The following is a 129,057-nucleotide window of genomic DNA, read 5'->3' on the forward strand; positions in this document are numbered from 1 at the left end:
GATATAGGAAGCCCTCTCAGAACTCAACGATAGGGGATCCCTGGGTGGCTCAGCGGTTTAGCGCCTGCCTTTGGCTCAGGGTGTGATCCCACAGGTGGCACGGGTTCTGGGTGCGCTAACCCCGCGTGCTGGCGTGTGTGCACCTGCCGCCCGTCACGGCCAGGGAGGCAGCGGACGTGGCCGTCGTCCCCGGAGGGTCCTGCTGGCCCCTGTTCTGTAAGGCCCCGGACCCGGAGGCCTCCTCAGGCACCTGCTTTCGCCAGAGATCGGGTCGCAAGACTTTCATAGACGTGCAATCATTCAGCATGCTCTCCTTCTCCATTTGGCTTCTTTTTATTTTTTTTAAATTTATTCATGAGAGACACACGGAGGGGGGCAGAGACACAGGCAGAGGGAGAAGCAGGCTCCACGCAGGGAGCCCGATGTGGGACTCGATCCCGGGTCCCTAGGATCACGCCCTGGGCCGAAGGCAGGCGCTAAACCGCTGAGCCCCCCCCCCCCCCGCCCCGGGGTTCCCGTGCATATGTTTTTATTTCTCTTGAGGAAACAGCCCAGGATGGAACTGCCGGGTCCCACGGTAACCCCGCGCTTCACCCTTTGAGAGAACGCCAGAGTGGGAGTGTGTCTCAGGACGGTTGTGCGTTTCCGCAATGCTGAGCGATGCCGAGCACCTGTAGGTGTGCCCGTCGGCCACCTATACTTCTTCTCTGGGGAAACATCTGCTCCGACGCTCGGCCCACTTTCCAATTCTGTTGTTCGTCTTTTTATTGTTGAATTCTAAGAGTTCTTTGTATATTGTAGTCTAGGTCCCTTACCAAACATATGATTTGCAAATGTTTTGTCCCATTCTGTGGTTCTTCCCTTCACTTGCTTCAATGGAGTCCCATCTATCGATCCGAGCGCCCCGCGTGGCCGCGTCGGAGTGAATGCAACCCCACGGGAGACCCCGAGCCACCACCGCCCCGCTAGGCTGTCCCGGATCCCCGGCCCTGAGAAACGGCAGGAGATGAGAAAGGTCCACCATTCGAGCCCTTGCGTTTGGGGCAAGTTGTCACACGGCGGCCGGTCGCCGGTACTGGCGCTAAGGACAGGCCTGAGGCCCCGGCGTGGGTGCGGAAGGACGCGGCGGTAGCACGCACCCCGACACGCGCAAGGCTGACTTGCTGCTCGCGCTGAGGTCCCCCGCGGCTCCGGGCGGCTGTCCGTGGGGTGGCTGCGTGCCCCAGGCCTCAGCTGGGGGCCGGTCCCACTCACCGGGTGCCCCCGCGCCAGCCTGGGCGGGGCGACGGAGGTGGAGACCCCGGCTCTGCAAGGCTTCCGCCCCGGGTGACAGGCTCCCCGCCAGCACATCCCACCTGCCGGGGCCACTGCCTTGTGAGGAAATGCCAGGGAGCGCCAGCGACGCCCACCACGCAGCCCGTTTTACTTCATCCCCTTATCAGTTTGGCTCAGCTCCCTGGATCCCTGCAAAGCTTCCCCTTTCCCAAGAGCTCGAGAGCTTCTGTAGGGCTTGCCGGCGGGCGAGCTTCTCTAGTGGGCAGCCGGGGATCGGGCCCTTCCCGCGGCAGGCGGGGGCTTTATTTAGCTCAGAGAAACGTGTTCTTTCATTTTAAACGACTGCTTCTCCCCATCTGCTCCTCACTCTCCTTCGGGAGCTCCTGTTATCCACCTTGCCTTCTCTCCATCTCCACCCCAAGAATTTTATCTCTTCCCTTGTGACTTTCCAGGCTCGTAAGTTGGGTTTCATCGCCGACCACCTGTTCCTTCCATCCACCCTCGAATCGCTGGGCTATCGAGTTTTAACTCCAGAAAGTCATTCTGGGCCCCGGTTGACCTCCTCTGAGGCTCGCTCCTCCATAAATCAGCCCGGTTGCCCTGCTGTCCTGCAGCTCTGTCTCGTGGGGCAGGGGCTGGGGTCCTGACCCGGCTGCCCGCTGGCCATGGAGCCAGGGAGCTGTGTCAGCTGGCTCTGGGGCCCGAGGGTCCGGAGACCTGTGGACGTGGGAGGCCCGGCAGCTGGCACCCAGTGCTGGTGGGGGGCACAACAGGCCCGGGCCTGGAGGGAATCCGGAAGGAGGCAGGAAGGCCGAGGATGTGAGGCAGGACTGTCCCACCTGAGGGGACACACTCCCACACCCTGCTCCTGTTCACACCTGGGCCAGGTGCACGGCGGCCACACTGGCCTCGTTGCTGCCTCAAGCCCCTCTGAATGTCCTCTGTGGATGGCAGAGGGCGAGCCAGCTGGGGCCTGGGGACAGCCGGAGTCGGGCCACCATGAGGCCCCACCACGCACCTGTAGCCTGGCCCGCAGGGGTTAATGGGCCCAGGTGGCCCAGGGACACGTGCGGAATCCCCCTCCCCCCCACTCCCCAGGGCTGGTTTCTTGGAGACTCGGCTGTCAGAGCTGTCGCCAGGCAGAGCCAGCTGGTGCGGTCCCCGGGGCCGAGCGCCAAGGACACAGCAGGCGGCACCAGGGCGGCGGGTGCAGGAGGCGCTGGTCCCGGTCTCCAAGCCGCTCAGCACCTGCGGTAGGCCGTGTGCCAGGGCACCGGGTCAGCCTGCTGGGGTGGGCCGTGCCGCTCGGTCCAGGCACCGCTCCCTGCTCGGCCACGAGGGGACGGGAGGAGGAGGGACACCACCATGACCCCAGGGGAAGCGAACACCTCCAGGGCACAGGGGAGGTGTGCGTGGATGCCAGCTTGTCCGTGCCGTGAACCTGCATCAGTGATCACTATGGATGGGCCACTCATCACCCAGTGGGTGCGGCGCGGCTCAAAGAGTGCCAGCTGCCTGGGGCTGCCCCAGCCTCCGCAGCTCCCAGCACGGCCTGGCCGGGCACCCACCTGGGCCTCAGACCTACCCCCGCCCCCAGCACACGTCTGGAGCCCATTCCCCTCCAAATCCCATCACCGCTTTCCCTGGACTGTGCTGCATTTGGATCCTAGACACAAATAGGGGGACACACACCCTGCTGGGCCCACGCAGCCTCCCCAGGCCCTCGCCGGGTGCAGGTCTGAAGGTCCTGGCTGGGCTGTCAGCTCTGGGGGTCCTGGTCCCCGACGCCCACGCCACTGAGCCTTGTGCCCCCAAAGCCCACTGTCCACCAGGTCCGGGAGGCCTGTGTTTGGTGACATGCGCCCCGGAGATTGTGGAGAGCTTCCTGACAAGCTGGAGCCTCACCCCTCTCGTGCCCAGTCCTCCCAGACCCGTCAGCCCGCAGGGAGAGATGGGGCCAGTGGGACAGGCCCGCCCGGGAGGAGGCAGGCGCGTGGTGCAGAGCGCAGCCGGCTCACGGGGAGGCGGCCGTGAGGGGGCCCCACGCCGGTCCCGGACTTGGCATCCTCCCAAATGGCCGAGCCTCAGCCGCAGCCTCTCCCGGCTCAGCCAGCGGAGCCCCCGCGTCGGCACCAGCCTCGGGGTGACTGTGGCGTCTGCCGGCGGTGGGGGCATCTGTGCGCGTGTTTTCCTCTCTCTGAACTTCCAACGCAGCAGCTGCCCCTCTGGGGGCTCGTTACCCGCCCGCCCGCCCGCCCCGGAGAGCAGGGGGCACTGGCCGGCGCGGGATGCGGGGCCCTGGCCTCGGCTGGATGGGCTAAGCCCGGGCGCGGGCGGCAGGTGGCGGTGCTCCGGGCTGCGGAGGGGGCCCTGGCAGCTGGGGGCGCGGGGGCGCTGGGCCGGCCACGGCGTGCTGGGCTGCACTCCCGGCCGCTCGTCACGGCCACCCCAAGGGCGGTGGCCACGCTGCTGGTGAGGACGGGCTCACTGTCCGGGAGCCGTGAGGAACGCCCGCTGCGGACGGCCCTGCCCCCTGCCCCGCCAGGCTCCAGGTCACCCGGGCCGGGCCCAGTGGGGAGCGAAGGCGAGGACCTGAGCTGGGCTCGGGACTCGGGCGGCAGGCTCGGGGCAGGGCCTGGCTGCCGGGGTCGTGTGTACATGTGGGCACCGCGGCACAGAGGCATCTGCACCACCACTCACTCCTGTGCACGCAGCGTCCCGTGAGCCCCGGAGACCCCAGGCCATGCCCGCCCCTACTAAAAACTGTAAAAACAAAGACCCTCAACTTTATAAAACAGCTTAAAATCGCTTATTAATTAAAAGTCATCAAGGGTCTAAGAAATGACCAAGTCAGGGCGCCTGGGTGGCTCCGTCGGCGAAGCGTCTGCCTTCAGCTCAGGTCATGACCCCAGGGCCATGGGGGCCTCCTGCTGGAATCACCCACCTGCCCCCAGCTCCTGCGACTGGGCTCTGAGCAGCCTGAGGACGGCCCTCCTGGCCTTCTGCCGGCCCTGCTCCGCCGCTGACACCCTTTCCTCCTTTGGTCTCTCTGGACCACATCCTGGGTCATAGTCTTATGACCTGTCTTCTAGCTCACGAGTTCTGTCTACCGCAGGGGCTCAGGGCGGCTGTGGAGCTCCTGGCTCCCTGAGGATGCTGCTTGTCATTTCTAGAAGCTCCACCTGGTTCTGTATCAGATCTCCTAGGTGGCTTTTTCTTTTTTTTTTTTTCCTTTTTTTTAAGATTTTATTGATTTATTCATGAGAGGCAGAGACACAGGCAGAGGGAGAAGCAGGCTCCCTGCGGGGAGCCCGACGTGGGACTCGATCCTGGGACCCTGGGGTCACGCCCTGAGCTGAAGGCGGATGCTCGAGAGCTGAGCCCCCCAGGCGTCCCTCCTAGGTGGCTTTTTCTTTTCTTTAACACTGAGAGCGTGTTTATTGACCTGTGTGCCCAGGAGGCTGGCCCCTGAGCTAAATATCAGCACGAGGCCTTGGCCCTCCTGGCCATTGCTGCTAGATCCAAGGAACCCTGGAGCAGAGTTGGGACACCCTTGACCAGCAGCTGCCAAGAGCAACAAACAGCAACAAGGAGGCGGGTGCAGGCACTCACCCCAATCCCAGAGGCACCAAGGCCAGGGCCAGATGCTCTGGGCCCCTCCAGCAGACTGAAGGGTGGCCGAGCTGGCGTGCACCCCTGTGGGACATAGGGAGGCCCAGTGCCATGGGCAAAGGCTGGAGCCGGGAGCCCACCCCAGTGCCAGCCAACCGGAGTCGGGAGAGAGGGGCCCAGGCCTCGCCTTCTTGTGAGGTGAGGCGGTAGGGGGGAAGCAGGCGCTGCAAGTCTGAGTACTTATTCGTGGCTGAGTTTCCAAGTGTTTTGCGTGGGTGCTTGTCTCCCCCACCCCCAGGCCCACAGAGGCTGATGCAGTAGGCGTCCTGCAGCCGCTTATCAGGGCGTCGTGCGTCAGGGGCACTGTGAGGGCTGGGTGCCGGCCCGGGGGGCAACTGGCAGCAGGAGGCTCGTCACGGTCAGGCCAGTATCAGGCGGTGGGAGCTGTGAGGGCAGGGAGGACGACACATCCCGGCCCGGGCTCAGGGCTTGGGTTGACCCTTACGGGCTCCCCGGCTGGTGGGGCAGGGGCACGTGCAGGGGCCGCAGCCCTCTATGGCCTGGCCCGGCGCCGAGGCGAGGTGGACGGGACGACGCGGGCTGGGGGGACCAGAAGCCATCCTGCATCCCCGGTGCCCGCAGCGCAGCGGAGCCCGCGGGGTGCAGAGGCTGTGGTGCGTCGGGCACACGGTACGTGGGCTGTACACGTGCCCAGCTCCCCCCAAGAGCCACCTGAGTCACAGGGAACAGGGAGGGAGCCCAGCGCCTCGGCCCAGGGCGCCCATTCCTGGCCCGGCCCCCCAGACGGCGACATCTCCTTCCCTTTGACGCCCGGCCCGTGGGCCCAGGCCGCCCGCTCATCCTTCCGGACTCTTCCCAAATCCTGTTCTTTTCAAGCTCCTGCTGAGCCACCGGCATCGCCAGCCTGTCCTGTTGGAGCGAGGGAGCCCCAGTGGGTCACGGCCCGGTGCCCCGGTGCGAGCGCTGCACTGCACCTGCCGTCCGGCGGGCTGTTCCCGAGGCTCTGCCCGCGGTGCCCGGCGCCCCGCGTGCTTGGGTTCGGGCCGTGCTCTGGTCCCTGACCTGGAAAACCCACCTACGAGGCATTTAGAGATCTAGGAGCAAAGCCTAGATTTATTCTGACCGGGCACCCAGGGGCCTGACTTGCATGTTTGCACAAGTCTGGCCGAAACCGTGACTTCTCAGTGGCAGACGTCCCACCGGATGTGCCGGGGACAAGCCCTTGGAGATAAGTGGGATGAGGGCCCTGCCCCGTCTGGAGGGCAGGGTCTCCCGCAGACCCACGGGCTTCAGGAGACAGCTCCTCACGTGGCCGGAGAGCCGGCGACCAGAGGTGGCTGCAGGACGGGCGCCAGAACCACCCGCAGCCCCCAGGACACCCACAGCGCAGGTGCTCACAGCCACTTCCAGGCCGTCTGCAGTTTTTTCCATGTTTCTGACAAGCATTATTCTCGGCTTTGCTCCCTGACTCCGTGACCAGCTGCCCCCTCGAGGGACAGCAAACAGCTCGTGCACAGGTTCCTGAGTCAGCCTTGGACAGGCAGCCCCGAGGCCACCGGGGCCAGGCCTGGTTCATCCCGCCAGCAAGGTGCACAGTGGCTTTTAGCCTCCTGTTGTCATTCTCTGAAGGTTTGACTTGGTCACTTTTTTTTTTAACATTTTATTTATTTATTTGAGATAGAAAAAGAGAGAGAGATAGCAGGGGCACAGGGAGAGGGAGAAACAGACTCCCCGCTGAGAGGGAGCCCAACGTGGGGTCGATCCCAGGACCCAGGATCATGGCCTGAGCTGCAGGCAGACGCTTCGCCGACGGGGCCACCCGGGGGCCCCAACTGGGTCATTTCTTAAACCCTTGATGGCTCTTAACTAATAAGCAACTTTAAGCTGTTTCATGAAGTTGGGTTTTTTGTTTTAGCAATTTTTTTAAATTTTTTTTTTAATTTATTATAGTCTCACAGAGAGAGAGAGAGAGAGAAAGAGGCAGAAGACACAGGCAGAGGGAGAAGCAGGCTCCATGCAGGGAGCCCGACGTGGGATTCGATCCCGGGTCTCCAGGATCGCGCCCTGGGCCAAAGGCAGGCGCCAAACCGCTGCGCCACCCAGGGATCCCTGATTTAGCAATTTTTAGTAGGGAATGCAGAGCACCTCCTCCCCCCACGTCCCGGAAAGGTCGCCGAGCCTGGGTCAACCCCACAGGACAGCAACGCGTTGGCGGCCCGACCCCCGGGGGGCCCCGGGGCACACTGGCCACCTCCCTACCCGTGGCCACGACGGCCACACGGCCCGCCCGCCTGCGGGAAGCAAGGACCAGCACCGGAAAGAACAAGACAGGCCAGAAGGTTTAAGTTATTAAATCAAATATACAGAGTGATTCATTTAATATGTACATATTTACAAAAACGCACTTTCACGAGGAGGGGCCGGGGCCGGCAGGTGGGCAGCGGCCCGGAGCCCACGGCAAACGCTGACAGCCGCGAGGGGAGGGTCTGCGTGAAGGCACTTGTCGCGAGCTCCGATCCTGCCCCCGGCCGTCGGGGGGAACAGAGCAGTCGGGAAGGGCACTTCCGGAAACACAGTTGAGAGATCTCTGCGGCGGGGGCTCCGGGCGGGAGCCGGCCCGGGGGTCCGCCCACGGCCCCTGCGAGGACCTCGAGCCCCACTGACCACCACAGGTGCCACCCACAGCCTCGGGCCGCGCCGACGCCGTGGGCCACGCCGGCAGCCCCGGGTCCCGCTGGCTCTTTGGCCTGGAGCCACTGAACACCAAATGAGGAATAATAAGGAAGATTCTGTAAACAGTGCACCACCTCTGGTAACAAACAAACAACCTGGTGAGGACACGGACATCCTTCGCTCCCTCCTGCCACACAGCCAGTGCGACACACAGAAACATTACAAAAATAGCAACTATCCGAGAATACTCCATTGTTTTCTGCCTGACGGTCGTCGAATAATTTATACAAGGTTAAAGAAACGTAGAAAATAAACCTTTGTTTTTGGTTTTCGGTGGGTTTTTTTTTTTTTTTTTTTTACACAAAATAAAGAAACTATGCACACGGCCTCGGCCTCCTACGGTCTGGCGGGTGGTGCGGTGCCCGGTGAAGGGTCCTGGGTCCCGGCCCAGCTGCCGGCCCCTGCCCTACTCCTTGCCGGCGTGGCGTGAGTCATTGACGCTCCTGACGGCGCGGTTGTCCACCTTGGGGCCTGAGGCCCAGCAGGCCGGCCTCCCGGGTGAGCCGCTGGGGTCTTTGGTGAATTTGTGCGAGAGGAACTTCTCGGCCTCCAGGCAGCCGCCCTCCCCACGGCCGGGCTCCTCCTCCTCCTCCTCCTCCCCGCCTTCGCCGCGGCCCGCGGGCCCGGGCAGCGCCTCGCCCACCCTGCGCGGCGGCGGCGTGAAGTTCTTGCACGGGTACAGCACATCCTTGTGGCCGCCCCCCAGGCCGCCGCCCCCCAGCCGCTCGATGGGGTTGCGGATGGGGTTGAGAGGGGCCCACTGGTTGTTGGCGCTCTCCTCCCGCGGCAGCCGGCTCCTCTCCCGCTCTTTCCTGCGTTTGCGGGTCCACCACACGCAGATGGCCACACACACCAGACACAGCATGCTGAACACGCCGCACAGCACCGGCACCAGCAGACCTGGGGGGGCACGACGGGGCTGGCCGGGCGCGGGGGCCGGGCGCAGGCCCAGGCCTGGGGTGCCCCGTCCCTGCGGAGGGAGCCCGCGGGGGCGGCCCGGGGACTGCCCCCCACCCCCAGCCGCCCACGTGAGCCTGGACGACTCCCCCTCGGCCCCGGGCCCCTGCTCACCCGCGGAAGAGCCGCCCATGACGACCGTCTCCAGTTTGACCTCAGTGACAGCCAGCAGCACCGAGCTGTTGACCCGCTGGGTGATGGCGGACACGATGGCGTGGGCCGTGCTCTGGATCAGGCTGCTGTCGGCCAGGTCCCTGGCGGGGCTGAAGGACTGAGGCAGAGGACGGCGCTGGGAGGCCGCCACGGCCCGCCCGCCCTGCGCCCACACCCAGGGGACACCGGGGCTCCGGGCCAGCTGCCAGGGGGACGCTGGGGCCCCCGGGGCCTCTGCGGGGAGACTCGGTGGAGGAGAGGCCTGCGGAGGCGCGTCCCACCGCACGGCTGCGGCCCCGGGGCGCCCGGTCCGGTCTGGCCCACCCTGCCCCCCGCCCCCTGCACCCGGAACGAGCACGCGCCCTTCCCAGGTAGACGTGGCCCCAGCTGGCCGCGCCCCAGGCCTCGGGCCCTGCAAACGCATCACCGCCTCCGCCTCCGCCTCAGTGGCCCCTGCCACCCCGACGGCCAGCGGCCGGCGCCCCGCCTTTCCTCCCTTCTCTCTGCCCGCACTTCCCTGGGGCTCGGCCTCGCGACACTCGTGGCTCCATTTACACCTGATGCCCACCCGGGGCCCAGGGACACCTGCTCGGCTACAGGCCGGGCCTGGACCACACGTCCCAGGGTGCCCTGAGCTGGGGCAGCCTTCTGCCCAGACGTCGGGGGACACAGCACCAGCGGAGCGGGGGGACCAGGCGAGGAATGGGCATCACCACCTATAACCCCACCTGGCCAGGCACCGACCCGCCTCTCTGACTCAGCCCCACGGCTCGGAGTCAGGGTTCCAGACGGCCCCAACCCTGGGCCGCACAGCCTCCCTCGTCCCTGTCCAGGAGGAACCCCGCTGCTGCACCCTATCGCGGTCCACCCTGGGCCCTGGACGCCGGCCTTCCCTCCCCATGTGCCTCTGGGCCTCCACTGCTGCTACCGGGGGGCCTCCCACAGCTCCAGGGACCCCTGCCCAGAGCCCTGGCCTCCAGGGCCTCAGACACCAGGCTGAGAAGGGATGGGAGCCAGCCCGATGTCCCAGCCGCCACTCCAGCAACACTGCCTCTGAAATCCCTGTGCCCGATACCTGCCCCTGGCCGCTCACGTGACCTGTTTCTGGAGCGAGCCTGGCCTCCTGGGACCTCCCCCTGCTGGCACCTGCACCCACGTTCCCCCTGCACGCCCGTGGGCACCACCTCTCACCCGCACATAAGCTTCCTCTGGCCTCCACCGGGTTGCTCCAGACCCTTCCTTCATTTCAGCTTGTGAGAGAGGTGACCCGACCCTACACCCTTGCTCCCGAGCCTCGAGAAGCAGACCCCACCAACTGCCGATCACCATGTCCGCCCCCCGGAGCAGCCTCCTGGCCCTCCTGCCCAGCCTCAGATGTCCCTCGCCCCCTCGGCCCTCCACCTCTGCCCTCCTCCCCCTGCCGGCCTCCGTACATGCTGGGCCTGCTGAGCTGCACGCGTGTCCAGCCTGGCCCCACCGGCCCCTGTCCCCCAACGTACAACTATGTAAGACCAGGTCCTGGGTCTGTGGGTCACCCTGTCCTCCCAGGCACCTAGGGACAAGCCTGGCCAGGCGCCTCTGTCCCCGGCACCTCCCGCCAACTGGGACAGAGTAGGACAAGGGGAAGTGGGCAAGAGTGACTCACCATGGCCACCTCTACTGCACTGGCCCCTGACGACGGCCGCTCGCAGAGCAGCAAAAGCAGGCGGTCCCGGGCCACCGCCCTTGTGACCGGCAGGACGCGGATCCCGGAGCAGATGGCGCCCACGGTGGTGCCCTGGGCAGGGACCAGCAGCACATGAGTGGGACCCCGGAGGCCATGCCCCGAGGCTGCCCGTCCTCCAGCTGGCCCCAGGGGCGTGTGGCAGGAGACGCCTCACAGCCGCACGAGGAGCAGGGCAAGGATGCAGGGGGTCCAGGAGGGAACGGACTTCCCACCCACTCCTGCACCGCGCAAGAGGCAGACCCCCGTCAGGGTGCGTGGGGCCTGCAGGTGCCAGCCCTCACTGCCCTGGCCTCGCATTCCTGCCACAAGTAGCCCCACCTGCAGCCCAGAGAGAAGCCCCCCAGCCCTGAGCACCCCCACCGAGTGCTCACTGAGCTCCACCCTCCCTCCGCTCGGCTGACCCCACGAGGCCAGGTTCCCTGAGCGGTGCCGCGGACCATCTGAGTGACCGCGCCCAGGAAGGGCGGAGGCATCAGGGCTCCGCAGACGCTCAGCGTGCCCATGTCTCGGGGCCACGGGGACTACGTACCTGTGGCACCTGGTCACGGTCAAGGTGCAACGTGAAGCGGGCACAGTTGTTGTCCAGGTGGCTGGAGCGCGGCAAGCACAGGGTTTCCGGCAGCAAGGGCTCCTCGGCGCCGCACTCCCCCCAGGCTGCACAGGGCGGCTGCAGGCACTGGTCTAGGGCCTTCTCTTGGCACCACTGCCCCGGTGGGCACGGGGTACTCAGGGATTCGGGCCGGCCGGCCAGCAGGCAAGGCTTATGGCCACACCACACCTGGGTCAGGCACGCGTTCAGGACGAAGGGACACAGGCATCATGCAGGAGAGAAAGACACGGTCACGGTCAGCAAGACGCAGGTGCCCAGGCCCACTGTGGCCTCCCGGGACAGACTCAGACCCTGAAAGGACCCCTGCCAGAGCAGCGGTAGCTGAAGAACAATGCCGGGCAGGGCCCCTGGGGGCGGCCTGGGGAGCCTCAGCAGGCTACTTCCCTGCCTAGGGCAGAGGAAGGGCCTGTTCCAGCCCCAGGAGGCCCAGCAGAGGCAGTGGACGTGGCAGCTGGAGCCCCCTGGCCTCACAGGCCAAACATCAGGGTGATGAAGTCTCGGCACCCCCAACCAGGGGCACCAGGACACGGGGCTGAGCGTGGAGGCTCTCAGGCGGCCCCGTACCTTGCTGCAGTCCCGGTGGCCGTCCATGCAGTGGCAGCTGTTACAATCCTCCACCCAGGAGCTCCCGTGTGCGAAGGGCAACCCCTGCGACCAGCAGGGCCTCCCAAAAAAAATCACTGTGAGGAGAAAGAGTGGGGGTCATCAGCAGGCCAGCCCTGGAGGCCAGGTCCTCCCCACACCCCCACACCGGCCCGGCCCCGGCTGGGCACGACGCCCCCCACCTACCTTCCTGGCACCGGGGGCCGGCCCGGCCCGGCGGGCAGCTGCAGTGATAACCGTTGATCTCATCCACACACGTGGCCCCGTAGGCGCACGGCGAGGACTGGCACTCGTCGATGTCTGCAGACAAAGCGGCCCGGCTCAGGAGGCAGCAAGGGGGCCGATGCCCACACACAGCACCCAGGGGGACGCCCAAGCTTGGGCCAGGAGAGGGGACCCTGAGCGAACTGCTGGAGCCCCCCAGCCAGGGCCTCGGTGTGCCCTGTGGTCCTCTGAGCTGGACCGGTACCCGCTCTGCCAGCGGTGGAGGGCATCGATGAGCACCTGCCCCGTCCTCCCCCATGAGCCTCTGCACCAGATGGGCAGGAGCCTCCAGGGACCCCCGCCCTCACAGGGCAGCCCCCAGCTGCTGGGGTGCGGGCTGAGCACAGAGAACTGCCGGCGAGGCTGTACAACCGGGCCGGGCTGGGAGGAGCCCCCAGGGCTGGGCCCCACTGCAGACCCCCTCCCCGCCCAGGTACCCCAGGTCCCTCACTGATGCGGCAGTCGGGACCCGCGAAGCCAGGAGCACACTCGCAGCGGAACCAGTTGATGCCGTCGATGCAGACGCCACCGTTGTAGCTGCAGGGCAGAGAGCAGGTCTCAGGGAGGCCCCCCCGCAGGCCGAGCTCCCCTGGGTCAGCCAGCCTCCAGGGCTGCCACTCACCAAGGCAGGGGGTTGCAGTCGTTGGTATCTGCATTTGAGGAAAGAGAGGAAGATCGGCACCGCATCCACCCGCCCAGCACCCCTTGTGCCGGGCCTGGGGGGCAGCGGCTATGCCAGCCCACGGAGACCAGGCTGGGAGGCTGAGGATGGTGGGGCTGGGGGACTTAGCTCCAGGAGGCTCATCTCGGAGAAGCCGTGGATAGTGCCTGGCTGCAGAGTGAGCGCCGGGCACACCAATACGGGCCAGGACGCACCGGGAGTGGAGGGGAGGCTACGGGGCTGGGGACTGGAGCCGGCCGGGGGGTGCGGAAGTGACATGGCAAGTCCTGGGGTACAACTGGGCTTTGGTGGACAGGTGCAAGGCCTCCGCCCACTCCCTACAGCCCCCTCTCCAGCCCACAGCACCCCCGCACCCCCCACCCACAAGCTCACTGTGCGTGCAGGTGCGGCCTTCCCAACCGTCACGGCAGATGCAGGAGAACGAGTCCCCACTGCCCACGCACGTACCCCCATTCACGCAGGGGTTGGGGAGGCAGCTGCTGTTCTTAGCTGTGGAGGGGGCAGGGGAGAAGAGGTCCTTGTCGTCTGCCCTGGGCCGGCTGCGCAGGGTACCAGGGCAGAGGGGGCAGGGGTGGGGGCAGGCGGTGGGCTGGCGAGGGCGCGGGGTGTGTCTGCCCCACCCCTCCACCCCACCCCCCGGAGTCACTCACCGATGTTGCAGGTACTGCCCTTCCAGCCCGGGGGGCAGGCACAGCGGAAGGTGTCCCCACTGTCATAGCACGTACCGCCGTTGCTGCAGGTATAGGCGTCGCACTGGAACTCGCCTGTGGGCACACGGCCGCTCAGTGCGCACGCCCACGGCGGCGGGTGGCCCCGGCACGGCAGGGGCCCGGGGGGCACTCACGCGAGTGGCAGGTCTTGCCCTTCCAGCCGTCGTCACACGCACAGTAGAAGTCATTGACCAGGTCGTAGCAGCGGCCGCGGCTGTGGCAGGGATCGGGAAGGCAGTCGTTGAGATCTGGGGGCGAGGACGCCGGTCAGCGGGGGTCGCCGGCGCTCAGGGGGGAGCTGGGGGTGGGGGCCGGGGGGCCGGGGCAGAGACACCTGTGGAGCATCCCCCTCCCCCCGCCCAGGTCCCTCTGAGCACCAACCCCCGGAGCTGGGGACCCGCTGGGCGCTGGGACCGAAGGGGCGGCACAGGCCCACTCACTGGTGTCGCAGAGCTCGCCCTCCCAGCCGCTGGGGCAGTAGCAGCGGAAGGCGTCCACCTCGTCGATGCACGTGCCCCCGTTGCGGCAGGGCTGCCCCAGACAGTCGTTGATGTCTGCGGAGGCGGCAGGGAGAGGGGTCGCGGGGGTCGCGGGGGTCGCGGGGGTCGCGCGGTCCCGGGCAGCGCCCCCACCCTCCGCACGCCCCGCAGCTGCTCACTCTCATGGCAGTAGATGCCCGTGAAGCCGCTATCACACACGCAGGAGAAGTTCCCCCCGGGCAGACTGACGCAGTGTCCGTGGGGGCCACACACGCCCAGGGGGGCCGTGCCCGAGCCCGGGGTTCTGGTCCCCGCCTCGAACCCGCAGCCGTCAATCACTGCAGCAGACGGGGCGCGGTCAGCATGCCCCGCCCCCGAAGCGGCAGCCCCGCCCACCGGCAGGCCCCGCCCACCCGGCAGCCCCGCCCACCCGGCAGCCCCGCCCACCTCGGCAGGCCCCGCCCGGGCACGGGTCCCGGGGCACAGAGCAGTTCTTGCCGCCCACGTCGTCCGGGCACGCGCAGTAGTAATCGCCCTGCAGGTTGTAGCAGCGGGCGCCGTTCTGGCAGGGGCTGGGATCGCATAAGTCCAGGTCTACCTGCGGGGCGGGGGGCATCTGTGAGCGCCGAGCCCCGCAGCGGGACTGGGACAGCCACACCCTGTGTCCCCACGAGGAGTCCCGGAGGCCCAGGTCCCGCTGGGCCTGCACACCCGGCCTCGGCCGCCGTCTGCAGGAACGCCCATCGGAGACCCGCCAGGCCCATCAGCTGGACGGAAACACCTGCAGGCCACCAGGCCCCTCCCGCCACTCTCGGCTCCCTGGCGGCCGCTTCCTCTGCCTCACCAGGCAGCATCCGGCCTTTGCCCCTCCTGCTGGCGGGAAGGCCAGCTCCTGACCCCCTTCCCAGCCGCCCACGGCCACCCTGAGCCCAGTCTCTGGGGCTTTCCCAAAAGTGTCAGCACCCAGCTCACAGCCCCAGGCAGGACGACTACCAAGGGCCCAGGAAGCCTGCTGGTCAGGAGCCCTGTCCCTGGTGCCTCTGTACCCTCAAAAGGCCAGGGCAGGCCGGAGGAAGGTGGGGGTGGGGTCGTGAGGCGCCAGGGAATATCACCTACCCCTACTCAGACACCACGTGACAGCGTGGCTCCCCACACCCTCGGGCACCCCATCCCACCCCGGGCCCCGTTCATGCCGCTCACGTGCTCTACCCCATTAGGACCATACCGATCCCAGGGGAAGGCAGACGGGGCACCTGGGCAGCCAGCTGACCTGCCCAGGCTCCTGGCCCATTAGGAGGCACCTGTCGTGACAAGTAGCGACCTTATGACCCTCCCCCTGCCCCTCCCACCCAGGGCTCTGAGGCCAGGTCTCCCTCCAGAACTGAGCCCGGGGGAGTAGGACCAACCCCGACCGCAGCCTGTCCCGCTCATTTGGGCGGCCTGGGGACGATGGTGTGCCCCTGCGGCTCCCGGGGCAGTGCCCGAGCCTCACCTCACACAGTGGCCCAGAGGTGCCCTCGGGGCAGTGGCAGTGGAAGCCATCCACCAGGTCCTCGCAGAGGCCACCATGGCAGGGGTTGCTGGCACACGACCGCAGCTGCAGCTCACAGTGTCGGCCACCGAAGCCCCATGGGCACACACACTGGTAGCCGGTCATCAGCTCCTGGGGCAGAGGGAGGAAAGGAGGGGTGGTGTGAGCCTGGAGGGGCCACCGTCCCCCCCCCAGGGGCAACTCCTGCCCCCAGGGCCCTCCCACGTGTGTGCAGGGGCAGGGTGGCTGCTCTTACCTTGCAGGTGCCACCATGCTGACACTGCCCATGACAGTCGTTTACATCTGGGGACAAGGGGCAGGGTCACGGCCGGGTCCTTAAGCTCCCAGCCCCACCCACCTGCCACCCCCCCACCCCCCCGTACTGACTGATATGGCAGTTGACGCCCTTCCAGCCCGGGATGCAGTGACAGTAATAGCCACCAATCAGGTTTTTGCAAGAAAAAGCATTAACGCACGGCTTCCCTTCACATTCATTGGCGTCTGTGAAGTAGACAAGGGGGGGCGACGGGGCTCAGCCCCACCTGCCCCCACGCCTGGCACCCGCAGCACCAGCAGCACCAGCAGCAGCCACCACATGCACAGAGCACAGTCCATGCACACCAGTGCCCCTCGGGACCCTTACCCAGCTGGCAGGTGGTCCCCACCCACTGCTTGGGACAGATGCACTCGAAGCCATCCACCTGGTCCACACAGGTGCCCCCGGCCGCGCACGGGTTGGAGGCACACTCATCGATGTCTGCAGAGGCACAGAGGGAGAGGCGTGGCGGGCGGGCGCCATATGGGGAGGCGGGGTCCGTGGGGGAGGCAGGGCCATGTGCCCGTCACTCCCCCCCGCCCCGGCTACTAGGCCCACAGCTACATTTGGGGGACCCCGCTGCCCCATCCCCACTCCTAGACCCCCTCAGACACCAGGCCCCCCCACGTGTGGGTGAGCACTCACCAAGCGCACAGGTGGACCCGCTCCAGCCTGACGGGCAGTGGCACTCGAAGCCGGAGGGCACCTCGTAACAAGAGCCCCCGTTGGCGCATGGGTTGGAGGCACAGGCGTGCTCAGCTGCATTGGGAACCAGACGCGGGGGCGGGGGTTGGGGGGCGTGGCAGCGGGGGCTCCCCACCTTTGCAGCAGCGCTCCTCCCTCAGCCCCCAGGGCCCCAGGGCAGGGGTCAGGGCAGAGTACACGGCTTGCTGCACACACAGGCCGGAGGGACGGGGCCCCACCAGACTCCGGGGGCACCAGCCCAAAGCCGGCCGCCGGCCGCCGACGTACCCCGCTCACAGTTCTTGCCCGAGTAGCCGTCGGGGCAGACGCAGTGGTACTGGTCAGGCTCGGCGTTGATGCACGTGGCCCCGTTGGTGCAAGGGTGGTGGGTGCCGCAGTAGTTCAGGTCTGAGGACAAGAGGGCGCTCAGATGCCCGCTGTCCCCAGGGGGCGTCCCTCGGGCCGCCCGCCGCCCCCGGCTACCTTTGTTGCAAAGCAGGCCGCCCCAGTTGGTCTCACAGTTACACTGCCAGGGGTCCACGCAGCTGCCGTGCACGCAGCCAGGGTACGGGACGCACTCGTCGCAGAAGCGTCCCTGCCAGCCGTAGCTGCACCTGCAGGGGCCGAGGGGCAGGAGGCCCGCTGGGGGAGGGTGCACTCGGGAGCCGTGGCCGCCGAGGGTGGCTCGGGTGGCCGGGCCGCGGCGCAGAGTCACGTGGGCCCCCCCGGGGCTGGCGGCCTCCGCCCTTTGAAGCAGGGCCGGGCGGGGGTGAGGGCCCTGCGGCCCGCCCGCAGCCTCACGGGCACTTCCCGGCCGCTGGCCTCGGATGGCCGGCTGCAGCTGCCCAGCCACTCCTCCCTGAGCTATTTTGGGACTCACCCCTGAGCAGGGCCCCAAGAGCAAGCGCCGGGAAAGGAAGGCCCTGCCGGGACCCCGGGAACGAGGGTGCCAGCCCCAGCTCGCCGGTGCCGCCTGGGCTGGGCAGCGCCCGGGGCTGCGCGGGCTGACGGGGCGCCCGCACAGGGCTCCGGGCCCAGCCCCGGCGACCTCACCTGGAACCCCAGGACGACAACCTCTCTCCCGGCAGGAGCCCTACCGGGGCCCGCCCCGCAGACCGAGACACCAAGGCCCACGGGCTGCGACAGGCCAGACGCAGGGCGGCTCCTGACCCGGGAAGAGTCACCCGCTCCCTGGCAAACGGCCTAGAGGCCTCTTGGCGCCAAGGCCACGACCCCGAGGCCTGGCCCTGCCTCCAGCTGTGGGCCAGGAGTCTCTGGAAGTCCTTCAGGAGAAGCAGGCGACTGGGGCAGAAAGGGCACCCGGGCCACGGAGGGCGGCCCATTCCAGCTGTGGCCAGCCTCCCCAGGGCCCAGGACAAAGGGCCCGTCGTCCCGCAGTGGACGTCCCGGGACCAGCAGGCTGCCCTCCAGGCCCTGGGCAGGCCCCCGGGGGCCCCTTTCTAGAACTGGAAAGTCCCGAGGAATGGACCTGTCATCTAGGACTGTCATCTAGGCACTGTCCCTTCCAGGCTGGCACCTGCCACGCAAGTTTATTTTTGTAAAGGGAGGAGCCGTGGCCCTTCCTGGGCTGCCCCCGAGCCCCGCAGCCAAGGTGACAGGCTCCGAGGCGGGCCACAGAGAAACCCAGGCTGCAGCACGACGCTCCTCCGCCCAGCGCCAGGCGTGCCAGCAGGGCCCACGCACACACGAGCTGCGCATCCCCACCGGGAATCCTCCCTCCAGGTGACGCGAGGAGACCGTGACACGCCTTGGGTCACCCACCAGGAAGCCACGAGGCCAAGCACAGCGCCCGGACCCCGGCGTTCCCGGGATGTGCTCCCAGCCCTGGGTGGGGCCGCCTCCGCAGGCCCCACCTCCCCAGCGCCCCGCCTGCAGCTCCAGAAGCCCAGGGAGGAGGCGGCAGGAAGGCACGGCCATCTCCGCAGCATCCGGTGGGGGTGGTGGGGGTGTCCTGCAGTGAAACCTGAGCCCTGAGCCACCGCGAGCCACCACGGGCAGCTGGGCCTCACCCACAGCGGTGGGTGGGGGCGCACCTATGGCTCCCCATGGCCCACGCCAGCAGGGGAGGGCTGGGGGGCGGGGGCGTCCACTCCTCTCCCACCTTCCTCCTGCCCTGGCAGCGGGCACAGCGCCAAGGTCGTGCATGGCCCTAGGGGGCCGGCCAGAGTGCACGGGGCTGAGACCCTGCCGCACGGCGCTCACGCCCATGGACCGGTCTGCCAGGGTCCCCAGGCCCCCCCATCACAAGGATCAGAGGGCAGGGCCCGGAGGGTGGCCACCTCCGCCTCCCGGGATGTGGCTCCTGGGGCTGCCTGGCCCCCAAGATGTGAACCCACCCTGGGCCGGGCCCCCACCGGCTACCCTCTCCCCTGCTGTGCTCCTCCACTTGCCCAAAGGCCCCCTTGACTTGTCTGAAGCTCAGAAATCCGGCCTCACGGTGACGGGGCCGGGGACCCCCCTTCCAAACTCGGCCCCTGGGACCGGGGCGCCGCTCTTCGTGCCACCTCCCGGGCCAAAGCCACCAGAGGACAAGCAGAGGAGCCACCCCCCCTTCCTGTCTCCCGCGCCAGCCAGCTCCCCAACCTTGCCCTCCTGCCCAAACTCGACCCTGGGGGACTCTGGGCAAGTGGCCTCTCCTCTGTGCACAAGCCACCCCCGGGAGTGAGGCCCTGGGGTCAGTGAGCCCCGAGGCGGGCGCAGGGCGGCCCTCGCCCCTACCGGCCTTCCCATAGCCTGCGCCCCGCCGAGGGCTCCCGGAGAGCACCCCTGGGCCCCCAGCTCCCGGGCCACCCTGTGCACCCCCGGAGCCCCGGGTGCCTCCGCGCCGCGCCGGCCCTGCTCTAAGCCTCACCCGCTCCACACCCGGCCCCTCCCACCACCCCCTGCTCCAGCACAGCTCACCCGGGCTCCCTCCCACCCCGGCCCTGCCCAGACCCCCGCTCCAGGTCTCCAAACGCTTCCTGGCCTCGGGAGACGGCCAGGGTCTCTCCCTCCTGGGGCCCGACCCCCAGCCCGGCCGGTGTGTTGGCTCCCTGACCTCTCCTCTCCACCTGGAGCTTTAAACCCCCTTCCTGTCTGCCCCCAGCTCCCCACGGGTGTCTCAGGTCAGGTCTCCCCACACCGATCCCTCTGCGTTGGTGGCGTCCCCCAGGACACAGGAGACATGACCCCCCAATCTCAGTCACGCCATGGCCTCAGTCGCTGGCAGCTCTGCCGTTTGGCAGCACAGGCCGCAAGCCTCAGGGTCCTCCCTGCCCCCCAGCTCTTCTTCCCAGCCCTCGTTCAGACCCAAGCCAGGATGCCTGCAGGACTCGCCCACCTCCCCATCTCCTGCTGGTCATCGCCCACCACCTCCCAGCCCCACGTGGCTCCTCCCACATAGCAGCTGCCCTGGTGCTTCGTCCCACCTCACCCCCTGCAGCACCCCCTCTCTTTCCTAGGCCCCACTCCCACACCCACCACGAGCATGAGCCTGGGGGCCCTCCGTGCCTCCTGTGCTCCGGGCACCCGACTCTGGGTGGCTCCCGGCCCGAGGTCAGGTGGGGCGGCCCCTCACCATGCGACCCCGAAGGAGCTATGTGCGTCTGGCACAGCCCAGGCTCGAGGACCAGCGTCCGCCCCGTGTAACCCCCAGTGGCACGCGAGCAGGGCCCGAGTCCCTGCCACCCTGCTCGGCCACGAGGCCCCTGGCGCACGGGATGGGCAGGGGCAGGGGCGCACTCACTTGCACTCCCCGGGCACCGAGCATCCCCCGTGCAGCAGGTTACATCCTTGTTTGCACACGGCTGTGGACAGAGGGCACAGGGCTCCGTGTGAGGCTGCGCCCGGCTCCCCCGCAGCCCCGGGGAGGAGGTGTGCCCGGGCCCGGCCCGCGCCGGCCGCTCACCCTCTTTGCACTCCTTGCCCATCCAGCCGTCCATGCAGGCCTTGTTGCCGTACTGGTCGCAGGTGTAGTGGCCGAAGAAGTCGTTGCGCGGCCGGCAGAACTTGTTGCAGGTGGCGCTGTAGTAGTTGTCGTCGCAGCGCACGCGGATCTGCAGCTCCATGTGCGCCACGTGGCCGCTGAAGTGCAGGCTCTTCCAGCGGTCCTCGGGGTTGATCATGCCCGTGTGCGACACCCGCTCGATCAGCAGCTCCTCTTGGGGGGGCGGCACAGTCAGCCCGGCCGAGGCCGCCCTTCCCACGGGGGCGGCAGCCCGGGCCCCTGGGGTGACGGGGCGCCCGGCCGGCAGAGAAGGGCCGCCGTGGCCAGGGAGGGTGGCGGGGACACGGGTCGGGCCGGGGGCGCGCCCCGCAAGTGCATGGCTACCGCCCACCTCTGACCAGCCTCCTCTTGCCCCCCGACACGGGGGAGGACCCGCGATCTAACGGCTGGGCCGCACTTCACATGAAGCCACCGGGGGCGAGGGGACTGACCACCGTGGGCACACCGGGTCGTGAAACCTTCCCGTCACTTTCGTACAGATTCGGGATTTTCCCGGAGAAAAGGCTGAGGAATCCGGGGCACCTCACCCTCCTGCAGCAGCAAGCACAAGCCTGGGGACCACGCCGCTCCGGCCCTCCCCGGCGCCTCTCACTCCGCACCCCCCAGCCCATCTGGCCGAGGTGCATCCCCCGGTCCCCGCCGACCCGTGCCCCCAGCCTGGCCCCTTCTGGCCTCGGCGGCGGTGGGGCCTGGGTCTCTGCGTGACTCGGACCCACGGGACTCGGGCCTAAGCCATCCCCACGGCGGCCCCTCCGTGCCCCGCCTGCCCCTCGGGCCCTCTCCGACCCCCGACGTGAGCCAGCAGCCATGTGCCCCCACCCGCCCCACAGGCTGCCTCCGTGGCCTCCCGTCCACCAGGCGTGGCAGCGTTCTCAGGTCAACCCCCGCCACCTGACCTCGGCCTCGCCGACCCGCCACTCCCCCACCACACACGCCCACCTGCCCCTCCTGGTCTGTCCACAGAGACGCCCCTCCGCCCCGTGACCACATCACGCGAGATCCTTGGGCCAGGGGCAGCCCCGGGAAGCGAGCCCTCATCCCCAGCAGGCAGAGGACCAGGAATGTGGCCGCACATCGCTGTGGCTCAGGGGGTCAGCCTCCCTGGGTCCTGGGGGGCCCTGCAGGCGGCCGACCGCCCCGCCGCCCAGCCCCCGGCAAACTCACCATCTGGGGTGGTGTCGTTGTCCCAGTCCCAGGCCTCCACGATGAGGGTGAAGGAGCGCTGCAGACACGGGAGCAGCCGTCAGGCACCAGACGCCGCCCGTACGGGGGGCGCACCCCCACACCCCGGCCCCCAGCCCTGCCCTGGGTGGGGAGGGCTCTGCAGGCAGCTTCGTGCATGTCCCCACAGACCCCAAGGTGACCCAGAGGAGGGAGGCCGTGCCTCCGGGTCAGAGGCTCCGGGCACCCGTGGCGCGGCAGCCCAGTGGCCACGGCTAGCGCAGGCGGTGGACAGAGGCAGGACGGCCCCCCACAGCCCAGGGCCGCGCCCCCAGACCAGGCCCCCCCCAGGACGTCCTGTGGGAGCAGCCCTGGCCACCTCCCTGGACCTGGAAAAAGTGAGCTCCTGCTGCAAGCAGAGTCCCAGGGATCGAGGGCCTGTCAGCACCCCCGCTGCACCCCCACCCGGGGCACACAGGGGCGGGGGGCAGGGCGCACGGCCACCGCGAGGCCCCACACGGGCCGAGCTCCAGTTGCACGGCACTCGCCCCACAGACCTGCCTCCTCCTAGGAGCACAAGGGCAGGGAGGGCCCCGGCTGCACAGAGGGGGAAACCGAGGCCCAGGGACGGCCCTGCTTGCCACTCCCCCCTCCCTCCCGGGACAACGTGATGGGGTAATGTCACCAGGCAACCTCAGGACGCACCCTCCCCACGAGAGTAACCGGAGCCACGGAGCGGTCCTGCCCTTGTCATTCACGGACACGAGCTCGACAGGAGGCGCAGACCCAGCTCTGCCCTGGCCAGGCCCTTCCGTGGCTCCCACGCACACTGCTCGGCCCCTTCGGACCAGCCACGAACGTGCCGACCGCCCGTCCATCCAGCCCCGGCTGCCCCGAGTCGGGGACCCACAGGCAGGCTGGCTTCCACCCGCGGGGGCACCGCACCCCCAGACTCCCCCGCCCCCACCTCCCGCCCACAGTGGGGCCTGCGCTCCACAGCCCAGGGCCGCCCCCTGCCCACAGCCACCCGCCCGCTGATGCCCAAACCAGGCCTCTGGGTCCTGCCCCAGGTACGTGCCAGCCGCAGACAGGCCCCGGCCCCACTCCCACCCTCTGGCAGCTCTCCCTTGGGGACCCGCTCCCTGTCCCCACCCCAGACCTGCAACCATCCCTCCAGGGAGACAGCCCCGGGACGCACTGACCCTCCTGCGGCTACGTGTGGCCTTCCCTGCTGCTGACCTGACCCTGAGCACAGCCCCCCAGACGCCCCAGGATAACCCACAGGAACTCACACGCCCTCAGGAGCACAGACTGGAATCCAGGGGCCATGCTCCTCCCTTCTAGAACACTCCCTGTCCATGTCGCCAGTTACCAGGCTCCAGTCCTACTCCTCAAGGCTCCCTCAAACCCACTCCCCACGCCCACTACCAGGCCGGCTTCCCGCAGCCCCTGGGGCCTCCGCACGCCCGACGACCCTCAGGGCTCTGACTGTGTCTTTCCCAGGGCTCGGAGCCCTCTTGGGGTTCCCATCTCTTGCCAGAGACCCAGCCCCCGCTCCGCCTCCACCTCAGCCTGCCCACCCTGCCCCAGGGCCTTTGCACACACAGTTGCCTCCCTCGGCCTAGAATGCCACCCTCAGGCCAGGCTTCCCCGGCCACTCCCACTCCTGGTGACAGCTGGAGTGCCCAGCTCCTTCCTAGGCCCCACTTCATCCACTCATTCGCCCAGCATGCACCAGGCGTGGCTCTGCTACTAGTGGATGAGTCAGCGGGGATCGAGGGGTCAGGGCAGGCCTTGGAACGGAGGGAGACCTGGAGACTGAGAAAGAACCCAGAAAGAACCGCACGGCGGGCCCACAGGGCTGGGAGAGCGAGGCCGTGAGGATGGAGGGACCTGGGTCAGACTGCCCGGCCCCAGGCCCCTCTCCTGACGTTGGCACCGACGCTGAGCAGGTGTGGCTGCTGGAGGGGCCAGTGAGGCCTGGGACTGACCGGCGGGGCTGCAGGAGCTGCTCCGGCCACTGTGCGCAGCGGGCCATGAGGGTGGGCACAGGCAGGAGCAGGGACCCAGGGGCCGGGCACGAGAGCACAGGCTAGGCCTGCGACCACCGCCGGCGGCACGAGCACCTGGGCTCCAGGTGAGCAGGGCGCTCCTCCGGGCTCCAGGGAAACCCCACGCCAGCCACTCAGGTAGGATTACCGCCACCTTCGTCCGAGCCCGGGGCTCCAGTTACCTGCTCCCACAGGAGGGGCACCCGCCCGCCCACCCAAAAGGGCCCCAGCGCCCGCCAGCTGGGCTCCCCGCACGCAGACAGCAGAAAGTCATCCAGAGAGAACCTGAGCCGGCAGGGGCACCTCCCCCAGTGCCCAGCCCCGGCCTCCTCTTCTCCCACAGCGCCGGCTCTGAGACTCAGTTTCCCCTATGCAAATGGCGACCTCTCAACCGGGGGCTTCCTGACACGAGCGCCCGGGGTCAGGATGGGGTTTTGTCAAGCCCAAATCCCCAGAGAGCAGGAGAGGCAAGAGGCCTGGGCCGCAGGGCTCGTGGGGCAGGGGCAGGGGCCATGAGAGCTGAGGGGCGGCGGCTGGGGCGGCCGCAGGGGTCAGAGGAGCCCAGGTCAGAACCCCACCTGCCTGCCCGGCCCGGAGAGGCCCAGCCACCCCTCTTCTGGGAAGACTGCCCTGACCCCCCGCACCCTGTAGGAGGACCCCCAGCCTGACCATCTGACTACCGTCTCCCCAGCCCAGCCCCCCAAGACCAGGTCCGAAGCCTGCACCCGACCCTCAGACGGGGATGACGGCGCAGCAGCCCAAAGATGCGCGAAGGCCAGCCCCTGGGGTCCCGGGCACCCGAGGGCCCAGAAGGCCCAGCGCAGCCCCCGGGGCGCCCTGCCCAAGTCCACGGCCCCACCCTGCTTTCTTCCCGCAGCGCCCCGCATCAGCACCCAGCCCCCCGAGGAGCAGGGCGCTCCGGCGCCAGGAGCTCTGAGCACAGATACATTTCCTGAAACCTGAGCCTCGGAGAAGCCAGGCCTCTGCCGCCATTGTCCCCAGGAGAGGGGGAGGGGGCCGCCTCCCCGCAAGGCACGAAGCTCGGATCCCTCGTCCACCCCCCACAGGGACCCAGACACCCGCACTCCACACGGGAGAGCAGCCAGGGCCCTGCCTGGTGCGCCCAGCCCGCCCACCCTCAGCCCAGGGTCTCCTCGTGCTTTGTCACAGGGCTCTTGTGCGTCCCTGCAGCAAAGCCCACAGGCTGCTGAGACGAGTCAGACTTCCTCACCTGGGGTCCTGGGGACAGGGACCCCAGCTCAGCCGCCGTCCTGGGCATGGGGATGTGGCTCAACAGGGTCTGGGATGAGGACTCTAGCTCAGACCTGGAGACTGGAGATGCCGGCCACCCAGCGTGGCTCCCCTGAGAACCCCTCACCGGGCCAGTGTGCCCCCTCCCCCATCTAAATTCCCACGGAACAGCTGAGGGAGGCCCTCCCGCAAAGCCCCTGCCACCCGCCCTCCAGCACCCCCATCGTACCGCAACCTGCTCCCCAACCTGCACTCTCAAAGCCCAAGGACAAAGCCTCCGGGTCTACACTTGGCGAGCAGAGCTCTGCCCTGCTGTCCCCACACCCGAGCCTCAAACACGACCCCGGACGCGGAGCAGGTGACTGACTAGGTGCGGAGCGGCGGCGTCATCCAAGCAGGCCCCGGCCCCTCTGGGATGGCGTGGGCAGGATGCATGCACTGGGCACCAGGGGGCTCCAGGGGAGGGTTGGGGGGGGGCACAGAGCAGCCCTGGGCTCCTTGGGAGGGGTGGGAGCACAGGTGGGACGGAAACTCCCGCGGCAGCTGGCCACAGCAGTCAGGCCCCGCGTGCACATCCCACCAGGTCCTCCCTGACTGGCCAAAGGCCCCCCGCACACCCCTAAGCACATACCCACGGCCCCAGCGGGGCATCAGTGGGGAGAGGAGGCCAGGTGGGCCAGGGAGCCAGCCTGAGCCTGCAGCCCGGCCCCCTTCACGGGATCACATCGTTGCCCCGTTCCACGGGCGGGGAAGCCGGGCCCCAGAACCTGCTGCAGCCCAAGGTCTCCGGGGGCCGCACGTCAGCGCCAGGACCCCTCCAATGCGTGCACACATGCCCCACACAGCCGCCTCCGAGAACCCAGCACGCACACGACAAAGGACACCTGTGCGTGGTGTCCTGGGGTCCCGGGTGTGGGAAGGGGCGTGCCCCCTGCTGGCCCCTCTCAGGACGGGGCCCCGGCTGCCCACCACCCCTCCATCAGCCGGCCCCTCCAAACCCTCCAGTGGCTGCCTACCACACCTGGAGGAAGCACAAGCGGGCACACGCACGCATGCACGCCTTCACGCGGGACCAGACGCGGTCTCCATCCTGTCAGCTACTGGCTGGCACCTGGGCCAACAAGGCATCACTGAATTCCTGGGGGGCCGGGGGAGGCACGGGGCATCCGCGAGGTGGGTCAGGAGAGGAGCAGCAGACACCCGGCTGCCCCCTGGCAGCTCAACCCCGAACCTCCCACGTCCCCCCTGGGCCCACCCAACCTGGAGCCCCACGCCACACACAGCACGGCCCGTGCGGCCACGTGAGGACGTGTGGGGGCCGTGGGCAGGGCACAGGAGGGGCCTTTCCCACACCGCCCACAGGTGCCCACCCTCCTGCCACCAGCCACTTCGGAGGCCCTCCTCGCACCCTCTACTCCAGGGTGCCCGAGGGCGCAGGCTGGCCCCCCACCCCCACCCTCCCCAGTGAAGCCCAAATGCAGTTTCCAACGAGCCCTGCTCACGGGACGGAGCCGGACTTGCAGCAAACCGAGGCAGCGTGGCCGCGGGGAGCGGAAATACCAGGGCGCTGGCATCACACACCAGCTACGCACCGGCAGCCGGGATGCGCTGCCGGCGGGGAGCGGACCCACCGCCGCCCCCCAGACACGCAGCTACCCCGCGCCCCGGGCTGCCCGGGACCGGGCCCCTCCTGAGGCCGCCGAGCAGCTCGCAGCAGCCGAGTCAGCTGCCCCGAGGGAGGGCGCCCCGAGTCGGGGCTCCCGGCAAGGCGAGGGCCTGCCCCGGCCCGCTCCTCCCCGGGCCGGCCCGTGGGGCCCGGAGCCGTGAGGGACGCGCGTCGGCCCCGCCACATTCCTGCCAGGCCTCCCCGCCCCCACCCTGATGCTGCCAACTCGAGCAGAAAACACATCCTCAGGTAGCGATTTGGAACCGCGCTGGCGCAGGCCCAAGCGCAGATGACAGGCTGCGGGCTCTGCTCAGACCTGCCTGCTGCGCCGCTGCGGGGGCGCGGGCCGAGCTTATCGTAAGTGCCTGCGGCCTCCCAGGCCTGCCCCTGCCTTCTCCGTCAGGGGCACAGCCCCCCCAGGCCCCGGGGTCAAGGGAGACCCCAGAGGCCAGGCAGGCAGGGGCAGTGCCGGGGCTCCTCCCTGCAGGCCGGAGCTCAGAGAGGAGCAAGAAGGGGCGGGCGGCAAGGCCGCGCAGGGTGACCGAGGAAGGGCGGCACCGGCCGCGGGGGCTTCAGCTCCGGGGCTCCCAGGACCCGGTGCCAGGTGGACACGTTCCTGGGGCTTCCCACCGCGCGGTCCAGCCAGGAGTCCTCGGTCAGGAGGTCGGGCCGTCAATCACAGCCTGGCAGGCTCTTCCAGCCCCTTCCTGCACACCCAAGCCCCGCAGCCGGCTCTGGCCGGTTCCCGCACACTGGGGTACCTCTCTGGGGTCCTCTCTGACTGCTGCCCAGCCAGGCCTGCCCTGCACCCCTGGGTGTGGGGGCGGGGAGGGCCAGGCTCTGCTTCTGAAAGTGCATCCCCTGGGGCATCAGGAGGAGGCCCTGGCCGCTCCTTGGCTGCTCGGCCCCCTCCCCGGCGGCTGCGCACAGGGCTGGGCCACACAAGCCCGGGAGCCCGCCCGCCCGCCCGCCCGCCTGCAGCCCCGCAGCCCCCCGCAAAGAAAGAACAAACAGAACCAGGAGCCCCCGGCGGTGGAGGGTCACAGCAGCAGGGCCGCGGGCGCGGGCGCGGGGGGCCGGAGGCAGCGGCCGGGGTGCCCGACGCGACACGCGGCCCCCGACCCCCGCCCGCCCGCCCGCGCGGCCCCCACCTCCACCCGCGGGCATCCAGGAAGCGGCGGGGCGGGCGAGGGCTGGCCGCGGGCCCGGGGCGGCTCCGCCAGGGCCTGCCCCGGACCAGCCCCAGCACGCGCGGCGCACATGCCTCCGCGGCCTGCCCGGGCCGGGGCGCCGCGCCTCGCCCCCCGCCCCCCGCCCCCCGGCAGACACGCGCGGGGAGGCGCAGGCACACGCCGCGGCCGCCGCCCCCGCCCCGCCGCGACCCCCGCGCGCCCACGTGGCCGGGCGCGGACCGAGCCCCACGGAGCACGCGCCCCAGCCGCCGCCGCGGCGCCCCCTGCCGGCCCCGCCCGTCCGGGTGCGCGCCGCGTGCAGGTGCCGGAGGGCGGCGGGGAGGGCGGCGGGGAGGGCGGCGGGGCGGGGGCCGGGGGCCGGGGAGGGGCACGTACCGGCCAGGCGAACTGGAAGGGGATGACGACGAGGCCGGGCTCCTGGGCGCCGCCGGCCCGCGCCCGCGCCCGCGCCCGGTCCCGGTCCCGGTCCCGGTCCCCCGCGGCGGCGCGCGGCAGGTAGAAGGAGTTGCCGCCCAGCACGGGCGTGGCGCCGTGGCCGTAGCTGCAGGGCCCCGTGGGCGTCACCTTGGCCTGGTACTCCTTGAGGCACACGCGCACGTACGTGTCGCACTCGTCGTGGCCGCAGCCCCCCGCGCGCGTCGTCCGGCCGTCGCCGTCACAGCAGGCGCCGCTCAGCAGCTCCCCGTTCGCGTTCCGCAGCGCGCTCAGCTGCAGCTCGAAATAGCCCATGGGCCGCGCCGCCTAAAAATAAGGCAGACGCGGGCGCGTGGAGGCGCGGGCCGGGGCCGGGGCCGGGGCCGGGGCCGGGGCCGGGCCGGGGCCGGGGCGGGCCGGGGCGGGCCGGGGTCGGGCGCGGGGGGGGCCGTGCGCCCCGTCCGCGCCCCCCGCTCACCTGCACGCACAGCGCCAGCAGCAGCAGCAGCCGCCGGGGCAGGCGCCCCCGGCCCCGGCCCCGGCCCCGCGCCCGCATCGCCGCGCCCGCCGCCCCGGCCCGCGCCGGCCCCCAGCGCCCGCCCGCCTGCCCTCCGAGCGCCGGCGGCAGGGGCGGCAGGGGCGGCAGAGGCGGCGGCGGCAGAGGCGGCGGCAGAGGCGGCGGCGGCGGCGGCGGCGGCGGCGGGCGGGGTCGGGGCGGCGATGCGGGCGGCGGCCTGGACGCGGGCCCGGGCGGCGGGAGCGCGGGGCGGCGGGGCTCGGGCGGGCGGGCGGGCGGCGGCTCCCGGCTGGCGGCGGCGGCGGCGGCGGCGGCGGCGGCGGGTCCCGGCCTCGGCTCTGCGCGCCCGCGCTCCCGGCGCCCGCAGCCAACAAGTTCGGGGCGAGACTGACAGCTCGCTCGCCCATTCGTCACCCGCGCACCTGCATATGCATGAGGGGGCGGGGCCGCGCCGCGGGGTGGGGCCGGGCCGGGGGCGCTCGGCTTTAAAGGCGGCGGAGGGCGCTGCTGCCCGCGCCCGCACTCGGCGCGCGCCTCGCGGGGCCCCGGGCGGCGCGAACGTCGCGCCTCCGCCGGCGTGCGGGGTCCCTCGGCCGGGCCGCGCCGGGAGCCGGGAGCCGGGAGCCGGGAGCCGGGAGCCGGGGGTGGGGCGCCCCTGAGGTCACCGCCGAGCTCCCCTCCCATCGGGGCGCCGCCGTCCCGGGGGAGAAGCCGCGGGCGGCCCGGATCCGGCCCCGCGCGCGCGGCCTGGGACCCCCCGTGGGGCGCCCCTCCGCGCGGCCGCAGGGGGCGCTGCTCGCCCGCGCCCCTGCCCTCCCGCCCCGCGCCCCGCGCCCCTGCCCTCGCGCCTGGCTCGGGCCCGGCGACAGATGCCCGGCGGCGTGGCGGGGCGCGCGGGGCCGCTGGAGACGGGGCTCGGGCGCGCAGCGGGCACGGCCCGGGAATAAAGGCGGAGGCGCGCGCTCAGGACGAGGTGAGAGCTGCGCACAGGCTCCTCCTGCTGTCCTGGTCACCAGGTCCCCGCGGCCCGCCCTCCGGCATCGCGTGCTGCCCTCTGCCGGGTAACCTCGCCGCCCCCCCACCCAGGGTCAAGCCCCAGGGCTCCTTGTCTGCAAGCACAGCTCCCCTCCGGCCTGCAGGGTCCCCTCTTGGGGGGCGGGCGGGCGCCCTGGCGGCTGGGGCCCCCTCCGCCACCGTAACCCGGCCGTCTTCTCTGCCCTGGCTGCCCGCAAGGCTGTCGTGAGCGCCCCAGGCAGGCGGCAGGGCTCTGGGTGCTGAGCGCTGGGAGCAGCCCCGGCCTGGTGCGCTGGGTGAGGGGGGCACCGAGAGCTTCCTGGGAGAAGCGGCTTTGCAGGCGGCCAGGCGCTGGGGCGGCAAGCCTGGCTGAAGGGGCTCCAGAGTGCAAACACCCCCCTCTCTGTCACCTGGGTGTGCAGCCAGCTGCCCCAGGGGCCCCGTCCTGGGAATGCCACCCCCACACGGGGGGTAGGGGCCGCTGCCACTAAGCAGCCCCTCCAGGATCCAGGCGTGCAGAGCAGCTGGAAGCCCCTGACAGGGTGGGCCTAGTGCTGCTGCCAGCGCCCCTGCTCCCTACCTGAGCCCCTCTGTCTGCTGGGATGAGGGGGCAGGACACAAGCCAGGCCCACCACGCACAGCGACCCCCACCAAATAAGGGCATGCAAGCTGCATGGAGCCCTCCTGTTACACCAGGGCCACTGTGGGGGTGCCTCCTTCCCTCTGCCCTGGCCCAGCCGCAGGCACCCACGTACTTCAGGCCCCAAGACTCATGAGGAGGCACCCCCCGACACACACACAGGGCTCCAGGGGCCCAGTCCATGTCCCCGTCCCCCTGTCCAGGGAAGGCCGGGGGGGCCTCTGCCCAGCATTCGGCCAAGTGGTAAACCCTTGGGGAGCCCTGGGTCCAGGGGTGAACAGAGCTAGAATGACAAACTGTAAGGGTGAGGCAGGCAGGGCAAAGGGCGTGGGGGGCCTGCTAAGACCCGAAGGCAGGCCAGGTCTGCAGGGGGAGACACTGGGAACGGTCCGTGCAAAGGCCCTGGGCTGAGGGAGCCTGACCCCAGGGGAGGCCGGTGAGGGAGACACAGTGGCAGAGGCAGAGGGGTTGAGGGGTCAGGTGAGGCCGCTGGTGCGGTGAGAGCCCGGCTACGCAGGGCATCTCCGCGGCCTCCACGCTGAGCCCAAGGGGAAGTCAGACAGGAACGCGCCAGGTTGGGCTGCACCACGGCCCGCCTGTTCACAGAGCCCCGGGGCCGCACGGAGAGGGGCCGGTGACCAGGCCAAGGCCCGGCCCAAGGGAGCCGGCAAGGGGAATTCCTAGGTAAGGGAGGGGCGGAATCCAGAGAACAATCCCCCGGCGTGCCCCTCCCTCAGCCACCGCCGAAGCTTCCTGCAGGGCCGCCACCGTGGGAGGGACGCGGGCGCCCCGAGACTCGCTGTGCCACTTCCAGAGGCCGCTGTTCAGTAGCGGCTCTTTCCCTGTTCAGAGCTGTCTGGGCTGGCGGCACCGGGGATGGACGCTCACTCCACCTCAAGATGCAAAGGATGCAGCCTCCCCGGGGCCCTTCCTGCCGGCCAGCCCTGCTTGGGGGTGCAGAGAGCCCCCACCTGCCCTGCGAAGCTAGGGAGACGATGGCCCGGCCCCATCGGCCTCCCTCTGGGCCTTTTGGGAGGAGGGCATGGGTCCTCCGGGCCCCGGGCAGCTGGGTGAGCATCAGGGCAGGGGCAGGGGCCAACCAATCCCGGAGGCCTGTCGGGGGGCCGGCCCCTTGCTCCCCTGCTCAGGGGCCACCCTGCAGGGCACACAAGCCTCCTCCCACTCACTGTTCCCCAGGAGCACAGGCCAGACTTAACACCCCGGAGAGGTTCAGGTCAGGGAGGCGGCCACTTCAGGCAAGGGCTGGGCCTGGGAGGCTGCTGGGGGAGGGGAAGTCCGCCCCTCTGGGGTCCCCCACAGGGACTTCTGCAGCCCTCGCGCCAAAGGGCTGGGGATCTGAGAGGGGCCGGGCCCGGGCTTCCACCCCCGCTGGGCCAGGCTGCCCTGTCTCTTCCAGGAAGACCCCATCCCCGCTCTGGGGCCATCTCCCAGCTCCACCTGCCCCGCGGCCTGGGGGCTCCCTCCCCGAGCTCCCCAGTAGGAGGGGCTCTCAGGCAGGTCCTGAGAGATGGGGTGGAGGCCCCCAACCTGGCGGGGGTCTGCAGGGCCAGGCTGGGGTGCAGGCTGCCCAGAGTTTGGACAGAGCCGGCTTGGCTCAGGAGCGAGCGTTGCTTCCGCCCGTGTTCTGCGGTGCTAAATATAGCGGCCGGGAGGGGAGTTTCCGGTTACAGCCCCCCCAGCCCCCAGTGCCGGGAAATTGATGCCAGCTCCATTAGGCCCGGCGCAGTGCCTGCTGACCTGCCCGCCAGGCTGCAGAGCCGCGGGGGGCCTGGACTGCACCCACGGCCAGGGCTCTGTCCCTCGCCCCCCACCCTGCCAGTTCGGAGCCTCGGCCTGCTCCCCACCATACGGAGAGCCACAGGCGCCACCCATACCTGCCAGAGGCCCCTCTGGGCCCGCGGGCAATGCCTGCAGGCCGCCCAGGGACGGGGGAGCTCTAGGGGTGGGCACCAGGCAGGCCCAAGGGAGGGAGGCGGGGGGCTGGGTCCAGGCTGGGCAGGGGCCCTGCCCCGTGACCTGTCCTCCCGAGGCAGCGCAGCCCCGCTGGGGTGGGGCCGGGGTGCTCAGGACCCCACTGCAGCCCAGCCCCGCCCACCCCGCGGGCACACCCCACACTCGGGCCCCTCCTCAGCAGCGTGTCCCTCACCTGGCCGGGCTCCCAAGAGGCCCCACCTGGGTTGCCGCCACATTTGCATACAGGTGGTGCTGCGTGAGTAGGCCCCTTGGGCACGGCCTCGGGGCTGTCTGCACTGGCTGGTCCCAGGCCGCTGAGCCCCGGCACTCCCCAGGCCAGCAGGGAGGGAGGGACCCTCCACCTCCACGCACGCTCAGAAAACACCTGCCTGCATGGGGGCAGCTGGGGCAGCGCGGGGGATTATGGGCGGGAGGTGGACCCCAGCCCAAGTGCTGTGCCCCCGCCTGACAATGGGGTCTCGGTGAGAGGCAAAGGCACGTCCTTCCTGAGCATCTTCCCACCACGCCAGCCCGAGGCCCAGAGCACGGTCAGGTTTGCAGCAAAGCTCCTGGTCACTCCAGTCTCCACCTGCCTGTGGCAGCAACAGCCCCTGGACACCTTGCCCTCCCCAAGTCACCCACAACCCATCACCCACGGCATCGCCCATGGGGCTAGCCAGAGGACTTGGGAGGGCTCAGGGGAAGGGTCAGCCTGGGCCCCCATCCTACAAACGCCCCGGATGGCAGTGACTGGCACACACTCTCCACAACGGGCTCCAACCCACCCATAACGGATGGAAGCCTTACTGGGTGTGTAGCTGAGTGGGCACCGAGCCACCTGTGACCCCCCCCCCCAGTGTTTAAAGGTCACAGAGGCAGCTCCCATAGTCTCTGACCCGCAAGACAGGCCAGCGTGCAGTGCAGGGCAGGGTCCTTCCGAGCTTGCAGGCCGTGGCCACGCACAGGCTGGCAGGCACAGTGAGATCTCAGCCCACACTTCCAATGGCCCAGGGGGTGCTGGGGCCGCTGGGGGCACTAGACCTAGATCCAGAGCAGCTGTGGCTTCGGGCTCCCGGAGAGGGGCTCCAGCCCACCCCGGAACTGGGGGCGTGTGCCCTCAAGAATGAACAGCCGGCAAGTCTGTCCCCACCTCCTCCTCCCGAGGGCTGGCTCGGCCACCACTCCCACGGCCACCCCGTGGCCCACCACGCAGTCCTCCCTGAGTGCTTGGCCTGGCTGGGCCCCCAACCCCACCTCTCCTGCCCCAAGGGGTAGCCTGGCACCATCCTGTCTCCCCCTGGGCCCCCACCTAAGGCCTGACCTTAGCTCTGCCAGCTGCCCACAGCTGTCCCGGGCCTGCCTGCAGCCAGAGGCTTCTCGGCGGAACGCACCCTCCCCCAGGGCCCATCTGGGAAAGACCCTCTGTCCCTCCACCTCCCGCAGCCCACCCCGGTCACAGCTCGGAGCCAGCAGACGCAGGCTAGTGCTGCACAAGCCTTTATTGGGTCTGCAGGGCGAGCGGCCAGAACCAGCCTTGGGGTGGACCCGCTGGGTCTCACCGGGGGCCCAGGCCAGGGGCCACGCAGCTGAAGAACCATGAGATGCCAAAGATGACACCGAGGGTCTTGGGGACATCCGGATCATCCGCGAAGGCCCGGGCGCCATCCAGGGGCAGGTGCACGACCTCGATGAGCTCGCCCTCCTCAGCCAGACCCCCACCGGGGCCGCCTCGCTGGCCGTCTGTCACCTCTGCGTAGAACATAGTCTGGCTGGAGCCAGTCAGTCCCACACCAGACCTACGGGTGGAGACGGCACGTCCTGAAGCCCCCGCGCAGGCCTCCTGGCCGCCCCTGCCCCTTCCAGCCCTCGTTCCAGCCGCTTGGGGCCAGGCCGGCCGGTCGGGCAGGCCGGACTCCAGGAACAGCACCCTGCTTCCCTTGCCAGGGTCCCACCACCCTCAAGTGTGGCAGAAACCTGGCCACACGTTGGGTATCCCACCCGTGATTCTGGTGGGGGGCACTCTGCAGGTGTAACCGAGGGCCTTGATCGGTCTTGGTTCACGGAGAGAGCATCCTGGTGGGCCTGACCTAATAGGTGAGCTCCTCAGTGAAGGGTCAGAGACGGAGGAAGTCAGGGAGACACCGTCCTGCAGGCCTTGTAGACAAAGCAAGCTGCCCTGCAGGGGTCCACGTGGTCCAGGCCTGCACCTGGCCTCGCGGGGCTGGCTCTGGTCCCCCAGCCAGCAGCCGGCCTGGCAGCAGGGTGGGCCACACAGCCACAAGGGCCTGGGTGCTGCCACAACCGCGTGGGCTGGGAAGGGGGCCCGAGCCCAGATGAGCCCGCGGCCCAGCCGTCGCCCCGTGTGCGGCAGGGCGAGACCCTGAGCACTACCCCAGTCGCCGGGAGCCACAGCAGCCGTGAGGTCGTTCGCGCGGGAGACAAACCGTTAGGTCTTTGCCGCGGCGTCCCTGCGCACGCCCGTGCAAGCTGCTGCCCCTCTGCTCGCGTGGGCCCTTCAGCCAGGGCCTCCCTTCCCAGCACAGACCCCACCCGCACCCGGGGCTCCCGACCAGCTGGCAGCAAGGACCCACGCGGCAACCCCGTGACGACCCCCAAGGCCAGCACCTACGGGACACGTTCCAGGCTGGGGACAGCACATGCTGAGGGTGTGAGGGAGTCCCCAGCTCAGTGGGTGGTGGCCAAAGGGGGGGGTGGCCCCCCAGGAAGGGGTGGCCCCGACTGGCACCAAGGGGAGGCCACAGCGGGTAGCCGGGATGGGGGCCAGCGGAGGGGCCCGTGTGCACCCCGGAACCCGAGGGGAAGAGTCCGGCGTGAGTGTGCAGGGGACCGGGGTGCCGGGCCAGCCGGAGACCCGCAGGGCGGGCGCTGCCCTCGCACACCTGCGCAGCACGCAGCGGCGGGAGCGGGAGCCCCAGCCAGCCGGGCCTCCGCCAGCTGCTTCCTGCACCCCCAGCCCCTCATCTGCCGCAGGCCCCCCTGACGGCCGCTTTCCGGCGGCGGCCGCGGCCCGTCCTTTGATGAGAGCGCCAGGCCGCGCTCTGCAGTCCCAGCTTCCGCCGGCTCCCGGGGAAGACGGGGAAGACGGCGGCCTCCGACCCGACCCGCAGCAGGAATGTGCGCGGCCGCGTCCTCCGCGGGCTCCTGGAGCTGCTGGCTCCCCTCGGCTCCTGCCGCCCCGCGGCCACCCCCGCCTGCCAAGGCAAGTCCTCACGGCCGCCAGCTGCCCGGAGCCCTGGGGCCCGCCCCTCAGGACCACAGCGCCCGCCCGCTCGCCCCTCCGCCAGGCTCAGGTCACCCAGGCCCCCGCACGTCCAGGGGGCCTCCCGCCCGTCACCCCGGCCCCGGGTCGGGACCCGAGGACCCCCGCACGTGGCAGGCCTGCCCCTCAGGCCGAGGTGCTGGACCCTCTGATGCCACGCTGCTTCACGTGGTGACTCCGACCCGGGTCCCCTCCTTCCGGGGCTGGAGGTCAGCTGCAGCGCCCCGGCCCCCAGGCCAGGGAGATGCCCGCCCGACGGAGCCAGAGGCCCGGGCCCAACACCCGGGCTGAGAGGCCGCGCTCCCCCCGCCCCAGCAGGCCCTGCCCCTGGAGAGGCTGCCTCGGCCTGGCTCCGCGCCGTGGGGGTGTCACTGCCGGCCCCGCCTCCTGCCCCCAGATTTCACCCCGCCCAGGACAGCCCCTGGGGAGGGCGGCGGGGGGGCGCCTTCGGTTGGTGGGCACAGGCCCTGAAGTCTGGGCTCCAGGCCACACCCCCCGCAATGCTGGAGCCCCCGCCCCCCACTTCATTCCTGAGCCACCGTGTGACAGCAGATCTGTGACTCACCCCCACCCCCAGCGCCCGGTGCTTAATCCCACAGGAAGTAGAGGCATCTGTCAGCAGCAGCTGCCACCCAGAGCTGGCCCCACGCGCCTAGGGGCCGAAGGGTGGGGGCACTGGCACGCTGCACGACGGCCCCCAGGAGCCGGGGTTCTGGCCTGGATCGCGATCTGAGGTGCCTTCTGTTCCACCTTCCCCCTGACCCCCTGTTGAAAAGCAAGGAGGAACTGCCCTGCTTGCATGCCCCTGGAGACGGGGCGCTCACTGCCTCCCAGCCTGTCCCAACCCCTGGGCGGTGGCCCAGACACACTCACTTGTAGGTGGCGACCCGGCGCAGGTCGGAGGGCGCCAGGCGGTAGCCACACTCCTCCCAAGCCTCCGAGCAGGCCACTTCCTCCAGCGAGAGCCCGGGCTGGTCCACGAGGCCTGCACACAGCTCATAGGTCACCCCCGCCGAGCCAGGCAGCGCCACTTGCAGCTCCTGGGGTCTGTCCTGGTCCACAGCTGCCAGGGACCCTGGGAAACGCCGTTCCACCTCGCCCACGTACACAGCTGGGTGGGGGAGGGCGGCCACGGTCACGGCCACGGTCACGGCCACGGCGCATGTGCCTCCGTGTGAGCCTCTCTAGGCCGGACCATCACTGGGTTTAGGATCCCCCCCCTGGCGCCTGCTCCCCACATCTGTGCCCCACCCGAGGACCACAGGGGCCCGAGGGCCACCCCGTAGCCCCCGTCCCCCCACAGCCCACTCTGGGGGGCCTCACCTGGCCGGAACTGCTTCACCAACACCAGGCTCTGCTGGGAAGAGTTGAACATGAGAATGGCCACACTGCGGGGGGTGGACAGAGCTGAGCACAGAAGCAACGCCCTCGCCTCGCCCTCGCCTCGCCTGGGGGGCTGGCTCCCACCCCGTTGCACCAGGCCCAGGCCCCCTCCCCCTTCTTTCCCCATCAGTCTGCGGATTCCGGTCCCCTACTCAGACGGGCAGACTGAGGGCCAGAGCTTGCCAGGTCACACGGTCAGGCTAGGACTCAAGCCTACTGTATTCCGACTGGCAGAGCGGGGCCGGGGGGGACATGCTGGGCAGCTGGGCAGGCCAGGGTGGCAGCAGCTGAGGCCGGGTGACTGACGGGACACGTGCTCCTCGCGGGCCAGCTGCCCGCCAGCCACGCTCCTCGCGCCCCACTGCCATCCAGCCCCCACGCCTCGTGCTCACGGGGGCAAGGCACCCGACGGCCTCTCCCAGGACCAGGCGGCCTGAGCCAGAAGCCAGGGGGCGCCCGGAGACCCCGAGGGGTGCAGCAAGGCAGGGGCAGGGCTGGCGCTCCCGGGCCTGGGCCCCGTGTCCCGTGGGCATCAGTCGGGAGCTTCCTGCAGCCGGGCCGGGCTCTCACCTGTCATGTGTCTTCATGAAGTCCCAGGACTTCTGAGCGCCGTTCTGAAAGGGGCAGGGCAGCGATCAGGGGGGCCACAGAGCCGCCCGCAGGTGTGCGAGTGCTCCGGGAAGCCGAGCGGGCCAGACAGACCCACGGCACCAGCTCCTACCCGGGGGCCCCTCAAGGCCGGGGCAGAAAACCAGACCACGGGTGCGAGGCATCCCAGGCACAGCACGAGCTGCCCCCCGCCCCCTGGGAGCTGCAGAGATGTACGCTGTCACCAAGTGCGGGAAGGACCGTGGGGCATGGGGGAGGGGAGGGGCGGTGGCGGAGGGAGATCAGGTGCTCCGTGCAGAAAGTCCCTCGGGCCACTGCGCAGAGGCGGCAGGAGGGCAGGAGGGCAGGAGGGCAGGAGGGCAGGCCAGCCTCCTGAGAGGACACCAGCGCCAGGGGCAGCTGGGGAGGGGGCATGTGATGCGCTGATGGTGACTGCACAGGGCTGACCCTCCCCCAGCCCGGCTTCTGTCTCGGGCTGTCTCTCGCGCATCCTGTCGCCCTGCTGTCCTGCCACTTGCCTCATCATCCTGCTCCCCAAGCCTGCGCGCCACGCCCCGAGGGGCTCCCAGGGCTCCAGGCAGCCATCGGTGGGTGAGGGCCGCAGTGCGGTCCAGGGGGCAGCTGGAGCGGCGTTCACGGGGTGCCGACAGGCAGGGTGTCTGGGGGCCCAGGATCCTGCCAGCTGGACACCGCTGGGCAAGGCGGGCTCCCCTCCTTGGGGCTAGAGGGGACGGTAGCCATTCCACCTGGTCCTGCCTCGTCCCCAAGGGGTCTCTGCCCACGCGGCTGGACCTAGGACCCCGGGGCCCTGCCCTGTGGCTGCCCACCCACACCAGCGTGTGCTCAGCCCGTCTGCCCTCAGCCACTGGGTCAGCCCTAGGGCCCTGGAGAGCGCAGCCCCACCCCTGGGCCCTGCCAGGCCTTGAAACAGACATGGAGCTGAGCACCAGAGGCACAGCAAGTGCAGCCAGGGCTGCAGAGGAGGGAGGACTTCCTGGAGGAGGTGACACTGCTCCAGGCCCCACAAAAGTGAGGGAAGGGCATTCCAAGGAGAGGGACTTCACAGGCAGACGCCCACACGCTGGTCCAAGGGGAGCCGGGAAAATCAGTTCGGGCTCTGCTGGAGCACAAGTGCCCTAGAGGAGTGGCAGGGGCCTTTGTTGCCAAGGGGATGGGAGGGCGGATGCCCTGCGCTACGCCAGTCGCCAGTCGGGCTGCCTGGGAGGCCTCGGGAGGCACTACCCCCATGAGGCAAGCCCGGGCCTGCCTGCAATCTGGCCGCCCTGGGGCCAGCCACGCACCCAGGACGCACTCAGCGGCCTGCTCCCCCCCCAGGTCTGCCAAGGGCCTGCTGTGCCCCCTGCCTCCCTCACGAGAAGTGTCACCTTGTGCAGTCAGGGACCCTCCCAGCTCCAGATTAAAATGTCAGCTAGACCCTTAGGTCCAGCCAAGGCACCATGCACGGGACGGGCCACAGAGGCCCAGTGATCCCCAGCCGGCCCCTCCCACAGCACCCACAGACCAGCTAGTTGGGTCCTAGGCCTGGTTCACCTTCAGGGGCTCAGCTGCCCCCGGCCTGTGTGTCTGGCCCCCGTGTCCCTGCTGGCCAGGCGTGGCTGCAGATGCCCCTGGCTGGCAGGCACGGCCCAGCCCCCCGGCCCCTGGCCCCCCAAGGGACGCTGCCTTGGCACCCTTGCCTGTGCCCACCCCTGCCTCCCGCCCGCACCTGCTCCGCTCTGGCCACCAGCACCCCGCCGTGGAGCCGCGCTGACCGGCTCCTGTGCTTCAGCTCGGGGAGGGGATGCAGCAGGCGCATGCCTGGACCGCCTGCGCCTCCCACCGCCCCCCGGAGCCCCGGTCCCTTGGGGGCTGTGCAGCCACAATCAGGCATCCCCACCCCAAGTCAAGGCCAAGGAGAAGGGCGGTGACCTCCGTGTCCCCACGGCCTGACCCTCAATGGATCCCCCTGCTCCTGTCCCAGCCCAGCACTGCCAAGTGGGCCCATCCCAAGTACAGGACTTCCGTGTCCCCCGAAGCCCACAGGTCGACGTGGACAGGGCAAGTGAGGGGTGCGGGGGCCTCTCTCGGCTGGAGGCTGCGCAAGAGGAAGGACTGCGGAGGGGACAGGGAGCTGCAAGCGGGGGGCCAGCAGGGAAGAGGAGCACCAAAGACCTGGCCCACCTGTCCAGATGTGGAAGACGCGGGGCACTCAGAGCAGGCAACGGGCTGGGGGCAGGGGAGCAGCCAGACAGGAGCTGCAGGACGCTGCCGGCGTGTGGGGCAGGTGGGGGGACCCTGAGGAGGTGGCCGCGGAAGGTGAGGCTCTCCAGAGCTGCGCCAGATCCCTCTCGGCCTCCTCACTCCACACCCCTACCTCCTGGCCGGAACGAAGACCCCAGATGGCCACCTCCAGGGAGCTGCCCCCGACCCCCGGGGCGCCCCCCACGCCCCACTGCTGAAAGTGCAGGGGCCCCGCCGAGCCTCCGCGGAGGGGTGGGTCGTCCCCAGGTGCCCCGCGCCGGGCGCCCGTCGGGTCTCCACCCGGGACCGAACCCGGACAGAACCCGGCCCGCACGCTGAGCTGGGGCGCGCAAGAGGCACAGGGGCGGGACCCGCGGGCGGGGGCGGGGGCCCGGGGCTGAGGGCGGGGCTCCGCGGGCGGGGGCGGGGCTCCGCGGGCTGTGGGCGGGGCTCCGAGGGCTGTGGGCGGGGCTCCGCGGGCTGTGGGCGGGGCTCCGCGGGCGGGGGCGGGGCCCGGGGCTGTGGGCGGGGCCCCGCGGGCTGTGGGCGGGGCCCGGGGCTGTGGGCGGGGCTCCGCGGGCGGGGGCGGGGCCCGGGGCTGAGGGCGGGGCCCCGCGGGCTGTGGGCGGGGCCCGGGGCTGTGGGCGGGGCTCCGCGGGCGGGGGCGGGGCCCGGGGCTGAGGGCGGGGGGGCCGCGGACGGCGCGCGGGCGGGCTCACCTGGCGGTAGTGCAGCGTGAGCGGCCGCAGGTAGGGCGAGGCTGCGCAGCGGCCCACGGCCGCCCCCTCGATGCGCTCCATGGCAGCGCGCAGGGCAGCGGGGCCGGGCGGACGTGGGCAGAGTCCGCAGGGGCGGCAGGGCGCGTGACCCGGCTCTGGGCATGCCCAGTGTGCGCGGGGCGGGGCGGGGGCGGGGCCGGGGCGGGGCTGCGGGCCGGGGGCGGGGCTGCGGGCCGGGGCGGGGCCGTCCCGCCTCACCTGCCGGGGCCGCGCGCAGGTGCGGCCCTCCGGGTCGGCGGCCCGAGTGGGCCCGGGGGCGGCCAGGCTGGGCCCCGAGTGTGCGGGCGGGCGCGCGGCGTGGCCGGAAGGGAGCCCCCGGAGACGCGAGCGCCGGTGCCCGGGGCCTTGGGGCTTGGCGGGGCGGGGGCGGGGGCGGGGGCGGGCCCGGGGCGGGGAGGCGGCCCAGCTGCCCCGAGCCGCCGGGGCAGGGAGGAGCGGGCCGGTCGGCGGCTGCGTGACGGGCCCCGCGCGGGCGGCGGAGGACCTGGGGACACCTCCGGGAGCCTGATGGCGGGAAGACGAGCTCCGGGAGGAGGGCGGGGCCTAGAGCTGGGGGCGGGGGCGGGCCGGGCCGGGCAGGGGCTTCCCGGGCCCGCCCCCGGCCCCCTCGGGAGCGGCCTCTCCCCGCCTCTGGAGCTGCCCCCTTCACCTGTTCCCGCCCCAGGGTGCCCCAGCCGCTGGCACCCCTCCTAGGGCCTAGCTGTGGAAAGGCCCCGAGAGCCGGACTCCTTCCTTGGCTGAGGATCCAAGGGCCCCGTCCGAGCGCGGGGGCTGCCCCCAAGGCCGCTGGGACCCGAGGGGCAGGGGAGCTGAGCCCGCGCCCGCCCTGGCACTAGGGCCCGGGGCGAATACCCCAGGCGGGCTGGCCCGCGCCCTTGAGGCCGAGGCCACGCGAGCTCTTGCCTCTCTAGCTATTGTGTGTGATGTAACAAGGTGCCCCCAAATGTGGTGGCTCGAAGCACTCATTTGTCACCAACTCTCAGTGCCCCACGGCCCCGGCTCAGCCGGGCCGCTCTCCCTTGGGGTTTCTCTGCAGTTGTGATAGGGGGCGGCTGGGGCTGAAATCTTCGGGAGGCCCAGGGGCCTCGCGTGCCCAGGATGGCTCCTTGCCCTGCGTCTGGACCTGACAAGGCTGGCTGGCCATCTCACCGCGTGTGTCCTTTCCCTGCGGTTCCTCCGTGACAGCCACTCCCCCAGCACAGGGTCACTAGGCCAGGCTTCCCACAACCCCCTCAGATGTCGAGCAGCATCCTGGGTCAGAAGGAAGGTCCTGGGGCTGCCTGAGGGCAGAGGCTTCACGGGGTTCTGGAAAGCACGGTTCCGGGGGCTGCTGTCACGCCCCCAGCAAACCTAGGGTCTGTGCTTCCCCACCTGCACCCGCGTCCTCATGTCCTGGGGCCCCGAGGGACGCACACCAGGCCCATCCCAGAGGCAGCCAGGTGGGCCTCTCATCCACAGACGTGGGGCCCAGGGGCCCTCCTTGCCTGGAATGCAGGACACATGGCAGAGCTTGCGTGGCCCCAGTTCCGCAGAGGAGGAGCCACAGAGAGCCAGGAGCACCTGGGAAGAGGCAGCCTCTGTCCCCAGCATTGTGTTCCTTACAGAGGAGGAAAAAATCACATTTTTTAAAAAAGATTTTATTTATTTATTTATTAGAGATGCACAGAGAGAGAGAGAGAGAGAGAGAGGCAGAGACACAGGCAGAGGGAGAAGCAGGCTCCACGCAGGGAGTCGGTCGTGGGACTCGATCCCGGGTCTCCAGGATCATGCCCTGGGCCGAAGGCGGCACTAAACCGCTGAGCCACCCGGGGTGCCCAGAATATCACATTTTCCACGCAAGCAGAGGGGGCTGGTCGTGTAGACTGCGGAGGGCCCTCGGGAGACCTGCAAGGTGCTGCCCCTCTGGGAACCCACCTGCCAGTTCCTCAAAAAAGCTAACTGTAGAGTGGTGTGACCCGCTAAGTACACTCCTAGGTGGACACCGGAGACCCAAGAGCAGGCTCAGCTGACCCTGGGACTGGCAGCCCTGCTGATGGCAGCTGGAAGGACCGGTCTCTCCCTGGGGTCCAGCCATGTGATAGAACATCATCCGGCCATAAAAAGGAGCAGAATTCAGATAATTCAGATACAAGAACATTCCCTGCTGACCGTGGCCACCCAGCCCTGTCTCCCCACATTCCCCTGGGTCCAGGACATGGCTAATGCCGCCTAACCTGGCACCCGTGGTCAGGATCCCGCGGTCAGGATCCCGCGGTCAGGGGCAAGTCTCTCGGGCACAGTGTGAGGACAGACATTTCTCCGGAGTGCCCACCCCATGCCAGGCGGCCTGGAACTGGGGGATCCCTGGCAGGAGGGACCCGGACAAGTGCCCCGCGCAGTGCAGGAGGGGTCCTGGGCTGAGGGATGGTCTAGCCCCTCCTGGGGGGAGGCAGTCGACCCAGAGACCTGGAGGAGGGGGACGGGCCAGGACGGAAGGAGCCCCAGGCCCAGGCCAGCAGGGGCCTGTCCCGAAGCCAGCTCTGGATTTGGGACTGTGGGTGCTTCAGAGACCCCGCTGAGCCTCATCCAGAGGTATGTGGGCTAGTCCAGACCGCGGTGGGCTGAGCTGGATGGGCCCCGTGTCTGTGCCCCCTGCACCGTGCACCCCAACAACCGCAAACACGATGCCTTGAGACCCCTTAAAGCGGGCCCAGGGCGCACCGCAGCCGGGCAGGGTCCTGCGTGGGGAGGGCCCTCGGGCAGTTCCGTGCCGCAGGTGCCAGCAGGACCTGCTTCTTGGTGACGGGCAGGTGCTGGTGGGGCCCTTGGGGGGCTCCCTTCTGCGTGGAGGAGCCCGGGCAAGCTCACCCGGCAGGGGCGGGATGGGGCTGCCTCGTGGCACCAGGCCGGACGGTGCTCTCAGGCAGCCTGGGCGGATAGACAGGTGGACACCGGCTTCCTCCAGGGTTCAGCCTTTTCCCAGTGGGGGTGGTGGGCAGCCGTGGGGCCGGAGAGGTGAGGATACTGGCGGGGGGTCCTGACCTGTGAGACTCGGGGGATGGAGGGCAGTGCCAGCGGGGAGGGCGGGGAGGGCGGAGGGGCGGCCTGCGGGAGCGCGACCTCAGGGCCGGGCATGGTCAGCAGGGGCTCCTGCCGCGAGGCTGAGCCAGAGGCCAGCCAGGGAGGGTCCGGCTCAGGGGCCTGACCCTGGAAGCCCAGTGGCTCCGAGCAGGGAGGGCGAGGAGCGGGTGGGGGCTCCAGGGGTGTCAGTGCTGGGCTGTAGGGGTGCGGCTGGGCGCCACACACGGAGGAGCGGCCACACCGGAGGGCAGGGCGCAGGTGGGGAGGGCGCCGCCCTGCCCATGTCGCTCGGTTATTGGTGGTGGCCTGTCCCCTGCACGGGCGTGTGCGGCCCTAACCTGTCTCTGCAGCCACTGCAGAGGGCGTCAGGCTTGGCACCCGCAGGTGTCCTACGCTGCCTCGAGGGCTGCCGGCCTCGCCCTTCCCCGGAGCTTGGCTGCCCCGCTGCCCCGGCGGCGTGGAGAGGACAGCGGGCGCCGTGCCCCTGAGCTCCCGGGCACCTGGAGAAGCCTCCTCTTTTCCTTCTTTCCTTCCTTCCTTCCTTCCTTTCTTTCTTTCTTTCTTTCTTTCTTTCTTTCTTTCTTTCTTTCTTTCTTTCTTTCTTCTTTTTTCCTTTTTTTTTAAACTATTTTATTTAATTATTCATGAGAGACACAGAGAGAGAGAGGCAGAGACACAGGCAGAGGGAGAAGCAGGCTCCCTGCAGGGAGCCCAATGCGGGACTCGATCCCAGGACCCCGGGGTCATGCCCGGGGCCGAAGGCAGACCCTCAACCGCTGAGCCACCCAGGAGCCCCAAGCCTCCTGTTTTCACCCGATTTAGGGGAGTTCTGGTGATGACTGGGTGTTTCAGTGTGGGGGTTTTTGCTTATTTCTTAAAATTAATTTTAGTTTTTGTCAAAGTTACACGTGTACACAGCAAACAGAAAGAAAACGTTAGAGTACAAGACACGCGCGCAGAACCGCCCCCCCCACACCCCCGGTCCCCAGCTCTGCCCCTGGAAGGCCACCGCCGCCAGCCCTGGGAGCTGAGGCTTCTGGTGGCTCCCCCCGCGTGTCTGGGCTCACGGGGCTGGCTCCTGATCGCGGGCTGAAGGCGTTTTCCTCCGGCCGCGGGATGTGTGCTGCCTCGGTTGGGGGCGCTCAGCCAGGAGCCCCAGCAGCATGGGGTTGCCCGTGTCACCGGAGAGGTCTTCCAGGGACTCTGCTCCACGTCACAGGGTGGCTACCGTGGCCCCGGCATTGCCTCCAGACCCGGTGGCATCAGGAAAGGGGAGCGACTTTGCGGCTGGGAGGGAACCCTCGCCGAGAGGCCGCTGCCGTCGGAGGTCCGGCCCGGGCGCTCATTGCCTCCCGAGCCCGCGGCGCGCAGGGTGCCGAGGGGTAAGGCACCCCGAGCGGGCCGCACCCCAGGAACTCCGCGTCCCCACATCCGTCCCCAGGCCCGCTCGGGCCCCTGCTCGTCAGTCCTGCTGGGTTTCCTTTAGCGGAGCGTGCACTTCGCAGCACGTTCACACGTGCGCACCCAGTCCTCTGACTGCACGTCGCCCCGTTCACCTTCTTCTGCCCTGGCTCACCGGACCGTCGGCGTGGGGGCCTGTGGGCGCCCCAGCTGCGGCGGGACACGACTCTGACGTCCCCGGTGCGACGGCCACCCGACCCAGCGAGCCCAGTAAAGCAGACTCCGGCCCGGTGTGGGGGGCCTCGTCCGATCCGTGGGGGCCCGGGCAGCGCACAGAGGGGAGAGAGCTGCACCCTCCGACGTCCTCCGGCCGGGACCCGGGTCTGCCTGGCCCGTGGGCTCCGAGCGGAACCCGCGGTGGCTCCGGGTCTGCAGCTGGCTGCCCGCCGGCCGTGGGACCTTGCAGCCCGCAAGAGGCCGGGGTGACCAGGCCTCTACGCACACTCGTATGCGGACCCGCCTGCCTCTCTGGGGAACCCAGGCCGGCGTGCCTGGTCACCCTGTGATGGGTGCCGTGTGGCGGCCGCCCTGCCCTGGGGCCCCGTGTCCAGGACCCAGGAGACTTCCATCCCGCATCCCTGACCCGGGCCCTCCTCTTCCCTGCTCCTCGGCCTCCTTTGCTGGCCTTCCTCGACCAACGACTGTCTCCTGAAAGCCGTCTGGGTGGGACCATCCCGGGACTGGGGTCCAACCCGATGGCCCATCCCAGTTTGGCCACTCGGCACCTGTTGCTTCTGGCATCATGGTAACGGCTGGGCCGATCCCTGGCCCTTTCTGGAGGCCTGTGCCCCCTCCAGCCGCGTCTAGGTCCTGAAATTCCGTCATGTCCTGTGTTGGCGGGGTTTCTGGGTCCTCTGCCAGTGACCCTTTCAGTGTGTAAACATGTCCGTGTGTCCCTGCGTCTGGCATGTCCCGCTGCCGGTGTCCCCGAGGCAGTCCACACGCCGTGTCCTGTTCCCCCCGCCAACCTCTAGCTGTGTCCACCCGGTGTCATCGCTGCACTTTCGAGACACGTCCTTTGATTGTACAGCTCCACCTCTTCACTTTTCTTTTTCTTTCTTTCTTCCTTTTTTTTTTTTTTAGATTTTATTTATTTATTCACAAGAGAAAGAGGAGCAGAGCCACAGGCAGAGGAAGAAGCAGGCTCCATGCCGAGAGCCCAAAGTGGGACTCGATCCCAGGACCCCGGGGTCACGCCCTAGGCTGAAGGCGGCGCTAGACCACTGAGCCACCCGGGCTGCCCCTTCTTTCCTTCTTCGAAAGTAACTTCTTTATCATTAACCTGCACCTTTCCTTGCAGGTCTTGACAGGTGCGGTAACACCGACAGCAGGCATTTGAACCAGAACGGGCACTGGGTCTGCCGGTTGCCTGGGCGAGACTCCCGTCTCGGAGGCTGTCCAGGTGCCCAGACGGGGCGAGCCGCCGCCTCCCCCGGGTCTGCGTCCCCGCGTCCTGCGCTGTCCCCTCCCGTTGGGAGGGCTGGCCTGCCGTCCCGCCGTCAGTATTCTGCTGCATTAGTGCCAGGGTGAAGGGGTGCCACTGGTTTCAAACGGCTAAGTGTGACCTGCCTTGTGCTTGCACGATATAAAAAATCAGTTTAGGGTCGGCTGCGTGGCTCAGGGGTTGAGCGCCTGCCTTCAGCCCAGGGCATGACCCCGGGGTCCGGGGATCCAGTCCCGCATCAGGATCCCTGCAGGGCACCTGCTTCTCCCTCTGCCTGTGTCTCTGCCTCTCTCTCTCTCTCTGTCTCTCATGAATAAAGAAATCTTTAAAAAAATAAAATAAATTTTTAAAAATAAAATATCAGTTTAAAGCAAAATAGTAAAATAGACATGCAGGTGCCAGTCATGAAATAGCGCATTGGTGGGACCCTGCTGGCCGCTGGGGGGCTGGCCCCAGCCACGGAACTTCCTCCAGGCCTTGCGTGCTGTCCCTCACTTGTCGCGTTGTACCTCCCCACGCTGCATCCTCTTGGTTTTGACAAACAGCTCAGCCGAGGCCCCAGGAGAAGAGAGGCTGCAGAGCCTCAAGGGCCGGCTGGCCTCAGCCTCCCTGAGAGTTCAGGAGCCATTTGGGGCCGTCAGTGGGCAGGGACACCAATGACCCAGGGACACCCAGGCCCCCACCGGCAGGGCGTCAGGCAGGGCCCTGAGGACGGGCTTCTCACTACTTGGTAGTTCGCCGCCCGCCAGCAGGCAGGCCAGGCGCGTGTCAGAGCAGGCTCCCCAGGGAAGCCGCGGCCTCGGGGCCTGCTCCAGGTGGGGGGGGCGAGCCTCACAGGGCGCAGCTGTCCTGCAGACCTCTCCCCGCACATGCCGGGAGCTCACCTGCTCCGGCTCCTGTGTGGGCCTGCATGCCGGCGCGCTCTCTCTCTGCTTACACTCATATTTTAATGGAGCAGGTCCTCCTGGAGCTTGCGAGAGCGCGCCTGGCAGATACAGCGTGGCTCCTTATGTGTCTGGAAATGTCTTTATTTCCCTTCATACACAAGGACGGTTGGGCTGGGTATGGAATTCTAGGTCGGAGCCACTTTCTGCGTCGCGGAGCAAGGGGGGCATCACTCCACTGCCCGCCTGCTTACCTCTCCTGCAGCCGCTTCCACTCCTGAAGGCGTCCTGAGGCCTCTTTGGGGACCCAAAAAACAGTGATTTGGAGAATCACCCTGTTTGTCCTAGAAAACAGAGTGCCTCTATTTATCACATCATCCCAATTGTTTCCATCTTTGCTTATGGATGCTGGAGCGGTCAGCGTGCAGGGAGGAGCGGGAGGGCGCCACTGGTCACCAGTGGCTTTCTGTCTTCTGAAGCTCTGTTTGTGGTTGCATACATGTTGTATTTTTCTGATCTGCTAGTCGTCTCACAAGTACTGGTATTCCTCTTTGTCCTTCGTGACGCTATTCAAAAAGGTTATAATGGTCAATTCTATGTTACGTATATTTTACTACAATAAAAACATAGAATAAAACAAGAACCAGAGACCACGCACCTCCCAACAGGAGAACACCACTGTTGAGGGACACTGCCACACTGGCCAAGCCCGCACTCAACAAGTGGCCTACAGCAGATATGGGGTCCGGGACACGCGCACGACAGCTGGGTCTCTTCGAGCAGGAGGGAGAGCCTGAGGATACGGAGGTTCGAGAGGCGTATCAAACAGCCACAGTGATGGGCGTGTGCGGGCCCTCCTCAGACCAGCCGTCTGGGAGCCGGGAACCCTGACTGGGCACCAGTGTGCCGATGCCACTATAGTCACTCTCTGGGAAACCGTCTCGTAGCGATACAAACTGAAATGTGGAGCGACACCGAGGGTTTGCTTCGGAACATCCAAGTGGGAGGAGGTGCATGGGGGGTCGGGAGGAAGAGTGGGGGCTAGAGGCGGGAAGGATGGAGGAGTGGGGTCTGCGTGACCCGGGGTGGCGAGGGAGATGGGGGTGCGTGGGCCATTCCCGAATGCCATCCCCGCTGCCCCCTGAAGGCCCTCTCCGCCTGAGGCCTAGGTCTGTAATTTAGGCAAATCTTTGGACTTTGATTCCCCAGAAGGTCCCCCTTCTCTATTTTATCCTTTGAGGAAACTGGATCATGCGGTCCCTCCTCCCCCACCTCTACCCCGACAGGGCTGTGGGCACAGCATCCCTGCCCGTTCCGGGGGAACCCTCGTCGCGACCCTTCCCGATCCCTTCCTCGCCGCGGACGCCCCCCCAGCCCTGTGTTTCAGCGTCCAGGATCCTGGGCCCACCGGGTTCTGTCTGAGGCCTGCGCCCGCCTCTGGTCTGTCGGTCTGCCCTGCCCAGGACGTCTGGGAGCGGTGCTCCTTTCTCCTCCCAAGCTGGCTCCTCCTGGCCTGGCCTCCCTGGCTCCACCGCGGCGTTGGCCCAGGCTCACTGAGGTGCTTGGGCCAGGGCTGGGCCTCTGACTCCCCCACCCCTGCTGCTGGCCAGCACCCTTGCCACGGCCCCGACGCCCACCCTGGGCCTGCCCGCCTGGCCGCGCGGCTCCCACGGCCTCCAGCCACGCCCCCGCCCACCTCCCACTGCTCCCACCTCTAATCTGGGGCTCAGTGCCGGGTGGCCCTGGGGTCTGTGGCGCCCGCACCCCCGGGCTCTCAGGCTCCTCACTGGGATCCTGTGGGATGTGGGCCGGTGGGGCACCTGCTGTCCACAGCCCTTCCTGGTGCTCCTCAGGGGCTCTGGCAACCCCGAGCGCACCTGTCGTCTCCTGTGTGCAGATGAGTGAGATGGAAGCAACACCCCCCTTTACCCCATGGTACCCTACGTACCCCATGTGGGGCTTGATGTAAGTCCCGAGGGCAGCATGGGGGCAGAGTGGCAGGGGGTGGAGTCAGGTGAGGACTGCCTGCCCCTGCACTGCCCCCCCCGGGGGCCTAGCGTGGGCTGACTTCCTGCCCAGCCAGCCCTGTCCCCAGCTGTGGCAGGGTCCCCCCAGGACAGAGTGGCTCAGGCAGGCCGGTGGCAGTGGGGCAGCAGGCCCTGGCCAGGCTGCAGGGGGCGTGGGGTGAGGTGTGGGGTGGCCCTCCTGGGGGGAGGGAGGCAAGCCTGGGTGCAGCCTGGGCAGGACCCCAAGGCCCACAGGCTGGCAGAGAGCGTGTGGGTGGCGCGTGGAACCCCGGCCCCGACCTCCCTCGGGCCCCAACACGGCGCAGACCCAGGGCTCCGGGGACACACACCGCCCGGGGCGCGCCCACGTCTCCCCGAGGCTGCACCCTGGCCCCACATTCCCCACCCCTAGGCGCCCCGGGGTCTCGGAGGGAAACAGTTGGGCCAGGAGCCCCCAGAACGCGCAAGCCGCACTGCGGACCGAGCCCACCCGGAAAGCACGAGCCCGGGAACAATACCTTCGTGTGACAGACTTTCCCCTTGGTGACTTCCTGCATTTGTGCCTGGCCCGAGGGCTGAGCACGGAGACCTCCCCAAGAGGAGCCTCCAGCCAAGTGCTGCTAGAGCCAGGCACCCCCAGGCCCCCCGAGCGCCTGCACACAGGCGGGGGCTGGACAGGCAGCCGCAGGGCTGGGAGAGGCCCTGGGGGGCCTCCCGGAGGAGGGGGCGCGGGCGCAGGGTAATGGCTGTGCGGGGCCAGGCACGGGCGGGAGGGCAGCTTCCTGGGGGACAGCAGTCTGCGCCCCCGGGAAGTGAGGCACCGGATGCCTGGGGCCCTGATACCAAGGGGCCGTGGCGAGGGCAGGCCGGGTGCTGGGCGGGCGGGGGGCGGCCTGGGGGGCACCATGCAGGGGCCGAAGCTGAACGGCCCAGGAGTGAGACCCAGGCCCTAGGGGACAGCGGACCCGCTCGCAGGGTGGGGACTTCCTGGCATCCAGGAGGATCCCCAGGGCACCCCTGGGCCTCTCCCTGCTGGGGAAGAGCTGTGAGGGCAGGGCCTTGGGGCAGGAGAGTGGAGCCCTGGACCCGCGGGGGGAGGGTGCCGACCGGGCGGCCAAGCGCGGGGCAGCGGAGACACCGGGCGGCTCTCGAGCTGGGCTCCCCTGAGCTGCTCCCGGGCAACGCGGCAAGGACGCTGACCTTCCTTCCGGCCCCCCGCCGCCCTCGCAGCCTCCTCTCCCGACTACGTGCACATAGTTTCACGATGTACTTATTTTGAGAGCCAGTGTGAGAGCGGGGTGACGGGGGGGGGGGGGGTGACCTCCCGAGCAGACGCCCCGGAGCGCAGATCACCTGAGCCGAAATCCAGAGGTGGGCGCTCCGCCGACTGCGCCACTCAGGCGTCCCCTGACTATGTTTTAACCTTTCTGTACCCCTAGGGCTGAAGGCCCCACGGGACCTCCGGTGCCCAGCACTGCCCGCGGCCCCCCCCGTGGACACACCCGTTGGGGTCTCCCCTCCGCGTGCCCTGATCAGCCGCCCTCCTGCCTTCTCCTGAGGCTCGGGCCCCGCCCTCGCCCGAACCCACGGTGGCCAGACCTCGCCTCCCCTGCACTTCTGGGGTCCTGCCCGGGCACACCTTTCTTCTATCCCCTTTGAGACCCCCACCTTGTTTCGAGTGACACGCAATCCTTTTCCTTGAGCGTCCCTGACAGCTGTGTGGGAGTAGCCCACGTGGCCACGTGGTGTTTGCTGCTCAGCAGGTGCAGAGCCAGAGCGATGGAGGGCGCGGAGGGGCCGCTCTGGGGGGCAGGCACCCTGTGTGGGCTCCCGGGGCGTCCCGCCCCTCCGGCCTATTCCCGTCTGTTGCTCACAGCATCTCTCCCCACTGGATACCTACTTGGCCCCGGCCTTTCGGACGGCTTCGGGTTCAAGCCTCTCCCAGACCCCGTGACCTCCAGCTCCCGAGGCCAAGGCACCAGGGTGGCACACCTCCCCTCTCTCTGGGGGGCACCTGCTGCCCTCTGTAAGGAGGAGGGCTCCAGGTGCTCCCCCAGGAGGAGGGCTCTAGGTGCTCCCCCAGGAGAAGCCTGCCCGTTCTGCCTACTAAGTTCCAGTGCTCGCTGGGTGCTTGGACACCTCACTTCGTCTGCACAAACCCCCGTATCACAGCTTCGAGTTCAGAGGGGACATGCTTGCCCAAGGCCACCGAGGGGCACCTCCAGCAGTCTGGGCCTCAGGGGACTGAGCGTCACGGGGGCTGAGCAGCAAGCTCCCCGGCCCCTCCGGCCCCAGGCAGCGGCCTCCTGAAGCGCTGCTTCCGGGACCACGGCAGTCCTTGCTGCTCTTCTGGCCTCCTGAGCCCTCCGTCACCAAGTCCCATTGGGTCCCGCCACTCGATTGCTTGCGGCAGTTTTCTCCTGCAGGAGCTGGATTGAGTGTTGGGGGCGCTTTACACAGAGGCCATGTGGGGCCTCAGAGGAAGGAAGAGCAAGAGGCTCCAGGCCACTGGGGAGAGGGCAGGACGGGGATGGCATGGAAGGTCCCTGCAGGTGGGTGCGCCTGGGGCAGAGGCTGTGCCCATCCTTGCCTCAAATGGCTTGGACGGGGACAGGACTCCTGAGCGCTGCTGCTGGGCCAGCCTGCGACTGCCACCCACTCCGCAGACCCCACTCCCAGCTGCGGGTGAGCATGGGACCAAGGCCCTGCCATGCGAGTGCTGCACAGGCTGAGCCACGGGCCCCAGGGAGCGGGCAGCAGAGCAGCAGAGGGAAGATGGACAAGGAGGCTGGGTGGGGGGCCCAGGGGAAGGCAGAACGGGCAGGCTCCTCCTGGGGGAGCACCTGGGGCCCTGCTCCTGGGGGAACACCTGGGGCCCGGCCTCCCTCCCTCCCTCCTCCTCCCCCAGGCCTCTGGATGGTGCTCCTGGGGTCTCAGGGGGTCTCGAGTGGGCCTCCCCCGCAGAGCAGCGGGGAGCTGCATTTCCACCCCCTGCAGTCTTGAGTCCCGCCTGATGCTCTCCGGGGCCTCCGGGAGCCGGTCCCCCGCCAGGGTCCCCCCGCCGGGGCTGGCCAGGGAGGGGCGCCCGGTGCTGAGGATTTCCCTCCGGCTTCCTCCGCCCCTCCCCCCGCCCTCGGGCTGCGAGCTCAGCGCCCCGCCCCGCCCCGCCCCGCGCCCTCCGGCCGGTCGCTGGGCTGACCCCGCCGAGCCCCCGGCCCCCGGCGCCCCCGGGCAGGTGGCCGTCGCCGGTGACCCGGGCTGGGGCGGCCTCGGCGTCTGGGCCCCGGCTCGGAGCGTTTCCTGCCCGCCCGCCCCAGCCCTGCCCCGCAGGAAGTGGCCGCCTCCTGAACAAAGGGGCCGGCGGACAATGGCCATTGAATTGGGCCGGGGCGCTCGCGCACGGCCGGGCCGCCAGCTGCCCGCGCTGATAAGGCCGCGCTCCGGGCCCCGGGCAGGACGCCCCGCTCCGCCCGCCCCGGGGTCCGCGGGCTCGCCCGGCTCGGGGGCAGCGGCCGCCGCAGGCCCCGCCCCCCGCCTGCGGGCCAATGGGCGGCCGACCCGCCCCCGCCGGCCGCGCGGGGGCCAATCCGGGAGCTCGCGGCGGAGCGGCCCCGCCCCCGGCCCCGCCCCGGCCCCGCCCCGCCCCGGCCCGCGCGCTCCAGGCCGCAGCCCGCCCGCACAGGAGGCGTCTCGGCGACGCTGGCGGTGGCTGCGGGGAAGGAGGCCGCCGGCGGGCACCCGGGGTCCCAGGGGTCGGGGCGCTGGGCTGGGGCCGCGGGGAGGCGGGACCGGCGTGGGCGGCGCGGGGAGGCGGCGCTGCCCACCGCGACCCGCCTGCCGCTGGGCTGTCCCCGCCCTGGCTCCGGGGCCGGGGTGCAGAGGGCTGCGGTCTGGGCGCCCCCCCGCCCCCCGCGCCCCCGCCGGCCCCGCGCACCTGCCGCCCCCCGCGCCCCCGCCCACCTGGCTAGCGCGCCCGGTGCCGGGAGGTCGCAGGCGCCCCGGGGATCAGCGCCCACCGCGGCCGGCCCGCGTGCCCCCCGCCCGTCCTGGCCCCGGCCGGCCCTTCCGCTCGGCCCTGATGTCCCTGGTGTGACGCCTCGACTCCAGCCGCCCCCGGGCCTGCCCGCGCCCTCCACCGCGTCCCTACACGCTGCGGAGGCGCGGCCCCGCGCCCGGGGGTCACACTTGGGGCTGTGGGCCGGCGGGAAGGCCGCGGACACCTGGGCCCTGCCTCAGCCCCCCCTGCCCCCTGCCCCCTGCCCCCCGCGCCGCGCCCTGCCCTGGGGCTGCAGGAAGTGGGAAGCCCGGAGGCTTTGGCTCTGGCCCTTTATCAGCTTCCTGCGGCCAGCCCGGCCTGGGCCCCCACGGCGCCGGGACGACGGGTCAGCAGTGACTCACTGGGAGCCCGGCCTGGGGACACCCTGCCCCCATGCGCGCCCGCCGCATCTCTGCCCCCCTGCTCTCACCTACCCCTGCACCTGGCCCGCAAGGCCACTCTGAACGCCGTTCCCAGGAGCCCAGCTGGCCCCAGCCTGCCCTGTGCCACTGCCCACCCACCATCTCCCCACGTCTAGGGTCCAGCTCTGCCCTCAGGAAATGCTGGTTGGTCCCCTCCCCCGTCCCCAGCCACCAGGGCTCTGCCGAAGCCAGTGGGGTCACCTGGTAGAGCACACACCTCCTCCTGGGCCCACCTCTGGCCACATACTTGCTCCCCTCCCATCCTGCAAGGAACAGGACGCCCCAGCCTCCGGGGGCCTGACCGTCCCACCCTTGGAGGCTTTTACCAAATCTCCCCCTCCTGTCCTGTGCCCGGACTCTGACTCCAGGTCGGTAGCCACCTGCCTCCTCTGTGCCCAACCGTGACCTGACCAGCTTCTCTTCCTTTGGGTCCCAGTGTGGACCCGTCCTCCTCCAGGGAGACTTCCTGGCTGACCTTGACACCCCCGTCACCCCGGCCCCCCCGAGGACTGTCCCCACTCCACGGAACTGGGAGGCTTCCCTGTACACGGAAGCTGCAGCAGGGCCCCTAGAGCCTGCTGTCCCCTGCAGAGCCCACCTCTCACCAGGGCGCCTGGGGACACTGCAGGGGAGGCCAGAGGCGACGCTGAGGGGGTGGGTTGGGCCCCGGGAGCAGCTCTGCCTGCATCAGACACCCGTGCCAAGGTAAACGGCAAGGGAGCCAGCGGTCCCCGTGGGCTCCTTCCCAGAGTGCTGCCCTCCCGGCAGCAGTGAGACCCGAACCCGCCGCCGGAGGCGCCCGGACGCCCTCGAGCCGCCCGACTGTCCTGCAGTGCCGCCTGCTGGCTGGGACCCGCGGCGCCCACAGGCCGGGAAGGGTGGCTCTCTGCGCGGCTGGGGACCTTGGGGGCGGCCGCAACACCCACATTCCTGGGCTGGGGCTGCACTGCGGGGCCCTTGAGCGGCGCCCTAGGCTGCTGAGCCCCAGAGGTCTGCCCGTTCCGGCCTCCCCATCGCCCTGACTCTATGCCCCCCAGGCCGCCCTGCTCAGCCCCTGCCCGGCCTCCCCACCATCGCACAGCCACCCCGCCATGGCCCAGGGGGCTGCACCCCTGCGTCCCCCCGGCCAACCTCGGAGTGGATGGCGCCGCGAGGCTCCGCCAACGCTGGGCGAACAGCCCGGACCCCGAGGGGAGCTGTGCGTCCCCCAGAGCCCCGCGTGTGCTGGCGGGAGACAGTCTCCCGGTAAGGGACCTCTGCAGGGCACGGGGAGGCGGCGAGGCCTCAGGGAGATTGCGGGGGGTACTGCAGGGGCTGCCCCAGAGCCAGGGCTCCCTTTCCCCATGGCTGACCGCGCACCTGTGCGAGCCACGCACCTGAGGCTGATCCCGGCTCCGCCCCTGGGCTGCCCAGCGCCCTCCCGGGCCCGGACCACCCGCGGCCGGGCCCTGCCACAGCCGACCCTTGGCCCCAGAGCTCACGCCCTGCCACGCGCCAGGCAGGTATCTTCCCAGGCCCCACCAAGTTGGCGCCTGGCAGACGGGACCTCCCGAGGGCTTGGGGGCGATTGCTCTGGCTGCTGCAGAGGAGCAGGCACGCCCGCCATCCAGCTCGGGCCTCCTGGGCGCTCGCGCGACCCTTGGTGGAAGGGGACTGTCCCTCCCTGCCCGCGGGGCCGCCCTGGGCTGCAGGACGCCCCCTCCACAGCCCCCAGGGATGCTGCGGGTGCCCTAGGCCACTTCCTGGCCAGGGCCAGCCGCGGGCCGTGAGAGGGCGCTGGGGACTATGGTGGTACGTCAGGGTCAAGGTCAGGCTGTAACCAAGCCGGGCCCCTGCCCGCACAGGTCCCAGCCGGGCCCATTGTACGGAGACAATGGCTTCCTGAGCCAGGTTCCTCCGCCGGCAGGAAAGCCATAAAGAGCCTCGCTCTGCCACCGCCCACGTCCCCTTTGAAGGGCCTGCAGCTCTGGAGCTGGTCCCTTGGCCCCCGAGGCTCTGCCAGCCTGGCTGGGGCCCAGGCCTCCCCGGGGACCTGCCGGCCCTCTAGGCACGTAGGCACGTAGGCACAGAGGCGCTGGCCGTGGGGAAGCTGCCGGCCACACGCAAGCGTGACCCCCACCTCGAGCCTGGAAGCCCAGAAGCCCTGGCCCGGGAGCCCCTCTGGCACCCCCCACCCCGAGGGGCCGCGGTGCACGTCCAGGGCAGCTCAGGGCCTGGGGGCTGGCAAGCACGGGTGCCGGAGCTGGGGCCGCGGGGGCCCCAGGAAGGGCCGTCGTCCTCGCAGGGCAGGGGACAAGCAGGGCGTCTGGTGTGGCTGCAGGCTGGGGGCAGAGGCTCTGCGCCCCGCCCAGGGGAGGAAAGGGGCCACAGGGGGCTCTCGGCCCACAGGCAGCCCGGGTGTCGGGCCCAGTGGGTTGCAGGCCCCGAGCGCAGCCGCCCACCGGGAGGGCTGCACGCGCAGGGGCGGCCGGAGTCCAGGTGGCGGGGCCCGGGGCTGCGCCTGTGTCGGGTCGCCTTCGCTCCGTGCCAGTCTTTGCTGCCTTGCTGGGCAAGGGGGTCGGTCCTTGGGCCCAGCGTGCGGGGGACGGTGAGCCTGTGATGCCCGTGCTGGTGGTGCCCAGCCAGGCGGGCCCTCTGACGACGCACCCTGGACAAAGACCGCAGACCCAGACCGGCACCTGCCACTTCGAGGCTCCTAGTCTTTATTATTCGGGGAATGCAGCGTTCCCAGGGGGGGGGGAGGCCTCGGCTGAACCCACTTGTGGCCGCCAGGGGGCAAGCAGCTGCGGGGCAGGGAGGGCCGAGGACGGTGGCGTACCCAGGACTGATGGCTAGGTACCACGTCCCCCTGGCGGTGACACCTGTGGCCTGCACTTCACGTCCCTGAGTCTGCCCTGCAGCCTGGCGGGATGGGGGGGGCCCTACACGCTTCCAGGGCCCAACTCCAACGCGGCAGTGGGCAGCGGGCCACAGCCCGCACCCCCCCAGCAAGCCGCCGTGGAGCAGCAGAGGGCCAAGGGGGGACAGGTGGAAGCACCACCGATGACACTGCCAGCGGGGGGTGGGTGTCCCCAGAGGGCACCGCAGGGCTCCCACTGGGTCCCCAAAGCCTGAGGCACCCAAGGCAGCCCCGGCAGGGCAGACGCTGCATCAGCAGAGCTCTGTCCTTGGGGGCTGCCCACCGCCCCTCCTCCAAAGGGGCCCACACTGCCCTCAGGTGGTTTTGGGAGCAGGGTGGCCAGCAGCAGGGGTAGGGGCCTCAGCAATCCAGAACCCACTGTGCTGGGAGCAGGTGGTGTGGGCCTGGGGCGCACAAGGCTGAGGGACAAGCAGGCTGGGGTGACAGTGGCCGGCAGGGCAGGTGTGGGGGGTGGCCTCCTGGAGTGACCGTACAGATGTGAGCCGCTGGGGACGGCTCTTGGGAGGTGGATATGGGGCGCCCATTCCTCCCTCCCTCCTGCCGACCCCTCGGGGCCCCACCGCCTGCTCAGGACGCCTGCAGACGGCCCTCGGAGGCTCTAGCCAGGGCCCTGGGTGGATGAGTGGGTGCAGTCGCAGACCTGTGCCCCCAGTCCTGGAGGGGCTGCTCCCAGCACAGCCCCACTGCAGCCCTCTCAGGAAGCTACCAGGTAGTTCCAGCTCTGGCTCAGATCACCTAGCGCGGTGTGGGCCTGACTAGCAGGTGACACCGAGACACGGCCCCCACGCCCCCTGGGGAGCGGGTCAGGGCAGGCCGTCACAGGCACCCTGCAAGGACATGCGCCATCAAGAGCAACGACCGGCCCGCAGCCCCCAGGGGGACCCCCAGCCGCCCTGGGCCTGGCACCCTGAAGGGCGGTCTGGTGGCTGCGGCCCCTCGGGACGTGTGTGCCTGGCAGTGGGTCAGGGCACGTGTGCACGTGGAAGGTGTTTACAGTGTGTGTGCGCGTGCGTGGAGGCACACACAGGCAGGAGGGGGGACAGGCATGTACTCGAGCACCGCCCTCTGCCCAGCCGCCGCCCCATGAGGGCCCCCAGCACGGACGGCTTCAAGGGCTCCGGGAGGGGCTCCCATGGGGGGCAGGCTGCCTCCTTGCGGCTCCCCGCCCCGGCCCTGCAATGAGGTGGTGCAATGCCGAGTGCTCCTCTCAGGGCCAGCCCACTGTCACCCGGGAAGAGGTGGCTGTCAGGATGGGTGCCGGGGAAGCCACCTCCTCGCTGGCCCCCCCGCTGGCTCCCTGTGGTCTCCTGTGACACCAGGCTGGAAGCGAGGGGCGGCACAAGTAACCAGCAGCAACGGGTGCCGTCCAAGCAGGGCAAGGGAGCCACACGGGTCCAGCCCCAGGGTCGCCTCGGAGCCCAGGGTGGAAGCAGGCGCAGAGCACACAGCCAGGCCACTGCCGTGCACCTCCTTGGGCCTGACCCCGGCCCGAGGCAGGCCACTGCCACCACTCCAGGGGACTGCCCGCTGGCCCTCACACCTCAGGGGCCCTGACCCTGGACACTGCTCACAGAGGGCTGCCTCCCCTCTCCCCCGCCCAGGCACCCAGGGTGCCCATTCCTGCCGCCCATCCAGTAGGGACATAGGTCAGGGGTGGTGACAGGGTGGCCTGAGTCCACTCCCTGCCACGAGGACCCTGAAGGGGCTGAGCCTTGCAGAACGCAGGGAGCTGCAGCCTGAGCCCACACCCGCCAGGCACAGCTCCCCGAGGCCCTGGCCCGGCTCTTGGGGAGCACGGAGGGCTGTGCCCAGGGTTAGATGGAACAGGTCCTCCTTGAGGTGGGAAGAGCAGTGTGGGGACGTGGGGCGGAGGGACAGACAGGCCTGCATGTCCCCCTCAAGCCCACAAGTGCGGCAGTGGTGGCCCGCACACAGGGCACAGCCCATAGCCCAGAGCACCCTGCCCCATCCCTCACCAGCACCGTGGTCACTGCCAGAGCGTGAGCATCTCAGACCACGTGCCACCCACGCACCCACGTGGAACAGTCCCCACCACCCTCCTCACCACGTCCTCTCGGGATACGTCCTTCCCGCCAGCCCCTCCGCCCTGGCCCGTCTCCCACACATCCTGGGGCTGGACCCCCTGCTGCAGGCACACAGCACACCTGGTCCCTGCCATCTGCCCCCAGACCTCGTCCAGCCTCGGGGGCCTCAGCCCCCCCCCCCGTGCCCTCCCCCGCTGCACACCCCCTACAGGATCCCCGCCCTCCCTTGCCTTGCAGGCTCAGCTCCTGCAGGGAGCAGCTGCAGGACCGCACACCCCCTGCGGCCTCCACCCAGAAACCTCCTCTTACCCAAGCTCCCAGCGGAGGTGTCCTGCCGTGCAGACACACAGCCCCGTGTCCCAGAAGGCGACTCCACCACGTCTGGAGCCACTGCCACACCTCCACCCGGAGGTCCCGCGGGCCCATTGTCCCTGGCTGGGCGGCCCACGCTCCGCTCCCTGACTGGCACGGAGAACACCCCAGAGAGGCCCCAGCCAGGAGAGCCCACGCCAGGGACAGACCTCGCACGTCTGACGACAGGCCAGGTGTGTGGGCCAGCCTGCCTGCTGTGTGCCTGTCGCGCCCCTGCTGGTCGGGCAGCCGCGTGGCCTCACCCCTCCAGAGCAGGCCTCGGAGCCAGACGGGGAAGCACACGCCACACACAGCCTCACTGGGTTTCTGCTCAAGTGATGGATCTATTTCACTAAACCCACTCTCCTGTCCAGCCTTCTAGGGGCCCCAGGGTCCAGGCAGGTGCAGCCAAGGACCTGAAAATCCCCTACCTGCAGACTCTGCTGCACTCTGGGAGGGTCCTGGCCCACCCCGGAGATGGAGGGCTGGGCCCTGGGAACGCAGTATGGCCTGGCTCTGCCACTGCAGGGGGTGGAGTGACCACGGCTGGCGTCTCGAGGGCCACGAGCATCTGCCCTGCCTCTCTGGCCGTGTCCAGAGCAGTGATGCCCACGCTGAGGCCTGGAAAGTGGTCCCTGAGCCTTCCAGAGACGAGGCCTGGCCCCGAGGGGCAGCTGAGGGTGGCGGGAACCATCCAGAAGAGTAGCTGGGCTTGAGGACCCTCTGTCTGCTGTGCCCCTGTGGACACTGGGCCAGGCTCCGGCTCGAACAAGAAGCACCTCCCGCTCCGCCTGGCTCCGGCTCCGTGTAGCAGGGCCAGCCCGACATCCAGGCCGGCCACACGGCGGCGCAGGGCACCACCCAGGGCGGCTGTGCACCTGGGCGCAGTGGAGCCCACTGTCCCACGTCTGCTGAGCAGTGCTGCTGACTCAGTTCGCTGGCTGGCTACGCTGGGGCCAGGCGCAGGAGAGTCCGGGGTCTGGCTGAAGACGCAGCAGCGGGGTGGGGGGGAGTGGGTGCAGCGTTCCTCAGCCCCGCGGAGGGGTGGGCGCCCAGGCGCCTGGCCCCGTAAGGGCGGACAGCGGGGTACCACAGCCCCCCGGCCCACACTCACTTCTAAGAGCGGGCCTCCTCGTGCCTCAGGGTCCGTCCAGGGGACTGGACCGAGCCTCCTGTGAGCGTTCCTGGGCTGTAAGCCCCACGTCCGACCGGACGCGCAGACACTGGTCCAGCGCCTTACGGTGCTCCAGACGTGGTCCCGGCAGCAAGTGCCACGGAGGCGTGGAGTGGCTGCGGCGAGGGCTGCGGGGCAGGCGGGCCACCTGAGGCCCCATCTGATCCCCTCCAGACACAGCAGGGCCCACGGCCAGACGTCACCGGCTGTGGGGCCGCGGCTCAGTACCCATCGTCCTCCTCGCCGTCACAGCCGTAATCTGCGGAGGCACAGAGGGTAACTGGACGCCCTGGGGCTCTGCGCACCTGGCCCCCCCGCCGTCGTGGCACCTTCAGCACATGCAGGGCCTGGCCAGCAGCTTCCGGCACTCGAGGGCCTCAGAAGGGACACAGCCGACCTCCCAGGGTCTCTGTCCCGAAGCCGAGAGGCCTGGGTGCGGCCGAGGGCCTGTGCCTTCTCCTCTGAAGCACCCCACTCCGCCCCACCTGGTGCCCATCACCCCCTCACCGTTGCTGCCCATCATCTGCAGGGCGCTGACACAGGGCTCCCCGTCCTCCTCGTCGGGGTCCTCCTCGTCGGGGTCCTCCTCGGGGTGGTACGACACCGGGCCGCTCTCCACCACTGCTGCGGGCCTGACAGCCTCGGCTCCCAGGGCGGGCGGGCTCGGGAGCACCGTCTGCAACCAAGGAGCACAGGCTCTGGGAGGCCGCCTGCCCCGGGGCACGGGCCCCACCGCCGCAGCCCGACTGGCCCTGCCGTCCCCTGGACGCTCCCACCTGTGGAGCCCCCGACCCCTCAAGCAGCCCCTCCCTTGAGCCCGTGCCCACCCAGGAGCACCCAGAAAGCCTGCGGTCTGCCACGGCCTCGCCCTGTGGGCAGCCCGCCCGAGCACGGCGCGGCACCCAGCAGACGCCCAGGCCCCTCTGTGTGCGCGCCCGGATGGCCCACGCTCCCTCCCGCCACAGCCGGACTGCTCAGCTGCTCGCAGACGTGGTGACTCGGCGGTGGCCACACAACGTACCTCTCCCACCGCCGCTTTCTTGGCTGGCTGCGCAGACACCATCGGCCTCAACCTGAAAGCAAGCACGGCATAGCGGCCTCAGTCCAGGCGGTGGCCAGCGGTCGGGGGACGGGCGCCCTGCCGAGAGGCACGCCTCGGGCGGTGGCACCGGCCACTCTTCCACGTATAGGATGCGCCGCGAGGGCTCAGCCCCCCCGACTCCTGCCCCCAGACGCAGCACCCGTGGCCCTGACTACCTCCCCGACCCCCTCCCCAGGGCTCCCTCTGATGTCCCTCGTCCCAGCAGGCCCTGCAGGCCTCGTGACTCGTCCCCGTCCCTCTGTCCTCTGTCCTCCTCCTGCCTTTTCTGGGTCACCAGCAGCTCTTCCGCCCCATCATTCGCATCCACCTGTGCCTGCTCGGCCATAGCTTATCCTCCGTGAACACACGGCTCTAATCTGTGTTTCAAACGGTCACGCGTCCACGCGATACAGACCTGCGTGAGTGACCGCAGCTGGCCCTGAGTCACGGGGGCACACGCAGTGCTGGGAATGGGGGTGGATGGGGGGCAGGTGCCAGAAGCCAGAAATCAGGATTTTTCTCTGAAAACTTTTTAACGTTGCCAACAAATCCAAATTTCACCTTAAATGCTATGCAGACCAACGGGAGACAGTCCCAGGCAGGTCTGATGCCTGCTTGTCATTTGACGAATAAAAACCTAAAATCAGGGAGGGGTGCCTGGGGGTACCTGGGGCAGTTGGCTGGGTGCCGTGGGATGGAGCCCTGAGTCTTCCCCACCCCTCTCCTTACCCCTGCTCACACCTGTGTGCACACCCACGTTCCCTTTCCCTCTCTCTCTCTAAAGGTGACCTAAAATTGTACTGCTTTGCGGGCTCTCCAGGCGGTCTGCCCAGCTGTTCCTGGTCAGGGTTCTGGGTGGTTTGCTTCAGGAAGAACGAGTGGGGACCGCGGACAATGGCTGCGGTGGGAGACGCCTCCCGCTGGGCCATCCCTGGCCCTGATCTTCCCTATGGCTGGAAGACGAGTGTGACACGACGGTTCTACTGTCCCTCCTCCAGACACAGAAGCCAGATCACCTTCCACACCGTCACTCGCAAGGAACAGAGGAGCAAGGGCCGCCTACCGACGTTCCTCGGATGATGCTGGCCTGTCCAGGGGGACAGTGGGACCCCCCGAGAGGTAGGTTGTCCTCCTACGCCCTGGCCACGGAAGCCATCCAGGCTCAGGGACCCTGCCCTAGCCTCTGGTGGGGGAGACATCCCGGAGGATCTCAGATGACTGACATGCCAAGAAGCCCCGGGGACACTGGGAATGGACGCTGTAACAGCTTGCAGCAGGTGGACAGGAGCTCCCGTGGGAGGCTCACGCCACAGCAGCAACCACCTGAGGCCCAGCAGAGACCAGAGCCACTGGAGCCAGAAGGTGGGCAGCTGGCCCGTCCGTCCACCGGCTGGAGAGGCCTCATGGTGGTCAGTGGCGTGTGCGGCAGCCAGCACGGAGGTGGGGGTCTGGGCCTGACGCTGGCCACCCCCTGGTCCCTTGCAAGCAGCCCCGGCAGCTGTCAGCAGCCCCCCGGAGGGCCAATGAGCGTGTGGAAAGCACGCCCCTCCCCCTGGCCCCCATCCTGCTCACCCTACCAGCGCCTGGAGGGTAGACATACTAGCAGTGGTGGAGCACAGCAGACCCCTGAGACGGGCTTGTCTGTCCACAGGCAGCCAAGGGCAGGGCCACAGCTCTGGGCAGCCCCTCTGCACCGTGAGCAGAGTGACCGGGCCCCAGCAAGGGGGTGGTGCGCCCCCTCTCCAAAGGGCAGCCTGAGAGGAAGGAGACCCTGGGGGGTTGGACGCAAAGCCCCCAAGGACTCAGGGTCTCCCGAGAGTCTCTCATGGTCTGAGGGTCCACCGACAGGCGGGAGACAGGCTGGGGGTGCGCTGCCCCCGACCACAATCAGAAGGGAACACAGGACGCTGGACGGTGACAGGCTGTGCTGGGCACTTGCGGATCGAGGGAACAGAAGGATCAAGTCATAAAAAGTATTCTGAGGGCAGCCCCTGTGGCCCAGTGGTTTAGTGCCCGCCTTTGGCCCAGGGCGTGATCCTGGAGACCCAGGATCGAATCCCACGTCGGGCTCCCGGTGCATGGAGCCTGCTTCTCCCTCTGCTTGTGTCTCTGCCTCTCTCTCTCTCTGCCTCTCATGAATAAATAAAGTCTTAAAAAAAAAAAAAAAAAAACTTAAAAAAAAAAGCGTTCCGAGGGGCACTGGGCTGCCTCAGGTGGGAGAGCATGACTCAGGGGCCGTGAGTTCGAGCCCCACATCAGGTGTAGATGTGACTTAAATAAATTTTAAAAAAGAAGCATCACAAAAACCTTGGAAAACATTTACACTGAGTTACGAGGAAATAAAGCAAACTACAATATTTCTGCTTCTCAGATGAACCAGCATTAAACTGCTACCGACATATACCCTCCAGGCAGCCCGCCAGCATCCAGGCCGGCCAGGGCACCTGTGCACCAGGTGCACGACCTCCAGGGCCAGCTCGGCATGGCCAGGACCCTCGGGACCACGGCGCGGGCCATGGCTTCTGCCCTGATCCGCTCACCACCCTCCCCCCGCCCCCAGGGTGGGCAGTCTGCTCTTGGCTCTCTCCCTGCTCTTCCTTCCCGGCAGGGACAGCAGTGCGCAGCCAGGGGAGGGCTGCACGGACGGCCCCTCCCAGGAGAACAGGCTGCCTCGGGAGAGCCTTGAGACGGAACACGCTCCATGGCCTCAGGACCCCTTCCGGGGTAGGAGCCCCCTCCTCAGCCCCCAGACGTTCGTTCCCAGCGTTCGGGTGGTGAGAGCACCCCCAGGCGTCCCGCCCCTGCCCGGGCCCAACACCCGGCCCTCCTGGCGCAGTACCTCTTCCCCACGCTGGTCACGGGGTCAGCCCCGCTCCGGCTGGCAGGTGTCTTCCTCCGAGACAGCTTCCGGGCGCTGGCGCGCTCCTCGGCCCTCGTGTCCTCCCCCGGCACGCTGCCCCCGCCCTTGCTGTTGAGATCCCTGAGCACGCTGTAGTTGATCTTGCTGGAGATTTTCTTCTGCTCCAACATCTTCTCAATGGCCTCCCCGGCCGTGCTGGCCTGGATCGGCTCCCGTCGCTTGCAAGACTTCTTGGGCTCAACGGAAACAGGAGAGTTACCGCCCCCTGCGGGATCTCAAAGCCTGCAAACCCACTAGGAGCTGCGTGGGATTTGGGGAACAGACAGCTGGATACCAGGGGCGGGGCTGGACAGAGTCTGCTGGGGACCCCGCCCAAGGAGCTGAGGTGTGCAGGGCCCCGCACCACCTCCCCCTCCCCTGCCCGCCAGCCTTCCTGCCACGCGGTTAAGGGTCCCAAACCCCGACCCCAAGCTCCACGCCTGCCTCTGGCCTCCTTGACTCCCTGCCAGAAAGGTTCTCGAGTGGAGCAGAGACCTGGCTGGGGTGTGCCTGACTCTTGCCGCTCTTGCTCGGCGCAGCCGCAGAGCCAGGACTGACCCCAACAGGACTGACCACGAGACAAGCAGGCTTTCCCGGGACCCAGAGGCGGCATCTGTCCGAGGGGGGCCGGCCTCCTCTGTCCCAGGCTGCCACCCTGGGAGCCCTCGCGCCACTGGAGGCCCAGGCCGGCCCCGCACACGTGAGCGAGCCCTACCTTGTGCTCCTTGTAGATGCCGAGCTCCTTCTCCTTCGCTATTCTTGCTTCTTTCTCTGTAAAGTCCACACACGGCAGGATGAGCGTGGGCCCCGGGGCCTGGGCTCCCGGGCGGGGGGCGGGCACTTACCCCTCTGCTCCCGCAGGTACTCCGCATTCTCTCGCATCCACAGCTCGGCCTTCACGCGGGCTTCCGCCTCGTTCAGGATGTACTGGACAGAGCAGCACACTCAGGTCTCAGCCAGCAGGGCGCCCCCACCCGCCCAAGCCAGTCAAGGGTGGCCTTGGACCCGCGGGGCCCCAGGCCCACCACCAGGAGCCAGGCAGGACACCTGTCGACCTCCAGCCTGCCCATGGCCAGCAGCAGGGGCCTGTGTCCCCACACCAGCACGCGGGCACCGGGGCCAGGCCGGACCAGCTGTGGGGACGTGGGACCCGGGGGCTGTGTGGAGCACTATGGGGGATGCCCTGCCTGCCTGGGGAGGCCAGGGCTGCCGGCTGAGCCACTGTGAGCCTGTGGGGACCGGTGTGGGCAGGGCCGGCACAGCCGGCACGGCCGCCACATCCCCATGGGCATGAACGTCCGCAGCAGCCTTGGGCTCCCGACAGGGCGCTCAGTGCGTGTGGATGCTCACCCTGTCAATCTCCAAGTCATCGATGCCACTGAGGTCCAGCTCGCCGTCCCCACACGGGTCCGCTACAGGGAAGCACAGCACCAGTGTCGTTTGGGGTCAAGCTCTGGTGCACAAGCATACACACCCTCTAGGCCGTCTTGGGGGCTTAGGCCGAGGGCTCGTGGAAGCCCCCTTGTCCCCGCTCTGTGCGCACAGTGTGTGGCTCACACCTCAGGGCTCCGTGCAAGGAGGAGGCTAAACCAGAGCCACAGGCAAGGCAGCCCCACCAGGCCTCTGGGCTCCCGACGACAGGAGCACCTACGGAGCAGGAGAGCGGGTCATCTGGCTCTCCACCCACCGGCCCAGGACAGGGCCCTCAGGGAGCCCTCGGCGATGTGCTCAGGACATCATCAAACCCCCACCCACCCTCCTCCTGCCCCAGCTGGGTCAACAGCAAGATCTGCTCAGCCCGGGAACCAGGGCAGCCCCGGCTGTCGGCTGCCCCTGACCGCCAGGCGGTCCTCTGCGGAGCCCGCCCAACTCCACCCACAGCCCGTGGGCCGGCTGGGACGCTCTCCCGCACACTGCGGCTCTGCAGGCTCCCTGGTGCTCGGGCACACGGCTCATGCCCCTCCCTGCTCTGCCTCACTGCCTCCTCCCTCAGCTCCCGCAAGAATGGTCTCTTCCTGCTTCTTAAGTACAGCTCGGTCTGTGTCCCCACCCCCGTCACCCTAGACGCCACTGCCATCGGGGCAGGCGCACGGCTGCCACCACCATGCCTGCCCAGAGGCACGTGATAAATGTCTGAGCAGCACCCCTCTAGAGGCTCCCAGCGGACAGAGGCCAAGTCCCAGGCGCCCGGAGACCAGGCAGGAGAGGTCTGCAGCCCGGGGGGCCTGGGGGAGCCTGTCCTAGCAGAGGGCCAGAGCCTGCTCTTGGGAGTACACGGTAGCAGAGCCAAACTGGCCTTCCTCCCAGAGCTGCCAGCACCACCCCTGCCCAGGCGGCTCAGCACCGGCAGCACGGGGGCCGGGAGACGTCGGGCCAAGCATGGGGACTGCGCCCTCACTCAGCACTTGCCCTCCAGCTCACGCAGACGCTGGAGGGAAACCAGTCCCTGTCCCCTGAGAAGAGGCTGGCCCCAGGCTTCACACACGGGCAGGAGGGAGCTGCAGCCACAACCCAATCAAGCACGGGCTCTGGCCGGGACCTGGGCTCGTGCAGGAGGGTTCTGGAGGCGGTGACAAGCCCTGCTGGTATTCGGGGTGTCAGCACACGCTGGGGTCGACGATGGCTCACACAGCCCAGCACCTCCATCTCCCATGGAGGCGGAGGGGTGACCTGGACCTGAGATCTGCCGGCCACAGCCTCACCCCACCCGCCCAGAGGAGCACCCCCTGCCCCAGCCCCACCCTTCCCCGGGGCTCCCAGGCACTCACTGGGGTCCTGGCTCTGGGAGGAGATGCACTCTCGAATGGAGTCTGAGATGCCCAGGCTGGCCGCAGTGGGCAGGGGCCCGAGCAGGGACTCCAGGGCAGGGGGCCTGCTGCCACCCTCGGCGCCTCCTGCCACCTCAGAGCTGCTGGAAATGCTGTCGCCAAGGAGCTCCTGGTAAAAGTCCTTGTTCAGGTGGCTGGCCACAGCCTCCAGCTCCTCGTCCTCGGGGTCCTCCTCACCAAATAAGCTGGACGTGGTGTCCTCGACAGAGCCTACAGACACAATTTGACACACCCTGTGAACCAGGCGGAAAGCCAGGGAGCCCCACCTTTGTGCAGAGAAACACGGCCGTCCAGCTGCAAAAGGCATTTACGACACCAACTTAGGGAACCGAGTCGCACCTTGTCACAGCTGCCCGATGTCCACGTGCACACGAGGAGCCCTTGGCCTACACCTCATGCTGCAAAAAAACTGAATCTAAATAAAAATAAGAGCTAAGAGCATAGAAGCTTTAAGAAAAAAAAGGGAGAAAACGTTTGTGGCTTTGAATCAGGCCGAGTTTCCCAGATGGGATGCCGACAGCAACCCATAAAACACCCCCGAGCAGGACTGCTGCACCTCGAGCTCTGCCCTCCTGTGAGCGTCTGTGTCTGCAGCCGCAGAGAACCCTCAAAGCTCTGTAACAGGAAAACACACGCCTCGACCGAACGCGGGCAAAAGGCCTACATGGGGACTTGGGCCACCCCGGGCGCCACCCTCCCCCCGGGCTGGGAGCGGCGGGCCAGGGAGCAGCCCCTGCTCCAGTGGGGGGACATGCGCGGCTGCGGCCACAGCCACGTCAGGGGACACTGGGTGGCTCCTCCAAGGCTGGGGCACATGCCGGGCTGCCAACCCGAGCAGCTCGGTGCTTGTCCAGGACAGAAGCAGGTAAACGTCCACAAAGACGCTTGCGCACAAATGTTCCTTCAGCCCCGGCTGGACCCGACACCTGGGTGACTTCAGGGCACCAGAGACGGGGAGCTGTGCACGCGGGCCCACGTAGTCACGCGGAGCAGAGGAGCCGAAGGGGAACCAGGACACACCACAGATGTGAGACCCTGGTGGCAGCAGGCAGCCGGGCGCGGTGACAACCCGGGGGTGCTGGGGTGCGCACGTTCGCAATTCCAGCCACCGCAACGGTTTTGTGGTGTGCGTGTTTGTCAACACTTACCAAAGACTGCAGTTTATTTTTTCATTTTTCATTTTTAAAGGTTTTATTCACGTATTTGAGAAAGGCAGAGAGAGAGCGCACACACAGCGCGGGGGCAGGGCAGGGAGCAGCAGACTCCCCGCGGAGCAGGGGCCCACGCGGGGCTCCATCCCAGGGCCCTGGGAGCACAGCCTGAGCGGAAGCCCACGTTCAGCGCCCGAGCCACCCAGGGACCCCCGGGCTGCGTTTCAGGTTCATAGTTCGTCGTACGTGGATTACACCTCCACGGAATTTGCTAAAACGTCACCTATGAATGTTTGGTTTTTATTTTTTATTTCTTAACGTTTGAATTTTAATGTTTTAATTTTTAACATTTGAACGGCCCCCCACTCAGGGCCGCCTGGGCGGCTCAGTGGTTGAGCGCGGCCTTCAGCCCAGGGCAGATCCCTGCCTGGGGATCGAGCCCCACGTGGGGCTCCCCGCAGGGACCCTGCTTCTCCCTCTGCCTGTGTCTCTGCCTCTCTCTGCGTGTCTCATGAATAAATAAAATAAAAATCTTAAAAAAGAAAAAAAAAAAAGCACACCTCGGAACACCCTACTCTACTTTTCCAACACACGATACTTAAAAGTTGGGTAAGTACCGAGACACACGTGAGGATAACGCGTCACAATAAGTGTTTCTCTGGGGACAGGAAACCATTTGATTCCCTGAGAGCAGAGAAATCGTGGGAGTGACGGCTCTTCCTGATACATCTGCTGCACCTCCGCCGGACGTGTGGGTACCCCCGCCTGAGAGCCAGGCCCGGGCCTCAGCTGCCACGCGCCCTGGAGGCCTCCCCGCTGGCCTCACTGCTCCCAGGTGGCTCCCACTCCCGTGTCAACTCTCCCCTTCAACCAGAGTCAGACCGTGCTGTTCCCCCCGCCCCTGCCCCCGCCCGGGACCCCCCCACACCCACCGTACCCCACGTGAGCACCAGGCCCCCTCATTCACCTCCAGGCGCCCTCACTTCCCAATCACCACCTGCCCTCGCCGGTCCCTTCCCCGGTGTGCCGTCAGAACTGTGTGTCACCTCAGGTCCCCGCAGCGAGGCTGGCGGCAGGAGGCCAGCCCTGCTGCCTGCACCCCCACGGCACACCACGTGGCGGCACGGCACACTGAGCCAAGGGAACACGGGAGCTGAGGCCTCGCCAGGCAGCCTCCTGTAACCAAGGGGGCTGGACGACCCCACCTATTTTTGGGCCCGGGCCAGACAGAGGGAATGACACGTCTGCCATCCCGATGACACAGAAATGGTCTGGATAACCGTGGGGAGCAAGGAAGACGGACGTGTCCCGACGGTCTTGTTGGGGGAACACGTGTGAGAAGCTGAGAGGGGGCAGCAGGTGGGGAGCTCCCTCACGGCTGGGGCAGGGCACGCAGGTAGGCGTTGCCTAAGAAATGGCACGAAGAAAACCACGGCACAAAGCCAGACCTCCCCAGGGTCCAGAGAACACCACGCGACAAGTCACTCGGCCACATGTGAACGAGCCCCAAGTGCTAGAGGAGAAAAGCTGCGGGGCGGCTCACAAGGCCGCTCCCAAGTCTGTGCCATACAGAAGAGGAGGGCCCGGGGGAAGGGCCGGGGCGGGGAGCAGAGCTGCACACGCACACCTGCGGAGGGCCTCCCACGTCACCCGGAGCGCGCCACCACACACGCCCGCCAGCCAGCAAACGGGGGCTGTGGGGGGCACGGTGGGGACAGGCTGACACTGGCCACCTCCGTCCTCAAGGGGTTAGCGGGCGAGCGCATGAGGACCAGAGCTGGTGACGCCCTGGGGGACGCACACTCCCGTGGGCATCTCCAAGCACAAGCGCACAGGAGATGGCACGGAGGACAGTGCCCGTGACACCCCCGGGCACACTGATGAACATGGACATTTACACCAAGACCTGAAAACCAAAGGCATCCCCCCAGGACCGTAAACCCCTCACGTAAACTTTAGCATCAAAGAGAAACGCCAGCTGAGACTCAGTGTCCCAGAGGCTCTGATGAGGCTTGGGGGTGCCCGGCACACATGCCGCCTCAAGCCCCAGAGTACATCCGTCAAGCCGTGACCCCAAAGATCAAGCTGTGACCCCAAAGGTCAGGACACGGCGAGGCTGAAGGCGCGCAGAGGGAGAAGCAGGAGTCGCTGACTCAGCACACGGGAGGCAGCACGATCTATGACCGACGCACACGGCACTCACGGGAAATCTCTAACTAGCTACGAAAACCAGAAAACCCAGGCAGGGGGAGAAAGGCGGAGAAAGGACACATCTGTGGGAGGCACGAAATCAAACGCATCCTGAGACGCGTGACTGCCCAAGTCTGCTGTGGGACCCGGGCAGGGCAGCCCGATGCCAGGTTGCGCTCACCACGCCCAGAAAACCCCATGTTCTCTCCACGAGCCCTCCAGACGTTAGAGACGCTCACCGACAGCCGACACAACACCCAGGGGGGACAGTGGGTGGGCACATCCTTCCCAGGGCGTCTCAGCCCAAAGCCTGCACTGTGTCCTGGGCGGCACCCAGGCCCCGCAGGCAGCCAGGCCATGTGCCCGCCGCCACCACGGCGACTCAGCAGGGCGCTGAAGGGCCGGGCCCTGGCCTTGGTGGCGGGAGACATCAGGGGCCCGAACGTCAGTGACAATCACGAGGCAGCCCTCTCTGTAGAACACACCACTCACATGGAAAACCCAGTGAGCAAGAGCACAGTACCAAGAGCCCAAACACAATTCCCAACACACGAGTGCACAGGAGCAGCACCTGGAAACCAGGGGAAGGACGCCGCTCACGGCAGCAGTGGAGGGCGGTGGCCTGGCGCAGAGACGCCCGCTCTCGGGAGGGAGTCGACAGGGCACTGGGCTGGCGCAGGTGGGCAAGAGGTGTCTCAGATCGTGCGAGGAAATACGATCGGTGGCAGACCCTGGGCTAGAGAAGGGGCGGAGATGCTACTCTCAGACGGTCTGAGGCGTGGGTGAGAAGCGTTGGCTCCAGCGCCTACTCGGCACCTGGTCCTGGTCAACAGGCAGGCGGTGCAACAGGGCCCAGCTGTAGACCTACAGCCCCAGAGGACTGGGAAGGACGGCGACACGCCAGCGTCCAGCAGAGAAAGCAAGACCACGTGTGCGCAGAAGGATCCACCCAAGAACACACACCGCAGCTTTGCAATGCCCCAGTAGGAAACAGAGGTGCAGGGGAGCCGTGACGTGGGGAAGGAAACCCCGAGGAGGTCGCAGGCAATGGCGGCAGGAAGGGATTCTGGTGGGAGGGGGCATAACAGTCTGGAAGGAGGATCCAGGTGCTGAGGAGCAGCCTTCCCCCGAGGCCTGGAACCTGGGGGAGCCCCCGGACATTCAGCATAGCAAGTCACGGCGGGAGGCGGCCAACGGCCGGGGCAGTAAGTGGGACCCTGTGAAGTAGGACCCTGTGGCTACAGACAGACACTCCTGCACCCGTGCCTGGCAGGAGTGAAGTGAGCGGGGCTGGCCCCTCGAGGCCGTGTGGGTCGCGGCTGGACTCACCGTCCCGAGTCAGGGTGGCGAGGGCGCCCTTCGCCTTTGGCCGGCTGTTCTCCAGCTCGATCTCGATGGCATCCTGATAGCTGGATATCTCACCTGACGTGACAAAAGCACACAGTAAGCACAAACCCCGCTTCTCGGAGGAGACGGCGTCTGTAACGTAAGATCGCTTGGTTACCTTCAACTTCCTCCAGTTTCTTGGACAGAACTTGTTCAAGCTGAAACAAAGCAACGAGAACGTTCAGCAAAGAAACGAGGAGACCAGCCCGGGAAGCAGCACCCTCCAGGGTGCCCGGAGGCCCTCCACGGAGCGGCGGCCCAGGGTCCCCAGCTGTCCCCATAAGTCTTAACAACTGGGCCCCACAGCAAGGCAGCACTTGCCCAAGGCACCGTGCCCGAGGCACCCAAGGCTGAGCCTGGCACAGACCCTAACGGCTGCGGGGAAGGCGGGAGGACCATCTCGAGACCCGGCACTCCGTGTGCCACCCCTAGTGGGCAGCAGCGGTGCCCCTCCTGCCCCCTCAGCGCCTCACCCCACCATCTGTCTGTCCACGTCTCCCCGCAAGCCGTGTAGACGCAGACCCAGTCTAGCCTTTGCAACTGAGCCACTTATTTCAAAATAAGAACGTGAAACATGAGATCTAGAAAATGCTGCTAGATACTCTCGGGCTACACAGGCAAGGCACGGCCAGGCCAGCGGGGGGCTCACCTGCTTCAAGCGCAGCTTCCGCTGCCCGGCTGTGTACGAAGGGGGGTCACACTCCCCCTCCAGGTCGATCCTCATGAACTCGTCCACGGTCAGCTGGCTTGTGGGTGTGTCTTCAAACTCCGTCAGCCTGGAACAAGAGATGTTGCAGGGGGCCCAGGGCCCTTGGAGAGAGGCAGCCCAGCACCCCAACCACGCTCAGCTACGAGCACCAGGCCCCAGGGAGGAAAGGCCATGCACGCCTGTCGCTCCCACGGGGAGACTCAGAGAAGGCCCAGAAGGAAGGAGGCCCTACGTGGTCACTGACTACAAATTACCTACGTCTTATGTGATCTATAAAACATCTAAAACTTTTTATTTTGGGGCAGCCCGGGTGGCTCAGCGGTTTGGCGCTGCCTTCAGCCTGGGGCGTGATCCTGGAGACCCGGGATCGAGTCCCGCGTTGGGCTCCCTGCATGGAGCCTGCTTCTCTCTCTGCCTGTGTCTCTGCCTCTCTCTCTCTCTCGTAAATAAATAAAAATATTTGAAAAAATTTTTAAATTTTAATGAAAAATTTTTAAATAGATTTAAAAATCAAATGAGTGAAACACTTCCTTTTAATCTGCCTTTGGAAACTGCCACGGGAAAGGACCTCAGTTGAGAAACAGCCATCAAATGTTCCAGATTCGTGGTGTAAACAGCTACAGTGAAAGGTCTGCCTGTGGTCGAGCGGGTGACTCTCCAGTCACAGCCCATGTGCAGCTCATGCTGGAGCAGAGCTGTGCCGCCCCATGACTGAGCGCTCCATCCCAAAGCAGAGCCCGTGAGCCCCTGCTCCCATGGCGTGGTGGCCCTCATCTGAGCCTGGCTTCCCCGACCAGTCAGTCAGCTCTCAGCCAACCCCCAACCTACTTTAGAGAGAAACTCGGGGTGGAAGTGTCCCCACGGCAGATGCAGCTGGTGTGGCACCAGGAGGGCTGACCAAGACGCCCTGGAGGGGAGGCAGGAGGCCCCTCGAGGACCCCGGCCGAGCTGGACCCAGACCAGGAGGTGGCTCTGAGCAGCCCCAGGCCAGGAGTGAGCGCCACCTACCTCTTCCGCAGCGTGGACTCGCACACCTTGACCACGCTGATGACCTCTTTGACGGTTCTCCGGAAATCGTGCATCCTGGCTGCAACCAGAAGTGCTGGAGAGGAGCACGACGGGGAATCGAGAGTCAGAACAGGCAGCAGCAGCCCAGTACTCAGCGGCGGTGAGAGCCCTGCCTGGGGGGCCTCGGTCCAGTCCCCGGCCTCACCGCGGGTAACGGTCACGCAGTATATGTGACCGTCCCAACACCCGAAAGCCACACGCTGCTTTCCATCCAACTACACTATGGTTTAAAAAGGGAGGAGATGCTGCACCACACATTCTTCCTCAAATATAAAGAGGGTTAAAACACTTCTCTGAGAACCTCGCGCACCCCCTCAAAGTCAGTGAGTGAACTCTGGGGAGCCTGGTGGTTGTCCACGGAGGTAAGGGTTGTGGGGACACAGCCCAGGTCGGGGAGCAAAGGGGGTGGGCTGACTACGGGAGGCCGAGCTGGCCGTGCGCCTGGAACGCAGGCTGAGAGGGGACACGGTCCTGCTGGTGGCCGAGGTGCAGGAGCGCAGATGCGCAGACCCTTGGCATTCCAGGAAGGAGTGGGGCAGGGGTGCTGGGGGCGGGGCCGCCAGAGAGGAGTCAGGGCCTGCCAGGAGGACTCCAGGCCCCAGGGCTACGTCAGACCCCAGGGTGTCAGGCACAGGGGGAGGACTCAGACGGGAGACCGGGCAGCTACCCTCTGGGGGGCTAAGGAGACGGTCTGAAGGGCTGGGGCGTCCTCTGCAGTGAGGACGCGGCCTCGGCCTCCACGGGTGCTGCCCTGCCCCCCGGGCTCCGGGGCCAGGTCAGCTCTGGAGACCGCCCGCCCCCACCCACGCGCTCGGCCTCGCCAAGTCAGGACAGGAGCCACCCTGCGGCCGCCGGGGCTGGGGTGAGCGCGGGGCCGCCGTACCCGCTCCGCAGAGGCCCGAGGGCCGCCGGCCGGTGTGCATCCAATCCCTCTTCATCCTCTGCAAGAGCCTCAGGGCTGTCATGGACACCTCGTGGTTCTTCTCACCGAACTCCAGCAGGTGGGCAAAGCGGGGGATGTAGAGGCACGGGTCTGCGGCAGACACACTGCGTCAGCGGGCCCGGGGCGAGTCCTGGGGCAGGGCCTCCGCCAGGGCGACCCCTCCCAGTCCTGCCCGACCCTGGGCTGGGGGTGCCCGCCCTCGTCCCTCGTCCCTCGTCCCTCGTCCCTCCCACAGCTGCCTCGGGGCAGGGTGCTGAGCCCGCGGGCAGCCGCAGGTTGTACACACGCCCCACGGCGAGCGCCTTTCCCCCGTCTGCCGCCTGCATCTGCCGGTGGGACTCTGCCCTCGTCTGCAGGCGGGAGCGCGTCTCTAGCGGCCACGTTAGTCGGCAAGGCAGGGCTCCGGAGGGACCCGGGGGCGCGCGCAGGCCCCCTCCCCCTGCCAGCCTCGGGCACAGCGCAGCAGAGCGTCGCGGCGGGGTCACCTGGGAAGGCCCTGCCCGGGCGGGGGCGGGGGCCAGCAGGGGGCGGGCCAGGCTGGGGGCGGCCGGGAGCCCCGCGGCCGGGACTGCTGAGCCGTCCTCCCCGGCTCGGGGCCCACCTGGCTGCGCTCTGGGCCCTTGCACCCTCTGCCCGTCTCGGTTCCCAGAAGGGAGCAGAGATGAGCGGCCACCCCGAGGCGTTCCGGGTCCCCAGGGCCGTGGGGGCCGCGGGGGGGCGCGGGGCGGACGCCGTGGGGACCCGCCGGCCCAGCCCCCGCACCGGACCCTGCGCCCCGAGGCCCCGGAGCCGCCGGACGCACGGCCGGGGAGGGCAGGGAAGGGCCCGGCGGGCGGGGGCGACCTGCGAGGGGCCGTGCGCGTGCCCGCACCCGGGCCAGCGCGCGCGCCCCCTGCGCCCCGGGGCCGCGCGCCCCCTCGCTCCCGCCGGCGCCTGCGCACCTGCCGCCCCGCCCCAGCACCCCCGCGGGGAGGCGGGGCCGGGACGCAGGGGCGGGAGCGCGCACGCCCTCCGCGCGGGGGCGGGGCCGGGACGCAGGGCCGGGAGCGCGCACGTCCCCCGCGGGGGGCGGGGCCGGCCCGGCCGTGACGGGCGTGACGTGCGGGCGCCGCGGCGGCAGGGGCGAGGGCGGGCCGGACGGCGCCCCCTGCGGCCGCGCTGCGGGCTGCGGCTGGGGCTGCGGCTCGGGCTCGGGCTCGGGCTCGGGCTCGGGCTCGGACTCGGGCTGCGCGCCGGCGGGGCGGGGCGGGGCGGGGCGGGGCGGCCCGAGGCAGCAGCGCCCGCCGCGGCCCCATGCTGCTGCCCCTGGCCTGCCTGCACGGCCGGGTGGCGCAGTGCCTCACGGCGCTCCTGGTGCTCGCCGAGCCGCCCCCCCGGCCCCGGCCCCGGCCCCGGCCCCGACCCCGGCGCGGCGCGAGGGTGCACGGGGCGCCGCCGACGCGCGCGGAGGCCGCCCTGCCCGCGAAGATGGCCGCGGAGCTGTACCCCGCCGCCGCCGCCGCCGCCACCGCCACGGACATCGCCAACAGCAACGCCAACGCCGCCGCCGCCGCCGCCGCCGGCAGGAAGGGCCCGCCCAGCGCCCCGCCGCCCGCCCCGCCGCCGCCCGCGCCCGCGCCCCCCGCGCCCGACAACAACAACTTGGAGAGCCCCAACTGGCAGTCCTTCCACCCGACCCTGCGCGAGAGGTGAGCCCGGCCGCCCCCGCGCCCCCGCGCCCCCCGCGCCCCCGCCCGCGCCCGCGCCCCCGCGAGCCCGAGCCTGCCTCTGCCCTTCGCAGGAACGCGCTCATGTTCAACAACGAGCTCATGGCCGACGTGCACTTCATCGTGGGGCCCCCGGGAGCCGCCCGCAGGGTGCCCGCGCACAAGGTGAGCCGAGCCGCGGCCCGGCCGCCCGGCACCCCGGGGTGGCCCTCCTCGGCCTCCGCGGGGCGGGGCGGGGCGGGGCGGGGCGGGGCTCAGGGCAGCTTCCCTCTCCCCGCAGTACGTCCTGGCCGTCGGTAGCTCCGTCTTCTATGCCATGTTCTACGGCGACTTGGCAGAAGTCAAGTCGGAGATCCACATCCCCGACGTGGAGCCTGCGGCCTTCCTGATCCTGCTGAGGTGCGTGTGCCCCGGAGCCGCGGGTCGGGAGGCGGGGAGGCGGGGAGGCGGGAACGCTGCGGGCCCGGGTCGGCGGCAGGGCCCACGCAGCCCGTGACGCGGCCCCCACCCTGCCTAGGTACATGTACAGTGACGAGATTGACCTGGAGGCCGACACGGTGCTGGCCACTCTCTACGCCGCCAAGAAGTACATCGTCCCCGCGCTAGCAAAAGCCTGTGTCAACTTCCTGGAGACGAGCCTGGAAGCCAAGAACGCCTGTGTCCTGCTGTCCCAGAGCCGGCTGTTTGAGGAGCCGGAGCTGACCCAGCGCTGCTGGGAGGTCATTGATGCTCAGGCCGAGATGGCCCTGAGATCTGAAGGCTTCTGCGAAATCGACTGGCAGACTCTGGAAATCATCGTGACCCGGGAGGCCCTCAACGCCAAGGAGGCGGTGGTCTTCGAGGCCGTCCTGAACTGGGCTGAAGCCGAGTGCAAGAGGCAGGGCCTGCCGGTCACCCCACGCAACAAGAGGCACGTTTTGGGGCCTGCCCTCTATCTGGTCCGAATTCCAACCATGACCCTGGAGGAGTTTGCCAACGGCGCAGCCCAGTCGGACATCCTGACCCTGGAGGAGACCCACGACATCTTCCTATGGTACACGGCGTCCAACAAGCCCCTCCTCAACTTCCCCCTGACCAAGAGGAAGGGCCTTGCCCCGCAGCGGTGCCACCGGTTCCAGTCTTCTGCCTACCGCAGCAACCAGTGGCGCTACCGTGGGCGCTGTGACAGCATCCAGTTTGCCGTGGACAGGAGGGTGTTTGTTGCAGGGCTGGGCCTGTACGGGTCCAGCTCCGGGAAAGCCGAGTACAGCGTGAAGATCGAACTCAAACGGCTGGGGGTGGTCCTGGCTCAGAACCTGACCAAGTTTGTGTCGGACGGCTCCAGCAACACCTTCTCGGTGTGGTTTGAACACCCCGTGCAGGTCGAGCAGGACACCTTCTACACAGCCAGTGCCGTCCTGGATGGCAGCGAGCTCAGCTATTTCGGGCAGGAAGGCATGACGGAAGTACAGTGTGGGAAGGTGACCTTCCAGTTCCAGTGCTCCTCGGACAGCACCAACGGGACCGGGGTCCAGGGTGGGCAGATCCCCGAGCTCATCTTCTATGCCTGAGGGGCCCTGGGCTGGCGTGGACGCCCTGCCCTCTGCTGGGCACCAGGAGGAGGCCTTTCTCTGCAGCTGGTCCGGCCGGGAAGGGAAGTGCAGGACATTGTGCTACCCGTCCCCCAGCTGGCTGCCTTCCTGACCCCATTAAAGGCTTCGCCAACTTTGTACTTCTCTCGTACTAGTCAGCTGCAGTCCAGAGCTGGGAACCAGAGGCTCCTCTGCACAGCCAGAGCCTGGGGTGCTGAGTGTTGGCTGCTGGGCAGATCTGGGGGTGCAAGGCAGGCTTCATCCAGGTCCCCTCCCAGTGGTGCCCACACCGTGGCTAGCTCTGGGGACCTTGCCATCCATCCCACCCTCATGAATTCACAGTGGTACGACGCCTAGCCCAGACCTTCCCTTCAAATCCACATTTGGGAAAAAATACCTAAAACAGTCCACGTCTACCTGGATTTTCATAACAAAGTTTCAGTGAAACGAGCTACCAATAGATTAGTGACGGAAGGAGCGTGAAGCTGGGGCAGGTGCCTTCCCCTGTGTTCCTTCCAGCACACAAAAAGCTCTCACTGAGCCCTGCTTCCTGGTTAGAAACAAACTGCCCCCTGGGGAGGTCGGCTGTCCCTGAGCATGCCCTCTGCTGGCAGGCTGGCTTCTGCTGTGGGTCTGTCACTAGAATGCTCCAGAAAAGGCCCAGTGTCGGCTTCTGTCATACTCTGTGATGCATCACAGCCTCTGAGACAAAGCCCTACTGTAGGACTCAGGTTTGAGGGTGGTGGCGTGAAGTGGGGCTCTCTGCTGGCCCAAGGCTGCAGACCCTGGGGACCAATGTCCTGCCTCAGGCTCGCCAGCACCTTCCATGGCAGGCCCCAGACAGCCCCTGCCCAGGTGTACTTCAGGGTAAAGCAGGCTCTTTGAGCCCGTCTTCCCAGGCTGTGTGCTCTGGGGCCAGTTGCTTTGCTTCTGAAAACCCTTAGCTTGACCCCCAGAGGGAGGGACCGAGTCACTTGGCACAAGGAAATGGCATCTTGGACAGGGTCTGGGCTGGGAGCAGACCACCCAAGCCTGGTATACCTCTGCAGCTGCACCCGCCCCTGCCCCATCCTGCCGGACCCTGCCTTCCCAGCCCCAGGGTACCACCCTGTGGGTTATCCAGGACTAAACCCGGCCCACCCTCCCTGGCCCTGCATTCCACCTTCTTGAAACGAAATACACTTATAAAGGGCAAAACAGAGAGCAGCCCCTGCAAGTGGACTGTGAAGACAATCCTCTCAGTAAAGCTCCCGAGGAGACGGAATGGGCCAGCGACACCCCTACTCTGTGTGCAGAGATCCTGCCTTCCCCGGGACACCTGCCACCAGGTGTATTCCCTCCGTGTCCTCCTCCACACCTGCCGGGGACAGACCGTGGGCAGTCTTGTTTTAAACCAGGAGTAACCTCCAAACTGTCAGGCTCTCGGCTACTTCTCAGACGTTCCTTACCATCTAGTGGGGCCCTGGCCCCTGCACGTGACTCCCTCCCACTCCGGGCACCTTGTTGCCCTCTGCCAGCCCCAGCATACCTATCGCCGGCGCGTTGATGCAGAGCTCTCTTGCCAGAAGAAGGAACGTCTTCCCCAGCACATAAACATTCACCTGTTAGGAAGAAGCCACAACACAGAACAGCATTTGAATTTAGGGGATGTTTGGGTTTTTTTTCCTCACGATGCATTTCATTCACTGTCCAGTGTGACAGATGCAGCGTAAAAGCTCCAGGACCGCCCCCGCCCCCACCCCTCAGAGCAGCCCAGGGCCCTGCTTCCCTATCACGGGCAGCTTTTTCAGACCCTGCCACTGTCTCAGCAATAACTGGGTTTGCTAACCAAGTGTAGACACCCGGAGCTCAGTGTGTGTAATTCAGGGTGGTGTGCAGCTGCATATGCAGGGCCCACTGGCCACCCCGCCCCACGCAGACTGAGATCCTTATCTGTGGCCCCAGGGACCGGCTGAGTCATGGCCATGGGTCCCCGCAGATCTCAGGAACTCCCCTACCTCCCAGGCTGCTCCCACTTCAAGTCCAAATCGGCTGTGCAGTCCAGCGCCTGACCAGGGTGCAGACCTCCTCTGTTGCTGAGCCTGAGGCTGTCCTAAGAGCCTGCCCTGTGCTGACCAAGGCTGCGGTGCTATGGGGAGGGGGCTTCTGAGCAGTGTTTGACGGCAGCCATGGAAAACGCCATGGGGCTTGGAGGAGGTGCAGAATTGGGAAAAGCCGGGGCTGAGCCCCTCCTGCCTGAGCTGCAGAGGGTGTGGCCCTCTGCCTCTGGCTTCCCCGTAGACCTCCTTTGCCTCATCAAGCCTGGCCTGTGAAGTCCTGGTTGAGGGCTCCTTAACCCCGTGCCCAAGAAGCCACCAGAAAAGAGTATGAAGAACCAAGACCTCGGCGTGCAGCACGCCCATCAGGGGGTCTGGGCAGCACACATGGGGGCTTGTGGCCATCAGAGAGCACTAAAGAATGGAACAGAGGCCCCTCAGGGGCGATGGAGGCTATCTGTGGAGCCCCGTCAGCTCAGGGGCTACGCTGCACATCCAGGCCTCCTGCGAGAAGCCCCCGTCCTCGGGCTGGCAGCTCACGGAGCATGCTTCTAAGGGGACTCTGCCCTTGGGCTGCCCACACACGTGCAGGTGTGCATCTTCTAGGAGCGCCCGGCCTTCGCTGGGCTCCTGCCAAGCTCCTGCACCTTTACCCTCCTGACCTCATGTCCATCTGGAGCAGAGTGGAACTCACGTGCCCTGCAGTGTGCTGTTCCCTGCGCACTGCGCACAGCTGACCCACCTCTCTGACAGTGTCCCAAGCACACAAAGACCTAGATGCTACGGAAAAGGGTTCTCTGAATGGACTTCAAGTGGAAAGTCGAAATGCTAAGCAGCCTGCTGGCTACAGCACCTGGCGTGATTGCCAGAGATGCCGACGTCCGTCTACGGGCATCAGAAACTGGGACATGGACTCTGAGGATCGGTGAGGATCGGTCCCTGCGGAAGTGGCTGGTCACCGCTGGGTGTGGCCGGCCAGCCTTCCCGCTCCTGTCCAAATGGCAGGCGGGCTCTGTGTGAAGGCGGCCCGAGTGCGCCTGTGCCCACCATGCCTTGATGGGGTGACGGGACCCCCCACCCCGTCCTGCCCGGGAGAGCTCACCCGGATCCAAACCCCGGCAGGAACACCAACAACAGAATCGTGAACATGGGTCAGCCGTGGGTGGTCCCGCACCAGCCTCGCTCCGTGCTCCCTGGGAAGTCCTAGGGTGGCAACACGCCGCCACACGTGGAGCGCTGGGTTTCCACAATCCCAGCACATTACTGTGAGCCCGGCCACAGAGTACTTGAGCGGGACTCCTGACATGCCACGCACGCAGGCAGCATCTGCTTTACCTGTTAGTCTAGCTCTGTCTGCAGGGGGCCTGCGGCCACCAGCACACAGGCCCCATGTGCACACGTGCACCTGACAAGCCTTCCTCAGAGGGGCGGGAGCTCTGTGAGTCCCGCACGCACCCTCACACTGTGGTCATGTCTGTTTTCCTGGACACCCCTGCCCTGTCCGAGTCCTCAGCAGTGATCACTGTGCCTGCCTCAGCGCTGTCAGCAGGGACGGGACATGCGCAGAGCCTCGATGGCTCCACCCTGGTGAATGTCCCATCCACACAGGTGTCCCTCTTGCTGGACCCTTCGATTTTATTCAGTACCTTGGAAACAAGAGATGGAACAGAAAATGCTTTCCTGGTACCCAGAGTTCCTAAATACGCTATAATGTGGATTCTTATACTGTTGAAGATAGAGTTCTTTTTATTCTAAAGAACCTCCCTTCCCTCAGACCAAGTCCACCTGGGTCTTTCCACTGGTTCTGAGGCCGAGGCTGCCCGGCTCCCAGGCCAGTGACCCCATGTTTACTGCCCCCCACCCCCGCACTAGTTTTGCATCAGACCCCAGCCCGGCGTGTCCTCTGCCTGGGGACCAGCCTCCAGGGTGTGTGGTGCACGCCCCAGTCACAGCCTCCCTTGGGAAGGGGGCTCAGAAAGGAAGCCAATGTACCTGGAGCAGGTCACTGAGGTCGAGGAGCATGTCTGCAGCAGGAGTCAAGGATCATCTGCGCCCAAGCCCACGGGCTCCAGTTACCCGACCACCTTCCCAGGCACAGACCCAGCCCCCCAACCTGGGCTCGGCCCTGGATCTCAGGGGAGGGAGGGAGGTGTCTGCAGCAGGGCTGCGCAGAACCTGCCAGAGACCCCTGACAAGCACTCCCGGGAGGGGAGGGGCAGCAGAGCCCATCACGTCGTCCCTGGAGTACTTGCTGCTTCACAGAGCACCCCCCACACCCCGAGTGGCACAGCCCAGAAGCACGTGACAACACTCACTGCTCCCTGGAGCATCTAGTGAGCGCCCGCTGGGTGCTGCGTGGGCCTCTGGCCCATGACTCATGGCTCCTGGGGGGCAGACACAGGCACAGAGGGCCCTGGTGGCGGGCGGGCACCTCCGTGGTGCCGGTGCTCGAGGGACAGCTGTGGGGCCTCTGGCATGGAACCTGTCCTCACTCTCAGCAGGTGATTAAAGAGTAACCACATCATGTCCTCAGTGATTCGAAACCCAGGTGGACCCACGCGCACACACAGACACGCGACAAGACACGCACCCCTGTGTAAGGCAACTGGTCAAGCGAGGTCAAATGTCCTGTCGCTCCCCGGCGCGCTGTGGCCTTGAGAAGGTAACCGAGAGGAGTCCGACGCGCCGCATCAGAGCCAGGGCAGGGTCGGGGAGGACCCCTGGGCCCAAACACAGGAGAAAGAGGCCCCCGATGCCACAGCGTCCCACCAGGCCCCAGACACCCTGCCACGGCCTCTGAGGTCCTTGAATAAAGGGCACCCTATGTCCCGGTCTCTGGAGGCACGCGCTTCGGCGGGAGCGTCGCCACAGGACAAGCAGCGAGCCCGAAGTGTGGAAAGCAGTCCACGGGAGCGGGGGGCAGCGGTCCTACGCGAGGGGGCAAGACCCGCGTCGACACAGGCAACACGGGAGACGCGCCAAACCGAGAGGCGCCAGAAGGCTCGAGAAACACTCGGGGTACAGCGCGCAGGTCAGGGGCTGCCGGCGGGCGGGAGGGGACTTCCGGGCACTGAGGCCACTCCACGTGATGCCACGGGCACGGGCGCCCACCGCTCACGTCAAACCCATAAGGGACACCACAGGGGCAGGCCAGGCGAGCCCTCATCAGCCCCGCTGGGCCGTCCAGGACGCCGCTGCGGCGTGGGCAGGGGGTCGGGGGAGGTGGCGGGTCTGCACCGCTTTTCTTTTAACCTACAACTGCTCTAAAAATTGAAGTCTTCAAAAGAGAATAAAATAAAATAAAAGCCAAGTCATCGGTAAGTTCGGAGCAGACATTTCAAGGAAGCAAAGAGCCGGTAAGCACGCGCGAAGGGGTCGCCCTCGGTTGCCGGAGACCTGCAGACGAAGGGCCCCCAGCGGCACCGAATGCTGGCAGGGACGTGGGCCTCCCCGCTCCCGCGGTCCGCCGGCTGCGCTGCCGCCGAACGGCCACGCTGGCACAAGGCGGGCACGTTTCTCGTGGCATGGACCACGCCTGCCTCGACCGGACCGCCCCACGTCCACCCGCGAGCCTTGAACCAGCAGCTGAAAGCCAAGAAGAGCCCAGACGTCCACCCACAGAAGAACCCGTGGCCTGTCACACGTTCCCACAACGGAGGGGGCGCTTCTTGGCACACCCCACACGGATGGGCCCGAAGCTCGCCTAGTGACAGAAACCTTATGAACAGGGCTCCCCTGGGCGTCTGGAATGAGCAAAACGAATGGGTGGGGGTCCCCGGAACAGTGGGTGCCTCGGGGGCAGGGTGGCCACGTGGTGGTGTCGCCCCTAGTCCCGATGGGGGGCCTGGTTGCAAAGATGCATACAATTGGCAAAACTCAAGCAGTACCACAAACACTCATGTATTTGTTTTACGCCAATTTGACCCCAAAAGGGAAAAGAAAAATATAGACAAATACTGCAATCTGGTCAGTTAACGACTGGGCAGCTGAAGGGCTTACAGGGAGCAGCAGAGGCCGGTGCCTTACTCTGAAATGTGCCGGACGGTGGGAGGCTGCGGGGGCAGGGGAGCGGGTGAGGGCCGGGATGGACACGGCTAGGGGTGTCCACCGTCTGATTCCTTCAGCCTTGCCAGGTGTCGGAGAGTCCCCAGGGCACAGTGATGGGGGAGAGCGTGTACATTTTAAAAAGGAGACTGGACTTCAAATTAAGCAAGCTGATACGACTGGTCTCCTTGAGACGCAGAGGCAGTGGGGCACGCGGCCAGGGCTCACTGGCTGCTGGCCGCACCGGCAGGCTGAATACCGTGCTTCCCGCCTGCTCACGCCCGCAGGGCCGGGCTCACGACAGGTCCCCAGTGATGGGCATTTAGGGATGTTGTGGTGGCCGTGCAAGGTCTTCTGTCCGGCCTGCCCAGGGGCCTGGGTCTCCACCTATTGCTGAGCAGCTGCTCCCAACCTCCCGGCACAGGGACATCAACCAGTCCTCCAAATTTGCTGGAATCGTAAAGTCGGCGTGGACGAGGCCTGTCTAAAGCCCCGGTGGCGCTGAGCAAAGCGCCCCAGCGCGACCACATCTGTTCCCCTGGGCCGGCCCCTCCTCCTGGTCCCTCGTCCTGCTCCCATGGCATGTTCCTCCCAGACATGCCCTACTAGGTGGGACATCTGCTCAGCCAATAGCAGCTTTGAGTGCCGGTCGCAGAAGAGAACGGCAGCAGATAAACCACCACCAGAAGATTCTAGACACTCCTGAGGGTCAACAGACCAAAACGCAGGGGCCTCGCACCGACTTCCAGCAGGCTGTGAGAAGTGCACACAGAGCCTCCGCTGCCCTGACGTCCAGGGCCGGGTCCACCACGACAAGGACGGGGACACCATGTGGCTGGCCTGCATCCTGCTTTTGGAAGAACGATCAGACGAGGCTTGATTTAAACTCAGACCCACGTTCAACGCGAGATTTCTCTACACGGCCTCACACCCAAGTGCTCCCTCAGGACGCCCAAAGACAGGACAAGGGAGACTGCTCTTGGCGTCCAGTCCACCAGAAGGTCTGGAAGGTCCTGCACGTGCGTCCAGCAGACGACGGTGGGAATGGCGGGGTGGCCACGCTACGAGCTGGCACCACCATTCCCAGGCCCAGATGCAAACCTGGGCAGGGAGGCACTTATTTATGGGCCCAACACACACCTCTGTTTACAGAGGAGCTCGCAGCCGCGCCCCCTGCACTGTTTCGCCTGGCAAAGGAGTGGTAGCCTGCAGGGCTCCGAGCCTGCCCCCACGCACATGCCGAGCACGCACTGCCTGCTACACTGACCCTGCTCCCTGCACCCTCCACATCCCCAGCACAATGCACCTGACCCCAGAGACAGGGCCAGGCTGCAGCATCCTGTGCTGGGGTTTCCTCTGTGTACACCAGTCCTCGAATGATCGACACAGGTCTCCGTCACCACTCTGCACGACACTCCCACAGTGTGGAGGTGCCTGCACCCTGCCCTCGGGGCTCCACACCAGGACCTGTGCCAGGAAGAGGTATGGGAAAGGCCGAGGGCCAGATCCCAGGTCAGCCGCATGCGCTGGCACACCAGTGTCCCTGCTGCCCTGACTGCTGGGGGAGGACCTGCCCCGGCCCCAGCGCCAGCCCCAGCCCCCCGACACCAGTACAGTCCATCCTGTGCTGGCGGCACCTGGTTCCAGCACACCTGTGCTCCCCACACCCATGAGGGCCCTGTGCACCCGGCTCAGGCCCAGCCTGGTACAGTCCTCACTCGGGCATCACGCTGACCTCCGTGCTCTGCTCTGCACGGGCTGGCAACAGGCCAGCATCTCTGACTGGAGAGCTCTGGGAAGGCCAGCATCCCTGATGCCAGGGAGTAGCAGCCAGAGAGGGGAAAGCAGGGAGGGAGGGAAAGGGACACGGGAGCTGGAAGCTACAGCCATTGGCCATGGGGAAAGCCACGGACGGTCCACACAAGGAAGGAGACAGTCCAGACCTCAGTCTTGAAAGGCTCACCCGTGGCTGGAGGCAAACCCACCCAGGGCCCCACCGCAGAGGCAGGCAGAGCAGTTGGGGGTGAATGCCAGGCAAGGAGGGGCTGCTGCTCCCCATCAGGAGATCCCTCTCCCGCATGATGCACAGGAGAGCGACCCTCCAGCCAAAAAACCAGATAAAATGCAGGAGAGCGACTGGGAGCCACCCTTGTGGGGCAGACCCTCAAGAGAAGGAGGGCCATGCCCGTTGCTTGAGCTCCCGCTTAGGGCACCAGCTGCCCTGGGGCCAGGCGCACAGGCCTGGGGCTCGCGCAGTCCCGCCTGCAGGAAGGTGAAGCTTAGGGTCCGGGCGTTTCCAAGACGGCCACACTCAGGCACCAGACTGTCAAGAGCACGCAGCCCCTGCAAGAAGCGGCAAAAGAGAAGTGGTCGAATGTCATGTCACGGGCTCCCCCAGACCTGGCAGCAGCAGTCCACGCGGAGGGTGGGAGCCGGCGGGAAAGAGATCCCGGGCTCCCGCCCCTGGCCCCAAGGCGAGCACACACCGAGGCTCCTGGTTAGGTCCCGGGCGGGGCCAGCCTGCACCGGACACGGCCAGCTCCCCGAGGCCCACCCGCCTGCCAGAGGACAGGACCCTCCTCGGGGGGAAAATTATCCACAGTCCCCACAGTCCTTCAAACATAACACCCATCAATTCAATAAGACTTACCTAGCATGGGAGCAGGCAAGACCAAGTAAATATTCTCAAACCAGTAAGAACTACCAGCGATCCTCCTGTCGGGAGTTATTAAAGACTTTCACGGAAGGAGAATTTTACCGAAGACACAGACTCTAGTAGAAAGAATCTACTGAGGGGCGCCTGGGTGGCTCAGGCAGGGAAGCGTCTGCCTTGGGCTCAGCTCGTGATCCCGGGGTCCTGGGATCGAGTCCCGCCTCGCGCTCCCTGCTCAGCGGGGCGCCTGCTTCTCCCTCTGCCCCTGCCCTCCCCCTGCTCATGCTCTCTCTTTTTCTTTCTATCTCAAACAAATAAATAAAATCTTAAAAAAAACACACACACACAGAGGCAAGCTCAAGGGAACTCACAGATACAGGTTCTGGGAAAACAGACTGAAATAGAGAGAGGAGAAGAAAAGCAAACAGAGAGCAGAAACTGCCAAACCCAGGGTGGGACGTGACGCTGTGACGGCACTGGAGCCCAGAGGGAACAGAGAGGATGGGGAGTCCCCAGACCAGACGTGACTGTGCCCCAGACTGCCCCAGGACAGACAAAAGACACAGAGCGACAATAACAAGCAGGACAAACACACTCCTTGCCAGCAGGGAGTGGGGAGGTCAGCGCCTTGAAAACAGTGATGGGAAGATGCAGAGTCCCCTGGACAGGACAGGGAGAGGCACGGAGACCAGTGAGCGCCACGAGAAGCACCGCCAGCCACAGGGACATCCTTCAAAGTAAACATGTTTCATAGAGACAAAAGCGGAGAGAAGCGTCTTCCAGGAGGCCGACCACAGACACAGAAGGAAACGGCCCAGATGCACGCACAAAAATGCAGGACGGAAAGGGTCACAACGGGGAAATGTGAACGGGCGTTGAGAGGGCAAGCGGCGGCGGCCACAGTGACACACTGCGTGGTCCAAGCCGCCCGGGGCTGCCATTGGGGGCACAGGGTGTGACGGAGAGCAGGGGGCAACACAGTGACACGTAAGCATGTGAGACACCAGTGACTTCAAGGAAACAGAATAAAACACTTGAGTTCTCTGAGAGCTGGTGAGAAAGAGAGCAAAGGACAAACGAACGGACAGCAAAACAGCGGTGGAATTAGACGCAAATATACCAACAAGACATTTAATTCAAACAGGTGAAATTCTCCAACAGAAATATTCTAAGACTGGATTAAAAGGGACGCCTCGGTGGCTCAGGGGCTGAGCACCTGCCTTGGGCCCAGCTCATGACCCTGGGGTCCCGGGATCGAGTCTCACATCAGGATCCCTGCATGGAGCCTGCTTCTCCCTCCACCTGTGTCTCTCCCTCTCTCTCTATCTCTCTCTGTGTCTCTCACGAATAAATAAATAAAATCTTTAAAAATTTTTTTTAAAGTAAAAAAAAAAACTCGGGGATCCCTGGGTGGCGCAGCGGTTTGGCGCCTGCCTTTGGCCCAGGGCGTGATCCTGGAGACCCGGGATCGAATCCCACATCGGGCTCCCAGTGCATGGAGCCTGCTTCTCCCTCTGCCTGTGTCTCTGCCTCTCTCTATTTCTCTCTCTGTGACTATCATAAATAAATAAAAATTAAAAAAAAAAAATTTAAAGTAAAAAAAAACTAGTTGATGTAATTCATCGATTAAGGGACACATCCCAGTATTTATCACTCTGATAAATACGTGGGAGATGCGCACCCTTCCTGACAAGTGCTCTCAGCAGGAGGGCGCCTGCAGACCCCCACAGCGAGTGTGGACGGCACTGCCCACGGTCCAGACACAGCCAAGGGCGCCTCGCCCACCGGTGCGCACAGCACGTGCGGCGCTGCAGGTGCACAGACGGGCAAGAACGGGTGGCAGGTACACAGATCGGAAGGGATGAGCCACAGTGGCCACACACAGGCGATCCCAGCGTTCCAACACTAAGGTTGGTAACTGACTTCTGTAGTATGGGCCGTCACGTCGACGTGTGTCACCACCCAGAGAGAGGCCGTCCACGCTAGTGCAGGGCACCCGCTCTGGAACAGCCTGACACAGCACGGGAAAGACCCCCTCGCCACAAATAACACGTCGCAGGCTGTGGGGGGCACCCAAAGAAGCAAAGGATAGTCCTCGACTGGAAGGTTCACTATTGTTAAAATGAGCATCAATGTCAATCTCCCCACATATGGATCCATGAACCCCAATGAAAAAATCCCAGAAGCTTTCTCATAGGAACAGACAATGTGATTGTCACACAGAAGGCCAGAGGCCCAAGGACAGCCGCGGGGGCTGCTACAGGTCCTCAGACGCGGGCCTGGGCCACGGGCAGGCGAGCGAAGCAGAGGAGGGCTCCTGCGGGCACCACGTGCCGGACGCCCCTGGACAGAAGCAAACCCGGCCCTTTCCTCACAGTGGACAACACAGTGCAAGGTGACCCCTCAGAAATCCCAAACTCCAAGGGGCCCTGTAAAACCAGAAGCTTCTGGAAGGGACACCATGAGAGCCTCTCCCCGATTTCCATGACTTCCATCAGCCGAGGGGGCAAGCTGCGAAGGTAGCCCTCCGTCAGAGCTCCGGCGGCAGGAAGGTCCCACCACTACGGACACGGCGCAGCGGGGAGGCCCCTGTGCACACAGCTCAGGGCCGGACCGACAGGCTGGCCAGCAGTGCCCCAGGTCCTGGAAGCCCCCGGCTGCCCGACACCGGGCGCAGGCAGCCCGCTCCACGGCAGCCTATCGTGGCTTTCAATCTGCAACTCCCTGGTGCCCGGAGACACTGGCCACCTTCCGACATGTGCCAACCAGCCGTCCCACGGCCTTCTTTTGACCACGGGCTCCCCGTCGGCTACAGTGATGACACATGTCATTGCACGTTTGCCCAAACTCACAGAAGGCACCTCATCAAGAGTGAGCCCTGGTGAGCCTCAGACTCGGGTGCTGATGCGTCACACAGGTTCGTCAGCACAACTGACACACCATGTGGCGGGGGTGTCTGCACGAGGGGAGGATGGCTGCGTGCAGGTGGGCACATGGAAATCTCTGTACCTCCCCTCAGTTTCAGTGTGCATCTAAAACTCATCAAGAAAATAGTTCATTAAAAACATTGTTTAGGGCCATCTGGGTGGCTCAGTGGTTGAGCATCTGCCTTCAGCTCAGGGTATGATCCTGGGGTCCCGGGATCGAGTCCCACGGCGGGGGCCCCCGCAGGGAGCCTGCTTCTCCCTCTGCCTGTGTCTCTGCCTCTCTCTGCTGAAGAGAGAGAAGGCTTGAAGAAGTTGAAGGCTATGTCCAGGCAGTGCTGGTTGAGCTGCAGCTGGTTCCCCAGGTTTTATTTCAGGAAAAAATAAATAAAATCTTAAAAAAAAAAACTAAAAAATGTTTTTTAAAAAGTAAAAACATCTTTCTGAAACGCTTTGGTTGTCCCTGGGGACACATGAGGTAGCAGGTAAAGGTGGGCTGGGGAGCCTGGTGGCAGGACGGTCAGTCCTCAACCATCTCACCCTCTGAATAAGAAACGAACAAGGTCCTCAGTGAGTGTGAGGGGGTGACACGCAGTGGCCAGAGTCACAGAATCAGACCCTGGAAGCCGAGCCCAGGCCTGCAAACCACACCCACTACTGACCAAGCCCCGGAGTCCGATGCCTGGAGAAGGATGTGCAGGGCGCAGCCAGGGGCCCTGGGACTGCGGAGTGTGTGTCTGTCCCTCCCACTCAGGGCCCCTGCTGGCGGCAACATGGCGACAAGTCCCAAGTGACAGAGGCCTCCATGCACACACAGCTCCCGGGCTCAGACCCAGCCTGCTGGCAGCACGACAGGGGTGTCTGGTTACAACCCTGATGCTTCTGCCCCCACATCCCGGTTCCCTGGCCCCGGGCCGGCCACTCCCTCTGGGCGACAGTGATAGTGCCGCTGTGGGCACTACGGGCCAGGTCCCCAAGGACAACCTTCTCTGGTGGACAGGGGTGCGGCTGGGGGCCGGGGGAGGGGGGAACTCTGATGTAGGAAGAAAGGCCATGTCCCCTCCCCCTGCCGTGGTGCACAGAGCACAGCACGGCTCTTCTCGCAGCTTGTCTACACCCATCTTCTCCCTACGGGAGCATCAGCTCTGACGCTCCACGCTCTGGCCGGATTCCAGAGCCTGGCCTGCACACCTGCGTCCTGAGCCGGCCCGACCCCTGGCAGGCCTCTCGCTGCTCAGTGACATGAGCGACACGACACCATGAGGGCAGAACAAAGACTAGGCTGGCACTCGCACGATCGGGGCGGCGGTGCCTTCTGGCGGGGCGCTGTGGCGGGAGCCCGAGAGCCCGAGGCCCTGCCCCGCGTAGAACATACGTGTGCTTCGGGCGCTGCAGGCTGGAATCGGCAGTTTCCAAGATCTTATGACAGTGTAATGAGAGATTCCGATACTGAGGGCTGCCCAAGCAGAAGGGCCCCAACACGCCCAGACACACACGGGCCCGCCGGGAGCCTCCCAGCAGCCCACGCCTGCCTAACCAGGAGCCACGGCCGGCACCGTCTGCCAGGCAGACACAGCCACCGGGGACGCAGAGGGCACGAGAGGAGCCCGAGGGTGGCTGCTGCCCCAGGAGAGGAGGAGGCACCGTTCCCCCCGGAAGGGGACGTGAGCAGGAAGCGTTCGGAGGACAGGAAGAGCCTTCGGTTGGAAGCGCAGGAGCAGGAACGAGGATGTGGGGGCACACAGAGGCCCCAAAGTGAAAGATAAGCGGGGACAAGGAGAGGGCACGCGAGAAGGCAGCTGGCGGGCCGTGCCGCGACCGAGTGATGCCAAGGCGGGAACCGCGAGTCGCTCAAGAGGCGGTGGCGGGGACTCTGGGCCCACAGCTCAGAGCGCAGGACGAGGCGGCGCTAAGGGCTCCGGGAACAGCGCAGCCACCCAGGCACAGGGCCGAGGGTCCGGGCGCCCGGGAGCACGAGACCGCGGGCACCGCCGTCCAAATGCTGGAGAGCGATGGGCGCCCGAGTCCACCAGAGCCCCCGGGGCGCAGGAAGGGACGCCGCCGACAGGAAAGCACCAGGAGGACGCGCCGTCACGAGACGCGGACGACACGGGACGGGGGGGGCCCGAGCAGGCGGTGGGGAGCCCAGGGTGACGGCGGGAAGGAACGAGCGGCGCAGAGGGTGGCGTCCGGGGCCTTCAGTGACATACAAACCCGGCGGCCGTGAGAGCGAGCCCAGCCGGAGCCGAGGCGCAGCAAAGGATACGCGGCGTGCCCTCCGTGCGGCACACCAGGTAGAGGCAGGCCGCGATCACGTGGGCCATCTTGCGGCCGCGCGTCAGGTGCTTGCTCACGGCCATCTTGAAGAAGTTGAAGGCTGTGTCCAGGCAGTGCTGGTTGAGCTGCAGCTGGTTCCCCAGGTGGTGGATCTGGCGCCTCCCTAGGACACAACACGACACGTTACCACTGGTTCCCAGCGAGAGCCACGCGACCTGCCCTCTCCCGTCCGTGCTCAGGGCCGCTCTCCGAGCGTCCCGAGCCTTATGCGTGGCCACTGGGGCGAAGCCCCACGGTGCTGGGTCCCACTCCTCTCCACGCCTGAGCGGCCCTGGTTCGTGGGCCTCTGAGCTCGGGGTGCCTGCCCGCCCGGCGCCCCTCCTCACCACTGCGCGTGCCGCGGGCTCCACACAGCACGACCTCCTGGCAGGGACAGACGACACTGCCTGACGGCCAGGGGCCCCGTGGAAACGGCCCCCCTCACGGCCGAGGGCCCCAGGTGGCCTCCTGTCCGGCAGCCGGGAGGCTGGGTCGTGCCCACCCGCCTTGCCAGCGGGGCCGCGAGTGTGTGCCCGCGGCCGGCCCCCACCCCAGCCTCCCCACCGAGACCGCTGCTCCGGCCTGCCGCGCGCCGTCTGGGCAAGGGGCACCAGCAGGCAGATTCCGGGAGGGCGGGGGCCGCCGGGTGAGGGGACGGCCAGGACACAGCCCGCACACACTCCTCGTCCTGGCTGAGCCCCTCCCGTCAGCTACAGGCAGCGGCAGCAGAGGGTGCAGCCGTGCTGTGCCCACACGGCGGCGGTCACTGTGGGCCACATGGCACACACTACAGAGCAGACACGTCCAAAGCTCAGGTCAGGGACACAGCACGAGCTGGACTGGAAGCCCTGTCCATACCGCACCCCCAGCTGCCACGCTGGACCTCCCCACACGGACTTCACTCCATCCAGCACCCTCTGGCCCCCAGACCCGCCCTCTTCTGGCAAAGGCCACCTTCAGCTGCACCGGGGAAAGAAGCGGGGGACTCGTGTGCTGCCCACAAAGGCTCAGTGCAGATCCCTTGCTCTCCGACAGGGGCAGCAGGCGGGGGAAGGCAAGGCCTGTGTGGCTCCCGACCACCCCACACATGCTCCTGACAATGACTGCCAGCCAAGGGTGGGCACCTGGGGACCTGGTGCGTGGTCTGGCATGTGGTCCGGCAACTGGGGGACCTGACAGTCAACACAGCCTCCCAACAGAGCACCCCTGCCCTGCCTGCAGCCCTCCAGTTACACTGAACTGACATAGGGTCGGGGTCATTGTCCGGAGGCCCACGGCCCTGACTGGACAGAAAGGCCGCAGGGTCTATCCCTGGCTCCCCATCGGCACGCACACACTCATCCCAGCACACCTGGCAGGTACGGAGAGCAGCTGATGGACCTGTGAACACCGGGTCCCCATCTGCTGACTCTCTGGTAGCCTGGGGGCTCAGAATTATTGCAGGAAGTTATCTCATAATATCTTTATTGTATAAAACTCACATACCATACAATCTACCCACTTAAGGTATACAATTCAATGGTTTTGGGGGCGTCTGAGTGGCTCAGTGGTTGGTTGTCTGCCTTGGGCTCATGTCGGGATCCCAAGGTCCTGGGTGGAGCCCCACATCAGGCTCGCTGCTCAGTGGGGAGTCTGTTTCTCCCTCTGCCTATACTGCTCGTGTCCTCTGTCTCTCAATTAAAAAAAACTTTTAAAAAATGGTTTTGGGACACCTGGATGGCTCAGTGGTTGAGCATCTGCCTTCAGTCCAGGATGTGACCCTGGGGTCCCGGGATCAAGTCCTACGTCGGGCTCCCTGCATGGAGCCTGCTTCTCCCTCTGCCTGTGTCGCTGCCTCTCTCTGTGTCTCTCATGAATAAGTAAATGAGATCTTTAAAAAAAAATAAAAATAAATAAAAATAATTTTAAAAATGGTTTTAGCATATTTAGCACAATTCAGAACATTTCTTCCCCCCAAAAGAAACCCTGTACCCATTAGCAGTCACTCCCCAAATGAATTTGTAATCCATGTGAGGTCAGCAAGCACGTGCAGACAATTGTGCAAAGACATTAATAAATAAATTTCTTGGATCCGATTCCTAAGTAACTAACCGTAGCTTATTCTCCTTAGGTTTCCTCCCAAAAAAACAAATGCTGAACGTAAACATGCTAGTACATAGTTGCCTTCAAGATGTTGGCGTTTTATGAAAATAAGGCCCGCCTTTCCTTTCCAGCCAGTGGCTGAACAGCATCTTGGCAGGCCCACGGCTACGGCCCGGCCCGGACAGGAGAGCAGAAGGAACCCAGAGCAGGATGGGGGCAGGGCAAGCGCCCCCAGGAACATGCAGAAGGAAGGGCCTAAGTCATAACTGCTCGAGTCTGCAGGTCCTCCATCCACAGGACACCCCCACCCCCACCCCAGGCCAGGACGACCTTCACGATGCTAGCCGGGCCCCAAGGCCAGTACAGCAGACACTGGGGTGCTCCAGCAGGGCCACGCAGCACAGCGACTCCTGTGGCCAGCTCTGGGGACACCCAGAGGCACTCAGTGGCCAACAGAAGCCTGCTTGGCTACAGAAGGGCACCCGTGCAGAAGTGAGAACCGGCACAGAGAGCCAGCAACCTCCGTGGGAAAGGGCAACGAGAGGGAAGAGAAGCACCAGGCTCCACAAGCAGACTGGTAACGGAAAAAAAGCTTTCAAAGCCCATGACATCCTCCAAAAAGCTATCAATCCACAGAAATGTATCAAGAGAGGGGTGCCTGGGTGGCTCAGTTGGTGAAGCATCTGCCTTCGGCTCAGGTCATGATCTCAGGGTCCTGGGATCGAGTCCTGCGTCGGTTCCCTGCTTAGCGGGGAGTCTGCTGCTCCCACTGCCTGTGCGTGTTCTCGCTCTGTCATATAAATAAATATAATCTTAAAAAAAAAAAAAGAAACATATCAAGACCCTATAATTAAAAAGACACAGCCATTGGGGCACCTGGGTGGCTCAGCGGTTTAGCGTCTGCCTTCGGCTCAGGGCGTGATCCCAGAGTCCCGGGATCGAGTCCTGTATCGGGCTTCCTGCATGGAACCTGCTTCTCCCTCTGCCTGCGTCTCTGCCTCTCTCTGTGTCTCTCATGAATAAACAAATAAAATCTTAAAAAAAAAAAAAAAAAAAGTCACAGCCTTTGACAACTAAAAACATGATTACTGAACATCTTTTAAAACTCAAAATTAGGGGCACCTGGGTGGCCCAAGTCAGTTGAGTGTGTCCGACTCTTGATCTCGATCAGGTCTCGATCTCAGGGTTGTGAGTTCAAGCCCCACGATGCACTCCACGCTGGGCATGGAGTCTGCTTAAAAACAAAACGAAACAAAACAAAACTCAAAATGAACCGAACGGCCGAGCAGACACAGATAAAGACCTTGACAGTGGGCTCAGGGGTGGAGGAGGAGCGGCTGCCGGCGGGGTCCACGGGGGAGGCTCGCAGCTGGCTCCACAGGCCTCTCCCTCCAGGCGGGGCGCGGACTCCTGCAGGAGGGGTTATCAGAAAGAACAAGGACACGGCATGAGGACAGCGGACGCCACAGGGAGAAACAACAGTCCCGCGGAGCGAGGACCCGACAGGGCTTCACGCACATGGAACTGAGTGCGGGATGCGGTGGTGAGCGCCGCGGTGCAGAGGGAGGGCAGACGGCAGGCAGCGCGGGGCCAGCGCCACCCTCGCAGGAGAAGCTCGGCCGGTCCCCCGTGGTCTTGCGGGTCGTGGCAGGGGCCCTACCCTGCGGCACAGCAACACCCCTCCGGTCCGAGCGTGGCCCAGCCTCTCCCAGGAGACAGTGGGCGGGGGGGGGGCGGGGGACATGGAAGGGCACTCCAGGCCCGGGTCACTGCGGCCAGTACCCCGACATGGGGCCAAGACAAGGGTGCCAGCTCTGCGGGATCACCCCGAGCCCGAGGCCAACTCCAGAGTGCCAGGTCTCTTCAAAGGTGTCCAGACTGGGGGAGACAGTCGCAGACAGGATGAGGTCAAGGATGGAGAGGCTGCTTGCAGTCCCGGGGACGAGCGGCAGCCCTGCGGCCAGGGCACGGGAGATGTCTGCACCAGGGAAGCTGCTGCAGGGCAGCAATGCTAGGAGACTAGAGGGGGTTTAAAATAAAACCTCAAAAAACCCACAGAACATGGGATGCCTGGGTGGCTCAGTGGTCGAGCATCTGCCTCTGGCCCAGGGCGTGACCCCGGGGACCCAGGATAGAGTCCTGCATCGGTCTCTCTGCGTGGAGCCTGCGTCTCCCTCTGCCTGTGTCTCTGCCTCTCTCTCTCTCTCTCATGAATAAGTAAATATTAAAAAAAAAAAAAAGAATGAAAACGAAAAATAGCTATCTCTAAACATGTGGGTTCCAGCTGGAGCAAAGCCAGCAGTGACAAATAGCTGTAATTGCAAATATCAGAAAAAGGAGGCTTAAAAAAGTGACCAAAGCTTCTGAGTGAAGAAGCTGAAAGAGCGCACAGAGCTGAAGCCGTCACGGCGGGGAGTCACAGAGAAGACCCCATTCAGGCAGGAGGCCCACGAATGACGCTCTGAAAGATGAACACGGTGGCCAAACCGAAAAATCCCCAGCAAGACCAACTCAGGAAAAGGGCTGAAAGCACAGAGTACCCGGGTCAGGGACGCGGAGACCCGGGAGCACGGTCCGACCCCACTCTGAGTCCCAATTACTCAGACAATTCGAAGAGGATGTCTGACACAACTGACAAGGAGGAACAGAAATCTCACCGGTCCCACCAAAACCCTACGAAAAACAGTCCCAGCAGAAGCTGCAGCTGTAATCTTCACGTGTCGTTAAAGTCTTCTCACAAAGACAACTGGAGGCCCGGACGGCTTTGCGTCCTCCATCTGAGGGGACAGTGGCGGGTCACTCGGGCCCGCGCAGACAGCACACCAATAACGAGCCGTGGCCCCGCACGGTTCTCCCAGAGGGGCGAGGGGAGCTGCACACTCACAAAATCAGCGTAATTCAGCCCAGTAACAAAATAATAGAATGCATGTAATCATTCCAAGAGACAGGAAGGAGCATGTGACAAAATGCCAACATCATCCTTCCTGACAACAGGCTGGTGGCCACTGTCACTTGAAGGTCAGGAGCTGGAGGACAAGGTGCACGGTCAGCACTCTGCTCCCCTCGCCCTGGGGAGGGCAGCACACAGCAGCGACAGCCACGAAGCCCTGGAGATAAGTGAGGGCAGAAAGACGGGGAGGAGAGGGGTCAGGGCCATCACGGTCACACGGCTGCTAACCAGCAGCTACAAGCGACCACGTTTCCTAAGTAATTGGAGCAATTCTGCACTGACGGAGCCACACAGCGACCAGAATCCGGGCAAGCCAACAGGCTGATCCCAACGCTTACTCTGCCACACAAGGGAGCCAGACGCCGAGGCCCTGCTGAGGAGCTGGAGTGCACGCGGGATCACTAGAGGACGCCACAGCAGGCCAGGCAGCGCGGCAGCAGCCTCGGGACACGCAGACCCACCCGGCACAGCTGCAGACACTCCAAGGACCCTGGGTGTCACCCCAGCATCTGCAGCTGACTCGCCCACATACGGTCACTTGACGTGTCACAAATGCACCAGTTCAGTGTCCTGTGGAAAGGACGGTGCCGTAGATGAGTGGGACGCCCGATGTCCACACTGAGAAATGTCAACCTCAACCCCCACCTACAGCACCTGCACAAAGTTGGTCTGAGGGAGATCCCGGACCTAAAGGCGAAACATAAAACAACAGAGCTTCCAGGTGAAAACACAGGTAAGGGTCTTCAGATCTTGGGACAGACAAGAATTTAAGTCACAAAACCCCCTGGCCATAAAACAACAACAACAACATATTGGGGACTTCATTAAAATTAAGACACATCTATTCGTCAAGAGACAAGAAAGTGAAAAGTCAACCATCGAGTGGGCAAAGGATTCACAGCGTGTGCAATCAAGCAAGGACTCACACCCCGGACGCACGAAAACATGAGTGAAGCAGAAGGAAAGCGGCAGCTCAACTTCTCAGAACACTTGTGCAGAAGGCGCAGCAGGTGCCTCACACAAGAACGGGTCTCCGATGGCCAAACACACACAGGAGGCCCGTCCTCACTCACCAGGCAAAGCAGGTGACACCGCCGCAGGCGTGAGATGACAGACCTCGGCCCCTGCACACGCACAGGTGTTGCTGGTGGGAGGGTGAACGGCACAGCCGAGCTGGGAAGCCCCCGGCCCGTCTGTTCACCTGCCGCCCCAGAGAGCCCGCTCTCGGGCACGCACCTGCCCACAAGCAGCACCCACCGAAGGACGACGTGCGCAGACGTGGACGTGGACGTGGACAGCAGCCAGAGGGCAGCACCCAGCGCCCCCGACGGGAGAAGTGGGTGAACAAATCATGGTGTATCCACACGAGGAAGGCCCCACACCGCACGGAGCCCAGGGGCGACACGCACAAGAAAGGGCGCCCTCTGTGATTCCGATCATCCGCAGCAGAACAAGGAAGGAGCTTTCTGGGGCTCCAGAGCACGCTCTGCCCCGGCCTGCGAGGCATACCGAGCTCATCTAAGCTTATCAAGCAGCTCACGGAGGGTCAGTGCAGTTCATGCACTTTACGTGCATCACACCAAGAAAAACGGACACTCAGAAAGAATAGAAATGTCTCCCCGGTAAAAGGAAAGGGCTCAGAGAGTCAACGTGGCGCATCACAATTCCAGGGACAGAGGGAACCCCCCACAGGGCCCGGTTAGGAAGATGCAGCCTGGCAGGACCTTCCCTGCTGACAACTCGGGATCGCCAGCTCCTGCTTCCTGTGGGGTACCCTCTCGGCCCCTCCACACACGCCCCGGAGCGAGGACGAGGGGCCCATGTTCTCTTCTGCCCACCTGCTCGCTAACCACAACCTGAGTGTGTCCCCGACAAAACCAGAGACGAGCCCAGGAAAGGCGTGAGCACCAGCGCCATACGGAGGGAGGCCGGGAGATGGCAACCCCCGCGTGAACGTCAACCTCGACCGGGGCCATGGGGGCTGTCAGTTTGCTGCTCACCTGCCAACCTACCCGTCTCCTAAGAAAGGCGCGCAGCCCTTGACACCGCGACAGCAGAAGTTACGTTCACAGGCTGCACCCAAACCCCCAGGGGGGGCTGCGCGGGCGGAGGGGCAGCCAGGACCTGCCCCGCGGAGGTCCGGGACGGGGGGAGCCCCACGCATCCGAGATGCACCGATGACACCTCCTAGACAACGCCTGCAGAACCTGCTGGGATCTGCCCTTTCCATCTCCCCAAGAGCTACAGAAAAATGACAGGAAGGAGATAAAATTGGCATAAACTGACCAGGGCAAAGAGAAAAGAACGATCTCCAAGGACAGGAGGTCAACAGAGTATGGGCGCACCGCCAGGCGAGGACAGCGCTAGGCCCCAAGTGCCAGGCGGACAGCCCTGCTCAAAAGCAACAGAACCGGGGGCTGGACTCGCTAGCCTCCCTGCAGCCCCCCAGGCTGAGACTGGATGCGGACGATGGCGGGAGGGGGGGGACACCTGCCCAGGCAGGTGGGGGGAAGGGAAGCCAGGCCCTCCTGCGGGCACCAGGCTGCTGGGAGCTGCCCGAGGCCCTGTCCGCAGGCAGGAGCCCCGTGGGAAGGTGTGCGGCAGACAGCACGCGCGGGTCTTCTCTGGGGTGCAGGCCCCCAGGGCCGCCTCGCGCTCCCCAAATACCTCGGCCTCAGACCCCGCCAACACCCCACACTGAGGACTCTGCATGTTCGGTTTTACTTTCTTAACCGAGAGGTAACTACTTTTCATAACACGGGTTATTTCTGTCTTTATGATTAGTTTCCAGTTTCACCGCCGTGCGTGCGTCTGCCCGAATGCTGCTCTTTACCATGTGGGGCTGAGGCACAAGCTACCCTAGGAAACACCGAGCCGGGTCTGAGGAGCAGATACATTGTCCACTGAGAAAGAGTCATGGAGAGGCAGAGGCCTCACAGTCAGCCACAGGGACCACTCGCTCTGTGACGGCAGCAATCAGAAGGGGCAAGCGCAGCCAGGCCCCCAGCCAGGGGTCAAGGCACAGCGCTTCCTCGGCAGCAGAGGGTCGGGCTGCCAGCCAGGGGTAATTCCACACTTGGATGCACCGAGAACAAGGTCTGAAAACTGGTGAAACAAAAACCCGACAAAGCCACGGGGAGCACAGGGCAACTCCAGTCACGATGGGAGATTTGCACACCCCTCCCAGCGACACAACAAGCAGAACCCAAATCAGCGAGCATCACGAGGAAACCTGACCTGAGTGACGTGTACGGAACTTGGGCAGAAAAACACTCCTTTCGAGTGCGGGTGGACCACGCGGGACCACGTGCTGGACCGTAAGGCTGGGCCTTTGAGGGGGCGGAGGTCCCACACACGGCAGGTTTTCTCACAAGAACGAACTACACTAAGAACAAGCCATGGGGTCAAAGAACAAGCACAAGGGAGATGGAAACACAGAGCTGGATGTGCTAAGCACAGCCCAGGGACAGGACAGTGCTGGGGTCCGAGGGCGACAACTCGCCGGCGCCGGCCCAGCAGGCAGGCCCAGGTGCGCCTCGTTCGCTCTCCACACACGAGGTCTGCGGCAGCCCTGCCGCCAGCACGTCTGGGGGCACCAGTTTTTCCAACTGCGCTGGCGCACTTCATCTCTACATGACACGCTGGTAATTTTCCCAATATTTCAAATGTTTTGTTTTACCCATTATGGTGACCTGTGACCAGCGATCCTGCCGTTACTGTTGTCTTGCTCTGAGCCGCGAGCCCCCCATGGCCGTGTGCGCCCGGGCTGCTCCCGCTCCAGCCCCTCCCGCCTGCCCCTCCTCGGGCCTCCCTGGTCCCCGACGCGCAACCTCAGCACGAGGCCAGCTAACAGCCCTCCGATGGCCTCCGAGGGCTCGAGTGAAAGGAAGAGCCGCCCTCACTCTGAAGCGACGCTGGGAGCGAGTCAGCCGAGGCAGGAGGCGCGGCGAGGCCCCGGAGGCCGAAAGCACAGCCTCCTGCACCTGACGTGAGCCGAGCTGTGGATGCAAAGGGAAGGTTCTCGAGGGAAATTAAAAGCGCCACCCTGGTGAACACACGACTGCTGAGAAGGCAGAGCAGCCTGCGCTGTCTGGAGCCTCCGGGGAGGAGATCAACGGCCGCAGCCACACTCCCCGCGCAGCCCGGCCCGCAAGGCCGCTCTGCGATCCTGTGAAGGCGAAGGCCCCGCAGAGGGAAAGTCTGACGCTGCCAGAGGTCGGCCCCGGGGGGGGGGGGGGGGCAGGCAATGAGCCGTGGCAGTAACACGCGAGCGCGGGGGGAGGCAGCCGGGCCGCTGGAGAGGCCCAGCTCGGGGTCCTGGAGAGGCCGCGGGGCCTCCACGGGACCAAACAGCCTTTCCCGGAAAGAAGGAGCACCTAGCACCCACAGCTCGGGGGTGAGCCTGGGGCCTCTGCCCAAGGCTTCCAAGGACAGGCCGACCTCCTGTCAGGTGCCCCGCAGCTGGTGCCTCCCTGCGGACGCCAGTGCTCATTTACTCGGAGGCCCCGGGCCCTTAAACTCACCCCACACCTGCTCCGACCGTGCTCTGCAGACGGAACACAGCTTTGGTGGCGGCGCATCTGTTCACAACGTGGTTTACTGAATATTTGAAGCCCACTGTTGAGACCTGCTGCTCAGAGAAAAAAGATTTCCTTCCAAAACATCACTGCTCACCGGCAGTGCACCTGGGCCGAGAGCTCCGACGGAGATGCACGATGAGATTAATGCCGTGTTCACACGTGCTACCACCACATCCATCCTACAGCCCGGGGATCAACGAGCCATTTTGACTTGCAAGTCCTATTATTAAGAAATACGTTTCACAAGGTTATAGACGCCTTATAGAATCACGTAGTAACCCCTCTGACGGATCTGGGCACTATCAACTGAAAACCTCCCGAAAAGGATTCACATCCTAGATGCCATTCAGACATCCATGACACATCCATGACGTGGACAGCAGCCAGAGGGCAGCGCCCAGCAGCCTGGGAGAGCTCTCCTAGGGAGAGCTCAAAACATTCCCAGGGATTTGGAGGAAGATGACTCCAGCCCTCGTGGATGACGTTGAGGGGTTCAAGTCTTGAGTGGGCGAAGTCATCACAGATGTGACGACCGCAGATGTGAAATGGCGAGAGAACCAGAATCAGAAGTGGGGCCCGAAGACGGAACTGCTACAATCGCACGATGAAACTCAAAAGGATGAGGAGTGGCTTCTTAGGGGAGAGCAAAGAACATGCATTCTTGAGATGGAAACTACTACTGGTCGGGATGCCGTGGAGACTGTTGAAATGACAAAAGACCTACACTGTCATGTGAACTGAGTTGATGAAGCAGCAGCAGCAGGTTTGAGAGGACTGACCCTCATTTTGAAAGTTCTCCTGTGGGTAAAAAATGCTATCGAGCAGCATCACCTGCTGTAGAGAAATTGTCCATGAAAGGAAGAGCCCATCAATGTGGCAAACTTCCTTGTCTTGTTTTAAGAAATTGCCACGAGCACCCCAGCTTCCAGCACCCACCACCCTGACCAGTGGGCAGCCAGCACCGCGGGGACCCCACCCTCCCCCAGCAGAGATTATGACTGGCTGAGAGCTCAGATGATGAATGTTGTTAGCAATGAGGGTATTTTTTTGTTTGTTGTTGTTTTTTTTCTTTTAATGAGGGTATTTTTAAATGAAGGTAAGAACACTGACTTTTTGGACATAATGCTATGGCCCACGTAAAGACTGCACTGTAACACAGACACACTTTTACATGCACCAGGGAAAAGGTCACGTAACTCGCTTGTTGTGATAGTCACTTATCCTGCAGTGTGTCCGAGGCACACCTGTAAGCACCGCAGAGCAAGGGGGTGCACCACAGCGGGAGGCACCCCACATGCTCTAACATTCCTGAGAGTGTCCGAGAGGTGATGGCAGACGTGCCCCCGCCTGAGCAACCACAGCTGACGTCATCCGTAATGGAGTAAGACCGGATGCTTTCCCCGGGACTCAGGAATAAGACCCTCCTGTTCGACACGGTGCAGAAAGTGCTAGCCAGGGGTTACTGCAGGCTGCCCGCTCTTGCTCTTCATCCTCTACCTCCATGCCACCCCAAAACCCACCCTCATCCAGAGCCCCCACCATGGGAAATACCGTTCTGCAGGGTCTGTGCTCTTGACTCCTTTCCCAGGTTCACATGGAAGCCGCCGCCCAGGGTTGGGGTTTTGCCGGCACCTAGAAAAACGTATCAGACTGATTAGTCAAACCTTGGCAGGAAAGATCCGTGCCTGCAGACCTTTACCGCACGGGGTGTTTCTGGAGCGAGGACACTGTGGGATCAGTGTTCACGGCTGGAGGCAGCAGCAAGTGGGGCCTCCTGCGGCCATTCTTAGCAGCCTGCACACCTCCTTTCCCTCTGCCATGCCAACAGGGTTGTGGCCTTGACCTAGAGCCATGGCAGGTGGACCATGCCCATCTGCACTCTCTAACCACGGCTCCAGACACACACTCAGTCCAGAGTGGACCGCTGCCACATGGCAGCCAGAGAGGGCACAGCTCCCTTCCAAACTACAGCACCCTACCCTGGGCCAGCCCATGCACAGGGGTTACACCTGCACAATGGCTTTTGTCAGTGCACTCATCTCTGTAGGCCTGGAACCTCTGAGCCAGCCGTTCTTTTTTTTTTTTTTTTTCTTTTTTTTTAATTTATGATAGTCACACAGAGAGAGAGAGAGAGGCAGAGACACAGGCAGAGGGAGAAGCAGGCTCCATGCACCGGGAGCCCGACGTGGGATTCGATCCCGGGTCTCCAGGATCGCGCCCTGAGCCAAAGGCAGGCGCCAAACCACTGCGCCACCCAGGGATCCCTGAGCCAGCCGTTCTACAGGAGGCACTCGCACCTCTCTCCCCCCGTGTGCTGCCCACCACAGGACGGCACCCTGGAGCCCCGGCCCCAAAGGGTCGCCACAGCCAGACCTGCAGATGCTCTGCCTTGGGTCTCCAATGCTCAGATACCCCAGGAAATTCCATGCACTCTGCTCTGCAAGGCCCTGGAGCTGGAACTTCTGCCCTATTACCCTTTGAAAACGGCCAGGTAGATGTCTGGATTGTTCACCAGACTTACAAACCCCACTATCGAAGCCAAAGAGTACACTGGTGGCCAAGAAAAGGCAGTGGAGCTGGGGAGTGATGCTCGTCCCCACAGGCCAGTGCGTCTGTGACCAAGCACACACCAAAGGGTTAGAGGCTTCTGCAGTTAGGGGATACCTCACAGCCTCAGCCACGTGATGTGGAGCCTGCAGGAGGACCGGGACACACGTGATGATGAAATGGAAACTCAGACCTGGCAGGGACCTGAGAATCCAGATCACTGACGTCTGGGAACAGGCCTCCAGGGAAAGCACGTGGCCCTTGTCCGGGGCCAGCAGGGACCTCGGGATCATCCATGGGCAGCCACCAGCACACACAGTGCAGAATAAGTATGACCTCCAGCATATCTGTGACTGCAACCAAATCCCAAACCAACACTCACAAGATTCCTTAAAGATCTCAGCAAAATGGTTCCCAAGTTTAGCCAGCAAAGACAGGAAGTAAGACAAGCCAACAGAACACAGAAAAGAGCAACAAGTGGGCTTTCGCTGGGCAGGTGCTAGAGCACAGGTGAGGGGCCTGGCTGGGAGCAGAGCTGGGAGCCGGCTGCCAGGTGGACCAGCCCCCAGCACCCACCACAGTGGGCAGAGCGGAGGGGCCTCCAGCGGGGCAGCACCCTGTGCCACTTCACGGTCACCATGGTTAGGGAGGCCGCAGGGCCGGCCCCGCGTGGACGGGTTGGGGACAGCACAGAGCCCGTGGCCTTCTCCAGTTGAGCGTGGAGCCAGGAGGTCACTCACTCCAGGTCACTCACTCACCACCTGGAGACGGATCTGCTGCCCCAAGAGCTCGCCACCCCAGACCTCATGTCCTCAAGCAGCTGGTCACAGAGGATGGGGCCAGAGAGGGTCAGACAGGGCGTGCTGGGGGCTGGAGGGCTGCAGGGCCCAGAGGAGACTCCTTTACCTGAACCAGCAACAAGGGGCTTCCAACACCATTGGTGCCACCTGTCAGCTCCGTACAGCCAGACCCATGCTCGCTGGGCTGAGATCAGGGCTCTGCACTCCCGCCCTCCTGTTCCAGTGGTGGCGGCTTTTTACAACTTGAGGATTTTTACATTTGCAATCTTTTATATACCAGGACCAATGGGGAAGACTCGGCCACTCCTATCGCCTGACCAGGACAGCCATATCTTGGCCTGTTTGTTTCCAGCACCCCCACCAACTTTCAACCTGGGAGAAGAGAAAAATTGCCATGTTGTTTTAATTAAAATGGACGTGCACTTTTAATAAATAACTGTTTAGAAAAAGGACAATGAGGGGATGCTTGGGTGGCTCAGCACTTTAGCATCTGCCTTCGGCCCAGGGCGTGATCCTGGAGACCCTGGATCAAGTCCCACGTTGGGCTTCCTGCATGGAGCCTGCTTCTCCCTCTGCCTGTGTCTCTGTGCCTCCCCCCTGCCTCATGAATAAATAAAATCTTAAAAAAAAAAAAAAAAAAAAAAGAAAAGAAAAAGGACAATGAGGGGCCGCTGGGGGGCTTAGTCTGTGAAGTGTCTCCCTTTGGCTCAGGTCATCGAGTCCTGTGGCGGGCTCCCTGCTCAGCTGGGAGTCTACTTCTCCCTCTCCCTCTGACCTTCCGATTGTGCTCTCTCACTCTCTCTCAAGTAAATGAATAAAATCTTAAAAAAAAAAGAGAACAGAAGATAAAAAAGAAAAGGAAAGGAAAGGAAAGGAAAGAAGAAAAGAAAAGAAAAAAGAAAAGAAAGAAAAGAAAAGAAAAAAGAAAGAAAAGAAAGAAAAGAAAAGAAAAGAAAAGGAAAGAAAAGAAAAGAAAAGAAAAAAAAGAAAAGAAAAGAAGAAAAGAAAAATGGGCAAGGACATGGTGTGAGCCCTGGGAACCCTGGCTTTCAGAACAAGGACCGGGGTCTTCCCCCCAGCACCACCCCCTGCATAAATGCAGACAGAGGGAAGCCAGGGCAGACCCACAGAGATGCTACGCTGAAGCAGTGGGACTTCGTTCTGCTGGAGTGCTAAATGCAAACTCCTTATTCCTCAATGTCCTGCAAAGCCGCCAGAGGTCCCCTTCACGAGCCGCCTCTGCCCCCCTTCCCTGCTCCATGACTCTCCCCTGCACCCTCCAGGACCCCCACACCCCTTGCTGCACTTCTGACCTGTACTTCCTGTCTCCGCACTGCCCTGCCCTGCCTCTCCCTGAGGACCCAGCCACCCTTCCTGGGGCCGCTACATCTCGGGGCGCGGTCTCCTGACTCGCTCTCACGTGTGCACACCTGCCCCGTGGTCCCTGAGCTCCTGTCCCCTCTGCACCAAGGGGGTGGCCGTCAAAGCCTGCTTGCCAAACCGATGCAGATTTTGTCACTCAGCAGACACCACCCACTGGGGTTTGGTTACAAGAGATAAAATCTGGAATGCACGCGTGGATAGTGTAAAAAATGCTTATGGAGCAAATCTCGGCCCCTTAACTGTGAAGCGAAAGGTCTCCTGAAGCATGAAAAGCTAGACTGCTCCCTGCGATCGAGCTTCATCGCCAAGGTATGACATTCTTGGCCTTCAGATCCCCTTCACACGATTCTCTCTACTTCTTAAAACATTTGAAATACTCTGTCGCAAGCTCCTGCAACAAAATCACAAGCTGGAAGGAGCAGATGGAAGGTACGAGCGGGCCAAGACCGCCCCCTTGTGGGCGGCGGAGGAGCGCGGGATGCCCCCCACCCCCCAGGCTCCCCCATCCCTGCCCCTAGGCCGCGGGAGGAGGGAGGCAGAGCCGGAGACAGGAGGGGCGCCCTGCAGACACGGGGGACAGAGCCAGCGACACCCGCACCTCCACAGCAGGGAGAGAAAGGCAGGCCCGAGGGCCTCCGCACACATCTGCCCCCATCCCACCCGCAGCTCCGCCCATAGGGGGGCAGAACCGGGAATAAGTTGCAGCGCTCTTACTTCAGGGGAGGGTTTCCGTTGTTGCTGTAACCCTTCCTCCAGAGGCCCTGGAAGTAGGCTCAGCCCCCCTGCGGCCGGCGCCCCACAAGGACTCAGGCCCCTGGGGTCACCCCAAGACCCCTGAGCAAACCACGGGGAGTCCTGAGGACCGGGACGCCACCTGGACAGGGATCTGTGTGGACACAGGGAGCTAAGCGCCGGCAGCAGCCGAGACTCCTTTCCACCGGGTGCAGCTCCCAAAGGGCCTGTTTTGTAGGGATTAAAATTCTGATTATGGAAACCATGCAGCGCGGAGCAAGGGAGATGACAAACACGGCAAATGACATCTTGAAAAGAACAGCCCCCTCTCACCACTGTGCCTCTAGGAGAGTTCAGCCAACGTTTCCTGAGAACAGGCACTCTGGCCAGGGACTCCCGGGGCTTTGAGGGGCCACAGGGTAGGAAGAGAGATGCAGAACCCTCCCCCTCTGGGACCAGAGGTCGGCCTGGACACGGGGGCGGGGGTGGGGGGGGTGGCGGGGCTGTGCCCAGGAGAGCCCCCTAAGGGCAAGGCACGGGCCAGGCGGGCAGGTGCAAGGCTCAGCATTCGTTAGGGGAGGGGGATCCCCTCCAACAAGCAGGAGCGGCTCCCCCTCCTAGGGGCCCTCTCCATCCGGGGCTGGGGGCTGCAAACCTTCCTCATTGTATTATGGTGGGGGGGGGTGTCCATGCAACACAGACATGTGGAAGGTGCTTCGCGGCTGTGCTGTGACAACACCAGCATTATAAACACCTTGACTTGAAAGATGAAGTCCGTAGCCACGAAAAGTCGTGATGATGGAGACCGTGGGACATGCTCCCCAGGAGGGAGAGGGAAGGACCCCAGGAGGCAGTCACGGCAGGCTGCCTGGTGCCAGGGCTCCCTCTGCCTCCAGGCTGCATCTCAGGGGAGTGGGGCTGGCACCTCCCCCTCTGCGCCCAGGGGACGGGCTGCTGGCTCTGAGGCACTCAGCGCGCACACGGCACAGGACGCTCACACGCACCGTGCTGGGAAGCCCTGCTCTGCCCTCCCGGTTCCTGACACACTTGGGGTGAGCCTGGCCCCAGAGAAGCAGCGGGACCCTTCCTCAGGACCCCACTGAGGCCGCAGCTGGTCCAGCTCTGCCCAGTGACTCGCCATTCTGGCCACATGAGCTGCCAGCAGTCCTCACGGACCAGTCCCTCCTCTCGGCTGGCTGCCTTCCTCACACCCGTGCCCTCCAGCCAAAGGACTCGGCCGGGACGTTCCCAGCACCACTCACGGCCCCGTCACTGGACGCTGGCCTCACACTCTACTGGTCTGAGAACATCAGGGACCAGAGCCCCTCACCCTCTAGAGTCCGGGCCTGGCGCACAGTGGGAGCTCACCAGGAAAGACCCCTGGGGGTCAGGAGCCTCTGGGCAGGGCCTCTGGCCACACGGCCCTGCTGTCTAAGTCACATGGTCCCACGTACACCCCTAACCTGACTCTCCGTGTGCAGTTCTCGGAGAGGAAGAAAGCATCCTTAGGACGCAGAGTGACCATGGGCCCGACAGGGAGCTCTGGGAGCAAGCTCAGCTTTCAGGGCGAGAAGGGAGTAAGCAAGATCCGAGAAGAGCCAGCTGGCACGCGCTCCGAGCCCGGGGGCACCGAGAGTAACCCAAGTCATCACTGCCCCGAGGGGGAAGGGAGAGGCCAGGCGGGCAGATGCACTACTGATGCCCTCCCCTGGCCCAGGAGCAGTGTGCCTGCCACGCTGGGGGCTCGGAACCCACCGGGGGCCTCGAGAGAACAGCCCGCGGGACAGAGGCATCCTCACAGCCGTGGGTCGCACCTTCGAGCAGCACCTGGCTCTGACCCTGTGCCCACTGCACACGGGTGGGAGCACATCCCTCGTGCCCAGGACTCCCGGAATGTCCATCTCCTCTGCACCTGCTTCCCCAACCACAGTGAGGGCAGGCTGTCAGCAGGAGAAGGCGTGTGCTCCGAGGGAAACCCCAGTGTCAGCTTGATAACTGCTAGTTCTTACTGTTGTCATCACTGTCACTCTTTCCAGGGACTCGAGGGACAGTCTGACCACGTGTGACAGAGCGACAACAGGCAGCCCAGGAAGTCGCTCTAGAAGAGCACGAAGATGTGTGCCCTGCAGCAGAGGCGACCGGGAGAGAGCAGCACAGAGAAGGCAATGACACCGAAAGCCGGTGCTTTGCCAAAATCAACCAAAGTGGGAAACTTGCAGCAAGAGAGACAAAGGGGAAAAGAGGAAGACGTGAAAGGAAACGTGTAAACGGAACACAAGGCCTCACTAGAGACCCTGATGACACCAAAAGGATATGGGAACGGTACCAACAGCTCTGCAGGCATAAAGTCAGCAACCTCGGTCAGCTGGGCCAACACCTCAAAACCACAGACCCACCCACGGGGAAAGAGGTAGCGTAAAATATGACCGTAACCTGCAACTACTCCAGATACTGAATCTGCAGTTAAAAACCTGCTGGGGGAAAAACCCTCTAGGCCCAGATGGCTACCCTCGTGGATTCCACCAAACGTTCAAGGGAGAGATAACAGCAATTCCACACTTTCTTCCAAAAACAATAAAGGAAGGAAGGGAACATTTCCCAACCCGTTCCCCGAGAGGCAGTACCTTGGTCTCCAAACCAAAGACGTCGCAAGAAACACACCCACCCACGTTCCACGTGAGCATCTCCACAAAACGTTGGCGCGTCTAACCCAGCCCCACACACGAGACTAATACTCCACCATCAAGTGGGTTTCCCCTGAAGGAAAGGCAGGGCCAACATTCAAAAATCGGCCACACGGACACACTGAACGAGAAAAATGTGATCGTGTCCGTTGATAGAGAAAAATCATCTAACAAAATTCAGCAGCCACTCACGGCAAAGGCTCTTAACTGACCAGGAATAGAAAGGGAGCTTCCCCGACGCTCGGTGGGAAGCCGGTGGCCGCTTCCCCTGAGACTGGGAGGAAGGCAGGCAGGGCCGCTGCAAAGCAAGGAAAAGAAACAAAAGGAAGACATAAAACAGCCCTTATTTGTAAACAACATGACTGTCTAAACAGAAGATCCTCAGAAATCTATTTTGAAAACTCTCACAACTAATAACTAAGTTTAGCCAGGGCGCAGGAAACAGGCCAAGGACAGGAGTCAACCCTATTGCTAGGTGGCAGCGAGGAACACTTAAAGCCTGAGTGTTTGAGAACCGCCGCCGGCCGGAGCCCAGCCTGGGGCTTAGGCGCACGGCCCTGGGAATGGACACCCGTGGGCCCCCGGGGGGCTTGGAGGTTGAGCATCTGCCTCTGGCTCAGGTCGGGGTCCCGGGATCGAGTCCCACGGCGGGGCCCCCGCAGGGAGCCTGCTTCTCCCTCTGCCTGGGTCTCTGCCCCTCTCTGTGTCTCTCGTGAATAGTCTTTTAAAAAACAACAACAAAAACGGAAAGAAACAGAAGCCTCGTTCCCAGTAAGGGCCCCCCGCGGTGCCGGAGCAGCTCGGTCCCTAAACGTCCACATCACCCTCCACCCTCAGGAGGGGACGTGAGCCAGCGGGTGAGGATGCGAGTGTGGTCACTCACAACATCCTGGGGGTAGTGGAAGGTGCCGGCGCCCACCTGTGGGGACAGCACAGTCCCGGGAGTCCCGGGGGCCAGCGCACCCGGATCCGCGGTGCAACTTTACCCTGCGGTGGCTCCTCCAACCCGCGGGTGGTGAGAGTCACGGAGCTGCGCCCTGCAAAGCCAGTGCTCCTGGGCCTTTACAGACACGGGCCGGGCCAGTCATCCCGCTTCCCCTCTTGCCTCAAACCCCCTTATTACGCACAGGCCGGGGGTCCTCCCTGCTCCACTGCTCGGTGGGTGCAGGGGACACCTGGCTTTGGGGCGTGCGGCACCCCCACGACACCCTGTGTCCCTCCCCACCTCCCAGGTGCCTCCTGCCTCCCTGGTGCCCCTCGCTGCCCCCTGCGCCCCCTGGTGCCCCCTGGTCCCCTGGTGTGTCCCCTGCTGCCCCCGACGTCCCCTGGTCCCCTTGGTGTGTCCCTGGTCACCCTGCTGCCCCCTGCTCCCACGGCGTGTCCCTCCTGCTCCCCACGCCCCTGCGACCTGCCCCCCTGCGACCCTGCGACCCTGCTCCCGCCGGCCGTTCCTGCTGCCCCCTGCGGCCCCGCTGTCCTGGCGTGTCCCCGCCCCCCTGTGCCCCTGGTCCCCGGTGTCCCCCGCCCCCGCCGCCCCGCGCCGACCCACCGTCCAGGGACACGAACTGGCCGACCGCCGACGAGCCGCCGCCGCTGTTCTCCACGAACTGCACCTCGGACACGATGATGTTGTCCTCGAGCACCGAGCCGCAGCCGGTGCACACGGCGTCCCCGCGCGCCGTGTCCAGCTCGATGTCCGTCCCGCCGCAGGCGCGGCACACGCGGCCCGTCATGCCGGCGGCTCCCGCGCGGGCTCCTCCGCCCGCCGCCCGCCGCCCGCCCCGGCCCCGGCCCCGGCCCCGCCGCCCGCCCGCGCGTCCGCCCGCCCGACTCTCGCGAGGCCGCCGCCGCCGCCGCCGCCGAGCCCGCCGATTCGCAGCGGCAGATTCGCCGCGCACGCCGCCCGCAACGGTCGCGCCCGCGCGTCGGGGACGGGCACCGGGGCTGAGGCGCGGCCGCGAGGACTCGAACCCGCAACCTCCGGACGCGGCCGCCGCCACCGGACCTCAGAACCACTAAGCAGCAGGCCTCGCGGGCCGCGCGCAGGCGCCAGCAGCGGGCGGGGCCAGGGCGGGGGCGGGGCCAGGGCGGGGGGCGGGGCTTGGGGAGACGGGCCGTCAGGGACGGACGGGGCGGAGGCGGGGCCAGGGCGGGGGCGGGGCCAGGGCTGGGGGCGGGGCCTGGGGAGACGGGCCGTCAGGAACGGACGGGGCGGGGGCGGGGCCAGGGCTGGGGCGGGGCTTGGGGACGGGCCGCCAGGGACGGACGGGGCGGGGGCGGGGCCAGCGCTGGGGGCGGGGCCTGGGAGACGGGCCGTCAGGGACGGACGGGGCGGGGGCGGGGCCAGTGCTGGGGGCGGGGCCAGTGCTGGGGGCGGGGCCTGGGGAGACGGGCCGTCAGGAACGGACGGGGCGGGGGCGGGGCCAGGGCTGGGGCGGGGCTTGGGGACGGGCCGCCAGGGACGGACGGGGCGGGGGCGGGGCCAGGGCTGGGGGCGGGGCCAGGGGAGACGGGCCGCCAGGGACGGACGCGGCCGGTGGGCGGGGCCAGTGCTGGGGGCGGGGCCAGGGGAGACGGGCCGTCAGGGACGGACGGGGCGGGGGCGGGGCCAGGGCGGGGGCGGGGCTTGGGGAGACGGGCCGTCAGGGACGGACGCGGGCCGGTGGGCGGGGCCAGTGCTGGGGGCGGGGCCAGTGCTGGGGGCGGGGCCAGGGGAGACGGGCCGTCAGGGACGGACGGGGCGGGGGCGGGGCCAGGGCTGGGGCGGGGCTTGAGGACGGGCCGCCAGGGACGGACGCGGGCCGGTGGGTGGGGCCAGGGTTGGGGGCGGGGCTTGGGGGAGACGTGTCGGGGGCGGGGCCAGGGCTGGGGGCGGGGCTGTGGTGAGGGCGCCGTCTAGGGCAGGATCAGGAATCGTGGGCGGGGCTTCTGTAGTGGCCCCCAAAGGACCGGACTCGGGAGTCTTGAACTGGCCAAGGCTGGAGCCTGGGATCCGGTGGGGAGCGCCCCCTGGGACCCGACTGGAAGTGGTGGGCGGGGCGTGCCCCCTGGGGAGCGGTGGGCGGGGCCTTGTGGGGACCTCCCCCTGGGACCCGACCCGGAGCGGTGGGCGGGGCCTGGCAGGTGCAGGCAGCGGAGCTTGCAGCCCCGGGGCCGGGTGGAGCGTGGAGACCCCCAGGCCGGGCCGCCCGCCCCTTCCTGGTTCTCGCAGACCCCCCTCGCGGCTCGCCCTGACCCCGGGGCTGCCCCCTGATGTCCCTCCGCCCCCGCCGTGTCCCCGACACACGCGCTCCCGGAGATGTGCAGGTGCCGCGAACACTCCTGGTGACACCCAGGGCGCGTCCCATGTGCAAGGCCATCTCGTTTGAACGCTCCCAAGTTCCTCCGTAGGACGCACCGGGGCTCAGACTCCAGCAGGAAACGCCCTTTCCCCCTGGGAGCAGTTGTTAAAGACGTGAGCCGCTCCTGACTCAATTTCTAAAGCCGATTTCATCCCAATCAAAATGCCAACAAGACTTTCAGATAAGTTGAAAGCTGATCCCAGAGTCTTCTGGAAGAGATCATTCACAAGCACAGTCAAGATGGTTTTAAAATTAAACAAAATTGAAGGAGAGGAAAATTGCCCTTTTGAATATCAAAGCATCATACGGAATTTCAGGCAGGAAAACCACATGATATTTGCACAGAGACAGACAAAAGGACAAGGGGGATGAAACCAGCACAAACAGACCCAACTGCACACTGAGATTCAGGGGCCTCACCTCATTAAGGAAAATACAGACTCTCCCTGGCATTGTGCTCTCGTCCACCTGGAGGACAAAGCCGGTAAACTGAGCCCTAACCTCAGTGCAGATCTAAACATAAACTCCAAGCAGCATCACGGTGGCAAAGCCAGAGCAAGCTTTACTAGAGTCCAGAACAGGAGGACGTGCTGGTTCCCGGGGCCTCATGCTGGCAGCCGAACCCCTTCTGAGCGCTCTCCCCGCGCTCCAGCACCTGCCCACACCTGGCCCACCGCCCTCACCTCCACGCAGGGCCAGCAAAGCCACGCAGCCTGAAAACACTGCCTGGCTGAGTCACGGTGACAAGCGGAGCCCCCCAGGAGGCTGAAGCCAGAAGAATTCACCTGCTTTGAAAAGCCTAAATTAGTGGCTTTTCCTCATAAAAAAAAGTTTCAAACATGACCGAAAAACTAGCAGAAAATAGGAAGATTTACTCCTGGTAAGCAGCGGTTTTGAATGTTTGTAAAATGTGCATAGATCGCCCCGTCTAGCCTACAGCTCCCTCCTCTCCTCAGCCCTGAGACATTCTTCTCCACTGCTGCGTGGAGATGGTGAAAACAAAAGAGGGGACTTTGTATCAACCTCTTGCTTAGGAAAAGGAGGTCGTTGCAGGGCTGAGCCTTCTATTTGTGGGCGGGCGTTGTCCACTACGACCCCAGGGGACCCCAGGGGAGTAGCCGGGAGTGCAGGGCATGCACACCCCCAACATCGTGTATTAATTATTAGCTGCTGCTGGACAAATTACCACTGAGCTTGACGGCTTGAAATGACAAACATCTGTCATCTCCTGCTGTGTCTCGGAGTAGTCAGGGATCCAGGAGAGCCTAGCAAGGTGGTTGTGGCTCAGGGTCTCCCTTGGGGTTCCAGTCACTCCAACTTGGCCATGCAGGGTGCTCAGACCCGAACCACTGCAGGCTCCCGGGAGGGGAGGGCCGGTTCCAGACCCCAGCTGCTGCTAGTGTGAACGAGACTCACTTGGCCCTGGGGGTGGGAAGGAAATGCTCACCCAAGCAAGGACACACAGACGCTAAGCTAAGGGGACAGAGCACCAGGGCAAGGCCAAGGCCGCAGCTGCAGAGCCAGGGAAGCACCCAGAGCTTCCTTCTCTCCAGCTACCGGTCCTGCAAGCCCATGGAGACAAGGGGAGACTGCCCCAGGCAGGGAGTGGGACTCCCTGGGTGGGCGGGAACCCCGGAGTGGGAGCCGGGCCTCCAGAGAGGGGGACCCCGGCTGACCCTGAGAGGCCTCTGCAGCTGCCCGGGCCTCCTGTGGGGAGCTCTTGGGAGCAGGGAGAGGGGTGGGTGTCGTCCCTGGTGGGCCTTGTGCAGGGGGGGCGTCTGGAGGGGAGCCTGCCCTCTGGGGCCTGGCTGCAGACATCACAGGCCCAGGATGCACAGCCCCGAGGTGGGGGACGGTGAGAGGGCACGGGGAGCGTCCCCGCAGTGTGGGGGAGCCGCTGGGCGGCAGCCAGAGAGAGGGGCCCCGCAGCAGTAACCGGCCCCCCATACGGAATTGAAAGTTGGCCGTCCTTGCCATTCAGCACGTCCAGGACACCATTCCATCGTCTTCCTGCTTTCATTTCTGTTGAAAAATTCTGCTTTGTCTCTTTCCGTTGCACTCTTTCCGTATCAGTTTCTCCTGGATGCTTTTAAATTTTGACTTTCTGAAGTTTTACTAGGATGTCCATAAGTGTATTTTCTTTGTATTTATGCTAATTAAAATTCATTGAGTGTCTTAAATCTATAGTTTTGGTCTTTCATGTTTTTTTTTTTTTAAACCTTGGCCAATATCGTTCACATATTGCTTCTTTGCCCTCCGCGGTCAGCCCCCTGCCTCTGGGACAGCAGTGACCCCCAGGCCCCATGTGCTCCAGCATCTGGCACTCTGCTCTGCATCGTTACTCCTCACCTGCCCTCCGCCCTTCCCCCCTGGGTATTCTCTGCTCACCCAGTTTCCACTTCTCAAATCCCCTCTTCTGCTCTCCATAATCCGCTGTTAAAACCATCTATTCAATTGTTGATTTTGGTTATTTTAGATTTCACTTCTCAAACATCCATCTGGTATTTTTCTCTTTAGACGTCAAACCCCTGATGAAATTCTCTGCTTTTTCCATTCATTGTCTTGCCCATATTAATCACATTTTAAGGTTCACTGCAGTGATTTTCTGATATGGTGACCCATCTGTCTGTGTCCACCATTTATTCTTGGCTTGTGGGATCCTGTTTCTTGGCACACCTGGTCATTTTGGGATAAATGATGATCATCCTGATGGAAAACCTCGAGGTTCTGGGAGGTGTCTTTCCTATTCAGAGAGAATTCATTTTTTATTCTGTCCGTCAAATAGGATAGGGGCCCACTCCTCGATACAATCAGGCATTGATGGGACTCCAAGCTTTATTTCAGGCTCTGTGAGGGTGCTCTGTTCTCATTTGCAGGCATTGCCTGTTCAGGGCCGAAGCTAGAGTCTGAGGAGTCACCAGGGACCTGGGGCCTGCGGCCGACGTCCACCTCCATCTTCTCTGAGACTCCTTTATTGAGGTCTTTCCAAATTTCTCCCAAAAAATGCTTTTGGGTTTTGTTTGCAGCTTCCTCGAGCTCTCACAGGGATGTGATAACCACACATATTAATGTGTGTGATTTGATAAGTTTCCCTTCTGGCTTCTTCTTTAGCCCAACGGTTACTTGGTACATTTGATAAGTGCCGACACCCACGAAAGCATCCCCAGAGTCAACACGATGAGCAGAATGATGCCCCCGTCCGTCTCACATCCAAGACCCTAGAACTGATCATCTCTGTCTTCGGTGTCTGGCGTCCAGATCAATCCAGAGGTTTGTCAACGTGACCGACCTCCTCAGACAACCACACCTGGTTTATCGATCTTCTTGATTGTTTTTCAGGGCTCTGTTTCATTGATTTCTACTCTGACATTTATTTTGTCCTCCCTTCTGCTTAAGTGGGGCTTAATTAGTTCTTTCTCCCCCCCATTTTGTAGGGAGGAGATGAGCTCCTCGGGGCAGTTTCCGTCCTCCGTGACGTAGGTGTTGCGGCCTGGACACCTGCCTCTAATCCCAAAAATTTCGATGGGTTCGGTTTTCATTTCGTTCAATCTAGAATTCTAATTCCCCTTTCGATTTCTCCTTGGATCCAAGGGTTATTTGGAAGCCCATTGTTCAGCTGGGAGGGGCATCTGGGGGGGGTGTCTCCCCAGTATCTCTTACTGCTTCCCAGGCACACTGCTCCGTCCGTGCACGGCCGCCCTCAGTGATCGTGGCAACACGAGGCTGCAGATGCTCTCATGCCCATTGCGTAGTGCGACCCCTGAGAATCGCACACAGTCAACAGGGGACCGAGTTGGAATCCAGCCTGGATCCCCGTGGCTGCAGAAACCAGGGGGACTCCCGGGGAGGCTCCCGGGGGCCGCCCAGGGGCCACATCCGCATCAGGAGGGCCAGGCCTGGGGTTTCACTGAACAAAGGGGCAGGGGTGGGGATGACAGCACCCACAGAGGAAGAGGTGTGAAGAGCGTGGCTGGTTGGGTGATAGGGAGAAGTGGGTGCTGTCAGGGCCAAGAAGCCTTTGCTCAGCCGGACCACAGAGGGGAGTGAGCCCCCCAATGGCCAGGTGAGCATACAAAGAATGCAGCCGTGTGGAGGGAGGCTGTAGGGAAGCTGTCTCCCTAGGACGCCCGGCAGGCTCCCCCAGGACCCAGCAGCTCCCACACAGAAGAGTCTCGATAAGCACAGGAAGCACCACCAGGCCGGAGCCTGTACCGACAAGCTCCAGACATGGAGGGAGACATGGGGGGCCCTGTGCCGACCCCCAGCACCCACAAGGGCACCTGGCGTGCCCAGGCTAGGGAAAAGGAGTCAGCCCAGGAGGGGTGAGCCATGCACTCCGGTCAACCGTGGAAGGGGCCCTAGGTTTTCCCCTGCTCTCTCTGACTCCAGGAACAGAAGAGCAGATAGGCTGGGGGCTCACTGCATGGCTGTTTCTTAGAGGGGACCCCAGAAAGCAGCGTGACCGTGGGACTGGAAAGATACCAGCTTCATTTTCTAATTTATGTTTATTTTTTTTTTAAGATTTTATTTATTTACTCATGAGAGACACCCAGAGAGAGAGGGGCAGAGACACAGGCAGAGGGAGAAGCAGGCTCCCTGCAGGGAGCCCGACGGGGGACTCAATCCCAGGTCTCCAGGATCATGACCTGAGTCAAAGGGAGATGCTCAACCGCTGAGCCACCCGGGTGCCCAAGACGCCAGCTTTAATCTGAGCTGGATGCACCCAGGAGACAAAGCAGAAAGGGTTTCCTTAGGCCAGGGCCTGAGAAACACAGCTCGGCCAGCGGGTTCCTGGACCAGGGGGACCAGGAGGCGCCACAAACCGCCTGCTCCTCCTACTTTCTGTATTCATCATGTTGGTTTTTTTTTTTTTTTAACTTTGTATATTTTATGATGCTTTGATGTCCTGGGGCTGCACAGACCCAGGGTCACGTAAGTCCTCCAGAGAGCAAACAGCTGGCCTGAGCTCTGCTTTGATGCACTAACCAACCAACGCCGAGGACAGACCCTGTGCGCCTGCTCCAAGCCTGCTGCTGCGGTCAGGACACGATCCCCCTGCCCTGGATGACCCGGGGCCAGGTTCCAGACCACTAGAGGCCACCCCTCCTTGTGGGAACCGTCAGTGATAAACCCTTCCTTCAAAGACAGTCGTCCCCAGGTCTGTCACCTTACCATATGTGATGTACAAGCCCCAGGCCTGCTATAAGTCCTCTCCCCCGAGCCCGTCAGCATCTTGCCTTCCCACCAGGACACGGCCATGTGCAAGTTCTCCCAATTCCCATCTCCTGTCTGCACACTAGGGGTGATGGCACCTCCACCCTAGCGTCGTGGGAAACCACCAACGTCCCACGGACAGTTTTGTTTGCAGACAGCTCAGAACACAACTCCCCGTAGCCATCTGTTGGTCCTGCCCTCACTGAGAGGCGTGGGGGGGCTCGGTCCATCCTGCTCCACAGAAGCTGAGGGCCAAGGCGCTCATTCCCACCTCCCGGCCCTGCACAGCCACCCACCTCTGCAACTCAGATCAAGAACCGGGGTTCTCGGGATGTCCTGACGTCTCCAAGCCTCAGCTGAACGTCATGAGCCAGCACATGTCCCAGGAAAGGAAGGACGCAGGGCCTGTGACACAGCCCCTGAACCCGGGTCGTTCTGGATTACACAGATGAGCACGCAGCGTTAGTAGAACAGCTGGACCTATTATTTGCAAACTCCCAGTCTACTGCAAAGTGTTTTTTTTTTAAGATTTTATTTATTTATTCATGAGAGACCCAGAGAGAGAGAGAAAGAGAGAGGGGCAGAGACACAGGCAGAGGGAGAAGCAGGCTCCGTGCAGGGAGCCGGACGTGGGACTGGATCCCGGGTCTCCAGGGTCACACTCTGGACTGAAGGCAGGTGCTAAACTGCTGAGCCACCCGGGCTGCCCTATTGCAAAGTCTAAAATTATGTACAGACGCATGATTTCCGGCCCGAAGGCTAAGACCCCCACTAGTTATCCGCTGGATGGGCAGGATCTCCTCCTCGGGCTAGGGCGACGCCACACCCGCCGTCCCCGAGGCCGGCTCCGTCACACGAAGCTCACGGCCGTCCCTCCACCCTGCCCAGGCAGCCGTTGGGGTGACCCTGCCACTCTGGGTGCCTCTGATTCATCCCTCCTGTCCCTTCCTTTTTTTTTTTAATTTTTATTTATTTATGATAGTCACACACAGAGAGAGAGAGGCAGAGACATAGGCAGAGGGAGAAGCAGGCTCCATGCACCGGGAGCCCAACGTGGGATTCGATCCCGGGTCTCCAGGATTGCGCCCTGGGCCAAAGGCAGGCGCCAAACCGCTGCACCACCCAGGGATCCCCCCTCCTGTCCCTTCCTTGTTAAGGTCACCAACATGTCAGGGGGCCTCCCCGCAGCTTGCAGTGTCTGGAAGTTTCCAGGAAAAGTTCCATATCTGTGTGACTCTGTGCTCCTTTGCAGCCGTGTGATGTAGAACGGCACCCCCAGCCCACAGTTCCCCATCCAGAGGCTCACGTTCTGTGTGTGTGTGTGTGTGTGTGTGTGTGTGTGTGTGACCTTCTATACTGCAGCTCCCTGTACTGAATTTTCTCTTCCTCCTGGGGGACCACCACTTTTACACACCTGAGCTGGCTTGTAGCCCTCTCTCCTCCTGCCCCAGCCCCGAGTGTCACCAAGTCACAGGCAGGTGCCTTCCCCATGGCTCTCACAGCCTCTGCCCAGGCTCCCCCGGGCCCCCCGCATCCTGTGTCCCATAGATCTGGGAGATGTGCTCATCACGCAGGTCTTGTTTGGCTCAGAACTGTGCCATCCCTCCTACCTGTGCACCTGCTGCAGCACAAAACCCAGCCCTTGGGGTTCACCTCCATGTGGCCCACCCCACCTTCACTTCTCTGACTTAAGAAATACTGTTTTTTTTTTATTTTAAGATTTTATTTATTTATCTGAGAGAGAGACAGGGACTGAGACAGAGAGCATGAGCAGGGGAAGACACACAGGGAGAAGCAGACTCCTCGCCAAGCAGGGACCCCAGATGCGGGGCTCCATCCCAAGGCCCTGAGATCATGGCCTGAACCTAATTGCGTAAGCCCCCCAGGCACCCCCAAAAATAGTTACTGGGATGCCTGGTAAATAAAAGAAAATTTTTTAAAAAAGAAATAGTTAAAAAAAATAAAAGAAATAGTTGCCTATGTCTATCATGAATAAATAAATCTTTAAAACAAAAGATTTTATTTATTTATTCATGAGCAACTCAGAGAGAGAGAGAGGCAGAGACACAGCAGAGGGAGAAGCAGGCTCCACGCAGGGAGCCCGACGTGGGACTCGATCCCGGATCCTTGGATCACAACCTGAGCCAAAGGCAGGCGCCCAAGTGCTGGGCCACCAGGCGTCCCATCCACCCCTGATTCTGACACTTCTCTGCTGTTAGACATTCCTGTCTCCGAGTTTTGCTCTTTGAAATGTTGCACGCACCTGTTCCCATATCCCGGTTGACACGTCCCGTCCCGCCTGAAGAGGCCGCTAGACTCTGTGCCGGCCCCGAGCCACGGAGCCACCGAGCCACAGGCCAGGGCTGCTGCCTCCGCCCAGAGGCCAGCCCAGCCCTGCCTGCAGGGGAGTGAGGAGCCAGTGGGCGGACAGCAGCCGAGAGCAAAGCGAGGCACCTGGGTGTCCTGGCGGCCTGAGGTCCCGTCTGGTCTACGTTAGTCTGTACCCAGGAGACAGAAGCGCGCGTCGTGTTTTAACTTGCGACTCTGCTACTGGTGCCAACAAGAGTCTCCGTCTCACATCGTTTCTGATCTATCTGCACTGGGACCTTTTTACCACCTCGGAGTTTTGCGTGGTTCCCCTTGATACTAGGACTGTAGCCCGGCGGGACAGTAGTCGTAGGACAATGGCCTTGCTTGCCGCGGGCGCGGGGGGGCGGGGGGGGGGGCTTTGTTCATTTGGCTTTTCCAGGCCAGGAGAAGCCTCAGCCAGATGGCACCCGCCGCCCGGCCAGCAGCCGGCTGAGCCTGCTGGGTTCTGACTACAGAGCTTGTATTATTTTCCTCTATTTTTAGCACACAATTAATACGTGTCCGTTGCAGAGAAAATAGGAAATACAGACAAGCAGAAAGGGGAAATTAAATCGAGTGCATTCCCACTATTGCCTAACACGTTGGGTTCGTTTCTAACTTGGAAAAAGGTCTCCGCCAGGTATCGTCACCTACACGGAAATATATATTTTACACGTACATGCGCTCACACACGTTTGTTAGCCAGATGGGATCGTATTATATACTCTATTTTTAGTGTCTGTATAGCTGCCGTTTCTCGCGGCTGTCGTGCTGGGGAGACTATGCCACGCAACCCAAGTGCGCCCTGCCCTGCGACCCGAGGGTCACTCTCAGAGGCCCCGCTGGCCAGGTCCCCAGGCACACATGCTCCCCAGTGGTCTGAGGGTGACCTCGGAGGCACCAGCAAGTGTCGCTACACGGTGCCCGAGGTAGCCCCTCCAGTGCACTGGCACGCAGCTCCGGCCGGCGTGGCACAGGGACCCTGGCATTCGACCCCCTGCTGAAGCCTGGAGAGGACCGTGAGCGTCCCCGCAGGGGGCCCTGCCCAGCCGGTCCACGCCATCTGCAGGTGCGCCCTTCCCGGCCCTTGCCCTGCCCCTACCCGTCCGCAGGAGGCTGTGCTGGCTGGGGATGCCACCCCTGGGCCTGCTGCGCCTTATAGACACGTCTCTCCTGCTCACCCTCTGCCGTTGCTTCGGGGGGCTTTGGCGGTGGACACACCTGACAGCTCCAGGCTCTCAGCCACAATGTCCCCTGCGTCTCAGCGTGGTTTTGCTGTACTCGATGCCCCTCCCGCCTTGCTGTTCCATCCTCCCAGGCTTCCTGTTGGTGTTTTGTAGGGGGGAAGGCTGAAACGCGGGGTCCTTGCAGGTGGCGGTGAGAGAGGCCGTGCTCTCGGGCCCCCCTTGATTCCTGCATGGCTTTAGCCATGGCCATCACCTGGGACCTCTACGCGTGGGTTGGCATCACCCCCTGCTTCCGAAGTGCGGTTTCTGGGGTGATAACAAGTTCTACTTCACTGGTTGTGCTTCCAGGCCCGCCACGTCGCAGCCCGTGAGCCGGTTGCATGGCAAGGCCGGCTCCTCGGGGACAACCCTGATTTATCCTTCCAGCTGGATCTATCTCCAGCTTCTCAAGCTGCTGCTTCTTTTGTTTTTTAAAGATGTATTTATTTATTCATGAGACACAGAGAGAGAGAGAGGCAGAGACACAGGCAGAGGGAGAAGCAGGCTCCACGCAGGGAGCCCGATGTGGGACTCGATCCCGAGACCCTGGGGTCACGCCCTGGGCCCAAGGAAGACACTCAACTGCTGAGCCACCCAGGGGCCCCGCTTCTCAAGCTTCTTGTGGCACCCGGTCTCCAGAGCAACGGGGCCCGCAGGAAGCACACGTGTGGGGAGACTCATCACGAGACTGGATGCTGAGGACCTGGCTCCTGTGACCACGGGGCCCAGGGGACTCCCGCGATCTGCCGTCTGTGAGCCGGGGCCCAGGGGAGCCCGTGGTGCAAGACCAGGTCTGAGGACAGGACGGGGACCAAGCTCCTGGCCTCAGCTCTGAGGTGGGGAAAGGGGGCGAATCCGTCCTTCCTCCACCTTAGTTCTGTCCGGGCCCTGGACTGGATGGGGCCCCCCACGGGACGGCCACCTGCGCCACCGAGCCCCCACCTGGTCTCTCTGTGAACCCTCCACCTCCCCCCACACACACACACCCAGAAGGAATGTGTGATCTGGGCGCCTGCGGCCGGTCGCGCTGACACATGAGGGGACCCTCAGCCTCCTCCATCACCCTCTTTGGGTCTGTGCACGCTGCATCAGTTCCCTCACCGAGGAACAAGGTGTTGCTGTCCACACACTCAAATATTCCTTCCTGAGCCAGGCACAGAGTCCCAGCTTCTGCTGGAAGGCTGAGCAAGGGGGTTTCCCTTCTGCGGGGTCTTGTGTCCAGCCCTAAATGGAGGCCTCTGTCCCTAGGGGAGAGGAGAGAGCAGAAGCTGGTGCCACCCAGCTCTCTCTGCCACAAGAGGTGTTTTGTTTTATTGTTCACTGTTTGGGGGATGGACCTTCCCTTTATACCTCATAACGTTGGACAGTCCCAGCCTTTTCTCCTGTGTTCTCTCAGGATATAACCAAGTTCTATTAATGCTGATAATATGGGCCACCTGGGTGGCTCAGCAGTTGAGCACCCGCCTTTCGTCTAGGTCGTAATCCCGGGGTCCTGAGATCAAGTCCCATGTTGGGCTCCCCACATGGAGCCTGCTTCTCCCTCTGCCCATGTCTCTGCCTCTCTCTGCATCTCTCATGAATAAATAAATAACATCTTGGGACGCCTGGGTGGCTCAGCTGTTGAGCATCTGCCTTCGGCCCAGGGAGTGATCCTGGAGTCCTGGGATCAAGTCCCGCGTCGGGCTCCCTGCATGGAGCCTGCTTCTCCCTCTGCCTGTGTCTCTGCCTGTCTCTGTTTCTTTCATGAATAAATAAAAAAATCTTCTAAAAAATCTTTAAAAAATACATACATATACTGGCAATATAAGCTCCTCCTTCCCATAGCTCTTACTAATTGACCATTTTAATCAGATGCTAGTAATGTGTTGCCAAGTATACAACATTGGTCTAAATGCCCCCAGTGAACATCTGGGTAAACAGGTTAGAGCGTATCCACATCACAGAATACCAAAAGACTATGGAAAGCCACACTCCAGAAAAATGTTTAAGGATATAAAAAATGCTCACAGTGTGTTCTTAGGTAAAAAAAAAAAAAAAAAAAAAAAAGAAAAAAAAGAATTTGTATACTTCAAACTAGATTTTGAAAAAAAAAAAAAGTGTGTATGCACAGAACAGGACTGCAGAGATATGCCCCTGAGCCACCGGCAGGGCCCTCAGGACAGTGGGCTTACGGTTCTGTCTTCCGCTTTTGCTTTATTCTGTGCCTCCAATGCATTGGGTGATGTGACGTGTTGCCTCTCTGTAGACGCACTTCTGTTCCTTTGCATGTTCCTTTTCTGTCATCTATTATTCAGTTAAAAAAAAAAAAAAAGCTGCCCCAAGATGTAGTGGCTCAAAGCAATGGCAGCATGTCATGGGTCAGAAGAACAAGTATTGTTGAAACATCTATTCTACCGAAAGCAGTCTACACATTTAAGGCAATCTATGAAAATACCAACAGCATTTTTGACTGTATTAGAATAAACGATCCTAAAATTTACATGGAACCAGAAAAGACCCCAAATGGCCAAAGCGATCTTGAAAAAGAAAACCCAAGCTGGGGGCATCACAATGCCAGATTTCAGGTTGTACTACAAAGCTGGGGTCATCAAGAGAGTGTGGTCCTGGGACAAAAACAGACACACAGATCAATGGAACAGAATAGAGAATCCAGAAAATGGGCCCTCAACTCTATGGTCAACTAATATTCGACAGAGCAGGAAAGACTGCCCACTGGAAAAAGGACAGTGTCTTCAATAAATGATGCTGGGAACATTGGACAGTCACGTGCAGAGGAGTGAAACTAGACCATTCTCTTGCACCAGACACAAAGATAAACTCAGAATGTTTGAAGACCTGAATGTGAGACCTGAAGCCACGCCAGTCAGAATGGCTAAAATCGACAAGTCAGGAAACAACCAGTGTTGGTGAAGATGCAGGGAAAGGGGAACCCTTGTGCACTGTTGCTGGGAACGCAAACTGGTGCAGTCACTCTGGAAAAACAGACCTACCCGATGATCCAGTAATCACACTACTGGGTATTCACCCAAAGAATACAAAATCACTAATTCAAAGGGATACATGCACCCCTGCGTTTACTGCAGCGTTATCTACAACAGCCAAACTACGGAAGCAGCGCGAGTGTCTGCTGATACATGAATGGGTAAAGAAGAGGTGGTGTGTGTATATATATATATACGGTTTGATTTGCATTTCCCTAATGATTGATGATTTGAGCATCTTTTCATGTGCTTTTTGGCCATTTGTGTGTCTTCTTTGGTGAAATGTCTACTCAAATCTTTAAAAAAAAGATTTTATTTATTTATTCATGACAGACAGACAAAGAGACACAGGCAGAGGGAGATGCAAGTTCCATGCAGGGAGCCCGACGCGGGACTTGACCCCGGGTCTCCAGGATCATGCCCTGGTCTGAAGGCAGATGCCCAACCGCTGAGCCACCCAGGCGTCCCAACATTTTTTTTTTTTTAATTTTTATTTATTTATGATAGTCACAGAGATAGAAAGAGAGAGAGGCAGAGACATAGGCAGAGGGAGAAGCAGGCTCCATGCACCGGAAGCCCGATGTGGGATTCGATCCCGGGTCTCCAGGATCGCGCCCTGGGCCAAAGGTAGGCGCCAAACCACTGCGCCACCCAGGGATCCCCGGCGTCCCAACATTTTAATTAGAGAGTCTTAAGAGGGTCTTAACAAGTTTCTTTAAGAGTCTCGCTCGTCAAGAGCTACCATAGTACACGTTTCTTCTTCCAGGAATGTGCCCAAGAGAATTGAGAGCTCAGGTCCACACAAAGCCTCGTCCATGCACGTTCATGGTGGCATTTGTCCTACCAGCCCCCGCTGGAAGCAGCCCAGCGTCCGCCAAGCGGTGAAATGATAGACAAAAGGCAGCATATCTCTACCACGGAATATTACCCGGCTGGCCATAAAAAGAACAAAGTACTCACAGATCTGCCTGAAAGCACCTCAGGAACACCGTGCTAAGTGCAAGAGGTCAGACACGAAAGATCCCATATGGTGTATTTCCACTTATGTGAGATGTCCAAAAAGGCAAATCTACAGATAAGAAATATTATATTTCTTACACAGAAAACAGAGAGTGGTTGCCAGGGGCTGGGGACAGAACACGAGGTGGCTGCAAACGGGCACAGGGGAAGTTTGGGCGTGCTGAGAACGGCTTAAAATTGGTGGTGACGGCCACACAACTTTACACATTCACTAAAATCATTTACTTGTATGCTCTAAATGGATGGATTTTATGTACGTTCTTTTTTTTTTTAAGATTATATTTATTTATTCATGAGACACACACAGAGAGGGAGGCAGAGACACAGGCAGAGGGAGAAGCAGGCTCCATGCACGGAGCCCAACGTGGGACTCGATCCCAGGACCCTGGGATCACGACCTGAGCGGAGATCAAGAGTCAGACACAGAACCAACTGAGCCACCCGGGCACCCCGTGGATTTTGTTATGTGCTAATTCTACCTCAATAAAGCTGGTATAAAAAACAAAAATCCACCGAGAAGGGATGCCTGGGTGGCTCGGTCTGTTAGGCATCCGGCTCTTGATCTCGCTCGGGTCTTGACCCCGGGTTGTGAATTCAAGCCCCACATCAGGCTCTGCACTGGGCATGGCGTCTACTTAAAAAAAAAAAATCCCTGGAGGACAATATTTATATTGTCGTAGGACTGGCATTTAATGGGGGCTCAGCAGGGTGGACCAACCCCGGTGGGAAGGCTGGGCTGGTCCCCTCCATGCTGGGCCCTTCCCGCGTCTGCACCAGTGCTGGGCGGCTGGCCTCCCGGTGAGCTGCTGGAGCTGCCAGCACAAACACCCCGACCGGGCGCCGTGAGCGCGGTCGTTGACTCCTCACAGCTCGGGAGGCTGCAAGCCCGAGGTCAAGGACCCCGAGGTCAACTGGGCTCCGGGAGGACCCTGTCCCGGCCGCAGAGAGGGCCGCCTCCCGGGCCTGTGCTCACAGGAGGGCAGAGAGGCCGTGCACAGGGACAGCCGCAGAGGCCAAGCGAGGGGAGGAGCTGGCGGAGGGTCAGGGCCAGTTGAGCGGGGCCCTAGTTCCCACCCAGCCTCGAAAGCCACGCAGGCTGCACCCCCTGCAGCTGCCCCTGCAGGACAGGAGGGATGGATGGTCACTGGCAGGGAGAGCTGGGAGCCTTCGGGAAGGGGTGGGAGCCGCCAGCTGGCCCCACGTTAGGAAGACCTGGCGGTGGCCCTGCTGCTGGACAGAGGCCGTGGTCACTGAGGTCTAAAATCTGGGGTGGGAGAGTGCACCCCCACCCCGAGTGCCCTGTCCATGTCATTCACTCCTGGCCACGGCTGACGTCATCCAAGGCCTTTTTCTGTGAAATGCAGGGGTGCCCCTAGCACATCTCTGTCGGCGCTGGAGGAGGGGCCCGAGGTGGGGATCCTGGGTCTCGGGAGGTGCACCTGAAGTGGGGGTTGGGGCGATGATAACTCAGGGAGGGTGCTCGGAGCAGGAGGAGGGATGAGCTCTTCTCCACTATCGGGAGCCACCGCAGCCTGCTTCCCGTCTTTGTTTCACAACCTTTGTCTGTCTCTCTTTTTTTTTTTTAGATTTTATTTATTAATTCATGAGAGACACACACAGAGAGACACAGAGAGGGAGAGAGAGAGGGAGAGGCAGAGACACAGGCAGAGGGAGAAGCAGGCCCCATGCAGGGAGCCCGACGTGGGACTCGTTCCCGGGACTCCAGGATCAGGCCCTGAGCCGAAGGTGGCACTAAACCACTGAGCCACCCGGCCTGCCCACGACCTTTGTCTCTTGTTAGGCAAGTGGAGCATCTGCCACTGCGTTCGACGCTCTTTTCAACATCGTTTTCCTGATGTCTCTGCCTCTTTCTGTGTCACTCATGAATAAGTAAAAAATATTTTTAAGAATTAGTCTTTTGGTATATCTTTTGCATTTTTTCCAAATTTGTGGTCTTTGACTTTTTTTTAGGAACATAGACAAAATTATGAATCTCATCTTCTAGAGTTTTGCAGTGTGCTTGTAACGGCCCTCCTTGCTCCAAGATTACAAACTATTTTCTTCCAGTTTTTTCCAGAGCCCATAGAGTTTCATGTTTCATGATTAAATTCTTGCTCCATCTGGAATTTATTTTGGTGTAAAAAGTGAGGTAGAAATTAAGTGGTTTTCTAAAGATTTTGTTTATTTATTCATGAGAGACACAGAAAGAGAGAGAGAGAGAGGCAGAGACGCAGGCAGAGGGAGAAGCAGGCCCCATGCAGGGAGCCCGACATGGGACTCGATCCCGGGACCCCAGGATCATGCCCTGGGCCGAAGGCCACGCTAAACTGCTGAGCCAACCGGGCTGCCCAGTGTTCTTTTTTTAAGTGCAGCCTGATGTCCCCATACCATTTTCTGGGTAACCCATCCTTTCCTGACAACTGCCACGGAGCTGTCAGCAACCCTTGGGTTCCGGTGTGTGGGAGACACGTCCACAGTCACCCCCCCCTCACTGGTCCCTCCGTCGTGACACCCTCCACCCCATTCTTCAGGTCCATGCAGCACCTCCTCCTCTTCTCTTGCAGAAGTGTCCTGGCCACGTGCTCCAGCTCAGTGTGGCACAGACGTCCGAGAATTAATTTGACTATATCCAAATCCACATTTTGGTATAGATCCCAGTTCAGGTTCAAATGAGAGTCAGGAAACCTCTCTTATTTTCCTCAGTAGAGTTTTATTTTTTTATTTTTTTAAAGATTTTATTTATTTATTCATGAGAGACACAGAGAGAGAGGCAGAGACACAGGCAGAGGGAGAAGCAGGCTCCATGCAGGGAGCCCGACGTGGGACTCAATCCCGGGTCTCCAGGATCACGCCCTGGGCTGAAGGCGGTGCTAAACCACTGGGCCACCGGGGCTGCCCCCTCAGTAGAATTTTAACCCTTTCCAACTTTTACAGAACTTGTTCCCAGGTAGGTTATTTTTCTTTTTCTATTCTGAACAGGATCCCCGCTTCGCTGCTGTTTTCCACCTGCTGGGTTTGGGGTGATGGGGTGCTGCGCCTTGGCTCACCACCTCCTCTGTGGGCTCCCCCACAGTCAACAGATGTGCCTGGAGCACCCCCCACCCCCGCCGCCAAGGCAGGCCTCTGAAGGAACAGGCTCCCTGTCTCCCGGCTGCTGGGTGGGTCAGCCTCCACGGGCTGCTTGGGTACATCCATGCTGCCGCCCCATTACAGGTGTCAATGACCTTCCTTGCCCTGTCTGGGTCTCCCTTACACCTGCCCCAGATGGGGTGTTTGCTGGAAGGACTCTTCTAGGTACCCTATGGTCTTCATCAACATTGCATTA

General features: G+C 64.5%; 5 protein-coding genes across 27 annotated transcripts; 1 reads left to right on the plus strand and 4 right to left on the minus strand.

Annotated features, from left to right (window-relative positions):
• Nucleotides 1-7,248: 7,248 nt before the first annotated feature.
• Nucleotides 7,249-28,655, minus strand: JAG2 (jagged canonical Notch ligand 2). 4 transcript variants are annotated; one of them, XM_072840178.1, is made up of 26 exons: nt 28,577-28,655; nt 28,249-28,425; nt 21,527-21,584; nt 20,264-20,515; nt 20,102-20,162; nt 16,840-16,970; nt 16,645-16,764; nt 16,318-16,431; nt 16,000-16,113; nt 15,744-15,857; nt 15,613-15,659; nt 15,318-15,488; nt 14,273-14,423; nt 14,005-14,163; nt 13,787-13,900; nt 13,481-13,594; nt 13,287-13,400; nt 13,009-13,125; nt 12,577-12,604; nt 12,406-12,491; nt 11,877-11,990; nt 11,652-11,767; nt 11,007-11,255; nt 10,397-10,528; nt 8,713-8,869; nt 7,249-8,541 (listed from the first exon to the last, which is right to left on the minus strand). In XM_072840178.1, the coding sequence occupies exons 1-26, from the start codon at nt 28,652-28,654 to the stop codon at nt 8,048-8,050; spliced, it is 3,582 nt and encodes a 1,193-aa protein (XP_072696279.1). In that variant the 5' UTR covers nt 28,655; the 3' UTR covers nt 7,249-8,047. The 4 variants fall into 4 exon arrangements, with proteins under 4 accessions (XP_072696279.1, XP_072696277.1, XP_072696278.1 ...); XM_072840176.1 differs by having other exon boundaries at nt 28,060-28,425; XM_072840177.1 differs by lacking the exon at nt 15,744-15,857 and having other exon boundaries at nt 28,060-28,425.
• Nucleotides 28,656-33,724: 5,069 nt separating this feature from the next.
• Nucleotides 33,725-40,638, minus strand: NUDT14 (nudix hydrolase 14). Of its 15 annotated transcripts, none has more exons than XM_072840183.1 (7): nt 40,476-40,638; nt 39,697-39,810; nt 37,477-37,520; nt 36,847-36,911; nt 36,397-36,634; nt 36,089-36,288; nt 33,725-34,039 (listed from the first exon to the last, which is right to left on the minus strand). In XM_072840183.1, exons 1-6 carry the CDS (start codon nt 40,554-40,556, stop codon nt 36,111-36,113), a joined length of 720 nt encoding a protein of 239 aa, XP_072696284.1. In that variant the 5' UTR covers nt 40,557-40,638; the 3' UTR covers nt 33,725-34,039; nt 36,089-36,110. The 15 variants fall into 15 exon arrangements, with proteins under 15 accessions (XP_072696284.1, XP_072696289.1, XP_072696287.1 ...); XM_072840185.1 differs by lacking the exon at nt 36,089-36,288 and adding an exon at nt 34,242-34,345 and having other exon boundaries at nt 33,890-34,039; XM_072840189.1 differs by having other exon boundaries at nt 33,902-34,039; nt 36,397-36,508.
• A 1,532-nt stretch (nt 40,639-42,170) lies between these two features.
• Nucleotides 42,171-52,497, minus strand: LOC140640571 (uncharacterized). Its single transcript, XM_072840195.1, has 2 exons — nt 48,043-52,497; nt 42,171-47,950 (listed from the first exon to the last, which is right to left on the minus strand). The coding sequence occupies exon 1, from the start codon at nt 50,295-50,297 to the stop codon at nt 49,395-49,397; it is 903 nt and encodes a 300-aa protein (XP_072696296.1). The 5' UTR covers nt 50,298-52,497; the 3' UTR covers nt 42,171-47,950; nt 48,043-49,394.
• A 4,030-nt stretch (nt 52,498-56,527) lies between these two features.
• Nucleotides 56,528-111,357, minus strand: BRF1 (BRF1 general transcription factor IIIB subunit). Of its 6 annotated transcripts, XM_072840197.1 has the most exons (18): nt 111,151-111,357; nt 103,007-103,087; nt 91,794-91,967; nt 81,899-81,930; nt 79,399-79,471; nt 74,534-74,683; nt 73,591-73,684; nt 72,523-72,649; nt 71,992-72,031; nt 71,817-71,909; nt 67,087-67,356; nt 65,669-65,730; nt 65,164-65,245; nt 65,034-65,089; nt 64,259-64,515; nt 61,360-61,411; nt 60,846-61,014; nt 56,528-60,597 (listed from the first exon to the last, which is right to left on the minus strand). In XM_072840197.1, exons 1-18 carry the CDS (start codon nt 111,332-111,334, stop codon nt 60,560-60,562), a joined length of 2,034 nt encoding a protein of 677 aa, XP_072696298.1. In that variant the 5' UTR covers nt 111,335-111,357; the 3' UTR covers nt 56,528-60,559. The 6 variants fall into 6 exon arrangements, with proteins under 6 accessions (XP_072696298.1, XP_072696297.1, XP_072696299.1 ...); XM_072840196.1 differs by lacking the exon at nt 81,899-81,930 and having other exon boundaries at nt 91,738-91,967; XM_072840198.1 differs by lacking the exons at nt 81,899-81,930; nt 103,007-103,087; nt 111,151-111,357 and adding an exon at nt 95,229-95,313 and having other exon boundaries at nt 91,738-91,967.
• BTBD6 (BTB domain containing 6) lies at nt 75,872-78,010 on the plus strand. The gene is made up of 4 exons (XM_072840202.1): nt 75,872-76,281; nt 76,374-76,464; nt 76,580-76,698; nt 76,817-78,010. The coding sequence occupies exons 1-4, from the start codon at nt 75,887-75,889 to the stop codon at nt 77,847-77,849; spliced, it is 1,638 nt and encodes a 545-aa protein (XP_072696303.1). The 5' UTR covers nt 75,872-75,886; the 3' UTR covers nt 77,850-78,010.
• Nucleotides 111,358-129,057: the final 17,700 nt, after the last annotated feature.

The sequence above is a fragment of the Canis lupus genome, chromosome 9 (genome assembly GCF_048164855.1).
Source record: "Canis lupus baileyi chromosome 9, mCanLup2.hap1, whole genome shotgun sequence".
NCBI lineage: Eukaryota > Metazoa > Chordata > Mammalia > Carnivora > Canidae > Canis > Canis lupus.

What these genes read in the sequence shown, in the direction of transcription:
- NUDT14 (XM_072840180.1), bottom strand. Translation starts at nt 40,556, where the DNA reads ATGGAGCGCATCGAGGGGGCGGCCGTGGGCCGCTGCGCAGCCTCGCCC. An exon ending in TCACGCTGCACTACCGCCAG is followed by an intron (nt 39,811 to 40,475) that starts GTGAGCCCGCCC and finishes CCACCTCCTCAG; the next exon opens with GGTCCCCCCACCTGCCCCAC. An exon ending in CGTCTTCCACATCTGGACAG is followed by an intron (nt 38,652 to 39,696) that starts GTGGGCCAGGTC and finishes CCACTCCTCTAG; the next exon opens with GGCACTTGTGCTCCAGCAGA.
- BTBD6 (XM_072840202.1), top strand. Translation starts at nt 75,887, where the DNA reads ATGCTGCTGCCCCTGGCCTGCCTGCACGGCCGGGTGGCGCAGTGCCTC. An exon ending in CACCCGACCCTGCGCGAGAG is followed by an intron (nt 76,282 to 76,373) that starts GTGAGCCCGGCC and finishes TGCCCTTCGCAG; the next exon opens with GAACGCGCTCATGTTCAACA. An exon ending in GCAGGGTGCCCGCGCACAAG is followed by an intron (nt 76,465 to 76,579) that starts GTGAGCCGAGCC and finishes CTCTCCCCGCAG; the next exon opens with TACGTCCTGGCCGTCGGTAG.
- JAG2 (XM_072840176.1), bottom strand. Translation starts at nt 28,654, where the DNA reads ATGCGGGCGCGGGGCCGGGGCCGGGGCCGGGGGCGCCTGCCCCGGCGG. An exon ending in GGGCAAGAACTGTGAGCGGG is followed by an intron (nt 16,432 to 16,644) that starts GTACGTCGGCGG and finishes TTCCCAATGCAG; the next exon opens with CTGAGCACGCCTGTGCCTCC. An exon ending in GGGCGTCAACTGCCATATCA is followed by an intron (nt 15,660 to 15,743) that starts GTCAGTACGGGG and finishes CCTTGTCCCCAG; the next exon opens with ATGTAAACGACTGTCATGGG.
- BRF1 (XM_072840196.1), bottom strand. Translation starts at nt 111,334, where the DNA reads ATGACGGGCCGCGTGTGCCGCGCCTGCGGCGGGACGGACATCGAGCTG. An exon ending in CTCGGGCCTCTGCGGAGCGG is followed by an intron (nt 73,685 to 74,533) that starts GTACGGCGGCCC and finishes GCTCCTCTCCAG; the next exon opens with CACTTCTGGTTGCAGCCAGG. An exon ending in GTACCTGCGGGAGCAGAGGG is followed by an intron (nt 65,090 to 65,163) that starts GTAAGTGCCCGC and finishes TGGACTTTACAG; the next exon opens with AGAAAGAAGCAAGAATAGCG.
- LOC140640571 (XM_072840195.1), bottom strand. Translation starts at nt 50,297, where the DNA reads ATGGTGCCCCCCAGGCCGCCCCCCGCCCGCCCAGCACCCGGCCTGCCC.